The sequence below is a fragment of the Rhinichthys klamathensis genome, unplaced genomic scaffold (assembly GCF_029890125.1).
Source record: "Rhinichthys klamathensis goyatoka isolate OS25496 unplaced genomic scaffold, OSU_Roscu_1.1 h1tg000236l_1, whole genome shotgun sequence".
NCBI classification, from domain to species: domain Eukaryota; kingdom Metazoa; phylum Chordata; class Actinopteri; order Cypriniformes; family Leuciscidae; genus Rhinichthys; species Rhinichthys klamathensis.
The window spans coordinates 796,918-910,672 of record NW_026606759.1 but is presented as its reverse complement, the minus strand read 5'-3'; the positions used below and the strand labels follow the sequence as shown (position 1 = coordinate 910,672).

At 42.5% G+C, this 113,755-nt stretch overlaps 2 protein-coding genes and 3 non-coding genes across 5 annotated transcripts; all 5 read left to right on the top strand.

Annotated features, from left to right (window-relative positions):
• The first annotated feature begins 3,348 nt into the window (after nucleotides 1-3,348).
• slc27a6 (solute carrier family 27 member 6) lies at nucleotides 3,349-33,047 on the top strand. The gene is made up of 10 exons (XM_056265578.1): nucleotides 3,349-3,959; nucleotides 4,784-4,993; nucleotides 7,734-7,892; nucleotides 9,694-9,818; nucleotides 11,533-11,727; nucleotides 16,060-16,150; nucleotides 17,238-17,436; nucleotides 17,572-17,669; nucleotides 17,953-18,083; nucleotides 32,596-33,047. Exons 1-10 carry the CDS (start codon nucleotides 3,488-3,490, stop codon nucleotides 32,770-32,772), a joined length of 1,857 nt encoding a protein of 618 aa, XP_056121553.1. The 5' UTR covers nucleotides 3,349-3,487; the 3' UTR covers nucleotides 32,773-33,047.
• A 1,864-nt stretch (nucleotides 33,048-34,911) lies between these two features.
• isoc1 (isochorismatase domain containing 1) lies at nucleotides 34,912-55,336 on the top strand. Its single transcript, XM_056265579.1, has 5 exons — nucleotides 34,912-35,211; nucleotides 49,789-49,908; nucleotides 52,226-52,429; nucleotides 52,531-52,647; nucleotides 54,823-55,336. The coding sequence occupies exons 1-5, from the start codon at nucleotides 34,945-34,947 to the stop codon at nucleotides 54,967-54,969; spliced, it is 855 nt and encodes a 284-aa protein (XP_056121554.1). The 5' UTR covers nucleotides 34,912-34,944; the 3' UTR covers nucleotides 54,970-55,336.
• A 16,195-nt stretch (nucleotides 55,337-71,531) lies between these two features.
• trnaw-cca (transfer RNA tryptophan (anticodon CCA)) lies at nucleotides 71,532-71,603 on the top strand. Its single transcript has one exon. It is a non-coding gene; the product is annotated as a tRNA-Trp (tRNA).
• A 785-nt stretch (nucleotides 71,604-72,388) lies between these two features.
• trnaw-cca (transfer RNA tryptophan (anticodon CCA)) lies at nucleotides 72,389-72,460 on the top strand. Its single transcript has one exon. It is a non-coding gene; the product is annotated as a tRNA-Trp (tRNA).
• Nucleotides 72,461-75,211: 2,751 nt separating this feature from the next.
• Nucleotides 75,212-75,284, top strand: trnaw-cca (transfer RNA tryptophan (anticodon CCA)). The gene has a single exon. It is a non-coding gene; the product is annotated as a tRNA-Trp (tRNA).
• The last annotated feature ends 38,471 nt before the right edge of the window (nucleotides 75,285-113,755 follow it).

Here is a 113,755-nt window from a genome sequence, read left to right as displayed (position 1 = left end):
AGTGATGAAGCCAATCAGTGTATATATATATATATATATATATGGGGATGATTAGGAGGCCACTGGGCAAATTTGGCCAGGATGCCGGGGTTACACCCCTACTCTTTCGAAAGACATCCTGGGATTTTTAATGACCACAGAAAGTCAGGACCTCGGTTTAACGTCTCATCCGAAGGACGGTGCTCTTTGACAGTATAGTGTCCCCGTCACTACACTGGGGCGTTAGGACCCACACAGACCACAGGGTGAGCGCCCCCTGCTGGCCTCACTAACACCTCTTCCAGCAGCAACCTGGTTTTCTCAGAAGGTCTCCCATCCAGGTACTAACCAGGCTCAGCCCTGCTTAGCTTCAGTGGACAACCAGTCTTGGGCTACAGGGTGATATGGCTGCTGCTTAATATTTTTGTGGAAACGTGATTCAGGATTCTTTGATAAACAGAAAGTTCATGAATAGCATTTTGATAAATCTTTTGTAACATTACTAATGTCTTTATTGTCTCTTTTGTTAATGCATCCTTGCAGAATAAAGGTAAAAACATTTTTAAATCTCATTTACCCAAAACTTTTGAATGCGAGTGCATCACGATTTCCACAACATTTCAACTTTTGTTTTCAGCGTTGATAATAATCAGAAATGTTTCTTGATCATCAAATCGTCATATTAGAGTGATTTCTGAAGGATCATGTGACACTGAAGACTGGAGTAATGATGCTGAAAATTCAGCTTTGATCACAGGAATAAATTACACTTTACTGTATATTCACATAGAAAACACTTATTTTAGTTAGTAATATTTCATAGTATTACTGATCAAATAAATGCAGCCTTGGTGAGCAGAAGAGACGTCTTTCAAGTCAAGTCACCTTTATTTATAGTGCTTTTTACAATACAGATTGTATCAAAGCAGCTTGACAGAGATAACATGAAAATATACAACAAAGTTTGTTTCTAGAATAAAATTGCGTCATCGTCCACCTTAAGTAAGGCAGATCAATAATGTTGTTGAATATTAAATGTCCCCAACTAAGCAAGCCAAAAGCCAAGGCGACAGTGGAGAGGAACCAAACCTCCATCAGTGGCAGAATGGAGAAATAAACCTTGGGAGAACCCAGACTCAGTCGCTCAGTTCTCCTCTGGCCAACGAGCGAACAGTGTGTGATTATGATTCAGGCAGCATTACAGGTCAGAGGTCGGATTGGATCAGAACAATCAGAATATTATCCAGTTCATCTGGTTGGAGGTCGGAGTCACGCCGGTATGGAGTGTGTTGAGGATCAGTGCCGATGGCTGTCGTGTCCATGAGGCCTTCACAGGGCTGATGAGGCTGGCACTGCAGTGATGCGTTGTGGACGTGTACAGGCGCAGGTCCTCCATCAGATCTGGATACGGCCCGGATCCGGCTGACTTCAGTAAACCTCAGACTAAACAGAGAGACTAACATTAGCGTAGACGCTATTCTTCTTATGATGTACATCGGGTGTTATAGGAAGTGTCCCCGGTTCCGGCTGACCTAATCTATGCAGCCTAATAATCATTTAACTGATTTGAATAATAGAAATGTATAATGTTCTATGTGAATGCCAGGTAAAAGAGATGTGTTTTTAGTCTAGATTTCCGAAACATACAGTCCTGGGGCCTGTACCATGAAGCCGGTTTAGGCGGCTAGCCAGGTGTGTTTCCGTTTAGTTTGCGCCAACCCTGGGTTTAGGCACCATGAAAGTGGTTTGGCTTTTAGCGTGTTTATCGCCATAGTAACTCACGCTCCACGGCTAACTGGCCCGGGTCAGGTGATGCTCCAGGTGAGAGGTTACAAACCGAACTTGGACCAATCAGCTGTGAGCAAAGTGTCACATGTCTGACGCGATAAAGTCACTCCACCTGTTTCCACTCCAAATTAAAGATCACTAGCAAATGAATATTAAAGACAAAATCGTCTGGCTTTTACCAATGCTTATTTAGAATAATAATTTTGTATGATTTAGATATTATTTATGTAATTATTATACCCTTAATCGATCACACATGTACAACTTTAGTTCATCAATTATTATTATGCATAGTTTAAATGAATAAATATATAAAATATAACAAATACGCTTTAGAATCCATAGATGAAGCTATAAAATGACTACGTGTGAGTTTAAATGTTCAATTCTCTCTATACCTTTATCAACTGTATAAACTAACAACTTTTACTTGCACTCACACCTGAACTCCTAAACTCAGGATAAAGCCTGAGCGGACAGAGAGAGGTGATGATCAGCATCATGGTACCAACAAAGCCTGGTGGGATTGGTTTGGTTTTGTCAACTCAAAACTAATCCTGTAACCGGAGTTTGTTCAACTACCATCATGGTACAGGCCCCTGGTTTCACAGACAGGGTTTAGATTAAGCCAGGATTAGGCTTTAGAACAATTAGGGCATTTAAGCTGCTTTTATAAACGTGCCTTAGAAAAAACATCACTGGTGTAAATCTTGAGACAAAGCAATAGCACTGACATAATTTAAGATATCTCAGTTCAAGTTACTTCATCCTATGGAAAACAAAAACAACAATTGGCTTTTGTGTTTAATAACACGTACACATGTAATGCAGAAATAATGAAGACGCCCACATGATGGCGCTAGACTTCCAGATGAACTCCATTTTGAACGATTTCAAATCCACGGTTTCCTCATTGACAGATGCTTCCTTCTCAGTGACTGATCTGCAGTTTCCTGGGCCAGTGTTACACAAAACCCATGTGGATGAGAACAAAATGCCTTTCATAAAGAACTGAATGGTCCAAAGTAACACACAGACTGACACAGAGAGGAAACTGGCATTTCACCTGAACAGTGTGTCCACGAATCTGACCAAGTATTGAGAGAGACATTAATAGTTTACTCAAATAAATATATTACTGCAGCTAATCAGTACAGAGGGGAAGAAGTAGGCTATAGAAAGTACATTCGCCACAATCTTACGTAAATCAAACATTAAATGCAAATGTAAACAGTAAGAGTCCCGTCCACTGTATATTAAAAACATGAAAAAAAACTTTAAACTGCTAATGGTTTATTTCAAAGACATTTTTTATATTTGTTGTGTATACATTGCTACTGTGTATGATATGTGACTCTGTACTAAATTTGTTAGCCAACAAAAGTCACGTGCTTAAGGATCTACGTCATGCTCTCGAACACATTCCACAAAACATCCGAGTCGCTGTTATGGGCGCGGCACTACTAGACTATGCGCCACGCCCTGTTGCTATGGTAACTCCAATGATAGTAGTAAGCTTGATAATCAGGGCCGAGCGCGTGGCCCCGACGACACGCCCACGGTTGTACAACAACAGTCACGTGACACCCTGACCGTTGCATAAATTAGGATGACAGTGCTGTGCGGCGTTTTATAACAACCATTAAACAACCCAACCCGAAGCAGTTTAACAATGTTAACGGTTAGACCCCTTTGACCGAGTCAGGCTTGTTTGTCAGAGATGTTGTCATGGATCGCGGCTCTGCTGACGGGAATCCTCTCCGCGCATCTCGCGCAGCGCTTGTGTTTTCCACACTTCTGGAAAGACGCCTTGTATTTAATGAAAGTCATACGGTACGGAGCGCGTCTGGAGATCTACAAAAGATCCTCGCGGGTCGTGACGGTCGTAGACAGGTTTGTTCAACAAGCCCAGCGGATCCCCGAGAAAGCCTTTGTGGTTTATGAAGGAGTAACGTACACCTATGGAGAGCTCGAGGCGCGCAGCAACAGGGTCGCGCGCGTGTTCCAGGACGCGGTGAGGACGGGAGACACGGTGGCGCTCCTCATGAGCAACGAGCCCGACTTCATCGCGGTGTGGTTCGGCTTCTGCAAACTGGGCTGTGCCGTGGCGTTCCTCAACACCAACATCAAGCCCAGATCACTGCTGCACTGCTTGAACTGCTGTGGAGCCAAACTACTGGTGGTCGGAGCAGGTAAACTCATTTCTGACACTTTACAACCACACGACAATGCTCTCAAATGTGTTACTTATGTAAGCGAACGAAATAACTAGATCTTTTAACAGTAACACAGGCGAAAGACCATTAAAACAGGTGGTTTTTACCTAATGTATAAATATAAATTGGCAAACATAAACTGATTAACAAAAACATAAAACATGCTCACAAAATAGCTAATAAGCGAATTGCGGTTTTAATTTAAAGAATGAAGGATGACAGATTGACAACCCCAGATTGACCTTCGACCCTTTAATCCTTGACCCATTACCCTGGTAACCTGTCTGCAGGTGCTGGGCTGTTCTGTTTGAGTAGGCTTTGCTCGAGCTGTGCATTATAAACATTCTCAATGTTCAAATATTCACATTTTAATCTATTATAGCCTATCTTTCATAAGTAATTGTAACCACAGTAACAATTCCATGCAACTAACCATAAACCAACCTCTATTCCTAACCCAATGCAGTGTATTATTATTACTCAGTACTTAAATGTAAAATTACAATGAAACCTTGTTTTATTATACTATTTAAAGGTATACAATGTATAAAGTAAAACAATAAAAGTAAAACGTTTTCTATAAATGGGTAAGCATTTATCATTTATAATTTGTGTCATATTATTTATTAGTTTTTCGAACGGGTTGAGTATTATTTTGAAATTGTTTTTTATTTATTTTGTTATTTTTTTGCTCGTTTGTATATTTTATATATTTTCTTTTATTTGCTCGTTTTGTTTGTTTCTTTTTTCTTTTAATAGTTTGAAACACAGATTTTCATTGATGGTGATTGTGCTTGCAGATCTTCTAGGCTCTCTGGAGGAGATTCTCCCAGGTCTGCGGGAGGACGGTGTGTCCGTGTGGGGTTTGAGTGCAGCGGGCGCTCGTCCTGATGTGCACAGTCTGCTGGATCAGATGGAGAGCGCTTCACACGAGCCCGTCCCAGCCGAGCGCCGCTCCGTCACCTGCCTCAAAACCCCCACGCTCTACATCTTCACCTCAGGCACTACCGGTATGTGATGAGTTCAGGACATCTCCGTTCTACAGCCCTGTGTTTCAGGAGATCTCAAAGACCCTGATGAACAGGTTCAGTGTTCCCAAAGCCCTTCGCACGTGCCTGACAGAGACTGGTGCTGCGTCCCAATTCGCCCCCTAAAAGTATGTACTGTTTTTGTGAAGAAAAAGTACATACTTTTGAGTGTGTAGCAGAAGAGTAGGCAAGCTTTGGGACATACTACTTCGTCATCTTTAACAATTGCTCTCTGTCGCTTAGTTACGTGCATCCTGTCACCTGTCAATCATCTCGTCCTCCATTAAAGTCCTCCATTCAATCTAATTTAATGTCCTACCGTTTCGGAGAGAAATGTTGTCGCACGTTGATCTGCCAGTCGTGGGTCTTTCATGCGGAGAGACTCTCCTCATGTGTTTGCAATTTGAATATAATAATGCTTTTAAAAGTTAATGGCTAAACGTATCTTTACAAAAGTTCACAATGCTGCTGCAGATGTGGACAACATTGAATAAATACTTTTTCGTCAGGTTAGATACTTTTAATGAATCACTCAAATCCCTTTATCTAAACCTCTCTACACAACCACCGGACTCGCACATCCGCCATGTCTGTAGGCTTTTAACACTTTTTACTCGTGTTTGTAGTTCTAATCAAATCTTCGTCCAACACGCGATGGGTTGTGGCAATATTAGCCATTAGAGTGTCAAGTCACCTTTATTTATATAGCGCTTTTACAATACAGATTGTATCAAAGCAGCTTCACAGAGATAACATGAAAATAATACAACAAAGTTTGTTTTGTAGAATAATAATATTGTTGAATATTAAATGTCCCCAACTAAACGAGCCAAAAGCCAAGGCAACAGTGGAGAGGAACAAAAAACTGAGCGACTGAGTCTGGGTTCTCCCAAGGTTTATTCTCCATTCTGTCACTGATGGAGGTTGGTCAGATTGGATCAGAACAATCAGAATATTATCCAGTTCATCTGGTTGGAGGTCGGAGTCACGCCGGTATGGAGTGTGTTGAGGATCAGTGCCGATGGCTGTCGTGTCCATGAGGCCTTCACAGGGCTGATGAGGCTGGCACTGCAGTGATGCGTTGTGGACGTGTGCAGGCGCAGGTCCTCCATCAGATCTGGATACGGCCCGGATACGGCTGACTTCAGTAAACCTCGGACTGAACAGAGAGACTAACATTAGCGTAGATGCCATTCTTCTTATGATGTACATCGGGTGTGAAGTGTCCCCGGTTCCGGCTGACCTAATCTATGCAGCCTAATAATCATTTAACTGATTTGAATAATAGAAATGTATAATGTTCTATGTGTATGCCAGGTTGAAGAGATGTGTTTTTAGTCTAGAATTGAACTGACAAGAGTGTGTCTGCTTCCCGGACAATGTTAGGAAGACTGTTCCAAAGTTTTGGTGCTAAATAGGAAAAGGATCTACTGCCTGCAGTCGATTTTGATATTCTAGGTATTATCAACTGGCCGGAATTTTGAGATCGCAATAGACGTGACGGACTATAATGCGTTAAGAGCTCACTCAAGTACTGGGGAGCTAAACCATTTAGTGCTTTGTATAAATTAAAAAATATATATTGCTGATTACTTACAATGTTTAATATGGAGCCAATGCAGTGTTGACAGAACCGGGCTAATATGGTCATATTTCCTGGTTCTGGTAAGATCTCGAGCGGCTGCTTTTTGGACCAGCTGTTGTTTGTTTATTAAGCGTGCAGGGCAACCACCCAGTAGAGCATTACAATAATCTAGTCTTGATGTCATGAACGAATGAACTAATTGTTCTGCATTTGTCATTGACCGCATACAGAATGACGTAATTTAGATATATTTTTAAGATGGAAAAATGCAGTTTTACAGATACTAGACACGTGATTTCCAAATTAAAGATTGGTATCAAAGAGCACACCCAGGTTCCTAACCGACGACGAAGACTTGACAGAGCAGCCATCAAGTGTTAGACAGTATTCTGGGTTATTACGTGTGGAAGTTTTTTGCCCAATAATTATAATCTCTGTCTTTTCAGAATTTAGTAGTAGGAAATTACTAGTCATCCAATAAATTTTTAACAACAGTTAATTTTGTGAATTTGTAAGATTCGTCGGGGCGCGAAGAGATAAAGAGCTGAGTATCATCAGTGTAACAGTGTAAACTAATGCCATACTTCCTAATGATATCTCCTAAGGGTAGCATGTACAGAGTGAACAGCAGCGGTCCTAGTACTGAGCCTTGTGGTACGCCATACTGAACTTGTGATCGATAAGACATCTCTTCATTTACTGCTACAAACTGATAACGGTCAGATAAGTATGGTTTAAACCATGCTAATGCCAACATAATTTTCGAATCTATTTAAAAGAATGTTGTGGTCTATGGTATCAAATGCAGCACTAAGATCGAGTAACACTAATAGAGAGATACAACCACGATCGGATAAAAGAAAATTTGTACGGATCTGCACTTCGGATTCTGACTGGAAATAGTAGACCATCCGGGTCTCTTAGGAACACTCATTTCAACATACTACGATTTGGGACGTACTAATTCTATTTGCAAATATCATTTAGGACGGATAGTATGCGAATTGGGACGCACCATGGGACTACTGACTTGTGAAGATCCATGTTTTCAGAGTGTGGATTATGTTGTTATTACTGTATCTTCTGCCTGTAGGAGCCAGACTCTTCTGTATTGTCATGGTATGTTGTGTGTTGCAGGGCTGCCCAAAGCTGCAGTCATCACACACTTGCAGTCCCTGAAAGCGGCAGCTGGGTTCTGGGCATATGGCGGGACAGGAAGTGATGTCATCTACACGCCCCTCCCCCTGTATCATAGTGCAGCCTCGCTCGTAGGCATTGGAGGGACCATTGAATTGGGTAATTCTCTTAATCAAACCTTTTAGTGAAAAAACTGTAGGGGATCGCAAACCTTGATGCTTTCTTGTGGTAATTAATGACATCCATTTCATCTAATCCAAACACAGATTGGGTCAAAGAATGTTTATGACTTGCTCTTCAAGGGTCACCCAAATATGATCATGTCATGTCATTCTAAACCTGTATGCATTTCTTTCTAATGTGGAACACAAAAGAAGATATTTAGAAAAATGTCTCAGTAAATGAATCATTAAAAGATGGCGATCTCGATTCAAACAGCCACCCGATCTTATTCCTGAATGACACCGATTCTCCTGTGTCTAAATCCAGAAGAACCGTGGCAACGTCTCCAAGACGCTTGAAGAAACCTTCCTGTAAAGCTCCCTGAAAAATGATCTGCAAGTGTACCTGGACGAAAGCTGTTTTAAACGCAAATGGTGATCACACCAAATATTGATTTGATTTTGTTAATAGAAGTTAATTGGTAAATTAAATCTATTATGACATTATTTTGGAAAGCATCCTCACTGTACAGGGTTCGTTGTTATGGGAAGAAGGAGGCGGGAAGGAGCGAACATTCAACAATTTAATAATAAAATAAACAAATACAAAATGAAAGTAAAAGACAGCAGCCCCTCACGGACGACTGCTGTCACATAATAAAACACCAACAAAACACAACATAAGTTCAGGCCTGTTCCTCTCTCTGTCTTCACTGTCGTCGCTCCTCCTTTATGCCTCCGCTCCTCCGTGAGAGATGCGAGACCGGTGCGTCTCACAGGTGTCGCTCATTATCACTCACGCCCTCGGCCTCGTCCTGCTCGCCACACTCACTTTACAGCATTTTTACACAAGTGCCTAAAACTTTGCACAGTACTGTAGTTTGCAGGAAGGTTTCTTCAAGCGCCTTGGAGACGTTGCCGCAGTTCTTCTGGATTTAGTCTGTCTCAGTTGTTTCTGTTACTTCATGTAATAATCACAGACTCGGTGATGGTGAGATCTGATCAGACCGGCTGTTGTCAGACTACTTGTGCATTCAAAAAGATCACTGGATTATTACATGAATGGCAAAAGGAATGTTTGTAAATGTAAACTGATTATTCCTACTGACACACTGCAGCAAAAGTCTTAAAACCATTTTTTTTGGTTGAAAATACTAACATGCCTAAGACTTTTGCACAGCGTTTTACATATAAAAGAATAGCAGAGTCCACACCACAACTGTAACGATAGAAATAATAAATGTTGATATTTAATAATAATAATAATATAATTTAATAATAATAAAATGCTGATATTTCAGAACCATTTTTTCCAGCTGATGAACGATAAAAACATTAACAGCCAATCAGAATCCATCCTGCTTACAGAGCTCACGCATTGAAGGCAACAGACGACAAAACTGCAGCATGCTTATAATAAATGAATATATATGAATGATATAGTGCATTTATCTTTATAAGTTATCGTTCGTGTACACTGGTTACATTTGACCTCAGATGATCATGGAAATGCTTTCTTTTGACCTTGGATAAATGACAAAGCTTGTGATTTTGTGTGGTCATTCCTTAATACCTTCATTCATTAATTCAGCCTTTAAATACAGACGATGCTTTGAGTACAAGAGCTGTCTAATGCTGCTAAAATATTTTTCTGCCCTTTCACCAAAACCGAACAGAATGCGCATGTTAATGAGCTGTATGGATCATGCTTGTGTAACGTTCATCGCCAAAACAGCCTTATTAGGCACATCAGAATGAATGTTCAGTTTCATATCTGTGTCTGTGCTTTTGTCATCTAGGTGCCACCTGTGTCCTGAAGAAGAAGTTTTCAGCCTCTCAGTTCTGGAATGACTGCAGGAAACACAATGTCACCATATTCCAGTATATAGGAGAGCTTTGCCGATATCTGTGCAATCAGCCTGTGGTACAGTACCTCATTTCACTGTTTTCTCATGTAAATCTGTGTGGCTATATGCAGGATGTGGGTCATGCTCAGAAAATGCTGCCATTTTGCCTGATAATTGCAGCAAAATTGGTATTTATACACTTTTATTTAATGCGTGTTTGAATAAATCTGTCATAAAAACAAATTTAAATGTTTTTATTTCAACAACAAATTGGAGTAGAAATGATGTGCTGAAAAACGTGATATAAAAATGTAAATGTCTGTATAAAACTCAGGTTGATTATTATATCTAAAAATATGTAGCAATTGAATTCTGACTTATTTGAACCCTGTTACAGAAAGTTTGAAAGTTTAATGGAAATTATTCTTTTGTGTTCCACTGAAGAAAGTACGTTTTGGAACGACATACGTGTGAGTCTATAAGGACGTAATGTTTACTTTTGGACGAACGATCCCTTTCCTGCTGTTTTCTGAGCATGACTCATATGCATGTATGACCCTTTGTGTTGTTTTTGATGCTGTCTAGTTCAGGATGTGTCTAGTTCAGGTCGTTCATTTTGACATCATAAATGCTTGGTTTTAGTTTGTGTAAATGAAAGCGCATATATTACATAATCTCATAACAATAAGACCCGCCACGGTCCTGTTAGTTCCACATTAATGTCTTCATTATGCGTCATGCCTCATTACTGTGATCACGGACCCAGGACTCCAGAAGGGTCCGTACGCAGAAGCTCACTGCAGAGCGTGTGTGTCTTCAGTCACGCAGACAAACTCTGCAAAGAACGTAACCGTGTGCTCTGCGAATCAGTGAAAACAAACTTTTCGGTTTGTGTGGGGCTGTGTAGCGTTTTCATGGCTAACTGACAGACGGCTCTTTTGTTAATGTTTCTCATTCACGGTTCAGCGTGTCCCAGAGTCTGTCAAAGATCTCTTTGTGCCCGTCCTCTAACGGCCCGGACAGTCCCTACACCGATGTGCTAGCTTAGCAAACACACACAACATTACCGTAAGACCAAAAGTACACATTCTGCAGCAGGAACGTCCACATTCAGAATGAGTTTTCATAATGGGACATGTCTCGTGTAAGAGCAGGAAATGTTGTTAGTCAGTTCATTGATGAGCTTTAACTGACAGCACACACATCCACGAGGCTGTTGTGAATATGGAGTGGCTCTGCTGGTCTGACTGGCTCGCATTGTTCACCCACACACGGTCTTACTGAGAAATGCAGCACTGCAGGTAAAAATCACTTGGACTTGCATCGAAGGAGTGACCCGAGCCAGAGAGTGAGCTCTTTTGACTTAAGAAACCACCCAGATCACCCTAGCTTTGTGGTAGTGAGCTCTGCATGGTCAAACACCATTTCCCCCATTAACTACACACTGGACTCAATCCTCAAGCATGGCACTCTGCCGGTTTCTCAGGGCATCCAAGGCATCTCTGTAGTCTGACTACAGAGACTCTTTCACCTGAGTCTGAGGAGTCTGAGTGATCTGTGTGCCTTAAACTATTGCATTGTTTAAATGAATAAATTTTTAACTGTGATTTTTATATGTACATTTCTGAAATTCATAACTTGGACAGTTACCTCTGATAACAGATAAATTGTAATGTGGACTCCGTAAAGCTGCTTTGAAACGATGTGTATTGTGAAAAGCGCTATACAAATAAATATGAATAGAATTGATGGTGAAAAGCTTCATCTTGATGTGCTTTGTGTGTCTGTTAGGCAGAGAATGAGAAGGATCACAGGGTGCTCATGGGTGTTGGGAACGGTCTCCGGCAGGACGTTTGGAGAGAGTTCCTCCGGCGTTTCGGGGAGATCCGCATGTGTGAGATCTACGGCTCCACCGAAGGAAACCTGTGCTTCATGAACCACCTCGGCAAGGTCGGAGCCGTCGGACGCTCCAATTTCTTTTACAAGGTCAGTTCAGAAACTCTTCAATTCACCGTGGGCTTATGATTGTCAAGTTTAAAGGGCAACAAAAAGATAAGCAAGTCTTAGTAAATATTTAAACTAGATCTATAGGGGTGCGTCTCAACATCAAACATGGAACTGCGCCATAATTCATTTCTTGCATCTCTTTGCTTTGATGTCAAAGACCCAGGGTCAATGACCACCAGAGCAGTAATGTCATCCGTGTTGTGTGTTTAAGATGTTCTTGTTGAGTGCGTTTATTTGTTTTAAAGCTATGTGCTGGTTCAGGCTGAAAATTAAGCTGTCTGTCTAAAGTTTTTCCTAAATTAAGCTCAAAGTATAGGTTTTGTAGGTTTTACGCATACGCTAGTCAGTGTATGGTACAGTGCACATGTGCGCAGTCCACTTTTTCTAAACAAGAGTACTCTGTATGCTCAGCTTAAGTTAAGCACGTTTTTGCACAGTCAAAAAACAGATGAGACTGAACAAAAATTAATTACTGGAGATGCAACAAAAATAGACATGTTGATAAGTGCTTGTGTGAGGGGGTCAAGAGATACCCCAAAGAGATACTCTTGTTCTGTATGGACATATGGTATTAATTTGAATTTGATTTTCAAAACTCTGCACTGCAGAGACCCTGAATACTATCAGTATTGGGTTATTAATGGACAAGAAATCCATTCGAAATCTTGGAGTTCAACTTCAATTCAGTTTAAAGTATTAAAAATTAAACCCATGCAATTCACAAAGATTTCTGAGAACCTCAGAAAAAGAGCTGTTGTTGCTCATCAGTCTGGAAAAGGTTATAAACCGTCTCTGAAGAGTTTGGACTCCACAAATCCACAGTCGGACAGATCGTGTTCAAATGGAGGAAATTTAAGACACTTGGTCCCTTCCCCTGGAGTGGTCGACCAGCAAAGATCACTCCAAAAGCGAGACGTGTAATAGTCTGTGAGGTCACGAAGGATCCACGGGTAACTTTTAAGCTACTAAAGGCCTCGCTCACGTTGGCTGATGTTGATGTTCATGAGTTCACCATCAGGGGAACATGGTGTGCATGGCAGAGTTGCAACATCTACAAAAAGGACATTGCTGTCCGTCTGCAGTTTGCTAAAGATCAAGAGGACAAGCCAGAGGGCTGTTAGGGAAATGTTTTGTGGACAAAGTATATATGTTTATCTCATTTGTTTGAATGGGTTCCTCTTTGTCTACTTTTAGGACTTTCGTGAACATCTGATGATGTTTTAGGTCATTTATGCAGAAATACAGAAAATACTAAAGACTTTACAAACGTTCAAGCACCAGTGTATAGTATATACACTATATAAGTACTGGGACACCTGGTCACTACACCAACAGGGACTGTAATGACATCACATTCTAGATACATAGACATTAACATGGAGTTGGTCCCCCTTTTCTGTTATAACAGCTTCCACTCTTCTGTGAAAGCTTTCCGCAAGTTTTTAGTGTTTCTGTGGGAATTTTTGCCCAGTCATCCAGTAGAGCATAAGTGAGGTCCGACATTGATGTTGGATGAGAAGGCCTAGCTCGCAATCTCAGTTTCAGTTCATCCCAAAGGTGTTGGATGGGGTTGAGTTCAGGGCTCTGTGTGGGTCATCAGGTTCTTCCACACCAAACTCACCCAACCATGTCTTTATTCACTTTGCTTTGTGCACTGGTGCCCCGTCATGCTTGAATAGAAAAGGGCCTTCCCCTAATTGGTCCCACAAAGTTGGAAGCATAGCATTGTCCAAAATGTCTTGGTGTGTTGAAGCATTTAGGCTATGTACACACGGTCAGCCCAAATCAGATTATTTGTGTATCTGATAGGAATCTGATCTAAATGATCGACTGTCCACGCTGTGTATCGCAACTTTTCAGATCTGATTTGTCTGTCTCGGTGCTGCATTGGTATGACAATGACACTGCGTTGGCAGGCATACGCCAAAAACTGGTGCTCTTTTGTTTACTGGTATATCTGCATTGGTTTCTATGCCAACAACATTGCGTTGGTAGTAGGGGTGTAACGATACATTGTTTTGTTGAGATATCGCGATATAACAATGTTGTGCTTCACACCACTCCGTCTTGGTGATGTGAGGATTGCATGCAGCTGCTCGGCCATGGAAACCCACTCCATGAAGCTCCCGCCGCACAGGCTTTGTGCTGATATCAATGCCAGTGGAAGTCAATGGGATCAGCAGAGCGTTGCCGATTGTTACCCACTATACACCTCAGCACTCGATGACCGGTTCAACCTGTGACTTTCATGGTCCTCCGCTTCGGGGCCGAGTTGCTGCTGTTCTTAAACGCTTCCGCTTTCCAATAAATACCAATAAAACCACTTACAGTTGAGCATGGGATATCTAGCAGGGAAGAAATTTCGCAAACTGACTTACTGCAAAGCTGGCATCCTATCACAGCAGAGAGCTGCACGGGTCCGATTTTGTAAATCCGGACCCGCCCGTACCCGCAGTGCTTAAAACCGCATCCGACCCGTTTTCCGACAGCAGCACTAATTAAAATCCGCAACCTGACCCGACCCGGTTAAAATAGAACCGAGACCCGACCCGCACCCGAAATAAAATCAGTTTAGCCAATATAGACACTTTTTTCAAATTTTTATTGCCTTTGGCGGCTTGCCTTAAGACAAGGACAACAGCCGAAGCTGTCAAAAAGCCGATAGCCTATACAGAACATGGCTAACGTTACCACAAAATGCAATTTCGTCTAGCACATCAGACAATTGCACACCACACATTGGCCTACTTAACAGTTTTAAATTAGACAATAACAACAGTGTAGGCTATGTGATAATTTTAAATGAAAGAAAAGTCCAGTTGTATGCGAATCCTAAACGCTACATACACCGTCTTGAGTTTCGATGAAGTATTGTCGACAACTTTATAATCTCCTCTAGCTATTTTTTTTTCAACTCCTCACTATCCATCTAGATAGAAGACTCATGCAGCAGTTCGAGTGGTTGTGATTTTTAAAAAGTGAATGTAACGTTACGCCTAGAGAGTCATGGGAGGGCGCAGGCTCAAATAAACTAAAAACAAATATTTTATCAACTTGAAATACAGGGCAGGCATAGTTTTGTAGATGTGTTCCTAAAAATATGCATTTATTTTTACATTTGCATGTGACTGTATCCGACACAGTTGGATATTTTTCACCCGTTTGAGCAAAATTTGCGGGTCACCCGAACCCGTGCAGGACTCTGTATCACAGTCCCACGCTTGAATTCACTGAGCTCTTCAGAGCGAATCCATTTTTTTTACAAATGCTTGTAAATGCAGACTGCAGGGCTAAGATTTAATACACCTGTGGCAATGGGTCTGCAATTGGAATTCAGGAATTAAGTGGTTTTGTCCTTTATAGTGTGTGTGTATGTGTATATAAATGGCAACAAATATACCAGAACTAGATAAACAAAACACTATTTGTACCCTAGAGGAAATAGTATTACTGACACTCCTCACAGAGAGATGCTCCCTGTCTGAGGCTCTAAATAAAGAGTGATGATCTCTTGGCATATTGTCAACTTGTTGCTTAATCATGATTCTGTTTGCCATAATACATGATCAGTGTGAGCGGAAAAGCATTGACATGTAATCCTCATCGTGCTATTCTTAGATGCTTCAGATTACAAAACCTCCCAAAATATGGCTTACAACGTTCATGTGAGCGCATGCAAGATCCGAAATACTATTCTTAAAAATATGTTAGTGTGATACATGTCACACACATACAGTACTCGCATAATTGTTACAGGTGTACAAGTCAGGATCAACCAACAATAAAGGTGACTGGACATGTATGTATAATTGTATGTTGTGTAATTATAATTATTGCCTCGTCTTTATTAGAGAAATCTTTTTGTATGCATATGCAACAGAATCAAGATGTTTAAATCTATTTTTAGGATTATCAAGTTCAAATTATTGTAGTTAATATTATGTCAAATAAATAATAATATTATTGCAGCAATATTGTGCATGTGTGACATACTGTCTTTTAAATTAAACCGTGTGTTATCATAAATATCGGTTGACCACTAATTATAATCAATGAAGATAACTACATATCAATCTCATTAGATTTAATTGGGAGGAAATAATTAATAAACATATATCTTAGAAATGTTTTTAAAGATATAAGATCTGCATAGAGTTTAGTCCTTAAATTTGAAATATTTTTCAGCGTTCATGCTGAAGGTTGTGTTTGTTCATATCAGTCTCGTCTGTTTGAATGATGATGTCATCCAGCTGATATTTCTCCATAGGATCACGCTGTCTGAAACGCAGAGTGTTCTGTTTGTTTTTGCAGTTGATTTTTAAGTATGATCTGGTGAAGTATGACCTGGTCAGAGATGAGCCTGCGAGAGACCACAGTGGATTCTGCCAGCATGTTCAGAAAGGTGAGAGCATCAGAAACGTCCGAAGAAAGATTCAGCCCAGCCAGTGTCATTTACTGACAAAACATTAGTTTGGCTTTTTACACCTTTAGTTTGGAGGTCTCCACAGGCTTAAACTGAAGCTTGAACTTTACCCATACCAAGATCATTTGACCCGAGCCTACTGCTGGTAAATTTTAAGACCAAACCTGCCAAACCTGACCCGAACTCGAAATTGCTTTCTCACAACACATAACCTTTCACTGTATTTCAGGATTGCATGCAACAGTCAGTATAGAAAAATTAAGAAGAAAAAAAACAACAACCCCAGCTTCATCATGACAGGAACTGCCTCAGCACACGAACAAAAGAGAAAAACACATACTTGCCAGCAGTATTAAACTCTCCTGGGTTACCAACAGGTGTAATTTAACAGTCACATAAATCTCTCTTGGAAATTGAACGTCTTCAAAACAGAGTTTGCAGAAATTATTGCCAACTGTTCACACAAACTTCTCCTTATCAATGTGAAGGAATGAAGAGTTGTGAAGGAAGAGAACTGCATTGACAGCTGATGATTTCAGTCGCTTTGGATAAAATCTGTAAAAACGTCTGCTAAATGAGTAAAATGTAAATGGTTTCAGCACATGATTCAGTGAGAGAGGTCCAGTGTTGTTCTGATAATTTGCAGAACAATGGTAAATGTGAACGGACCTTAATGCCTTTCCAAATCATGTCCAGTCAATTGAATTTGCCCCAGTAGAGTCCAGTCTACGTGTAGAAACATCTCAGAGATGCAGCTGAGCTAAATTGCAGGTGTTCGGGTCAGAATATCTCTGTCAGTGATATTTCAGTTTTAAGACCGAACCTTTTTTCCCTAATAAATTTGTAAAGTTATCAAAGAGTCTCCATGGCAGTTTTGATAAAAGGTTTTTATTTTATTTTATTTGTTATAAAAGCCGGGTTATTTTGCCATGTTGACTGGCTCAGTAGACATGATCACATAATCACTGAAATATGTATAATAATTCTGTAAATACACACGATGACTTGAATTTTTCTCAATTGTTGCTGTTTTCTGCTAATGTGGTGTTTGTATGTTGATGATCAGGTGAGACGGGGCTGCTGCTGTCGAAGATCTGCAGTCAGAGTCCGTTCTTCGGATACGCCGGGAACAAACAGCTGACAGAGAAGAAGATCCTGCGAAACGTGTTTGTCAAAGGAGACGCTTACTTCAACACTGGAGACCTGATGGCTGAGGACGAGGAAAACTTCATCTGCTTCAAAGACAGAGTGGGAGACACTTTCAGGTAGAGCGGAGCACATGACCTCGAAGGCTTGTCGTCACCATGATGAAATATGTGTGATCAAGCATGTATGCATATGAGCATGGTCTTATTGATGAAATTAAACTAAACAATTTTGCACACTGCTGTTGTTTGCAGATGGAAGGGTGAAAATGTGGCGACCACTGAGGTGACAGAGATACTGGGACTGGTAGATTTTATTCAGGAAGTCAATGTGTATGGAGTCCAGGTGCCAGGTACTGTAGACTTCACATGAGCCAAAAACCCTTATTTTAGCTATAGCTCTTTTGTTAAAATGCTTTAAAATGCTTTGTATGATTGAAAAAAAAAAAACTCTTTTGGAATCAATATATAAATATTGCAAGTACATTTTTTAACTATATCACTCAGCCATACTGAAACATTAGACTGTTAATGTCTGTTAGATTGTTTGTATATTATTTTTTTACAAGCTTTGACTCTGTTTAATCTGAAGATATTTAATTGGAAGATAAAAAGCGTCTGGGTTTCTGTGTGCAGGAAATGAGGGCCGTGCTGGAATGGCTGCAGTGATTGTGAGGCCCGAGTGCACGTTTGATGGAGAGAAACTATTCAATATTGTCCTCAAAGAGCTGCCATCATATGCTAGACCTCTCTTCATTCGACTGCAGGTACAAAACAAACACTAACGTGTGTTTGTGTGTGTTTGTGTTTGTGTGTGTGTGTTTTGAAAAAGTGAAAATGGAGAAAGTTTGGTGTGATGGGTGGGTTTAGGGGTAGGGTTAGTGTCAGGGGAGAAACTATACAGTTTGTACAGTATAAAAACCATTGTCTATGGAGAGTTCCCACAAAAATAGTAAACTGTAAGTGTGTGTGAGTTTGACTGTGTGTGAGTTTGACTGTATGTGAGTGTGACTGTGTGAGTGTGATTGTCTGAGTGTGTGAGTCTGACTGTGATTCTGAGTGTCTGAGTTTGTGAGTCTGACTGTGTGAGTATGACTGAGTGTGACTGAGTGTGACTGAGTGTGACTGAGTGTGACTGAGTGAGTGAGTGTGTGAGTCTGAGTGTGTGAGTCTGAGTGTGTGAGTCTGAGTGTGTGAGTCTGAGTGTGTGAGTCTGAGTGTGTGAGTCTGAGTTTGTGAGTGTGACTGTCTGAGTGTGAGTCTGATTGTCTGAGTGTGTGAGTCTGACTGTGCGTGTCTGACTGTGCATCTGAGTGTGTGAGTCTGAGTGTCTGAGTGTGTGAGTCTGAGTGTCTGAGTGAGTGTGTGAGACTGTCTGAGTGTGTGAGTCTGAGTGTCTGAGTGAGTGTGTGAGACTGTCTGAGTGTGTGAGTCTGAGTGTACTTAGGGCGTGTCTGAATCCACTTTTGCTAGTTTAACGACGGGAAAAACGGTCGGCGCGCCCAGCGTATGGTCTAAAAGGGTTGTCCCTATTCTCTTAATGAGTAATGGGTGTGTTTGGGGGTAACGTGCAAAAAAACAATCAGAGTGTAGTATCCCATTCCCTTTAAAAGACAGTTGCGCTCACGCCCTGGCGGGTATGTGTGAGAATGACTGTTTGAGTGTGTGAGTGTGACTGTGACTGTGATTGTGAGTCTGACTGTGTGAGTGTGAGTTTGACTGTCACTGTATGAGTCTGACTGTGTGATGAGTATGACTGTCACTGTGTGAGTGTGACTGTCAGGGCCCTATCTTGCACCCGGCGCAAATGACTTTGTACACTGACGCATGTATCATTCCTATTTTGCACCCGCGCAAAGCGGACTTTTCCCTCCACAGACGCACGTCGGTTAACTAAGAAATACACTTGCTCTCCCCGGGGCGGTTCAGCGCAAAGAGGAGGCGTGTTCCGGCGCAAACTTTCCCTCATGCTATTTTGCTGTTCTATAAAACAATTGCGCCACTGACCAGAAAAAACCTAGTCTAAAGTCAGTGGCGTGTTGCGCGTTGTTCATTATGCTATTTTAAGCGCGCATGCTTGGCCACAATGTAGCGGGTGCACAACGCGCATACACGTTGATTCTCTCATCTAAGCAGCAGTTTTCATTTTTGCAAATCATACATCATTACGATATATAGATAGATAGATAGATAGATAGATAGATAGATAGATAGATAGATAGATAGATAGATAGACAATTTATTATAAAAGCATACATGTAGCTTACACATTTACCCAAATTATCATACGCCTGTTTAACAGAAGTTAATTTGGGTGGGTTTCTCCATCCCCAATGTCACTTCTCTGTGTTTTACGGCCCTGACGAGAACGTTGCTCTCCTCGGCTGTGAACCGCTCCTGTCGCGCGCCTGGCAAATCCGCCGTTATAATAGGAATCCGCTTTAGAACAAGCGCGCCTGCTCTTAAAGGGAATGTGAGATGACGCTCTGATTGGTTTATTTCACGTTACGCCCAAACCCCACCTATGAATAATGAAGCTACTTCAGACCAACCCCTTTTTAGATTTGCGCCAGGTGCAAGAGGCATTTATCCCGCCGGGAAAATAGCAACAGCGCTGGGATCCGCCCACAAAGTTACTTGCGCTTTGCGCTTTGACACTTGCGTTTCAGATCGTTAAAATAGGGCCCACACTGTGTGAGTCTGAGTGACTGCGAGTCTGAGTGACTGCGAGTCTGAGTGACTGCGAGTCTGAGTCTGAGTGACTGCGAGTCTGAGTCTGAGTGACTGCGAGTCTGAGTGACTGCGAGTCTGAGTGACTGCGAGTCTGAGTGACTGCGAGTCTGAGTGACTGCGAGTGTGAGTGACTGTGCGAGTGTGAGTGACTGTGCGAGTGTGAGTGACTGTGCGAGTGTGACTGTGTGACTGTGTGACTGTGTGACTGTGTGACTGTGTGACTGTGTGACTGTGACTGTGTGACTGTGACTGTGACTGTGTGAGTGCGAGTGACTGCGAGTGTGACTGTGAGTGTGAGTGACTGTGCGAGTCTGAGTGACTGCGAGTGTGACTGTGCGAGTCTGGACTGTGCGAGTCTGAGTGACTGCGAGTGTGACTGTGCGAGTCTGAGTGACTGTGAGTGTGACCGTGATTGTGAGTCTGACTGTGTGAGTGAGTTTGGCTGTCACTGTATGAGTCTGACTGACTGTGTGAGTGTGAGTTTGACTGTCACTGTATGAGTCTGACTGTCTGTGATTGTGAGTCTGACTGTGTGAGTGTGAGTTTGACTGTCACTGTATGAGTCTGACTGACTGTGTGAGTGAGTTTGACTGTCACTGTATGAGTCTGACTGACTGTGAGTGTGACTGACTGTGTGAGTGTGACTGACTGTGTGAGTCTGACTGACTGTGTGAGTCTGACTGACTGTGTGAGTCTGACTGACTGTGTGAGTGTGACTGTGCGAGTCTGACTGACTGTGTGAGTGTGACTGTGCGAGTCTGACTGACTGTGTGAGTGTGACTGTCACTGTATGAGTCTGACTGACTGTGTGTGTGTGAGTTTGACTGTCACTGTATGAGTCTGACTGACTGTGAGTCTGACTGACTGTGTGAGTCTGACTGACTGTGTGAGTCTGACTGACTGTGTGAGTGTGACTGTGCGAGTCTGACTGACTGTGTGAGTGTGACTGTCACTGTATGAGTCTGACTGAGTGTGACTGTCACTGTATGAGTCTGACTGAGTGTGACTGTCACTGTATGAGTCTGACTGACTGTGAGTGTGACTGTGCGAGTCTGAGTGACTGTGCGAGTCTGACTGACTGTGTGAGTGTGACTGTGCGAGTCTGAGTGACTGCGAGTCTGACTGACTGTGTGAGTGTGACTGTGCGAGTCTGACTGACTGTGTGAGTGTGACTGTGCGAGTCTGAGTGACTGCGAGTCTGACTGACTGTGTGACTGTGCGAGTCTGAGTGACTGTGAGTCTGACTGACTGTGTGAGTGTGACTGTGCGAGTCTGACTGACTGTGTGAGTGTAACTGTGCGAGTCTGACTGACTGTGAGTGTGACTGTGCGAGTCTGACTGACTGTGCGAGTCTGACTGACTGTGCGAGTGTGACTGACTGTGCGAGTGTGACTGTGAGAGTCTGAGTAACTGTGCGAGAGTCTGAGTGACTGTAGGAGAGTCTGAGTGACTGTAAGAGAGTCTGAGTGACTGTGCGAGAGTCTGAGTGACTGTAGCAGAGTCTGAGTGACTGTAGCAGAGTCTGAGTGACTGTAGCAGAGTCTGAGTGACTGTGCGAGTGTCTGAGTGACTGTGCGAGAGTCTGAGTGACAGAGTGTGACTGCGAGTCTGAGTGACTGTGCGAGTGTGAGTGACTGCGAGTGTGACTGCGAGTCTGAGTGACTGTGAGTGACTGCAAGTGTGACTGTGATTGTGAGTCTGACTGTGTGAGTGTGACTGTCAATGTATGAGTCTGACTGACTGTGTGAGTTTGACTGTCACTGTATGAGTCTGACTGACTGTGACTGTGAGTCTGACTGTGTGAGTGTGAGTTTGACTGTCACTGTATGAGTCTGACTGACTGTGTGAGTGTAACTGTGTGAGTCTGACTGACTGTGAGTGACTGTGTGTCTGAGTGACTGTGACTGTCACTGTCTGACTCACTGTGTGAGTGTGAGTCTGTCAAAACTCACACAGTCAGACTGTGAGTCTGACTGACTGTGCGAGAGTCTGAGTGACTGTAATGGTAATGGTAAATGGACTGCATTTATATAGCGCTTTCACAGACCCAATGGCCACCCAATGGCCACTGACTGACTGTGTGAGTGTGACTGTGCGAGAGTCTGAGTGACGGTAATGGTAATGGTAAATGGACTGCATTTATATAGCGCTTTCACAGACCCAATGGCCACCAAAGCGCTTTACAATTTGCCTCACATTCACCCATTCACTCACTCATTCATACACCGACGGGCGACGGCAGCCATGCAAGGCGCCATACAGCTCGTCAGGAGCAGCTGGGGTTAGGTGTCTTGCTCATGGACACCTCGACACTTGGTCAGGTGGAACCGAGGATTGAACCACCAACCTTCCGGTTTGTAGACAACCCACATGAACCACTGAGCCACTGCCGCCCCTGTGCGAGAGTCTGAGTGACTGCGAGAGTCTGAGTGACTGTAGGAGAGTCTGAGTGACTGTAGGAGAATCTGAGTGACTGTGCGAGAGTCTGAGTGACTGCGAGAGTCTGAGTGTCTGTAGGAGAGTCTGAGTGACTGTGCGAGAGTCTGAGTGTCTGTAGGACAGTCTGAGTGACTGCGAGTCTAACTGACTGTGTGAGTGTGAGTTTGACTGTCACTGTATGAGTCTGACTGACTGTGACTGTGAGTCTGACTGTGTGAGTGTGAGTTTGACTGTCACTGTATGAGTCTGACTGACTGTGTGAGTGAGTTTAACTGTCACTGTATGAGTCTGACTGACTGTGACTGTGAGTCTGACTGACTGTGACTGTGAGTCTGACTGTGTGAGTTTGACTGTCACTGTATGAGTCTGACTGACTGTGTGTGTGAGTTTAACTGTCACTGTATGAGTCTGACTGACTGTGTGAGTGTGACTGGCACTGTATGAGTCTGACTGACTGTGAGTGTGACTGACTGTGTGAGTGTGACTGCGAGTCTGACTGACTGTGTGAGTGTGACTGAGTGTGTGAGTGTGACTGTGCGAGTCTGACTGACTGTATGAGTCTGACTGACTGTGTGAGTGTGACTGTCACTGTATGAGTCTGACTGACTGTGAGTGTGACTGTCACTGTGTGAGTCTGAGTGACTGCAAGTCTGACTGACTGTGTGAGTTTGACTGTGTGAGTCTGACTGACTGTGAGTGTGACTGTGCGAGTCTGACTGACTGTGTGAGTGTGACTGTGCGAGTCTGAGTGACTGCGAGTCTGACTGACTGTGTGAGTGTGACTGTGTGAGTGTGACTGTGTGAGTCTGAGTGACTGTGAGTGTGACTGCGAGTCTGACTGACTGTGTGAGTCTGACTGTGAGTGTGACTGTGCGAGTCTGACTGACTGTGTGAGTGTGACTGTGCGAGTCTGAGTGACTGCGAGTCTGACTGACTGTGCGAGTCTGACTGACTGTGTGAGTGTGACTGTGCGAGTCTGAGTGACTGTGCGAGTCTCAGTGACTGCTAGTCTGACTGACTGTGCGAGTGTGACTGTGCGAGTCTGAGTGACTGCGAGTCTGACTGACTGTGTGAGTGTGACTGTGGGAGTCTGACTGACTGTGTGAGTGTAACTGTGCGAGTCTGACTGACTGTGAGTGTGACTGCGAGACTGACTGTGTGAGTGTGACTGTGCGAGTCTGAGTGACTGTGAGTGTGACTGTCACTGTATGAGTCTGACTGACTGTGTGAGTGTGAGTTTGACTGTCACTGTATGAGTCTGACTGTGATTGTGAGTCTGACTGTGTGAGTGTGAGTTTGACTGTCACTGTGTGAGTGTGACTGTCACTGTATGAGTCTGACTGACTGTGTGTGTGAGAGTTTGACTGTCACTGTATGAGTCTGACTGACTGTGTGAGTGTGACTGTCACTATAAGTCTGACTGACTGTGAGTGTGACTGACTGTGTGAGTGTGACTGTGCGAGTCTGACTGACTGTGTGAGTGTGACTGCGAGTCTGACTGACTGTGTGAGTCTGACTGACTGTGTGAGTGTGACTGACTGTGTGAGTGTGACTGCGAGTCTGAGTGACTGCGATTCTGACTGACTGTATGAGTCTGACTGTGTGAGTGTGAGTGTCACTGTATGAGTCTGCCTGACTGTGAGTGTGACTGTCACTGTGTGAGTCTGAGTGACTGCAAGTCTGACTGACTGTGTGAGTGTGACTGTGCGAGTCTGAGTGACTGTGCGAGTGTGACTGTCACTGTATGAGTCTGACTGTCTGTGTGAGTGTGACTGTGTGAGTGTGACTGTGTGAGTGTGACTGTGCAAGTCTGAGTGACTGCGAGTCTGAGTGACTGTGCGAGTCTGAGTGACTGCGAGTCTGACTGACTGTGTGAGTGTGACTGTGCGAGTCTGACTGACTGTGTGAGTAACTGTGCGAGTCTGACTGACTGTGAGTGTGACTGTGCGAGTCTGACTGACTGTGCGAGTCTGACTGACTGTGTGAGTGTGACTGTGCAAGAGTCTGAGTGACTGTGCGAGAGTCTGAGTGACTGTGCGAGAGTCTGAGTGACTGTAGGAGAGTCTGAGTGACTGTAGGAGAGTCTGAGTGACTGTACGAGAGTCTGAGTGACTGCGAGAGTCTGAGTGACTGCGAGAGTCTGAGTGACTGTGCGAGAGTCTGAGTGACTGTAGGAGAGTCTGAGTGACTGTGCGAGAGTCTGAGTGTCTGTAGGAGATTCTGAGTGACTGTGCGAGAGTCTGAGTGACTGTAGGAGAGTCTGAGTGACTGTGCGAGAGTCTGAGTGTCTGTAGGAGATTCTGAGTGACTGTGCGAGTCTGAGTGACTGCGAGTCTGACTGACTGTGTGAGTGTGACTGTGCGAGTCTGAGTGACTGTGTGAGTGTGACTGTGCGAGTCTGAGTGACTGCGAGTCTGACTGACTGTGTGAGTGTGACTGTGCGAGTCTGACTGACTGCGTGAGTGTAACTGTGTGAGTCTGACTGACTGTGAGTGTGACTGCGAGTCTGACTGACTGTGTGAGTGTGACTGTGCGAGTCTGAGTGACTGTGAGTGTGAGTTTGACTGTCACTGTATGAGTCTGAATGACTGTGAGTGTGAGTTTGACTGTCACTGTATGAGTCTGACTGACTGTGTGAGTGTGACTGTCACTGTATGAGTCTGACTGACTGTGAGAGTTTGACTGTCACTGTATGAGTTTGACTGACTGTGAGTGTGAGTTTGACTGTCACTGTATGAGTCTGACTGACTGTGTGAGTGTGACTGTCACTGTATGAGTCTGACTGACTGTGTAAGTGAGTTTAACTGTCACTGTATGAGTCTGACTGACTGTGACTGTGAGTCTGACTGTGAGTGTGAGTTTGACTGTCACTGTATGAGTCTGACTGACTGTGTGTGTGAGTTTAACTGTCACTGTATGAGTCTGACTGACTGTGTGAGTGTCACTGTATGAGTCTGACTGACTGTGAGTGTGTGTGACTGCGAGTGTGACTGACTGTGTGACTGTCACTGTGTGAGTCTGAGTGACTGCAAGTCTGACTGACTGTGAGTGTGACTTTGCGAGTCTGAGTGACTGTGTGATTCTGACTGAGTGTGACTGTGCGAGTCTGACTGACTGTGTGAGTGTGACTGCGAGTCTGAGTGACTGCGAGTCTGACTGACTGTGTGAGTGTGACTGACTGTGTGAGTGTGACTGTGCGAGTCTGAGTGACTGTGAGTGTGACTGTGAGTCTGACTGACTGTGAGTGTGACTGTGCGAGTCTGAGTGACTGTGTGAGTGACTGTGCGAGTCTGAGTGACTGTGCGAGTCTGAGTGACTGTGCGAGTCTGAGTGACTGCGAGTCTGACTGACTGTGTGAGTGTGACTGTGCGAGTCTGACTGACTGTGTGAGTGTAACTGTGCGAGTCTGAGTGACTGTGAGTGTGACTGCGAGACTGACTGTGTGAGTGTGACTGCGAGTCGGAGTGACTGTGAGTGTGACTGTCACTGTATGAGTCTGACTGACTGTGTGAGTGTGAGTTTGACTGTCACTGTATGAGTCTGACTGTGATTGTGAGTCTGACTGTGTGAGTTTGACTGTCACTGTGTGAGTGTGACTGTCACTGTATGAGTCTGACTGACTGTGTGAGTGTGACTGTCTCTGTATGAGTCTGACTGACTGTGTGTGTGAGAGTTTGACTGTCACTGTATGAGTCTGACTGACTGTGTGAGTGTGACTGTCACTATGAGTCTGACTGACTCTGAGTGTGACTGACTGTGTGAGTGTGACTGCGAGTCTGAGTGACTACGATTCTGACTGACTGTATGAGTCTGACTGTGTGAGTGTGACTGTCACTGTATGAGTCTGACTGACTGTGAGTGTGACTGTCACTGTGTGAGTCTGAGTGACTGCAAGTCTGACTGACTGTGTGAGTGTGACTGCGAGTCTGACTGTCTGTGCGAGTGTGACTGTCACTGTATGAGTCTGACTGACTGTGTGAGTGTGACTGTGAGTCTGAGTGACTGTGTGAGTGTGACTGTGCAAGTCTGAGTGACTGTGCGAGTCGGAGTGACTGCGAGTCTGACTGACTGTGTGAGTATGACTGTGCGAGTCTGACTGACCGTGTGAGTAACTGTGCGAGTCTGACTGAGTGTGACTGTGCGAGTCTGACTGACTGTGCGAGTCTGACTGACTGTGTGAGTGTGACTCTGCAAGAGTCTGAGTGACTGTGCGAGAGTCTGAGTGACTGTAGGAGAGTCTGAGTGACTGTAGGAGAGTCTAAGTGACTGTAGGAGAGTCAGAGTGACTGTAGGAGAGTCTGAGTGACTGTAGGAGAGTCTGAGTGACTGTACGAGAGTCTGAGTGACTGCGAGAGTCTGAGTGACTGTGCGAGAGACTGAGTGACTGTAGGAGAGTCTGAGTGTCTGTAGGAGAGTCTGAGTGACTGTGCGAGTCTGAGTGACTGCGAGTCTGACTGACTGTGTGACTGTGCGAGTGTGACTGTGCGAGTCTGAGTGACTGCGAGTCTGACTGACTGTGTGAGTGTGACTGTGCGAGTCTGACTGACTGTGTGAGTGTAACTGTGTGAGTCTGACTGACTGTGAGTGTGACTGCGAGTCTGACTGACTGTGTGAGTGTGACTGTGCGAGTCTGAGTGACTGTGAGTGTGACTGTCACTGTATGAGTCTGACTGACTGTGAGTGTGAGTTTGACTGTCACTGTATGAGTCTGAATGACTGTGTGAGTTTGACTGTCACTGTATGAGTCTGACTGACTGTGAGAGTTTGACTGTCACTGTATGAGTCTGACTGACTGTGTGAGTGTGACTGTCACTGTATGAGTCTGACTGACTGTGAGTGTGAGTTTGACTGTCACTGTATGAGTCTGACTGACTGTGAGAGTTTGACTGTCACTGTATGAGTCTGACTGACTGTGTGAGTGTGACTGTCACTGTATGAGTCTGACTGACTGAGTGTGACTGACTGTGTGAGTGTGACTGTGCAAGTCTGACTGACTGTGTGAGTGTGACTGCGAGTCTGAGTGACTGCGAGTCTGACTGACTGTGTGAGTGTGACTGACTGTGTGAGTGTGACTGTGCGAGTCTGAGTGACTGTGAGTGTGACTGCGAGTCTGACTGACTGTGAGTGTGACTGTGCGAGTCTGAGTGACTGTGTGAGTGACTGTGCGAGTCTGAGTGACTGTGCGAGTCTGAGTGACTGTGCGAGTCTGAGTGACTGCGAGTCTGACTGACTGTGTGAGTGTGACTGTGCGAGTCTGACTGACTGTGTGAGTGTAACTGTGCGAGTCTGAGTGACTGTGAGTGTGACTGCGAGACTGACTGTGTGAGTGTGACTGCGAGTCGGAGTGACTGTGAGTGTGACTGTCACTGTATGAGTCTGACTGACTGTGTGAGTGTGAGTTTGACTGTCACTGTATGAGTCTGACTGTGATTGTGAGTCTGACTGTGTGAGTTTGACTGTCACTGTGTGAGTGTGACTGTCACTGTATGAGTCTGACTGACTGTGTGAGTGTGACTGTCTCTGTATGAGTCTGACTGACTGTGTGTGTGAGAGTTTGACTGTCACTGTATGAGTCTGACTGACTGTGTGAGTGTGACTGTCACTATGAGTCTGACTGACTCTGAGTGTGACTGACTGTGTGAGTGTGACTGCGAGTCTGAGTGACTACGATTCTGACTGACTGTATGAGTCTGACTGTGTGAGTGTGACTGTCACTGTATGAGTCTGACTGACTGTGAGTGTGACTGTCACTGTGTGAGTCTGAGTGACTGCAAGTCTGACTGACTGTGTGAGTGTGACTGCGAGTCTGACTGTCTGTGCGAGTGTGACTGTCACTGTATGAGTCTGACTGACTGTGTGAGTGTGACTGTGAGTCTGAGTGACTGTGTGAGTGTGACTGTGCAAGTCTGAGTGACTGTGCGAGTCGGAGTGACTGCGAGTCTGACTGACTGTGTGAGTATGACTGTGCGAGTCTGACTGACCGTGTGAGTAACTGTGCGAGTCTGACTGAGTGTGTGAGTGTGACTCTGCAAGAGTCTGAGTGACTGTGCGAGAGTCTGAGTGACTGTAGGAGAGTCTGAGTGACTGTAGGAGAGTCTGAGTGACTGTAGGAGAGTCTGAGTGACTGTAGGAGAGTCTGAGTGACTGTAGGAGAGTCTGAGTGACTGTACGAGAGTCTGAGTGACTGCGAGAGTCTGAGTGACTGTGCGAGAGACTGAGTGACTGTAGGAGAGACTGAGTGTCTGTAGGAGAGTCTGAGTGACTGTGCGAGTCTGAGTGACTACGAGTCTGACTGACTGTGTGACTGTGCGAGTGTGACTGTGCGAGTCTGAGTGACTGCGAGTCTGACTGACTGTGTGAGTGTGACTGTGCGAGTCTGACTGACTGTGTGAGTGTAACTGTGTGAGTCTGACTGACTGTGAGTGTGACTGCGAATCTGACTGACTGTGTGAGTGTGACTGTGCGAGTCTGAGTGACTGTGAGTGTGACTGTCACTGTATGAGTCTGACTGACTGTGAGTGTGAGTTTGACTGTCACTGTATGAGTCTGAATGACTGTGTGAGTTTGACTGTCACTGTATGAGTCTGACTGACTGTGAGAGTTTGACTGTCACTGTATGAGTCTGACTGACTGTGTGAGTGTGACTGTCACTGTATGAGTCTGACTAACTGTGAGTGTGAGTTTGACTGTCACTGTATGAGTCTGACTGACTGTGAGAGTTTGACTGTCACTGTATGAGTCTGACTGACTGTGTGAGTGTGACTGTCACTGTATGAGTCTGACTGACTGAGTGTGACTGACTGTGTGAGTGTGACTGTGCAAGTCTGACTGACTGTGTGAGTCTGTGTGACTCACTGTATTAGTCTGACTGACTGTGTGAGTGTGACTGTGCAAGTCTGAGTGACTGTGCGAGTCTGAGTGACTGCGAGTCTGACTGACTGTGTGACTGTGCGAGTCTGACTGACTGTGTGAGTCTGACTGACTGTGAGTGTGACTGTGCGAGTCTGACTGCCTGTGAGTGTGACTGTGCGAGAGTCTGAGTGACTGTGCGAGAGTCTGAGTGACTGCGAGAGTCTGAGTGACTGCGAGAGTGTGACTGTGCGAGTCTGACTGACTGTGTGAGTGTAACTGTGTGAGTCTGACTGACTGTGAGTGTGACTGCGAGTCTGACTGACTGTGAGTGTGACTGTGCGAGTCTGAGTGACTGCGAGTCTGACTGACTGTGAGTGTGACTGTGCGAGTCTGAGTGACTGCGAGTCTGACTGACTGTGTGAGTGTGACTGCGAGTCTGACTGACTGTGTGAGTGTGACTGTGCGAGTCTGAGTGACTGTGAGTGTGACTGTCACTGTATGAGTCTGACTGACTGTGAGTGTGAGTTTGACTGTCACTGTATGAGTCTGACTGACTGTGAGAGTTTGACTGTCACTGTATGAGTCTGACTGACTGTGTGAGTGTGACTGTCACTGTATGAGTCTGACTGACTGAGTGTGACTGACTGTGAGTGTGACTGTGCGAGTCTGACTGACTGTGTGAGTCTGACTGACTGTGTGAGTGTGACTGACTGTGTGAGTGTGACTGCGAGTCTGAGTGACTGCGAGTCTGACTGACTGTATGAGTCTGACTGTGTGAGTGTGACTGTCACTGTATGAGTCCGACTGACTGTGAGTGTGACTGTCACTGTGTGAGTCTGAGTGACTGCAAGTCTGACTGACTGTATGAGTCTGACTGTGTGAGTGTGACTGTCACTGTATGAGTCTGACTGACTGTGAGTGTGACTGTGCGAGTCTGACTGCCTGTGAGTGTGACTGTGCGAGAGTCTGAGTGACTGTGCGAGAGTCTGAGTGACTGCGAGAGTCTGAGTGACTGCGAGAGTGTGACTGTGCGAGTCTGACTGACTGTGTGAGTGTAACTGTGTGAGTCTGACTGACTGTGAGTGTGACTGCGAGTCTGACTGACTGTGAGTGTGACTGTGCGAGTCTGAGTGACTGCGAGTCTGACTGACTGTGAGTGTGACTGTGCGAGTCTGAGTGACTGCGAGTCTGACTGACTGTGTGAGTGTGACTGCGAGTCTGACTGACTGTGTGAGTGTGACTGTGCGAGTCTGAGTGACTGTGAGTGTGACTGTCACTGTATGAGTCTGACTGACTGTGAGTGTGAGTTTGACTGTCACTGTATGAGTCTGACTGACTGTGAGAGTTTGACTGTCACTGTATGAGTCTGACTGACTGTGTGAGTGTGACTGTCACTGTATGAGTCTGACTGACTGAGTGTGACTGACTGTGAGTGTGACTGTGCGAGTCTGACTGACTGTGTGAGTCTGACTGACTGTGTGAGTGTGACTGACTGTGTGAGTGTGACTGCGAGTCTGAGTGACTGCGAGTCTGACTGACTGTATGAGTCTGACTGTGTGAGTGTGACTGTCACTGTATGAGTCCGACTGACTGTGAGTGTGACTGTCACTGTGTGAGTCTGAGTGACTGCAAGTCTGACTGACTGTATGAGTCTGACTGTGTGAGTGTGACTGTCACTGTATGAGTCTGACTGACTGTGAGTGTGACTGTCACTGTGCGAGTCTGACTGACTGTGTGAGTGTGACTGTGCAAGTCTGAGTGACTGTGTGAGTGTGACTGTGCAAGTCTGAGTGACTGCGAGTCTGACTGACTGTGTGACTGTGCGAGTCTGACTGACTGTGAGTGTGACTGTGCGAGAGTCTGAGTGACTGTGCGAGAGTCTGAGTGACTGTGCGAGAGTCTGAGTGACTGTGCGAGAGTCTGAGTGACTGTGCGAGAGTCTGAGTGACTGTGCGAGAGTCTGAGTGACTGTGCGAGAGTCTGAGTGACTGTGCGAGAGTCTGAGTGACTGTGCGAGAGTCTGAGTGTCTGAGTGACTGTACGAGTGACTGTGCAAGAGTCTGAGTGACTGTGCGAGAGTCTGAGTGACTGCGAGAGTCTGAGTGTCTGAGTGACTGTGCGAGAGTCTGAGTGACTGTGCGAGAGTCTGAGTGACTGTACGAGTGACTGTGCGAGAGTCTGAGTGACTGTGCGAGAGTCTGAGTGACTGTGCGAGAGTCTGAGTGTCTGAGTGACTGTGCGAGAGTCTGAGTGTCTGAGTGACTGTGCGAGAGTCTGAGTGACTGTACGAGTGACTGTGCGAGAGTCTGAGTGACTGTGCGAGAGTCTGAGTGACTGTACGAGTGACTGTGCGAGAGTCTGAGTGACTGTGCGAGAGTCTGAGTGACTGAACGAGAGTCTGAGTGACTGTGCGACGGGGAAAATGGGTGGGTTAAAGCACAAGCAGACCATCTAGGGGACAAGCCAGATTCCTCCATATATTTATGTACACAATATTAATCTCTTACATTGTAATCCTTGTATTTTTAATATTTGTCTAGTTTGTGTGCTGCTGTGCATCCCTGTGTGTGCAATAAGCAGAGTGTGTGTATGTGTAATAAACAGAGTGTACGCTTGTTGTGCACCCACCTATAGACACATATTACTAATGCGCCATTGACTTTAGACCAGGTTTCAGTTGGTCAACGGCTCAGTCTATTTCAGTTCCTCAAAATAGCAATGCTCCAACAATGCGCTCGAACACACACCTTGTTCTCAGACCAGCAGCCCATTGGCGCACAGATGGGCGCAAATGCATTTGATATTTAAATGCATTTAAATGCAGGACGTGAAAAGGAAAACTGCATCAGGCTGAACTAGCAAAAAACACTTACTATGACTGTGTGATTTTGACTGTGTGATAATCAGTGTCATCATATTTTTGTAAAGTATGTTTATTAAAATATAATAAAACACACTGACTTACATTAAAACAATTTAAGGCATGAAGGTAGATTTGAAGGGAAAACATTGTGTTTTCTTACACCTATAGTACACTGAACTGTGTTAAAATCTCAGAAAATGTAGTTTAGAGTTTCATGACCCTTTAATACCGGGTGGAAGCGGCCTTTAGACGTCTAGATTGGGACTTCTGGACTTTCGCATGCGCCCAATCAGTTTCATTATGTAGCTGCACTTCATCACAATCATGTCCACCTCTGTCTTCGGGACTGAGGCTTTCTCATGCTCAGTGTGTCATGTGGTTTGCGTCTGTAGGAGTCTATGGAGATGACCAGCACGTTCAAGCAGCAGAAGTTCGGTCTGGTGGAGAGTGGCTTCAACCCGTCCAGCATCAGCGACCCGCTCTTCTTCCTGGACTACACAGAGAAGAGCTACATTCCCCTCACCAGCTCAGTCTATGATAGTATATTAAACGCTCAGAAGAAAGTCTAGCGCGAGCCCTTGACAGCACCACGAGACCTTAGAGAAGTGATTTAGCCGTGCTGACGCTGAGGGACTCGCCGGCTCGTTTGTAGCGCTGTATATTTGATCAGCTTCCGTAGTGAATTATTGATCAGAGCTGCAGACCGTGTCATTCAGTGAATGTAGAGTTAGTAGATATATAAGAGGGTAATGATGATATGCTCCGAGTGGACATGAGCGAACAGTTGTGTGTGTGCTGATATCGACACAGGAAGTGCACAAAGACCTTGAGACGTGGAACAGGCCATCTGGCTAATATAACGTGTGTGTGTGAGTGTGTGAGAGAAGGAAAAGCTTTTATATTTGGAGACTAAAGATTATGTTCAAAATAGACACTTTCACATATTGCTATAGTGTGTGTCATATGAGCACATCAAGCTTTAACGTCCCACAATGCAACTCAATCCCAGTGAAATTTAATGGTTACAGTTAAATTTACAGTAAATGATGTAAAAAGGAATTCCAAACCAAATTCAGCACTTATAATCATGTACGGTGTATAATCTTGCTGACTTATGAAGCCAGTCTTACTGACATCTTTCTGACATCAGTCTTGACTCTTGAGTGGCTGTGTGTGTTTGAGCTATTTTAATAAAACCGGCCATCTTTGTATATGTTGATGTGTAATGTTATAATTATGTGTAATATACACATGCACTGTGAATACTTCAAATACACAGACTAAGTCTGACTGTGACTCGAACTGTATTTGTATTTTTAATTTTTTTGCTATAGTTCTGAGCATCATAGAAAGTGAAGATTTTCTTCTTTTTGGTTGATTATTATTTTGTTTTAGTCTTGTTAAACAGGGTTGAAACATTTGAGATTCACTGTGAATTATATTTAAAATATTTTTTTTCTTCACTTACTGAAGTGAAAAATATATGCAATGATGTCAATCAGTTTTATTAACCTAATTATGTTATAGTAAATGAAAATTTTGTTTACATGCATTCACGTTTTCAATGTATGGTGAAAAGCATGTCAGAAACCAATGCAAGAAAAAGACAGCAAAGCATCACTCATTTCAAACGTGTAACGGTTTTGCTCACATTTCTTTATCAAGAGAAAAGAAGGATTGAATTTGACTTCAATAGACTGTGGCTGGAAACAAGCAATTCCTGTTCATCATCTTTGTGAAGCTTATTTTCACAGCAGTGTATATCATCATCTATGAGCTGTTTATAATGATGCCATGATACTGAGAAAGAAAGCCATGTCAGGACTATATTGTCTGTAATTTTAACATTGACTATGTTTGCAAGAATTTCAATTCATAATAAAACTGATAATGAATTATGCATTTTATCATTTGGGGTTCCACTCCATCACTCAGAGAGGCCAGAGACCATTGCCAGATATTCATGTTCACAAAGTGCCTCAGTCAAACTAATGCTCTCACTTTGAGACTGCAGGTTCACTGCAGATTTAAGAGAAAATACTTGGCAATGGTGTGTTTGTCTGATTAATTTGCACATGGTTTGTCTTTAGCATATTAAAAACACAACGTAGGCATATAAACAATATTCAAAACTTGCTTTTCAGTTTTCACCACAGAGGGTCTTTAGTTTTTCCAGTCCAGGTTTTACACACTCTGAAGAGAACACACGCTTTGGGGGGATGACAAGTTGGATACATGCTAAATTTAAAGGTCAAGCAGGAAGTAATGATTGTTTAAGCAAGGGTGATTTTAAAGAGATGTCACTTTCATTTCATATCAGAGGAATTTTAACGAATCGCTTCTTTCGAACTGTTCGTTTCAATGATTCATTAAAAAGATTCGATTGGTTTCAGTCATCACACTGGACGTTAGTGCACTTTGTTTGGACTTTTGACATGCTACAACCACCACTATTACAGGTTTACAACACAGACATTGCGTTCCTGTGCCAATTCCCTGTGTTCAATTCACAAACTGATAAAAATACAGAGGAAAGGAGCCTAACACAAGCAGATATTGTCTTTGCATCTTTAGTAGCATAACATGTTTATTTTTATTTATATCCAATTATGCCAAACAAACACATTTAATTTTTAAACCTACATAAGACCAGTTCACAACTTTATGAGCTCGGTTCTTATGAATCGGTTCTTAAGAACAATTCATTTGTGAGTCGGACATCACTCTTGATTCACAGGATCATGGCGGACACACACAGCAGCAATAGCCAGCAGGTCCCGGTGTTATTCTCCTTCTCCGTGTCCTCTCGGCCCTCGTCTGTGCCCGTGGGCTCGGGATATGAAGTGCTCATCCAGAAGTTTCTGTCCATCTACGGGCGTCAGATCGATGTTCATCGTAAACTGGTGCTTCAGTATTTCTCGGAGGAATGGGGTCAGTACATTGATTTACCGAAGGGATTCGTGGTCTCAGAGAAATGTCGGCTGAGATTATTACCTCTGCAGATGGATGTAAGCTCATATTTCACACATGACCTGTATGAATAATAATATCCCTTTATTATGTGACGTGTTGTTCTGTGAAAATGTCATATCGACATGTAGCGCGTATGGGCGGAAATGATTCAGTTTGTCAAACTTTGTTTGAATGAGCTTGACGTAAAAACAAAACACTTTTTTTTTTCTTCAATATTTTCATGATATCGTGTGGCTGTTGCGTCATGCATTTGTTTATGTTTATATAAATGTGCCGTATTAACACAGCCATGTCTAATGTGTTGGCCAGTAAAATTAAAGTAATGTTTCAGAAAACACGAGTGATGTGAAATTCAGGTGATGATCATCATGTGCATGGATGGATGAATATTATATAAGTGGGCTTTTCTCTTATAGACTGGGATCTGTCGTTTGTTATTTGTGTGTAAGAAGGCCTGTGTTGTTTCAATGATAAACACTGACCGTGTTTACCAAAACACAAAGCGAACTGAAGCTCTTTCCTGGGCGGATACAATACTGTAGTGTATTTCTCTGACAGCACACACACTATACTGTAGTGTATTTCTCTGACAGCACACACACTATACTGTAGTGTATTTCTCTGACAGCACACACACTATACTGTAGTGTATTTCTCTGACAGCACACACACTGTAGTGTATTTCTCTAACAGCACACACACTATACTGTAGTGTATTTCTCTAACAGCACACACACTATACTGTAGTGTATTTCTCTGACCGCACACACACTATACTGTAGTGTATTTCTCTAACAGCACACACACTATACTGTAGTGTATTTCTCTGACCGCACACACACTATACTGTAGTGTATTTCTCTGACAGCACACACACTATACTGTAGTGTATTTCTCTGACAGCACACACACTATACTGTAGTGTATTTCTCTAACAGCACACACACTATACTGTAGTGTATTTCTCTGACCGCACACACACTATACTGTAGTGTATTTCTCTGACCGCACACACACTATACTGTAGTGTATTTCTCTGACAGCACACACACTATACTGTAGTGTATTTCTCTGACAGCACACACACTATACTGTAGTGTATTTCTCTGACCGCACACACACTATACTGTAGTGTATTTCTCTGACAGCACACACACTATACTGTAGTGTATTTCTCTGACAGCACACACACTATACTGTAGTGTATTTCTCTGACAGCACACACACTATACTGTAGTGTATTTCTCTGACAGCACACACACTATACTGTAGTGTATTTCTCTGACAGCACACACACTGTAGTGTATTTCTCTAACAGCACACACACTATACTGTAGTGTATTTCTCTAACAGCACACACACTATACTGTAGTGTATTTCTCTGACCGCACACACACTATACTGTAGTGTATTTCTCTAACAGCACACACACTATACTGTAGTGTATTTCTCTGACCGCACACACACTATACTGTAGTGTATTTCTCTAACAGCACACACACTATACTGTAGTGTATTTCTCTGACAGCACACACACTATACTGTAGTGTATTTCTCTGACCGCACACACACTATACTGTAGTGTATTTCTCTGACAGCACACACACTATACTGTAGTGTATTTCTCTGACCGCACACACACTATACTGTAGTGTATTTCTCTGACAGCACACACACTATACTGTAGTGTATTTCTCTGACAGCACACACACTATACTGTAGTGTATTTCTCTGACAGCACACACACTATACTGTAGTGTATTTCTCTGACCGCACACACACTATACTGTAGTGTATTTCTCTGACAGCACACACACTATACTGTAGTGTATTTCTCTGACCGCACACACACTATACTGTAGTGTATTTCTCTGACCGCACACACACTATACTGTAGTGTATTTCTCTGACCGCACACACACTATACTGTAGTGTATTTCTCTGACAGCACACACACTATACTGTAGTGTATTTCTCTGACAGCACACACACTGTAGTGTATTTCTCTAACAGCACACACACTATACTGTAGTGTATTTCTCTGACCGCACACACACTATACTGTAGTGTATTTCTCTGACCGCACACACACTATACTGTAGTGTATTTCTCTGACAGCACACACACTATACTGTAGTGTATTTCTCTGACCGCACACACACTATACTGTAGTGTATTTCTCTGACAGCACACACACTATACTGTAGTGTATTTCTCTGACAGCACACACACTATACTGTAGTGTATTTCTCTGACAGCACACACACTATACTGTAGTGTATTTCTCTGACCGCACACACACTATACTGTAGTGTATTTCTCTGACCGCACACACACTATACTGTAGTGTATTTCTCTGACAGCACACACACTATACTGTGGTGTATTTCTCTGACCGCACACACACTATACTGTAGTGTATTTCTCTGACAGCACACACACTATACTGTGGTGTATTTCTCTGACCGCACACACACTATACTGTAGTGTATTTCTCTGACAGCACACACACTATACTGTAGTGTATTTCTCTGACAGCACACACACTATACTGTAGTGTATTTCTCTGACAGCACACACACTATACTGTAGTGTATTTCTCTGACAGCACACACACTATACTGTAGTGTATTTCTCTGACAGCACACACACTATACTGTAGTGTATTTCTCTAACAGCACACACACTATACTGTAGTGTATTTCTCTGACAGCACACACACTATACTGTAGTGTATTTCTCTGACAGCACACACACTATACTGTAGTGTATTTCTCTGACCGCACACACACTATACTGTAGTGTATTTCTCTGACAAACACACTATACTGTAGTGTATTTCTCTAACAGCACACACACTATACTGTAGTGTATTTCTCTGACCGCACACACACTATACTGTAGTGTATTTCTCTAACAGCACACACACTATACTGTAGTGTATTTCTCTGACCGCACACACACTATACTGTAGTGTATTTCTCTAACAGCACACACACTATACTGTAGTGTATTTCTCTGACAGCACACACACTATACTGTAGTGTATTTCTCTGACAGCACACACACTATACTGTAGTGTATTTCTCTGACAGCACACACACTATACTGTAGTGTATTTCTCTGACAGCACACACACTATACTGTAGTGTATTTCTCTGACAGCACACACACTATACTGTAGTGTATTTCTCTGACAGCACACACACTATACTGTAGTGTATTTCTCTGACAGCACACACACTATACTGTAGTGTATTTCTCTGACAGCACACACACTATACTGTAGTGTATTTCTCTGACCGCACACACACTATACTGTAGTGTATTTCTCTGACAGCACACACACTATACTGTAGTGTATTTCTCTGACCGCACACACACTATACTGTAGTGTATTTCTCTGACCGCACACACACTATACTGTAGTGTATTTCTCTGACAGCACACACACTATACTGTAGTGTATTTCTCTGACAGCACACACACTATACTGTAGTGTATTTCTCTGACCGCACACACACTATACTGTAGTGTATTTCTCTGACCGCACACACACTATACTGTAGTGTATTTCTCTGACAGCACACACACTATACTGTAGTGTATTTCTCTGACCGCACACACACTATACTGTAGTGTGTTTCTCTGACCGCACACACACTATACTGTAGTGTATTTCTCTGACAGCACACACACTATACTGTAGTGTATTTCTCTGACCGCACACACACTATACTGTAGTGTATTTCTCTGACAGCACACACACTATACTGTAGTGTATTTCTCTGACAGCACACACACTATACTGTAGTGTAGTTCTCTGACCGCACACACACTATACTGTAGTGTATTTCTCTGACCGCACACACACTATACTGTAGTGTATTTCTCTAACAGCACACACACTATACTGTAGTGTATTTCTCTGACCGCACACACACTATACTGTAGTGTATTTCTCTGACAGCACACACACTATACTGTAGTGTAGTTCTCTGACCGCACACACACTATACTGTAGTGTATTTCTCTGACCGCACACACACTATACTGTAGTGTATTTCTCTGACCGCACACACACTATACTGTAGTGTATTTCTCTAACAGCACACACACTATACTGTAGTGTATTTCTCTGACCGCACACACACTATACTGTAGTGTATTTCTCTGACAGCACACACACTATACTGTAGTGTATTTCTCTGACAGCACACACACTATACTGTAGTGTATTTCTCTGACCGCACACACACTATACTGTAGTGTATTTCTCTGACAGCACACACACTATACTGTAGTGTATTTCTCTGACCGCACACACACTATACTGTAGTGTATTTCTCTGACCGCACACACACTATACTGTAGTGTATTTCTCTGACCGCACACACACTATACTGTAGTGTATTTCTCTGACCGCACACACACTATACTGTAGTGTATTTCTCTGACCGCACACACACTATACTGTAGTGTATTTCTCTGACCGCACACACACTATACTGTAGTGTATTTCTCTGACAGCACACACACTATACTGTAGTGTATTTCTCTGACAGCACACACACTATACTGTAGTGTATTTCTCTGACCGCACACACACTATACTGTAGTGTATTTCTCTGACAGCACACACACTATACTGTAGTGTATTTCTCTGACAGCACACACACTATACTGTAGTGTATTTCTCTGACAGCACACACACTATACTGTAGTGTATTTCTCTGACAGCACACACACTATACTGTAGTGTATTTCTCTGACCGCACACACACTATACTGTAGTGTAGTTCTCTGACCGCACACACACTATACTGTAGTGTATTTCTCTGACCGCACACACACTATACTGTAGTGTATTTCTCTGACCGCACACACACTATACTGTAGTGTATTTCTCTAACAGCACACACACTATACTGTAGTGTATTTCTCTGACCGCACACACACTATACTGTAGTGTATTTCTCTGACAGCACACACACTATACTGTAGTGTATTTCTCTGACCGCACACACACTATACTGTAGTGTATTTCTCTGACCGCACACACACTATACTGTAGTGTATTTCTCTAACAGCACACACACTATACTGTAGTGTATTTCTCTGACCGCACACACACTATACTGTAGTGTATTTCTCTGACAGCACACACACTATACTGTAGTGTATTTCTCTGACAGCACACACACTATACTGTAGTGTATTTCTCTGACCGCACACACACTATACTGTAGTGTATTTCTCTGACCGCACACACACTATACTGTAGTGTATTTCTCTGACAGCACACACACTATACTGTAGTGTATTTCTCTGACAGCACACACACTATACTGTAGTGTATTTCTCTGACCGCACACACACTATACTGTAGTGTATTTCTCTGACCGCACACACACTATACTGTAGTGTATTTCTCTGACAGCACACACACTATACTGTAGTGTATTTCTCTGACCGCACACACACTATACTGTAGTGTATTTCTCTGACAGCACACACACTATACTGTAGTGTATTTCTCTGACAGCACACACACTATACTGTAGTGTATTTCTCTGACAGCACACACACTATACTGTAGTGTATTTCTCTGACAGCACACACACTATACTGTAGTGTATTTCTCTGACAGCACACACACTATACTGTAGTGTATTTCTCTGACCGCACACACACTATACTGTAGTGTATTTCTCTGACAGCACACACACTATACTGTAGTGTATTTCTCTGACCGCACACACACTATACTGTAGTGTATTTCTCTGACCGCACACACACTATACTGTAGTGTATTTCTCTGACAGCACACACACTATACTGTAGTGTATTTCTCTGACAGCACACACACTATACTGTAGTGTATTTCTCTGACCGCACACACACTATACTGTAGTGTATTTCTCTGACCGCACACACACTATACTGTAGTGTATTTCTCTGACCGCACACACACTATACTGTAGTGTATTTCTCTGACCGCACACACACTATACTGTAGTGTATTTCTCTGACAGCACACACACTATACTGTAGTGTATTTCTCTGACCGCACACACACTATACTGTAGTGTATTTCTCTGACAGCACACACACTATACTGTAGTGTATTTCTCTGACCGCACACACACTATACTGTAGTGTATTTCTCTGACCGCACACACACTATACTGTAGTGTATTTCTCTGACAGCACACACACTATACTGTAGTGTATTTCTCTGACCGCACACACACTATACTGTAGTGTATTTCTCTGACCGCACACACACTATACTGTAGTGTATTTCTCTGACCGCACACACACTATACTGTAGTGTATTTCTCTGACAGCACACACACTATACTGTAGTGTATTTCTCTGACCGCACACACACTATACTGTAGTGTATTTCTCTAACAGCACACACACTATACTGTAGTGTATTTCTCTAACAGCACACACACTATACTGTAGTGTATTTCTCTGACCGCACACACACTATACTGTAGTGTATTTCTCTAACAGCACACACACTATACTGTAGTGTATTTCTCTGACAGCACACACACTATACTGTAGTGTATTTCTCTGACCGCACACACACTATACTGTAGTGTATTTCTCTGACAGCACACACACTATACTGTAGTGTATTTCTCTGACCGCACACACACTATACTGTAGTGTATTTCTCTGACCGCACACACACTATACTGTAGTGTATTTCTCTGACAGCACACACACTATACTGTAGTGTATTTCTCTGACAGCACACACACTATACTGTGGTGTATTTCTCTGACCGCACACACACTATACTGTAGTGTATTTCTCTGACCGCACACACACTATACTGTGGTGTATTTCTCTGACCGCACACACACTATACTGTAGTGTAGTTCTCTGACAGCACACACACTATACTGTAGTGTATTTCTCTGACAGCACACACACTATACTGTAGTGTATTTCTCTGACAGCACACACACTATACTGTAGTGTATTTCTCTGACAGCACACACACTATACTGTAGTGTATTTCTCTGACCGCACACACACTATACTGTAGTGTATTTCTCTGACCGCACACACACTATACTGTAGTGTATTTCTCTGACCGCACACACACTATACTGTAGTGTATTTCTCTGACCGCACACACACTATACTGTAGTGTATTTCTCTGACCGCACACACACTATACTGTAGTGTATTTCTCTGACCGCAGACACACTATACTGTAGTGTATTTCTCTGACCGCACACACACTATACTGTAGTGTATTTCTCTGACCGCACACACACTATACTGTAGTGTATTTCTCTGACAGCACACACACTATACTGTGGTGTATTTCTCTGACCGCACACACACTATACTGTGGTGTATTTCTCTGACAGCACACACACTATACTGTAGTGTATTTCTCTGACAGCACACACACTATACTGTGGTGTATTTCTCTGACCGCACACACACTATACTGTAGTGTATTTCTCTGACCGCACACACACTATACTGTGGTGTATTTCTCTGACCGCACACACACTATACTGTAGTGTATTTCTCTGACAGCACACACACTATACTGTAGTGTATTTCTCTGACCGCACACACACTATACTGTAGTGTATTTCTCTGACCGCACACACACTATACTGTAGTGTATTTCTCTGACCGCACACACACTATACTGTAGTGTATTTCTCTGACCGCACACACACTATACTGTAGTGTATTTCTCTGACCGCACACACACTATACTGTAGTGTATTTCTCTGACAGCACACACACTATACTGTGGTGTATTTCTCTGACCGCACACACACTATACTGTAGTGTATTTCTCTGACCGCACACACACTATACTGTGGTGTATTTCTCTGACCGCACACACACTATACTGTAGTGTATTTCTCTGACAGCACACACACTATACTGTAGTGTATTTCTCTGACCGCACACACACTATACTGTAGTGTATTTCTCTGACCGCACACACACTATACTGTAGTGTATTTCTCTGACAGCACACACACTATACTGTAGTGTATTTCTCTGACCGCACACACACTATACTGTGGTGTATTTCTCTGACCGCACACACACTATACTGTGGTGTATTTCTCTGACCGCACACACACTATACTGTAGTGTATTTCTCTGACAGCACACACACTATACTGTGGTGTATTTCTCTGACCGCACACACACTATACTGTGGTGTATTTATCTGACCGCACACACACTATACTGTAGTGTATTTCTCTGACAGCACACACACTATACTGTAGTGTATTTCTCTGACAGCACACACACTATACTGTAGTGTATTTCTCTGACCGCACACACACTATACTGTTGTGTATTTCTCTGACAGCACACACACTGTAGTGTATTTCTCTGACCGCACACACACTATACTGTAGTGTATTTCTCTGACCGCACACACACTATACTGTAGTGTATTTCTCTGACCGCACACACACTATACTGTAGTGTATTTCTCTGACCGCACACACACTATACTGTAGTGTATTTCTCTGACCGCACACACACTATACTGTAGTGTATTTCTCTGACAGCACACACACTATACTGTAGTGTATTTCTCTGACAGCACACACACTATACTGTAGTGTATTTCTCTGACCGCACACACACTATACTGTAGTGTATTTCTCTGACAGCACACACACTATACTGTAGTGTATTTCTCTGACAGCACACACACTATACTGTAGTGTATTTCTCTGACAGCACACACACTATACTGTAGTGTATTTCTCTGACAGCACACACACTATACTGTAGTGTATTTCTCTGACAGCACACACACTATACTGTAGTGTATTTCTCTGACAGCACACACACTATACTGTAGTGTATTTCTCTGACCGCACACACACTATACTGTAGTGTATTTCTCTGACAGCACACACACTATACTGTAGTGTATTTCTCTGACCGCACACACACTATACTGTAGTGTATTTCTCTGACCGCACACACACTATACTGTAGTGTATTTCTCTGACAGCACACACACTATACTGTAGTGTATTTCTCTAACAGCACACACACTATACTGTAGTGTATTTCTCTGACAGCACACACACTATACTGTAGTGTATTTCTCTGACCGCACACACACTATACTGTAGTGTATTTCTCTGACCGCACACACACTATACTGTGGTGTATTTCTCTGACCGCACACACACTATACTGTAGTGTATTTCTCTGACAGCACACACACTATACTGTAGTGTATTTCTCTGACCGCACACACACTATACTGTAGTGTATTTCTCTGACCGCACACACACTATACTGTAGTGTATTTCTCTGACCGCACACACACTATACTGTAGTGTATTTCTCTGACAGCACACACACTATACTGTGGTGTATTTCTCTGACCGCACACACACTATACTGTGGTGTATTTCTCTGACCGCACACACACTATACTGTAGTGTATTTCTCTGACAGCACACACACTATACTGTGGTGTATTTCTCTGACCGCACACACACTATACTGTGGTGTATTTATCTGACCGCACACACACTATACTGTAGTGTATTTCTCTGACAGCACACACACTATACTGTAGTGTATTTCTCTGACAGCACACACACTATACTGTAGTGTATTTCTCTGACCGCACACACACTATACTGTTGTGTATTTCTCTGACAGCACACACACTGTAGTGTATTTCTCTGACCGCACACACACTATACTGTAGTGTATTTCTCTGACCGCACACACACTATACTGTAGTGTATTTCTCTGACCGCACACACACTATACTGTAGTGTATTTCTCTGACCGCACACACACTATACTGTAGTGTATTTCTCTGACCGCACACACACTATACTGTAGTGTATTTCTCTGACAGCACACACACTATACTGTAGTGTATTTCTCTGACAGCACACACACTATACTGTAGTGTATTTCTCTGACAGCACACACACTATACTGTAGTGTATTTCTCTGACCGCACACACACTATACTGTAGTGTATTTCTCTGACCGCACACACACTATACTGTAGTGTATTTCTCTGACCGCACACACACTATACTGTAGTGTATTTCTCTGACAGCACACACACTATACTGTAGTGTATTTCTCTAACAGCACACACACTATACTGTAGTGTATTTCTCTGACAGCACACACACTATACTGTAGTGTATTTCTCTGACCGCACACACACTATACTGTAGTGTATTTCTCTGACCGCACACACACTATACTGTAGTGTATTTCTCTGACCGCACACACACTATACTGTAGTGTATTTCTCTAACAGCACACACACTATACTGTAGTGTATTTCTCTGACAGCACACACACTATACTGTAGTGTATTTCTCTAACAGCACACACACTATACTGTAGTGTATTTCTCTGACAGCACACACACTATACTGTAGTGTATTTCTCTGACCGCACACACACTATACTGTAGTGTATTTCTCTAACAGCACACACACTATACTGTAGTGTATTTCTCTGACAGCACACACACTATACTGTAGTGTATTTCTCTGACAGCACACACACTATACTGTAGTGTATTTCTCTAACAGCACACACACTATACTGTAGTGTATTTCTCTGACAGCACACACACTATACTGTAGTGTATTTCTCTGACCGCACACACACTATACTGTAGTGTATTTCTCTAACAGCACACACACTATACTGTAGTGTATTTCTCTGACAGCACACACACTATACTGTAGTGTATTTCTCTGACAGCACACACACTATACTGTAGTGTATTTCTCTGACCGCACACACACTATACTGTAGTGTATTTCTCTGACCGCACACACACTATACTGTAGTGTATTTCTCTGACCGCACACACACTATACTGTAGTGTATTTCTCTAACAGCACACACACTATACTGTAGTGTATTTCTCTGACCGCACACACACTATACTGTAGTGTATTTCTCTGACCGCACACACACTATACTGTAGTGTATTTCTCTAACAGCACACACACTATACTGTAGTGTATTTCTCTGACAGCACACACACTATACTGTAGTGTATTTCTCTGACCGCACACACACTATACTGTAGTGTATTTCTCTGACCGCACACACACTATACTGTAGTGTATTTCTCTGACCGCACACACACTATACTGTAGTGTATTTCTCTAACAGCACACACACTATACTGTAGTGTATTTCTCTGACCGCACACACACTATACTGTAGTGTATTTCTCTGACAGCACACACACTATACTGTAGTGTATTTCTCTGACCGCACACACACTATACTGTAGTGTATTTCTCTAACAGCACACACACTATACTGTAGTGTATTTCTCTGACCGCACACACACTATACTGTAGTGTATTTCTCTAACAGCACACACACTATACTGTAGTGTATTTCTCTGACAGCACACACACTATACTGTAGTGTATTTCTCTGACCGCACACACACTATACTGTAGTGTATTTCTCTGACCGCACACACACTATACTGTAGTGTATTTCTCTGACCGCACACACACTATACTGTAGTGTATTTCTCTAACAGCACACACACTATACTGTAGTGTATTTCTCTGACCGCACACACACTATACTGTAGTGTATTTCTCTGACAGCACACACACTATACTGTAGTGTATTTCTCTGACCGCACACACACTATACTGTAGTGTATTTCTCTAACAGCACACACACTATACTGTAGTGTATTTCTCTGACCGCACACACACTATACTGTAGTGTATTTCTCTGACAGCACACACACTATACTGTAGTGTATTTCTCTGACCGCACACACACTATACTGTAGTGTATTTCTCTGACAGCACACACACTATACTGTAGTGTATTTCTCTGACAGCACACACACTATACTGTAGTGTATTTCTCTGACAGCACACACACTATACTGTAGTGTATTTCTCTGACCGCACACACACTATACTGTAGTGTATTTCTCTGACAGCACACACACTATACTGTAGTGTATTTCTCTGACAGCACACACACTATACTGTAGTGTATTTCTCTAACAGCACACACACTATACTGTAGTGTATTTCTCTGACCGCACACACACTATACTGTAGTGTATTTCTCTGACCGCACACACACTATACTGTAGTGTAGTTCTCTGACCGCACACACACTATACTGTAGTGTATTTCTCTGACAGCACACACACTATACTGTAGTGTATTTCTCTGACAGCACACACACTATACTGTAGTGTATTTCTCTGACAGCACACACACTATACTGTAGTGTAGTTCTCTGACAGCACACACACTATACTGTAGTGTATTTCTCTGACCGCACACACACTATACTGTAGTGTATTTCTCTGACCGCACACACACTATACTGTAGTGTATTTCTCTGACCGCACACACACTATACTGTAGTGTATTTCTCTGACCGCACACACACTATACTGTAGTGTATTTCTCTGACCGCACACACACTATACTGTAGTGTATTTCTCTGACCGCACACACACTATACTGTAGTGTATTTCTCTGACCGCACACACACTATACTGTAGTGTATTTCTCTGACCGCACACACACTATACTGTAGTGTATTTCTCTGACCGCACACACACTATACTGTAGTGTATTTCTCTGACAGCACACACACTATACTGTAGTGTATTTCTCTAACAGCACACACACTATACTGTAGTGTATTTCTCTGACCGCACACACACTATACTGTAGTGTATTTCTCTGACCGCACACACACTATACTGTAGTGTATTTCTCTGACAGCACACACACTATACTGTAGTGTATTTCTCTAACAGCACACACACTATACTGTAGTGTATTTCTCTGACCGCACACACACTATACTGTAGTGTATTTCTCTGACAGCACACACACTATACTGTAGTGTAGTTCTCTGACAGCACACACACACGCCACAGGTCTTAGTCCTGTAAAGAGCAGATTCAGGGCTTTCAGAGACACCAACTGTTCACAGCTTTCACCAGGACAACAACTTCTGCTTGCTCTTTAAAGGAGCTGTATGTAAGAAATTTATTTCAATTAATCATAAAATGGCCCTGATATGTCACTAGACATTAAGAAATCATGTACATTTCAAATACTTATATCACTGACAACAGTAGTCTGGCCAGGATATTGTCATTTAAAAAGTGCAGTTGCAGCCCTCAACTGATGTTGATGTTGTCATGTTGTGTTTTGGTCTGATGCTCCACCCTCCACCTATCGACCAATCACGAAGTCAGTAGTGTTGCGGCATCCGGGTTGCCAGCTCTGCTCTAGTTACCACAGCTGCAGCTCATCACGTTCCTGCTGGATCCTGCAGCCAATCTGGCAACCTCGAGTCAGGGGGGAGGGGGAGGGGGAGGGGATACACCGCTCTACAGCAATTTGAAAGTGATTGCAGTACCAGTTTTGGCCACAATCTTACATACAGCTCCTTTAAACATGACTGGCATTCATTTAGTGATCAAATGTGGCACTCTTATGGAAAATGATTATATTTTATCATTTAAATCTGACTCATTTTAAAACTGCTTGTCATAAATCAACATCTCAGGAAAGTGTTATGATGTTTCTTGATTTCATAAATGTCCACTGTAGAGACACCAGGACTTACAGCAGGTTTACCAGAGACACAACAAGTGGAATTATAGATCAATATTACTATGAATGATTAACTATTATTATGGAAATGTTGCCCATTCATTCAATTATAACTCCCCATTATTACACTTCTTTTTTCATTACATGTCTCCCCAAGAACACATTCATATGCAAATTATATACAGTTTATAGTTACACTGTATTGTAAAATACATGTATGGCTTTTTTACCCACATATTGCATAAAGTAAAATGGTTTATCAATTCATTCCATAATATATTTCATAACATAGTTGAGAATAATCTTTATATATAGTCTGATTAAAAGAAAACCCTGAAACCTAAACATGTATCGGTGAATGGGGAAATATCCCACTGTTTTTGCCTAAACATGTCATTCCATGTCTTTAGTTTTTAAACAACTCCTGTTGTCACTACAGAGGACATAACATATGAATACAATATCTTTTCAAAATGTTTTTTTTTTTCATTTGTTCCTTATGCTCTAAACAATGAATATAATATATATATATATATATATATATATATATATAAATTAATTTGATACATCTAGACGTTTTACTCTTTTTGCTAAATCCTATTGAGAATAAGGATTAAACTCTTGAGGGTTTAATCCTTATTCTCAATAGTAATGATGTGAGTCGGGGTATGCACATAATATATTCACACAGTCTTGTCCTGGTTAGATAAATCTGAAAGACCTTATGATGAACTGACCATGATCCCAGTGTTTCCCAATCATCCACAATGATCATCTTAGACGTATTACTGTAAAAAAGTACTTCTTTCCATGATGCTAGCGATTTCATTGCTGTCCTTGTTTTTAAGCCACGGCAGAAATGATTTGGAAGCGCTTCAGTGCTGATTGGTCTCGGATGGATCATGAGATGTCCGAGTTGTAATAATGCCTCCACTGTTGCCCGTCTTCACACAGATCACGGCGCTGGGAAACCTCTCGCCGGCCTCCACGGTGTTCTTCTGCTGTGACATGCAGGAGAGATTCAGACCCGCCATCAAGTACTTCGGGGACATCATCAGCGTGGGCCAGAGGCTGGTAATACTGCTGATCTTTCAGATGAGCACATGATCTCTGAAAACCATAACTTAGAGCGCCCAATAAGCACTCTAGAAGAGTCAAGTCAAGTCACCCTCAATTAGATTGCGCTTTTAAAACTGTTTCAAAGCAGCTTTACAGTGATAATAGGAGATTACAGGCCAAAAACAATAACATCAGGAAATATTACAATTAGCACAGGGTGTTGCCTCAGCCCAAAGCTCTATACACTGTACACACATGACTGCGTCTCCACTCAGGACAGCTCACTCGTCATCAAATATGCAGATGACACAACCATCTTGGGCCTTATTAAGGGTGGGGACGAGACAGGGTACAGGGAGCTGGTCAATGACATAATAGCTGGGTTTCAGTCACGTGATTATGATGACGCGCGAAATTCAGATGGAGGGCAGGGAGTGAAGAGCGCAATGGACGAGATGGAGGAAAGTCCGTACTGTACTACTTTACACACTATTACAAGAGAAAGATATAAACAAAAAATCAAACATATGTTGGACGTGATCCTTACGGTATGAAGAGGAGCGATCTTCAACTGAATTGAAAGATTTTCCTGCCATCGAGGCGGTAGATATCAGCAACTACCTCGTCTTACAGACATACTTTGAATTTACAAAGTTCGGAAACGTTACACGTTACTCAAACATAGCCACTTAAGTTGTATTAACTCCCCATTTGACGAAGTGATCACTGCACACACGGGCATTTTCCCATTCGGCTCCTCCCGACCGCAGACGTAGGTTTGCTAGCCGTTTTCCCGGAGTTTTTCGGTCAGTTTCTTGCATTTTCCCCCCTTATGAACAACAACTTTTGGTACACGATAAAAACTCCTCGTGGTTTGATCGAATTAAGTAACCACAAACGACGCAAAATATAGGGATTTTGAGTTTGTTATAGTGCTTTCTAAATACAGCAAATCACTTCCTGCCCTCCATTTGCATTTCGCGCCATGGCAACGCAGTGGCGTGACGTCATATGAAAACAAGCTATTGACTATTGAGAGGAAAATGACCTGTTCCTCAACATAGACAAGACCAGGGAGCTTGTCATAGATTTCAGGAAGAAAACCCCTCCTCTGCAGCCTCTCACCATCAAGGGTACTGTGGTGGAGAGGGCCGATAGCCATAAATTCCTTGGCTTGCATTTGACATCTAACTTGAACTGGACTACAAACACTGTTACCACAGTGAAGAAAGCTCAAAAACGCCTTTATTTTATCAGGCTTTTAAAGAAGGCTGGGCTTGGGGTGTGCTCTCTTACTCATGCCTATAGAGGACTCATAGAGAGTGTCTTGACATATGGCATCATCGTGTGGTTTGGAAATGCTACACAGGCAGAGAAGAAGTCTCTCCAAAGAATTATAAAGACTGCAGAGAGAATCATTGGGACTAACCTCCCACCCATAACAACACTGTATTTAGAGCGCTGTAAGAAGAAAGCTCAGTCCATACTTAGTGACATTCATCATCCAGCGCATTCACAGATACAAATCCTATAGCCTGAGACATACAAGAGCGGACAGTATCATCACACACAGAACACGTTTTTATAACAGCTTTTATCCAGCAGCAGTGAGACGAATGGCAAATTCACATAAATAGGGGATATTTAGTATAAATGGCTAGTAAGCACTGGTGCACTTTCTTTCTTGACTCTAAGGGTGATGCAGTACAATTCCTATGTATGTGTACAAATTCTTTTGTGCCTTACAAATGGCAAATAAAACTTTGATTGATTTCCTTACAGTAACAGAGATTGTTTTGGCTTTACAGCAGCTCTAGAATAAAGTTATTGTCCAGCTAAAGCTAGTTTTGATCGATTCACTTCTGTTGTAAAGATCATTAGTTATTAACTTGGGGGCCGCTAACACGACACCGCTCTAACCCTTAATGCGCTCCGGCCGCTCACTCGCACAACAGCAGTGCCTGCGGCTCGAGAACCAAACCATGAAACAGGTTGCGAGGTGCAAGCCCTGAACATTTTGGGGAAAAAGGTTCTCTCTGCGCACACTTCAAAAACGCAAACCTGTGAGAACGCTGACGGCGTGTTACGTGTTAAGTCTATAGGTATGCGCGTTTGAATATATATGTGCAGGCGTGTAGTCTTTCTTCACTTACTTACTTACTTATTACAACTGGACTGTGACGCTATTTTCTTCTAGAAACAAACTTTGTTGCATTATTTTCCTGTTCTCTCTGTAAAGCTGCTTTGAAACACTCTGTATTGTATAAATCGCTATATAAATAAATGTGACTTGATGGCCGTGTCTGAACATCTGTGTGTGTGCGGTGCACAGCTGCAGGGCGCTCGTCTTCTGGGCGTCCCCGTGGTGGTGTCGGAGCAGTATCCCAAAGGCCTGGGCAGCACCGTGCAGGAGCTGGACCTCACCGGGGCCAAACGGGTGTTTCCCAAGACCAAGTTCTCCATGGTGCTTCCCGAGGTGGAGGCCGTCCTGGCGGAGGCTCCAGGAGTCCGCAGTGTGGTGCTGTTCGGGGTCGAGGTCAGTACCGTCCTCTCGGATCACACCGAGATCTGTGTGATCATGGACGAAACCCAAACTGGCTGGCGGGAGACTCTGAATGAGTGCTTTGTGTCTTGCAGACGCACGTGTGTATTCAGCAGACCGCTCTGGATCTCATCGGAAGAGGTTTTGAAGTGCACATTGTTGCTGATGCCACGTCCTCCAGAAGCATGATGGACCGGATGTTTGCCCTGGAGGTAAGATGGGTCATCGGGTTTAGGAGGAGGAGTCAGTGACGCCTAAGCAATCCTGGGAAGTGGAAGCCAGCATATCAAATGTGCAAATATCAATTGGAAAGTGTTGACAACGTGTGCAACTCGATGCATGATGAACTCTGTATTATTCATCATGACATCTGTACGCACCGTTTAGAAGTTTACAGCATATGATGATTGTCTGCTTATGTGTAATCTTTAGACACTGTTGAAAATGGTGCATAGAGAGGAAAGGTCATTTTCAGAATAATCCCTGAACGCCCGCAGGTCTGGGTGTATTGAATATCATTTCAACTCTTCCTTTCATGTTTTGTGAATATTTGTTGGGGCAGAAATCATAAACATCTATTCCAGTGATGCACTGAAATTTCAGCAAACAAAACTATTTCGGTTTCAGCCGAAACAATGATGTTTAAGTAGCGCTTCTCTGACGGCATGTTTTGACTGGAGCCGCATTTCCATTACAGATTTGTGCAAAACTTTTGCAATATTTTCTAAATGTCGATAAAAAACGATTGGGAAAGGTTTCCATCAACGCCATTTTTTCCTCTGTCTCGCTATAAGTCATTCCAACAATCATGGCACTGTATGCTGGTAGGTTCACGTATATCTCAGCCGCCGCACTAGCCATTATTAGGGACTTTAAGCAACAGCCTCTGGTGGAACGGCAACGGCATTCTGTCGTTCTATTGCGCATGCGCGACATTAACTGCTACTTCGCGACGTTCTATTGTAACCGTCTACAACGGGAGAACAGCTGATTTGCCGTAGTCGATACTACGTGACAGATAAAGAAAGTTAATGTTATGTTTTAGGTTATGTGGCATTATAATCGTTTCTGTATATCATTAAATGCCCAAATCAACCCTTCTCTTACTTTTTAAAATCAGTTTATTTTTTGTATTTTGTCTGATGATTAAATTATCCCCTATGCCGTCCTCTTTACTGTTGCTTAGTGATTTTTGCGCTCTTTAGCTACGGCAGTTAACCGTTTACTTCCGGCTGCCGTTGCCGTTCTATCAGCAGCTGTTGCTTAAAGTCCCTATTAATGGAAGGAGACGTAGGTGTGTATCCAAGCAGCATTGTAAGCATTGGCAGGGAAAGCCCCTTATACTGAGAGCGTCTCATACAGGAGTTTCTGGGTGATTCTCCCTCAGTTCTGCTTCACGATCTTCATCAAATGTGGCATTTCTTTGTTTAGAGTCCAGTATTCCCATAATTCTTTTGTGTTTTATGAGTTTAATGAAGAACTCTGTCTCGTCTTCTGTCCAGACACAGCGCTCCATCTATGTCAGGTGACCATTACAGGTTTTCGAATGGCTTGAAAAACCACCTCATGCGAGCGTAAAAACGGTTTTGCGATATATGGGAGTTTTTGCGCAATTGACGTGTTTCCATTGGGTGTATTTTCAATTGGCAGTTTCTAAGGTAATGGAAATGTGGCTTGTGTCTGTTTCTTTCACACAACGAGGATAAACTACACCTGGTAAACAAACATGTCGGCCGGATTGACAGTATTGATTTCTAATATATTAATATATCAATCAGTGTTTCAACCACGGAAATACGTCGATAAAACTGCTTCTAATCAATATGTGATGTAACGTTACATTTACCTCAGAAAAGTGTCCATAACTCGATACTCAGCTAAAAAAAGAGGAAATCTAAAGAGGAGCATGTTGATATATAAATCTATTACATAGTTATTATATTTTTACTCAACCTGTTGTCTTTATTATGTAATGTTTGTGTGAATAAATCTATCATGAAAACAAGTTTTTATTACAGCCACCGTTTAGTCACCATGAAATCAACATTGACCATTCTTTTTTAAATATTTAAAATCTTTTTTTTTTTTATCATTATATTATGATTTATCAGTGCACGACACGTCATTTTTTTTTTAATTCATGTGCGCTCTTAAATCTTTAATCAAAGCCTGGAAGCGGCTGGTGTCTTGATGACGTGTCTCAGTGGAGTGCGGGACTAAATATCTCTGATCTGCTACTGAAGGGAAGTCCGGAAGGCTTCTGTGATTTGTTGAAAATGTTGTTTTGGTGCATCAGTAATCTATTCCAACACTATTGCTGCTTGACCACTAAAATAATATAATCTGTGTGGGCAGAGATGTAACACTTGTGTGTGTGTGTTCCCCAGCGTCTGGCGCGCACTGGGACCATCATCACCACCAGTGAGGCGGTTCTGCTGCAGCTCGTGGCCGATAAAGAGCACCCGAAGTTCAAGGAGATCCAGAACATCATTAAAGCCAGCGCTCCAGAGTCAGGCCTGCTGTCCAAGATCTGAACACACACTGGAACATTTCTCTCAAATATTCAAAACGCTACACCTTCTCATTCTCACAGGCGGTTAGTTGTATTTGACGTGCGTAATTTAGGCTAAAGTCACACAATCTGAAATGTATTTTTCGATGTCTGTTGTATGAGAGCACAAGATCTGCCATTGGTGAATCGGTGTGTATATCAAGATGAGGATCGAGATAAGAAACCCCACCAAGAATGCAGCACGGTTGGCAAATAGGTGTTTTATGTTACTGTAAATACATGCTCTGAATGTATAGAGTATAATCAGTGCTGTTCAATGATGTAATCACAGGCTATCCACAAAGATCATTCTGTAGCTTTAGATTATGTGGAGTTGTAGATATTTGATGATGATGGATGACCTAGCCGGATTGTCCTTGACTCTGTAAGGCTGTGTAACCAGTGGAAAGCATTAGTTTAGAGTGTTTGTGTCTCTTGCCTTTCTGGTTGTTAAGAGTTGCTGTATTTTAAAGTGTGGTGTATGAACACATCAAACTACCTCTCATCTAAATGTGCTGGATCATGGTACAAGTTACTCAAATCAGCGGATTTTCTCTCTAAACTGTCAAATATACATATAGATCAACACCTTAACCAAAAAGCAGAAGCTTCTTCAGTGGAAGTAGATTTTTTTAAGACTTACTATTAGAGTCGTTTTCAAGAGTGAGAGCATCAGGTTTGCATACAGTTGTACGTATTTCTTGAAAGTGACATGTTTCTGTAGACCCGTGGGCAGTTTTAATCCTAGTGTTTGATTTGATTTGATTTATTGCCCTATAGACTTCACTAGCCCTAAAGCCCTAAACTAGCCCTAAACTAAATTTCCTGAATTGTCATTTACAGTTTGATTTATTGCTATTTCTTTTGTGTGTTTTAAAATCAGCCTCCATTTTGTTGTGTACATGTATATTGGAGAAAAATATGTATTTGGTGCCTACTGATGAACAGTCGATACTGATTGTACTTTTTTGTGCACTTTGTACTATTACAGTTCCTAACACGTTTTTGTATCTGCTCTATATTTATCTGATAATAAATGTTTATATGTCTCGTAAACTTGTGTTTCTATAAAAGTCCAAAAACAATTCGACAGTACAGTAATCAGAGCCAAGCACATCAGAAAAAGGTAGAAATGTCCAAATTGTGCAGAACAGAACACATACGTCTTCTAAATGTGGTATATTTCAATATACAAAACAATTGAGTTATGTAATAAGTGTGTCTCCTGTCAGTGGAATTTACCAAAACATTATCTGTATCCTCATTTTCAGATTGATCTTCAGAGAAGATGGGCCTTGCCCAGTAAATGAAGTGAATGGTATACTGTTTCTAACAGAAATAAAACTATATAAAGCCATTTTATTTCTGAGCCACAGACAAATTAAGAGGAATTTTTATTGTAGCCTTAATATTTCTGGAGTCAACAGTGGAAAAACTAAATTAACTTATTATAGTGCTACATTATGGCTGATTTTCGCAAAATTTGGGACCCTGCTTTATATAGTCACACTGTACACATATGCTACATAGCACATGTTCTAAGAAAAACTGAAAAGCTGGAAGTGAGCTTGATGTATTGTTAAAGCAATTCATTATACTGTGCTCTGTGATGCACTTATGTTTCAAAACACTAAACACAGGCAGGCAAAAGTTAAACAACTACAACACAGGTGTCATCGCATACTACACACAACGACTCAAAATAGTTCACACTTATTTCTAATGATGAGATCAAACCAACTGTACATAATACAAGTCAGAGTGCCAAAATTGTACTGTTTTTCTTGGGTTAAAAATAAATATGTGTTTTTTTAGTCCATATGTGCTAGTGCTGAGTTCTAAGCCACGCCCCCTCCACTCACTCGGACTCACAGTCAACATTGGCGCTATGGCAGCTGTCACAGTAGGAGACATTTCACAGGAGGCAATTGATGATTTTTGGAGACAGAAAGATTATATATCATCTCGAAGTCACCTAAATGGCCTTAACTATGCATTGGAGGGTTATATTAATCATTTTATTGTTGAGAAGGTTGATGAAAAGCTTCAGCTACAGGCAAAAATAAACGTGATAAACTGCATATCGTTGCCATCACCGTTTGGTGCTACAGTATTTACATGAATCATTCAGCACAACATTGCTCGTGGCGCAATGGTAGCGCGTCTGACTCCAGATCAGAAGGTTGCGTGTTAAAAGGGGGTAATCCATCGACCGGAAGTTGAAGCCGGCCGGGTGCCGCCATGTTGTAGCAGAACTTCACTTGCGTTAGCATTTCCATTGACTCCCATTCATTTTTGCGTCACTTTGACAGCGAATAACTTTACATCTGAGGCGTTTAAAGACTCCATTTGTCCATTATTTATTTCTAAAGAAACACGACAATGTATAAAGGGCTCCATTACCTTCTATGTTACACTATGGCCCCGTAGAAACAGATTTAGTAAAAATAGGCTAACGATTGCGTCATAACCACTCGACTCTCTGTCGCGCTGTACAGAAGTTACCGTACAGACAGGAGGAGAAGCTCGCAGGCAATCGGGGGGACGTCCCGTCAAGGGAGAAGCCCATAGATAATGAGTCCATAAAAGCAACGGAATACATACTCCTGCTCACTCACGATAAAGGACTCTTTGCTCAAGTTCCCCGTCTCTGCAAGATTAACGTTGGCAGTTTTCACGCACAGCTACTAGAAGAGTAACGTCTGTCAGACAGGTTGCTCACGTCATCAAGCTTAGTTTGAGTCGGTCTGAGTCTGCGCGTCAGGAACGGAAGTTCTCAAAAATCGCTAAAAGTGGGCTTCAACTGTCTCAACTGAGTTCCAATGAGATCGCTCTGTCCATTTCTTTTACTGTCTATGGTTAAATCAAGCGTGCCGCACAAGCCCTGAAAAGTGAAGCCAAAACTTCTCTATCGCCCCCCTGTGGCCGGTCCTAGTATAGGTCATAAACCCCGCCTCCCCATGTTTTTTTTTTTTTTTTATGTTTTTTTTTATTGCAATTAAAGAAAACATACAATAACAGAGAGCAGAAGAGAACAATTTTTTTTTTTTTTTTTAAGAATACACTAAAAATAAGAGAGGGGTTACCAACATCAAAATAGAATGCATTAGGTCATACAAAACAATACAAAATTACAATTTGTTAAAAATAACAAATTAAAGGTTCTTTACAACAGATTCAAGGATAGTATATGTTTTAGAAACCTTAGAATTTAAAGGTTTTGAAAGATTCTTAAAGGAAGAAAAAAGGGACTTTATGTCAGATGAGAAAATTCTAAAATCAGGATTACAATGAATGGTTCTGGCTTTGTGAAGATGAAACTTGCCCAGAAGACAAAGCAATAATATCGTATAATCAAGATTAACATCGTTAGAATAAAAATCTGACAAGTAAATGATAGAATCTGAAATTTGTACCAATTTGTTGCAACAGTAAAAAACTAACAAGGTAACATCTGACCAGAAAGATTTAGAAAATGGGCACTGATAAAATAATATTGCAAAAGGAGCTGCTCAAAAATAAATTACAAGGGTAATATCTATGAACAATTTTGAAATGGAGTTCTTTTATTTTATTAGGAATAAAAAGTTTGTGAGAAAAAGCCCATAAGTAATTAAAATCAGAGTTTGGATAACAGATACTCCATTTAGATCGAGCTTTAGGAAGAATTCTTGGAGTTGAAGAAAGAGCATTCCTAATAAAGAAGTTGTTGCAAGTTGTTGCATTTTTTTTATCTAATACATTAACACCATTGAATGCAAGTGTAGGAATAAAGTTGTTTAAACGGTTGTGACTTAAATGCGCTTTAAACAAGGTTCTTACACTTACAGGAACACTTTTAGTCACCTTATTAAAATCTCTTACAGAAATCACAGCATTTTGCAGGGACATAAAATCATAAAAAGAAAGAAGGTCTCCTTGAGCACTAAACAAATCAGAAACAAAAAGAATATTTTGATCCACCCATTCTTTGAAAAAAAGAGATTTGTTACCACACAGTACATTTTCATTATTCCAAATAATATACGTGTGTGGGGAGAAATTATGTTTGAAAGCAATCTTCCAGGATTCAAGAGCTTGTTTATAAAAATTTGAGAGTTTAATAGGTAATTTGCTGCACTTAAAATTACAAGATAATAAGAATTTAAGGTCACCACAGTGTTTAAAGATTAGATTAGGGATCCAAAACCAGGGTAAACTATTGTTAGAAATACAATACTTAATCCAGTTAATTTTGAATGTCTGGTTAATAGTTTGAAAATCTAAAGCGTTAAGACCACCCTCCTTGTAACTTCTTATCAAAGATTTCCTTTGAACACATTCTGTTGTATTTTTCCAAATAAAACGGAATAGCAGAGAATCAATAGATTTAATCGTTTTTTTATCAACATATAGGGAAAGAGCAGGGTAAATAGGCGAGATATGCCCTCCGCCTTAGACAGCAGGACTCTCCCATAAATTGTCAAGTCTCTCTGCAGCCAGCAACATAGTATTTTTTTGCTTTTATCTATCCTTGGTTGAAAATTGTTATGAAGACGTTCTGAACCTGATTTGCAAATATCGACCCCAAGGTATTTTACCTGATGTTTAACTTTAATACCATGAACAGAAACTTTATATGAATCATGCACATACAAAATGTCACTTTTCGTAGGATTTACCACCAATCCAGAAGCTTTGGAGAAAAGATTAAAACTGCTTAGGGCACCAGAGACTTGTGAATCATTTTTAAGAGAGAGACAAGTATCGTCAGCTAACTGGCTAATTATTAAAGTGTTCTCTCCAATATTTATACCCTCAATATTTGAGTGTTTTATATACAAACCTTAGAAGCTCAGCAGCCAATAGAAATAGAAAAGGAGAGATGGGGCATCCCTGGCGAATACCTCGACCCACTGAAAATCGGGGAGAAGTGCCGGAAGCTAAGGAGACACAACTGTTAATACCATTATAAAGAGTACGAATCATATTAATAAAGGAACTACCAAAACCAAACTTAGAAAGGGCTTCAAAAATAAAGGAATGCTCAACTGTATCGAATGCTTTGTAGAAGTCGATAAACAAAATTAAAGCCTCTTTGTTTATAAATTCAGAATAATCAAGAATATCTATAATTAATCTAATATTATTAGAGATATGTCTACCTTTTAGAAAACCAGATTGAGTGTCAGAAATTATGTCTGCCAAACAAGGCTTGAGCTTTTCAGCATATATACTTATAATCAGAGTTCAAAAGGGTGATCGGGCGCCAATTATCTAAATTTTGTTTTTAATCCTTATTAGGTTTGGGTATAAGAGAGATGAGACCTTGTTTCATAGATTCTGCCAATTCACCTTTCATTGAACACTCAATAAGGGCATCGTAAAGAAGATGTTTAATAGAGTCCCAAAAGACTTTAAAAAATTCAAAAGGCAAACCATCTGGCCCCGGGGATTTATTATTTGGCATTCTTTTGACTATATTATAAAGATCATCTATATTAAAAGGATCCTCACAAATTTTCCTGTTTTGGTCATTAATTTTAGGAATAACAGATTGAATCTTATGAAAAATCAAAGATGAAGCGTTGGGGTCAAAAGAGGAGGTATACAAATTTTGATAAAATTTAAAAACATGGGAAGAAATCACAGAGGAAACATTTGATAACGTATTATTAATATACAGAGAAGAGATTTTTTTATTACTGCCGCGTTTCTTCTCTAGGTTGAAAAAGTAGGCAGAATTGTTTTCCCCAAACTCAAGCCATTTTGACCTCGATCTAATAAATGCGCCCTTTGCCTTTTCTAGAAAGAGATCATCCAGACAGGCTTGTGAAGTATAAAGAGATTCCTTATCATCCTCACCCAGGTTAGGGTTCTGTAAAATTTCATTAATTTTTTTAATTAAGTTTGCAATTTCCTTATTTTTAACAGACATTCTATTTTTCCCAAATTTAACCGAAAATGTCCTACATTCGTATTTAAATAACTCCCATTTAGAAATAGCCGAGATATTAGCTTGAGATTTAACACTCTGCGATTTTCTCAATCTCCTGACAATATGATTCAGAGAGTAAAAAGGAGCAATTTAACTTCCAGTACCCAGGGTTCACTTTTCTTCTTCGCTTGGATTTATCATCCGATAACGTAATGATCAGTTAAAGGTGAGGGTGAAATTTCTGCTGATACCAAAAATGAAATTAAAGAGTCTGACATCAGCCACAGGTCTATACGTGATTTTTGAGAAAAATCTGATTTAAACCAAGTAGGCTATACGTATATCGGGGTTTAAATATCTATGTGCATCGATCAGGTTCAGACATTGACAGAGATTTGCTATCAGGGGATTGACGCTATTAGACACATTTCTAGGCGGGAATCTATCAGCAACTAAATCTGGTGCCTCGTGGAAATCGCCACCAAATAAAATAAAAGCAGAGGGATATTTAAGTTTTAAATTACTTATATAAATGACTATACTATCAAGTAGAATTTTGTTGTTTGCAGAACTATTGAACCCATATACACTCACCGGCCACTTTATTAGGTACCCCATGCTAGTAACGGGTTGGACCCCCTTTTGCCTTCAGAACTGCCTCAATTCTTCGTGGCATAGATTCAACAAGGTGCTGGAAGCATTCCTCAGGGAGTTTGGTCCATATTGACATGATGGCATCACACAGTTGCCGCAGATTTGTCGGCTGCACATCCATGATGCGAATCTCCCGTTCCACCACATCCCAAAGATGCTCTATTGGGTTGAGATCTGGTGACTGTGGAGGCCATTTTAGTACAGTGAACTCATTGTCATGTTCAAGAAACCAATTTGAAATGATTAGAGCTTTGTGACATGGTGGAAGTAGCCATCAGAGGATGGGTACATGGTGGCCATAAAGGGATGGACATGGTCAGAAACAATGCTCAGGTAGGCCGTGGCATTTAAACGATGCCCAATTGGCACTAAGGGGCCTAAAGTGTGCCAGGAAAACATCCCCCACACCATTACACCACCACCACCAGCCTGCACAGTGGTAACAAGGCATGATGGTTCCATGTTCTCATTCTGTTTACGCCAAATTCTGACTCTAACATCTGAATGTCTCAACAGAAATCGAGACTCATCAGACCAGGCAACATTTTTCCAGTCTTCAACTGTTCAATTTTGGTGAGCTCTTGCAAATTGTAGCCTCTTTTTCCTATTTGTAGTGGAGATGAGTGGTACCCGGTGGAGTCTTCTGCTGTTGTAGCCCATCCGCCTCAAGGTTGTGCGTGTTGTGGCTTCACAAATGCTTTGCTGCATACCTCGGTTGTAACGAGTGGTTATTTCAGTCACTGTTGCCCTTCTATCAGCTCGAACCAGTCTGGCCATTCTCCTCTGACCTCTGGCATCAACAAGGCATTTCCGCCCACAGAACTGCCGCTCACTGGATGTTTTTTCTTTTTCGGACCATTCTCTGTAAACCCTAGAGATGGTTGTGCGTGAAAATCCCAGTAGATTAGCAGTTTCTGAAATACTCAGACCAGCCCTTCTGGCACCAACAATCATGCCACGTTCAAAGTCACTCAAATCACCTTTCTTCCCCATACTGATGCTCGGTTTGAACTGCAGGAGATTGTCTTGACCATGTCTACATGCCTAAATGCACTGAGTTGCCGCCATGTGATTGGCTGCTTAGAAATTAAGTGTTAACGAGCAGTTGGACAGGTGTACCTAATAAAGTGGCCGGTGAGTGTATGTTAATCATTATAAAAAAATTGCTGTCCAAGTGAACAACTGAGATAATCCACCTTCCAATCCCTGAAGAAAGCGTTTCTATAACCTTTTCTTGAAATCCACTATTAAGCAATATAGCGACCCCACCTGATGAACTAGAGTTATGACAGAAAGAAATAGTACTCCCCCACTGATTACGCCAGAATTTTTCATCGTTTACACAAGAATGCGTCTCTTGCAAAAAATATATGTCCCTTTTCACGGATTTACAAAACAAAAATAAAGCTTTTTGCTTGTTTAAGTCACGTAGCCCCCGAACATTCAACGAGAAACATGAGAAATGTGAACTAAAAATAAATTTAGAACTCAAACTCTTGAGTAGCATAATACGACTGTCAGAACAAGTACAGTAACTAAATATGCTTCTTAGAAGATATGCGGAGCTTATAAGGCTCAAACTCCCAGTAAAATTAGGAAGGTCAACACACCCTGTCATGGACCCCCCCCCCAAAAAAACGCCTCCCCGTTTCGGAAAATTCACAATCGGTCTTTGTCAGACACGTGGGTTTGTTGTGTGTGACGTCACCGCAGGCGCCATTTTTGAGGTATCGCTACTGACTGTGAGCATTGAAGAGATTACAAGAGTAGAGATAACAAGTAAATAACTCGCAAAACTGGAGAAGCACAAGAAAACCGAGGAAATGCCGTACCACAATAAACTCGATAAATATGGCAGGTACCGTTATTTGGAGAAATTGTCATCCATTCAGAACATAGATCCATATATGAGCTGACTGGAAGTAAATTGGAGTGCTGATCCCGCATTGCTTTCTCATCTTCATACTGGGACATTGTCAACTATCTTGTTTATGGTATAAGCGCATATACCAGTGAACAATTTAAAAACTATAAATCTCTTAAAACCCACGGACATTTTACCAACGGCTGAGTACAGGATTTATTTACATTCCCACCGAAGGACACAGTAGTAAAAGCAAAGATAGGTTTGCTGTATTGATGATGATGATAATGTCATGTTAAAGATGGTTTACTTTTAAAAAATAATGAAAAACACAATTCTCCAACAACAGAATACCCCTGCATCGATACCTTACAAATGGCGGCTACGCCCCATAATGCACTTCGTGTATCACGATTGTGACGTCACCTGACAAAGACCGATATAAGGGGCATATTAAATATCGTAAACAGAAATTCTCTTCCCGTTAATGAAGGCAACGGGCCCATTAAACCCAGCTTTCTTTCCTTCCCTTCTTGCCTTTTCAACGAGTGGCCAAAGTTTGTTTCTCGCCTCTTTGTCTTCCTGCGTAAGATCTTCCAAGATCCGAATTTTCTTCTGTTTCAAAAGTTCGGAACGTCTGACTTCAGCCCAAATTGCATCTCGACAAGTGCGGGATAAAAACTGAACGATGATCCGTCGCGGATTGGCGTTTCCAGACTTGGGACCAAGCCGATGCGCGATGTCGACCACGTCCTGCAGTTTCTCTGCGGTGTGTGGAGAGAGGTTCCTGAACAGCTCGATGACGACCATTTTGACGTTTTCCCCTTCGTGCTCAGGTATCCCGGCTACACGGAGGTTCCATCTGCGCTTGTAACTGTCCAAACCACTGCATTTCTCATTGAGAGCTTTATTTTCCTTTACCAACTTCACAACTTTAGTTTGCAGAGAAAGCACCTTATCCGTCACGTCCTCCACCTGCTTGTGGATAGATTCAAGCGAGCAGGTGAGGTAACAGATTGAAGTAGTGTTATCCTTCACCGATGCCTCGACGGAATGCAGTTTTACCAAAGACTCTTCTTGTAGCTTGCTAACCTTTTCGATTGCCGCTAGCAGCACAGAATTAGAGACCGTGTCGGAGGCATTAGAACGAGGTTTCTTCAGAGCAGGGGACTTACTAGGAGTGTCGGGAGAGCCCCCAAATGCATCTTCTAGACGTCTTGAGTAGTTATGTGCTTTTAGATTTTCGTTGTTTGCAGAAGCCTCGACAGAGGCTGTATCCATGTTTTCTTCCATGGTTGTATCAACGTCGCTAACTTACTTCACACAGGCGTAGAAATAACTAACTAAAATAAACGCAAGGAGGGTCCCAATAAATGTTAAAAACAAACTTAAAGGAACACTCCGACTTTTTGAAACTTTAGCTTATTCACCTTATCCCCCAGAGTTAGAAAAGTCCATACATACCTTTTTCATCTCTGTGCGTGCTGTAACTCTATCTGACGCACCCACCGCTAGCCTAGCTTAGCACAAAGACTGGATGTAAATGGTTGCAGCTAGCATACTAATCCATATTACACAACATTTCCACCATCAGCAAAAATATAAAACATTTTCATTAAATGTTTAATAAAAGACAAGACAAATATGCTTAGTTCTTTGATTTTTTTATTTAAATTGTTCTTTGTAAAGAAAAGCCAGTGATCAAGTCATATTTTGCCTGCAATAAGAGATACTATGCAAGGTCAGCAATAGTACTCTGTGTGAAATAATATATTAGCACTTACTCTGAAGTTCCTTTGAAGTAACTCTATCTCTAACTCTATAGTGGCAGTTTTTTTTTCTTTAAGTTGTCCCCCCCAAAATACTCTATTTTCTAGGGGCAGGGGGGCTTGGGTTAAACCTGTCAACACAAGCCTTATGCAACAAAAAATAAAAGGAAAAGTATACACTGCCCACCTCTGTATAACTGCTTTGTGCAGACTCTTCTGTAGGCCTTTCTGTAGATGTGGACTCCTGCAACACATATTGCATTCAGAAATAATAGGTACTCAAGTGTAAATTAAGTTAAGTTATTTAAAGATACTTTCTCCAAAAGACAGTCATCTGAGAGAGTTTCTTCACTGTCCTGTGCATTGGGGGGGAAATGGGCATTACAAAGTGTTGTACTTTCTTCCCTTTTGATGTAAAGTTTGGAAAAGTCCGCTTACTGCACATGCTTCAGCCACTTGGAACAGATAAATGTGTTGGTATTTAAAACTGCACAAAAGAGGAAAACACAATTTCATTACAATGAAGTACACTGGGGGAAATGTGATCAATAACTCATGGCAACATTTTTTTATTTTTATTAACTAGGCTACATGTAGTTTCACACATGCACAATTTCACAAGTAAGCAATTCATCATAGGACTACTCAAGGTTTAACAGTTGATATGACTGGACCAGCCATTGGGATTATAGGCCTATAGTGCAGCAAAAAAATATTTTACAGTGTATAAGATCATTTAAAGTTTATTTACCAGTAATGAAGGAGTTGCTGCTACTGGTCCCTGCTGTGTGTCTGAGGAAGAGCTGAACCCAGGACGGGTCGGTTCACATTCAACCCAAGGGCCAGCTCTTCTGCCGGGGTATAATGTGGGGGTGCAGGACCACCACCTGTTTGTTTTTCTTTTCTTTTTTTCTCAGCCTTTTTCTTGGTTGCTTTTATAAACAAGCAAACATTTATTAACAGTGCCTTTTTAAAAGAGACTATAGTAGCCTATAGTACAAATTACCATTATGTAGAATATTCTAGTACTTCACTTTTACTTGTTCCCATGTTCTAGTAGTGGGTGGTGACTGACATTACAATGAACAAAGTTATTAATTATTTAGAAATTATTAAAATAAAAAATATATATACTGTAATAAGTGATAAAAACATCTAAACTACAAACTCACTACAAACTTAATTGGCTACTTTTTGCCAGCCCTCTCTCCTGGCTTTGCAGATTTTAGGTGAAAACTTGTAATTAAGTTTTCAAATTCAGCATAACCTTCTAGCAATAGCTCTTGCTCTGCTGCAGAGTAAAACCAGAGACTATTTATATAGAGACATGCCACTTCCCCAATCCTTAATACAACTATATAGGGAAAACCCGTAACGCCAAAGATGGCGGTTGTATGCACATGCCCCGCCCCTCCTGCTCGAAAGCCAGTCGTCTGCTTTTAACAGTCAAGCCGGAAAACATTTAAGCCTATCGTCTGGTTCCACCGACACATGCGCACAGTTGAGGTTTGCGACAGTGGAAAATATGTTACTGTTTGAAAAGGCGGCAGATTTGATGTGTAGTGTAAATATCAGACATCCCAAGTCTCCCGGAAGTTCCGGGAGTCTCCCGCAGATTGATAGCGGCTCCCTGATGACCGCAAATTAGTTCAAATCTCCCGGAATCTAGAGCGAGCGAGCAGTAGCGCGCGCACGACAGAGAGCGAGAGAACCCTTGCGCATGCGCAGTAAAAGTATAACCTGTGGGGAAAAAGGCGTTTTAAACCTTATTTTGGGGCAAAGTCATCACACTTTTTCAGCGATTTTTATCATATTTTATTAGTGTTTGTATACATGCAGTTTTTATGTCCCGGTGACCAGTGAAAGTGCAGTTCTGGGTGTCTGCCCATTCATTTAGATAGGAGCCTGGTCTTGTTAGTCCGAAATAGCTGCCCGGAGGCGTTGCCAAGATGGCGCCCGAGTGGCATGACTTGCCTAAAAGGACTTTGGTAAAACTGAGCGCGCTCTTTGGCCACGGTGAGCAGCCAATAGCAGCGTTGCTGATCAATGTTTCTACTATCGTTAGATATCCCCTTTTAACCCAGTGCATGAACGCGCAATTATCTCAGATAACTCAATCCAGCGATACTAATCATAAACAACAGGTGTGTTCGAAGAACCCAATTAGCCGGATCATGATTAGCACGATGATATCATCTTAGATGTCTCATTTGATCTCGGATGTTTTAAGTGACGTACGAAGAACGAGCCCCAGATCAGAAGGTTGCGTATTCATCAATCTCTTCTCAAGTCTTTAAAAAAATTCAGGAATCCTTGTTGCTAGACCCTAAAACCAACTCAGTGATTTGACAGAAGTGCAGGGCCTCATGGTGCATCGGTAGCGCGTCTGACTCCAGATCAGAAGGTTGCGTCTTCAAATCACGTCGGGGTCAATCATTCTCTTATGCCGATCTTAGCCCCGATTTTGGCTCGCCGACAGGTTTTGAGAAATCGCAGACAAATGCCCGAAATCACAGGCAAATCGGTGCTCGTTCACGCGAGTGACAATCACGCAGTGTGAATGAGCAAAGACGCGATCTGAGAGAATCGCCGACGAGTCGCCGACGCCCGTGAGATATTTGGCATGCTAAATATCTGGACCTGTCGGCGATTCACAATCCTGCTGTGTGAATGTGTTCTGACTGAAAACTACATCGGCGATGACCGACAGCCAATAAGAGAGCAAGATACAGAGAGGAGGGGGAGTATGCAGAATATCAGTATTTTAATAGATAGGCCTATATTTACAATTATATCAAACAGAAACAAAGCACAAACATTTGCATGACCAGCAGCAACAGCAGGACATTTGCAAAATTATTTATTTACCCCCAACTCTCTTTGCAAAACACAGTCCTTGCTCCCCTCGTCTTCCCAACCATTTCCTGCATAAGCTGTTTTTTTGTTTGTTTGTTTGTTTTTTCGCTACAAATCAGTGCACAGACAATTTGTAGGCTATCATTTTTAATAACAAATTCAGTGTCGCGCGAGAACTCCGGTCTCACGCACGCGTGATCTTCCGTTATTTCCTTATCACTTCTCGCGTTTGTTTGGTTGTGAAACGTAGTTTGCGGACCAGGCAGAAGTTGTCGGCGATTCTTTCTTTTGTAAAGTCATGCAGTGTGAAACCTCCTGTCGCCGATCCATCGTGCAGTGTGAACACAGCAGCAACTGAACGTTACCCCAGATAGTCATGCAGTGTGAAAACAACAGTGACCCGATTATTTTGAAAATCGTGCAGTCTGAACTCGGCATAATTTGAGCTCAAGTCTTAAATAAAATTCAGGAATCCTTGTTGCTAGACCCTATAATGAGCTCAGCAATTTGACAGAAGTGCAGCGCCTCGTGGCGCAACGGTAGCGTGTCTGACTCCAGATCAGAAGGTTGCGTGTTCAAATCGCGTCGGGGTCAATCATTCTCTAATTTGATCGCATGTCTTTAATAAAATTCAGGAATCCTTGTTGCTAGACCCTATAACTAACTCAGCAATTTGACAGAAGTGCAGGGCCTAGTGGCGCAACGGTAGCGCGTCTGACTCCAGATCAGAAGGTTGTGTGTTCAAATCACGTTGGGGTTGATCGATCTCTAGTTTTTGCGCAAGTCTTTAATACAATTCAGGAATCCTTGTTGCTAGACCCTAGTCAAGTCAAGTCACCTTTATTTATATAGCGCTTTTTACAATACAGATTGTCTCAAAGCAGCTTCACAGTGATAACATGAAAATAATACAACAAAGTTTGTTTCTAGAAGAAAATTGCATCAACGTCCACCTTAAGTAAGGCAGATCAATAATATTGTTGAATATTAAATGTCCCCAACTAAGCAAGCCAAAAGCCAAGGCAACAGTGGCAAGGAACCAAAACTCCATCAGGGACAGAATGGAGAATCCAGACTCAGTCAGGGGCCAGTTCTCCTCTGGCCAACGAAGGAACAGTGTATGATTCGGGCAGCATTACAAGTCAGATTGGATCGGAACATTTAGAGTATTTATCCATTTCCATCTGGTTGGAAGTCGAACTAATCACGCCGGTATGGAGACGAGTTGTTGAGGATCAGTGTCGATGGCTGTCGTGTCGATGAGGCCTTCACAGGGCTGATGAGGCTGGCACTTCAGGATGAGTTGGGATGGGTCCAGACTCAGGTCCACCATAGAGGGTCCCTCGGGATAAACAGAGAGACTAATATTAGCGTAGACGCCATCCTTCTTATGATGTACCAAATACATTAGGATTTACGGGACGTGTTCCCGGTTCCGGCTGATCTAAACTATGCAGCCTAAGTTTGAATTAAGGAAGTCTATAGTGTGTTATGTGTATGCTAGGCCAAAGAGATGTGTTTTTAGTCTAGATTTGAACTGACAGAGTGTGTCTGCTTCCCGGACAATGTTAGGAAGACTGTTCCAGAGTTTTGGTGCTGAATAGGAAAAGAATCTACCGCCTCCAGTCTATTTTGATATTCTAGGTATTATCAACTGGCCGGAGTTTCGAGAACGCATTAGGCGAGAAGGACTATAATGCGTTAAGAGCTCGCTCAAGTACTGGGAGCTAAACCATTTAGTGCTTTGTAAGTAATCAGCAATATTTAAAAATTTATACGATGTTTAATAGGCAGCCAATGCAGAGTTGACAGAACCGGGCTGATATGGTCATATTTCCTGGTTCTGGTAAGAACTCGAGCTGCTGTGTTTTGGACCAGCTGTAGTTTATTTATTAAGCGTGCAGGGCAACCACCCAGTAGAGCATTACAATAATCTAGTCTTGATGTCATGAACGCATGAACTACTTCCGCATTTGTCAATAAGAGCATATGGCGTGATTTAGATATATTTTTAAGATGGAAAAATGCAGTTTTACAGATACTAGACACGTGATTTTCAAATGAAAGATTGGTATCAAAGACCACACCAAGGTTCCTAACCGACGACGAAGACTTAACAGAGCAGCCATCAAGTGTTAGACAGTATTCTAGGTTATTACGTGTGGAAGTTTTTTGTCCAATTATTAGAATCTCTGTTTTTTCAGAATTTAGTAGTAGGAAATTACTAGTCATCCAATTTTTATATCAGCTATGCATTCCGTTAATTTTGTGAATTGGTAAGTTTCGTCGGGGCGTGAAGAAATATACAGCTGAGTATCATCGGCATAACAGTGAAAGCTAACTCCATGTTTCCTAATGATATCTCCTAATGGTAGCATGTACAGAGTGAACAGCAGCGGTCCTAGTACTGAGCCTTGTGGTACGCCATACTGAACTTGTGATCGATAAGACATCTCTTCATTTACTGCTACAAACTGATAACGGTCAGATAAGTATGATTTAAACCATGCTAATGCAATTCCACTAATGCCAACATAGTTTTCTAGTCTATTTAAAAGAATGTTGTGGTCAATTGTGTCAAATGCAGCACTAAGATCAAGTAACACTAATAGAGAGATACAACCACGATCAGATGATAAGAGCAAATCATTTGTGACTCTGATGAGAGCTGTCTCGGTACTATGGTACGGGCTAAATCCGGACTGAAAATCCTTGCAGATATCATTTCTTTCTAGAAAGGAACACAGTTGTGAGGATACTGCTTTTTCCAGTATCTTTGACAGAAAAGGTAGATTCGAGATCGGCCTGTAATTGACTTATTTTGCATGATCAAGTTGCGTTTTTTTAACAAGCGGTTTTATCATAGCCAGCTTAAAGGTTTTTGGTACATATCCTAGAGACAAAGACGAATTAATGACATTAAGAAGAGGATCTATGACATCTGGAAGCATCTCTTTCAGTAGCTTAGTCGGAATAGGGTCTAACATACAAGTTGTTGATTTAGATGATTTAACGAGTTTGCAAAATTCTTCCTCTCCTATAGCAACAAATAAACCAAATTTTTCCTCAGGGAGACTACAATGCACTGCCTGGTGCGATACTGTGGTAGACGGTTGCATAGTTATAATTTTATCCCTGATATTATCAATCTTATAAGTGAAGAAATTCATAAAGTCATTACTGCTGTGTTGCTTGGACCCTTCTGGGCTTGAAGCTTTCTTTTTCGTTAGTTTAGCCACTGGGATTATGTTTATTTTCTTCTAATAGGGTTGAAAAATAAGCAGATCTAGCAGCTTTTAAGGCCTCTCTGTAAGCAATCGAGCTCTCCTTCCATGAAATCCGAAATACCTCTAGTTTAGTTTTCTTCCAGCTACGCTCCATTTTTCTGGCTGCTCTCTTAAGGCCCCGGGTGTGCTCGCTGTACCACGGCGTTGGACTATTTTCTTTAACCCTATAACTAGCTCAGCAATTTGACAGAAGTGCAGGGCCTCGTGGCGCAACGGTAGCGTGTCTGACTCCAGATCAGAAGGTTGCGTGTTTAAATCACGTCGGGGTCAATCGTTCTCTAATTTGAGCTCAAGTCTTTAATACAATTCAGGAATCCTTGTTGCTAGACCCTATGACTAGCTCAGCAATTTGGCAGAAGTGCAGGGCCTAGTGGCGCAATGGTAGCACGTCTGACTCCAGATCAGAAGGTTGCGTGTTCAAATAAAGCGTGCCGCACAAGCCCTGAAAAATGAATGCAAAACGTCTCTATCGCCCCCCTGTTGCCGGTCCTAGTATAGGTCATAAACCCCGCCTCCCCATGTTATTCAACGACACATGAGACAAACTAAACAATTAAATTACACTTCAACTATTGTTTTTCCAAACATGGTTTCTGTCATTTACTGTAGATTTTATCACGCTGATGTAATTTCAAGTGTTTATTTTTGAAATAAGTTTGTTTTTAGTTAGTTATTTGATGCGGTGGTGGTGACGTCATGATTGACAGCTGTGATTGACTGGTTCTCTGAGCGAAGTAGTCACTGAAGCACCAACAGACTTTTTTTCGGGATCTTCGGAGAACTGAGGAGATTGGAGCTTTCAATTTAATATCTAAATATCTATAATTAATTAAAAAAAAAAGGTGCAGGAGAGTGTTCTTGCGATTGATTCGGGGGCTTGATTTCTGGTGTGAGAAATCATTATTTCCAGCGCGTCTGACTCCACATCAGAAGGTTGCGTGTTCAAATCACGTCAGGGTCCATCAACCTCTTCTTTGAGCTCAAGGCTTTAATAAAATTCAGGAATCCTTGTTGCTAGACCCTATAACGAGCTCAGCAACTTGACTGAAGAGCAGGGCCTCGTGGCGCAACGGTAGCGCGTCTGACTCCAGATCAGAAGGTTGCGTGTTCAAATCACGTCGTGGTCAATCATTCTCTAATTTGAGCTCAAGTCTTTAATAAAATTCAGGAATCCTTGTTGCTAGACCCTAGTCAAGTCACGTCACCTTTTTTTAATATAGCGCTTTTTACAATACAGATTGTATCAAAGCAGCTTCACAGTGATAACATGAAAATAATACAACAAAGTTTGTTTCTAGAAGAAAATTGCATCAACGTCCACCTTAAGTAAGGCAGATCAATAATATTGTTGAATATTAAATGTCCCCAACTAAGCAAGCCAAAAGCCAAGGCAACAGTGGCAAGGAACCAAAACTCCATCAGGGACAGAATGGAGAAAAAAACCTTGGGAGAACCCAGACTCAGTCAGGGGCCAGTTCTCCTCTGGCCAACGAAGGAACAGTGTATGATTCGGGCAGCATTACAAGTCAGATTGGATCGGAACATTTAGAGTATTTATCCATTTCCATCTGGTTGGAAGTCGAACTAATCACGCCGGTATGGAGACGAGTTGTTGAGGATCAGTGTCGATGGCTGTCGTGTCGATGAGGCCTTCACAGGGCTGATGAGGATGGCACTTCAGGATAAGTTGGGATGGGTCCAGACTCAGGTCCACCATAGAGGGTCCCTCGGGATAAACAGAGAGACTAATATTAGCGTAGACGCCATCCTTCTTATGATGTACCAAATACATTAGGATTTACGGGACGTGTTCCCGGTTCCGGCTGATCTAAACTATGCAGCCTAATTTTGAATTAAAGAAGTCTATAGTGTGTTATGTGTATGCTAGGCCAAAGAGATGTGTTTTTAGTCTAGATTTGAACTGACAGAGTGTGTCTGCTTCCCGGACAATGTTAGGAAGATTGTTCCAGAGTTTTGGTGCTGAATAGGAAAAGAATCTACCGCCAGTAGTCGATTTAGATATTCTAGGTATTATCAACTGGCCGGAATTTCGAGAACGCATTAGGCGAGAAGGACTATAATGCGTTAAGAGCTCGCTCAAGTACTGCAGAGCTAAACCATTTAGTGCTTTGTAAGTAATCAGCAATATTTAAAAATATATACGATGTTAAATAGGCAGCCGCAGAGTTGACAGAACCGGGCTAATATGGTCATATTTCCTGGTTCTGGTAAGAACTCGAGCTGCTGCGTTTTGAACTAGCTGTAGTTTGTTTATTAAGCGTGCAGGGCAACCACAGAGTAGAACATTACAATAATCTAGTCTTGATGTCATGAACGCATGAACTAATTGTTCCGCATTTGTCAATGAGAGCATATGGCGTGATTTAGATATATTTTTAAGATGGAAAAATGCGGTTTTACAGATACTAGACACGTGATTTTCAAATGAAAGATTGGTATCAAAGAGCACACCAAAACCGACGACGAAGACTTAACAGAGCAGCCATCAAGTGTTAGACAGTATTCTAGGTTATTATGTGTGGAAGTTTTTTGTCCAATAATTAGAATCTCTGTTTTTTCAGAATTAAGTAGTAGGAAATTACTAGTCATCCAATTTTTTATATCAGCTATGCATTCCGTTAATTTTGTGAATTGGTAAGTTTCGTTGGGTTTTGAAGAAATATACAGCTGAGTATCATCGGCATAACAGTGAAAGCTAACTCCATGTTTCCTAATGATATCTCCTAATGGTAGCATGTACAGAGTGAACAGCAGCGGTCCTAGTACTGAGCCTTGTGGTACACCATACTGAACTTGTGATCGATAAGACATCTCTTCATTTACTGCTACAAACTGATAACGGTCAGATAAGTATGATTTAAACCATGCTAATGCAATTCCACTAATGCCAACATAGTTTTCTAGTCTATTTAAAAGAATGTTGTGGTCAATTGTGTCAAATGCAGCACTAAGATCAAGTAACACTATTAGAGAGATACAACCACGATCAGATGATAAGAGCAAATCATTTGTGACTCTGATGAGAGCTGTCTCGGTACTATGGTACGGTCTAAATCCGGACTGAAAATCCTTGCAGATATCATTTCTTTCTAGAAAGGAACACAGTTGTGAGGATACTGCTTTTTCCAGTATCTTTGACAGAAAAGGTAGATTCGAGATCGGCCTGTAATTGACTTATTTTGCATGATCAAGTTGCGTTTTTTTAACAAGCGGTTTTATCATAGCCAGCTTAAAGGTTTTTGGTACATATCCTAGAGACAAAGACGAATTAATGACATTAAGAAGAGGATCTATGACATCTGGAAGCATCTCTTTCAGTAGCTTAGTCGGAATAGGGTCTAACATACAAGTTGTTGATTTAGATGATTTAACGAGTTTGCAAAATTCTTCCTCTCCTATAGCAACAAATGAACCAAATTTTTCCTCAGGGAGACTACAATGCACTGCCTGGTGCGATACTGTGGTAGACGGTTGCATAGTTATAATTTTATCCCTGATATTATCAATCTTATAAGTGAAGAAATTCATAAAGTCATTACTGCTGTGTTGCTTGGACCCTTCTGGGCTTGAAGCTTTCTTTTTCGTTAGTTTAGCCACTGTTTTAAATAGATACCTAGGATTGTTTATTTTCTTCTAATAGGGTTGAAATATAAGCAGATCTAGCAGCTTTTAAAGCCTCTCTGTAAGCAATCGAGCTCTCCTTCCATGAAATCCGAAATACCTCTAGTTTAGTTTTCTTTTAGCTACGCTCCATTTTTCTGGCTGCTCTCTTAAGGCCCCGGGTGTGCTCGCTGTACCACGGTGTTGGACTATTTTCTTTAACCCTATAACTAGCTCAGCATTTCGACAGAAGTGCAGGTCCTCGTGGCGCAATGGTAGTGCGTCTGACTCCAGATCAGAAGGTTGCGTGTTCAAATCACGTCGGGGTCAATCGTTCTCTAATTTGAGCTCAAATCTTTAATACAATTCAGGAATCCTTGTTGTTAGACCCTATGACTAGCTCAGCAATTTGGCAGAAGTGCAGGTTCTCGTGGCGCAATGGTAGCGCGTCTGACTCCAGATCAGAAGGTTGCGTGTTCAAATAAAGCGTGCCGCACAAGCCCTGAAAAGTGAAGCCAAAACTTCTCTATCGCCCCCCTGTTGCCGGTCCTAGTATAGGTCATAAACCCCGCCTCCCCATGTTATTCAACGACACGTGAGACAAACTAAACAATTAAATTACACTTCAACTATTGTTTTTTCTAAACATGGTTTCTGTCATTTACTGTAGTTTTTTATCACGCTGATGTAATTTCAAGTGTTTGTTTTTTAAATAAGTTTTTTTTGTTTTTAGTTAGTTATTTGATGCGGTGGTGGTGACGTCATGATTGACAGCTGTGATTGACTGGTTCTCTGAGCGAAGCAGTCACTGAAGCACCAACAGACTTTTTTTCGGAATCTTCGGAGAACTTAGGGGATTGGAGCTTTCAATTTAATATCTAAATTTCTATAATTAATTTTTTTAAAAAGGTGCAGGAGCGTGTTCTTGCGATTGATTCAGGGCCTTGATTTCTGGTGTGAGAAATCCTTATTTCCAGCGCGTCTGACTCCAGATCAGTCTATAGTGTGTTATGTGTATGCTAGGCCAAAGAGATGTGTTTTTAGTCTAGATTTGAACTGACAGAGTGTGTCTGCTTCCCGGATAATGTTAGGAAGATTGTTCCAGAGTTTTGGTGCTAAATAGGAAAAGAATCTACCGCCAGCAGTCTTTTGATATTCTAGGTATTATCAACTGGCCGGAATTTCGAGAACGCAATAGGAGGAAGAGTATGAGTATAAGAGGAGGAAGAGTATGAGTGTAAGAGGAGGAAGAGTATGAGTATAAGAGGAGGAAGAGTATGAGTGTAAGAGGAGGAAGAGTATGAGTACAAGAGGAGGAAGAGTATGAGTGTGAGAGGAGGAAGAGTATTTGTGTAAGAGGAGGAAGAGTATGAGTACAAGAGGAGGAAGAGTATGAGTGTGAGAGGAGGAAGAGTATGTGTGTAAGAGGATGAAGAGTATGAGTACAAGAGGAGGAAGAGTATGAGTGTGAGAGGAGGAAGAGTATGTGTGTAAGAGGAGGAAGAGTATGTGTATAAGAGGAGGAAGAGTATGTGTAATTGTGTATAAGAGGAGGAAGAGTATGTGTGTAAGAGGAGGAAGAGTGTGAGTATAAGAGGAGGAAGAGTATGAGTATAAGGAAGGAAGTGTAAGAGGAGGAAGAGTGAGTATAAGAGGAGGATTAGTATGAGTGTAAGAGGAGGAAGAGTATGAGTGTAAGAGGAGGAAGTGTATGAGTATAAGAGGAGGATTAGTATGAGTGTAAGAGGAGGAAGAGTATGAGTGTAAGAGTAGGATGAGTATGAGTATAAGAGGAGGATTAGTATGAGTGTAAGAGGAGGAAGAGTATGTGTGTAAGAGGAGGAAGTGTAAGAGTAGGAAGAGTATGAGTGTAAGAGGAGGAAGAGTATGTGTGTAAGAGGAGGAAGTGTAAGAGGAGGATTAGTATGAGTGTAAGAGTAGGATGAGTATGACTATAAGAGGAGGATTAGTATGAGTGTAAGAGGAGGAAGAGTATGAGTGTAAGAGGAGGATGAGTATGAGTATAAGAGGAGGAAGAGTATGAGTGTAAGAGGAGGAAGAGTATGAGTATAAGAGGAGGATAAGTATGAGTGTAAGAGGAGGAAGAGTATGAGTGTAAGAGGAGGATTAGTATGAGTGTAAGAGGAGGAAGAGTATGAGTGTAAGAGGAGGAAGAGTATGTGTGTAAGAGGAGGATTAGTATGAGTATAAGAGGAGGAAGAGTATGAGTGTAAGAGGAGGAAGAGTATGTGTGTAAGAGGAGGAAGAGTATGTGTGTAAGAGGAGGAAGTGTAAGAGGAGGATTAGTATGAGTGTGAGAGGAGGAAGAGTATGTGTGTAAGAGGAGGAAGTGTAAGAGGAGGATTAGTATGAGTGTAAGAGGAGGAAGAGTATGTGTGTAAGAGGAGGAAGAGTATGAGTGTAAGAGGAGGAAGAGTATGAGTGTAAGAGGAGGAAGAGTATGTGTGTAAGAGGAGGAAGAGTATGTGTGTAAGAGGAGGAAGTGTAAGAGGAGGATTAGTATGAGTGTGAGAGGAGGAAGAGTATGAGTATAAGAGGAGGAAGAGTATGAGTGTGAGAGGAGGATTAGTATGAGTGTAAGAGGAGGAAGAGTATGAGTGTAAGAGGAGGAAGAGTATGAGTGTAAGAGGAGGAAGAGTATGAGTGTAAGAGGAGGAAGAGTATGAGTGTAAGAGGAGGAAGAGTATGAGTGTAAGAGGAGGAAGAGTATGAGTGTAAGAGGAGGAAGTGTAAGAGGAGGATTAGTATGAGTGTGAGAGGAGGAAGAGTATGAGTATAAGAGGAGGAAGAGTATGAGTGTGAGAGGAGGATTAGTATGAGTGTAAGAGGAGGAAGAGTATGAGTGTAAGAGGAGGAAGAGTATGAGTGTAAGAGTAGGAAGAGTATGAGTGTAAGAGGAGGAAGAGTATGAGTGTAAGAGTAGGAAGAGTATGAGTGTAAGAGGAGGAAGAGTATGAGTGTAAGAGGAGGAAGAGTATGAGTGTAAGAGTAGGAAGAGTATGAGTGTAAGAGGAGGAAGAGTATGAGTGTAAGAGGAGGAAGAGTATGAGTGTAAGAGGAGGAAGAGTATGAGTGTAAGAGTAGGAAGAGTATGAGTATAAGAGGAGGAAGAGTATGAGTGTAAGAGGAGGATTAGTATGAGTGTAAGAGGAGGAAGAGTATGAGTGTAAGAGGAGGAAGAGTATGAGTGTAAGAGGAGGAAGAGTATGAGTATAAGAGGAGGATTAGTATGAGTGTAAGAGGAGGAAGAGTATGAGTGTAAGAGGAGGAAGAGTATGAGTGTAAGAGGAGGAAGAGTATGAGTGTAAGAGGAGGAAGAGTATGAGTGTAAGAGGAGGAAGAGTATGAGTGTAAGAGGAGGAAGAGTATGAGTATAAGAGGAGGATTAGTATGAGTGTAAGAGGAGGAAGAGGATGAGTGTAAGAGGAGGAAGAGTATGAGTGTAAGAGGAGGAAGAGTATGAGTATAAGAGGAGGAAGAGTATGAGTGTAAGAGGAGGATTAGTATGAGTGTAAGAGGAGGAAGAGTATGAGTGTAAGAGGAGGAAGAGTATGAGTATAAGAGGAGGATTAGTATGAGTGTAAGAGGAGGATTAGTATGAGTGTAAGAGGAGGACGAGTATGAGTGTAAGAGGAGGAAGAGTATGAGTGTAAGAGGAGGATTAGTATGAGTGTAAGAGGAGGAAGAGTATGAGTATAAGAGGAGGAAGAGTATGAGTGTAAGAGGAGGAAGAGTATGAGTATAAGAGGAGGAAGAGTATGAGTATAAGAGGAGGAAGAGTATGAGTATAAGAGGAGGAAGAGTATGAGTATAAGAGGAGGAAGAGTATGAGTGTAAGAGGAGGAAGAGTATGAGTGTAAGAGGAGGAAGAGTATGAGTGTAAGAGGAGGAAGAGTATGATTGTAAGAGGAGGAAGAGTATGAGTGTAAGAGGAGGAAGAGTATGAGTATAAGAGGAGGAAGAGTATGAGTATAAGAGGAGGAAGAGTATGAGTATAAGAGGAGGAAGAGTATGAGTATAAGAGGAGGAAGAGTATGAGTGTAAGAGGAGGAAGAGTATGAGTGTAAGAGGAGGAAGAGTATGAGTGTAAGAGGAGGAAGAGTATGAGTGTAAGAGGAGGAAGAGTATGAGTGTAAGAGGAGGAAGGGTATGTGTTTTTACAGTTATGTCCCAGATGTAAAGTTGTCTAGGTTAAGGGAGTAAACAGTGAGAAGAAAAGAAAATGAAGTGCCTGAGCCCGTTCCCAGCCCTGTACGACAGACACATAAAATTTGCTGCTCAAATTTATTAACAGAATATATATATAAGAAGAACCAAGCAAGCAGGGGGTAAAGTCAAAATAACAAACACAAGTACCCTCTGACTAGTTGGGGAGTAAAACTTCTTAATCTGCCAAAGGAAACAAATAAACAACAGAAGGTTACACTAACTCCCTAACTAGCCAAAAACAGGAGAAAAGGTATTACAAAAATAAAAATAGGCACCCACCTCCCTACAGCTTCCAGACCGTTTGGTATTCAAGAATACAGTCACAACAATAAACACAAAGAAAAAGTGGTAGTAGGCTACAATAAGCCTTAGCTTGGTGAACAATAAGAACAGTCTTAATGTTTTACAACACAACAGCAAGTAAACCAACAAGTGATGGATAGTCATCTCTCTCTCTCTTCCCCACCTGGTAGAGCTGCAGAGTTACAGAGAGAGGAAAAAAAGAGAGAGAGAAAACAAACACAAAATCCCAGCACTGCCATAACACAACCACGGAACAGTAAGAGGAGGGAGATTATGAGTATAAGAGGAGGAAGAGTATGTGTATAAGAGGAGGAAGAGTATGAGTATAAGAGGAAGAGTATGTGTGTAAGAGGAAGAAGAGTATGAGTATAAGAGGAGGAAGAGTATGAGTGTAAGAGGAGGAAGAGCATGTGTGTAACAGGAGGAACAGTATGAGTATAAGAGGAGGAAGAGTATGAGCATAAGAGGAGGAAGAGTATGAGTGTAAGATGAGGAAGAGTATGAGTGTAAGAGGAGGAAGAGTTTGAGAGGTGGTGAACGAGGAGGAAGAGGAGGAAGAGCAGGTGTGGAGGATGAGGAGGAAGATCAGGTGTGGAGGATGAGGAAGAGGAGGAAGAGCAGGTGTGGAGGATGAGGAGGAAGATCAGGTTTGGAGGATGAGGAAGAGGAGGAAGAGCAGGTGTGGAGGATGAGGAGGAAGAGCAGGTGTGGAGGATGAGGAGGAAGATCAGGTGTGGAGGATGAGGAAGAGGAGGAAGAGCAGGTGTGGAGGATGAGGAGGAAGATCAGGTGTGGAGGATGAGGAGGAAGAGCAGGTGTGGAGGATGAGGAAGAGGAGGAAGAGCAGGTGTGGAGGATGAGGAGGAAGAGCAGGTGTGGAGGATGAGGATGAGGAGGAAGAGCAGGTGTGGAGGATGAGGAAGAGGAGGAAGAGCAGGTGTGGAGGATGAGGATGAGGAGGAAGATCAGGTGTGGAGGATGAGGAAGAGGAGGAAGAGCAGGTGTGGAGGATGAGGAGGAAGATCAGGTGTGGAGGATGAGGATGAGGAGGAAGAGCAGGTGTGGAGGATGAGGAGGAAGATCAGGTGTGGAGGATGAGGAGGAAGAGCAGGTGTGGAGGATGAGGAAGAGGAGGAAGAGCAGGTGTGGAGGATGAGGAGGAAGAGCAGGTGTGGAGGATGAGGATGAGGAGGAAGAGCAGGTGTGGAGGATGAAGAAGAGGAGATGCAGAGATGATATTATCTGTTATGTGGAGGAACTCCTCCTGAAGACGTGATGAAGCAGAATCAGCCTCTCACTGACTGTGATCCTGCAGTGAGTGACACGAAGGCCCTGTCCCAAATGGCGCACTTCATGCGGACTTTCGGTCTCGTGGACTTAAATTGCGCGTGCTCGCCGAGTCTACGAGTCCGTAGGCCGTCCCATTTAGCATTTTAACGCTCTGAAGTGTGCTCAGCAGCGCCCCCTTTGTACCCTTGAAGCGGTCTTCCACGCATAGATGCAGGCTCCACGCACTTTAACTACCCAGGAATCCTTGCGAAAGGCCAATCAGACGACGGATGGGAGGAGATTTCGCTCACGGACAATTAACATGGCTGAGAAGAAAATATTTAAGTGTAATTATCATTATGGTTTTTATGACAAGTTTATATAAACATTGGGTCTCATTCATGAAACATGAGCAGAACGAATTTTTGTGTAAATCGTGTGTAAAGTGGTTCTGGCGTAAATTTTCTGATTCATTAAAATGTTGGTATTTTCCAAATGTGAGTTGGTGCGAAAGAAATCTACACCTGCTCCAGCCACGCGTAAATAGTGAGTTTAACATCCGAACGTTTTGCTCATTAATAACTAAGGCTGCATTTTAATTCACCTTAAAGGTGCTCTAAGCGATGTCACGCCTTTTTTAGGCCAAAACTTTTTTTGTCACATACAGCAAACATCTCCTCAGCTGGCTGCCTGTCCCCTGAACACACTGTAAAGAAACGCGGTCTCTGCAGACACCCCAGGCTCCACAAACGGCAACAAAAACAAACTGGGCTTACCCGCACCATGAAACATAACAAACTGTTCCAGCCAATGACCGACAAGAAGGGTTTGGGGGGTTAGTGTACGGATGAGGAGGAGGGAGGGTCTAGCTAGCCTCCGTTTTGTTTGACAATAGTTCGAACGTCAACAAGAAGTGAAGTCACCCAGGATCGCTTAGAGAACCTTAAATCGGGTACATATTTACACAGCATTTTGAAAAAATATTATATATAGGCCTAGTAATTACATACGTTTTTTCTTTTTACTTCTGGGACTGTTTGATTAACAGATGAAACTCCATTAACCGCATCTGTAATATGCTGCCAAGCTTCCTTTTTTTAGGACCTGATACGCCGTAGCCTACGCTTGAAAATAAAATGTGATGTTTTGAATGAACTTCTGATCATAAAACTTCGATTTCTCCATCTGAGAAATTTTTCTTTTTCATTCGCTTTTGAGAAGACATGTTGAAATCCTTCGTTTGGTGTAAAAATATGATGCCCATATATAGTTGTCAATCGGATTTAATGCGCGCGTCCCATTTATGACTGATTGGAATTCATTAACATACACACACATTTCACTATCACATCTGACGTTTACGAAGTATTTGTGAATCAGGAGATGAGTTTTCGGGAAGGTCTCTTTACGCGCAAATCACTCTCATATTTACTCGTATATTTACGAATGTTTCATGAATGAGACCCATTATGATCATCGACCAGTGGTTGATGTCTCAAACATAGGCTAATAATAGCGAGCTGAATAATACGATCGCATTATGATTCATTAAATAAATAGAACAGAATGTCAGGGCTTTACTGAGTCATATGTAAACACAACAACAATAGGCAGCATATTTCCCCGAACCTGCAGCTCCTGTCCATAACAACAATCAGACCGTCTTCCTGTTTCCGGCGTGACGATCGAGTCTGTCCCAAAAACACCTCTCAATGCGCCCTCACGGACTCACGCTAAGGGCCCTATTCATACTTTGCAGTCACGTGACTACCATGGATACCTGGCGGGCAACAAACGGGTATTTTCAACGTAGAGTCCTGTAGTTCCAGGTCTTATGGGTCTTTTAGTAGCTATCAAGTCTGTTAGCGAGCTAGCTGCATAACTATGGACTAGAAATATGATTAACTCCAAGGTAGCTAAATTGTGTAAAACAGACAAGGTTTTTTAAGATAATCGAGCAGTAATAATTCCTCCATAAATAATCTAGCTCTACTGTTGGGTCATCTCTGGTTCTCATTGAAAACCATAGATACCACAAACCTCAAAACACCAACTTTTGTATAGTAAAACTGGCGACGTCCTGGCAAGATCCTTGATTAGTTTACTGGGTTTCGTTGCTGGACAACGACGTTCTTGCCTGCCAGCCAGTACTTGTGACGTCACATGCAAAGTATGAATAGGTCTGCACTACATAACGTCACCGAAGTGTGGACTCTGAGGAAGTCCACAAGTCCGGAGTGTGCCATTTGGAACAGGGCCTAACACCTCTTCAGGTTTACTGTGACCTTTCTGTCTTTTGCAGTTGGGTCACTTTCACAGTACGCAAGAGCTGAATATACAGACATTCAACACTATACCATTTTCAGTGCAACACTACACTTGCAGTGCAGACTGTATAGCAGTTATTGACGCACTACTGTACGTTGTCATTACTATACTTTTACGTAATTACACAATATGTTTACTTTGTTACAATACACTTTTTTCCTCTTACTGCATGCTCTGGATTCTGTGTTCTCCACTTTCCTCTGTAGTGTGTAACGAATGATCTGTGGTGTTTATAATATTGACTGATGTGTGTATCCCATATGAAAAAAACCTGCATGGTTCATATACAGCAACCATATATCTTCCTTACTTAAATTGGACAGAATTACCTTATGTGTTTCATGTAAGACCAATACATGTCCTATACAAAATCAGACCGATTATGGCCCCTTTCATACTAAATAGCACACATACAACTTATAGGGGATTTTTGCGTCATATATGAATACTGTTAAAAGTCTTGTATGAGTTGTACATGACAAAATTATGCAATGGTGTATGGTATTAGTAGAAAACACCCGATATTCATATACAAATCATTTAAAGTTCTTATATTGAATCATATGAGTTTTACATGACAAACATATGCAATCGTATATGGTATTAGTAGAAAATAACTTAAATTCATATACAAATCATTTAAAGTTCTTATATTGAATCATATGCTAGTCAAATTAAAGTCCTATAGGATTTATACACATTTTGTGTCATTTTTTTATACGTGTTATATAAAGTGTGGCATACAGATTTCATGTTTAGATGACCAACATCACTTATATGAAATTTGGAAATTGTACAGTGCAGAAGCTGGTTGGAGGATGTAGTGTCAAAATATCTCTGACCTTTATGAGGACTGGTCATTTTCCTTCAGGATTTGGACAGTAAATTTTAAATCTGTAAATCTCAACACTTTCAAAAGTGTTTCCTCTCGCAACACTGACACAGTGTTACAATATGAACACCAAGAGTAAAATAAGTAAAATATGACTACCACCAATGCAGAGAACAACAACACGGTTGCAGAGCTGGGTGCAGCTTTGTGGCAAACACTGGCAGAGTTACAATTCTACACTGTTCTGGTGTCGACCTAACACTTTAAAAGAAGATGAAAATCACTCATCATGGAATTCTTCTCAGCCTTAGGAGTCGAGTATTACACCATCCTGGTGTTTGAACACCTTTTTACAAAGAAAAACAACACTAAAGGAGTTACCAGTTTTTCTTATTAGGGTTCTGCATTACCTACTTTAAAGAACTGTAAAATAAACTGACAAATCATTTAATCTGAAAAGAATAAATTCACTTTGAAATAAACACATCACTCTATATTACTCTTTCAAAACTTTATTTCAAAACAATCCAGAAAGTTCAATTGTAACCTTAGTCTGGGATTATAGCAGAATTATGTTCATTGTAAAGTAAAAAATAAAGGCAAAATAAAGGCAAAATGCAAACAGTGGTTTTAACAAACTATTTATTTTATTAACGAACAACCCCCTTTACATCATAGGTTAACCTTTAAAATAAACAATGAATGCACACTATAGGCATTTCTGTCATCAGAATTATATGAAAGCTGCTTATCAAATGGTCTGTAATACTTCAAATCCTGAACATGTCAGTAAATGTAAGTCCTGTGTCAGTGAAGTTGATTCAGTACCTTCGACTCTGCAACAGTACAGCAGTGCTCGAGTCAACAACATTCAGCAGATGAAGAACAGTTGCAGGATACGAGTGGATCAGTTGCAGGATACGAGTGGATCAGTTGCAGGATACGAGTGGATCAGTTGCAGGATACGAGTGGATCAGTTGTGTCCAGTTGCTAACAGTAGAGTTTCATAGAGCAGGAATGGCTGTGCAATCCAACTTTCTCGAAAAATCCTGGAGTGCTGGTTCTCTAGACAACACAACACAAAATCAGACCGATTACAATTAATACAATTTGTGTTTTATAAATACAGCAAGTTTATGTTGGAAAAAGCACCAGTTGACGAAGAGGTTCCACTTCAACGCGTAGGCGACTAGGCGTGTCTCGTGGACGACGCTCTAGCGGAAGTGATGGTAGCCACCACCGCTGGTGGTAGGGTACTCAAACCTGCCTCGTCCCGTCCAGGATCCACACGTGGAGGTTCCAAAGTAAAGTAAATAAGTAAATGTTATTTATAAAGCACATTTAAACATAGCAGAGCTATCCAAAGTGCTAAACATAGTAATGAATAAAAAATAAAAATAAATAAAAACAACACAGAAACATAAAAACAAACAATTAAAACAGGATATTAATTATCAAAACGCCAGGGAAAAGAGATATGTTTTCAATTTTGATTTAAAAATGTAAATGGAAGGTGCAAGGCGGATGTCCAGAGGCAATTGATTCCATAGGCGGAGGGTGGCAACTGAAAAAGCTCTATCTCCCTTAGTTTTTAAACGTGAGCGGGGGATGGATAATAGAGCCTTGTCTGCAGATCTTAATCTGGAAGGTGGCAAAGGAGTAGGAAGATCTGTTAGGTAAACTGGAGCTTGATTGTTAAGAGTTTTAAAAACGAACAACAAGATTTTAAACTGAATTCTAAAATGAATCGGGAGCCAATGAAGGGACGCTCAAATAGGGGTGACATGATCAAATTTATTTGTCCCGGTCAGCAGCCTTGCAGCTGCATTTTGTACCAGCTGGAGGCGACCAAGTGAGGAAGACCCAGATACAAGGAATTACAGTAGTCTAAGTGCGAGGGGACGAGATCGGGACGAGGGTGCCATAGGGTGCCCCGTCCCCGAGAAAGGAGGTCCTTCCTCAGAGGAATTGGCCAGGGAGGTGCTGTCGCGAGGAGTACGAGTTCGGAGAACCAGGTCCGGGTGGGCCAGTGCGGCGGGCCAGAATGACCTGCTCCTCGTCCTGCGCAAGGAGGCTCACTGGGGGAAACGCATACTTGCGGCCCCGCGGCCAGCTGTGCGCCAGTGCATCCGTGCCAAGCGTGCCCTCGGTCAGGGAATAATACAGGTCGCAATGGGTCGAGTCGTGAGAGGCAAACAGATCTATCTGTGCGTCCCCAAACTGGTCCCAAATCAGCTGAGCCGACTGGGGATGGAGTCGCCATTCTCCGGAGAGGGGCTGAAGCCGTGAGAGCTCGTCGGCTGCACAGTTCAGGGCTCCGGGAATATAAATGGCTCGAAGCGACCTCAGATGCTTCTGACTCCATATGAGGAGGTGGCGGGCGAGTTGCGACATACGGTGGGAGCGTAGACCACCTTGATGGTTGATGTACACTACAGTGGCGGTATTGTCTGATCGGACTAGTACGTGTTGACCCTTGAGCAACGCCCGGAAGCGGTGCAGAGCAAGACGTACTGCTAGCAACTCGAGGCAATTGACATGCCATAGGCGCTGGGGTCCTGTCCAGGAGCCCGCGGCAGCATGTACATTGCACATGGACCCCCAACCCGGGGTGGAGGCATCTGTTGAGACAACAACATGCCGGGAAGCTCGTTCCAAGGGCACTCCAGCCCGTAGAAAACTGATGTTCGACCACGGGGAGAAGGTCTGATGGCAGGTCAGAGTAACTGGTACTCGGAGGGTGCCATGTTGCCATGCCCACCTCGGGACTCGGTCGCGAAGCCAAACCTGAAGCGGTCTCATATGAAGCAATCCGAGCGTGCGTTGCCATGGCTGCAGATGCCATATGCCCCAGGAGCCTCTGAAATAGTTTCAGTGGAACCGCACTCTTGCCCTCGAAATGACTCAGGCAAGTCAGCAGTGACTGCGCACGCGCGCTCGCTCGTAAGCTGCGCTGACATGGCGACCGAGTCGATGTCCATACCGAGAAAAGAGATCCTCTGCACGGAGCAAAATTTGCTCTTCTCCCAGTTGACCCGAAGGCCCAGACGGGCTAAGTGCCGCAGCACTAGGTCCCTGTGTTCGCAAACCTGGTCTCAAGAGTGAGCTAGTATCAGCCAGTCATCGAGATAGTTCAGGATGCGAACCCTGTGTTCCCGAAGGGGAACAAGGGCTGCCTCGGCGACCTTCGTGAAGACGCGAGGAGACAGGGCTAGCCCGAAAGGGGAGAACCGCGTACTGATATGCCTGCCCCTCGAAAGCAAACCGCAGGAACGGTCTGTGTCGAGGGAGAATGACATGGAAGACATGGAAGTAGGCATCCATTCAGGCATTGCCACCGACCATAGTGAAGCGGACTCCCCTGAAGCGGGGAGGAGACCGCGCGAACTGAATCGCATAGCTGAGCCTGATAGTTCGTGCGACCAGTGGGGTGAGCAGCGGGGAGTGGAGAACCAAAGATTCTCCACCGGGGGAAGGAGTGGTCCTGCTACCATCTCCTGCAAAGTGACAATCATCCCTGAGCGCCACTTGGCCTGGCGTTTAGAGGGGCGGGGCTGGAGAGGGCTGGGGCACCTTCTTGCGGCTTCCTCTACGACCGGGCCCGGGTGAAGGCTGCTGCTTGGGCCGGGCGGGAGGGGTGGGAGCCTCAGGAGGGCGCCCTCGGCGGCGAGCAGACTGAGGAATCTGCCCGGCCGGCTGGGTGGAGGCAGCAGCGGGCCGACGGGGCAGGATGTGCTTTAAGGGCTCAGTCTACTTCTGAGCAGTCAAGAACTGTTGGGCAAAGTCCTCGACTGCACCGCCGAAAAGGCCGGCCTGGGACATGGGGGTGTCGAGCAGCCGGGACCGCTCGGCATCCTTCATGTCAGCCAGGTTTAGCCAGAGATATCTCTCCTGGACCACGGCTGTGGACATCACCAAACCCAGGGAGCGTGCGGTCACCTTCGTCGCCCGGAGAGCAAGGTCGGTGGCGGCGTGCAGCTCATCAAAGAGCCCTGGGTCTGTTCTACCCTCGTGCATGTCTCTGAGCATCTGGACCTGGTAGACCTGCAGAGTGGCCATAGCATGCAGAGAAGCAGCTGCCTGTCCCACCACTCTGTAAGACTTAGCCACTAACGTAGACAAAAACCTACAGGCTTTCGTACAGGGTGCTTAGGCTCGCCGCGAGAAGAAGCACTCTGAGTAAACAGCCCTACAGCATAACAGCTCATATTAGCCAGCTAAACTTTTACTACCCTGTTAGAAAAATATGTAGTTGGATAGTTTCATGTGGTTCTTCTCCCTCGCTGTATTGTGGGTTTGCTATGTAGGGAGAAATGTGCTGGTTACGTTCGTGAGACAATCAGCTGATTACTATTGTTATATTATATATTAAGACCCTTGATTAAATTCATTAAATTAAACAAATTTTTTGTTTAGGGTTGACACATGACAACTTACCAGCATAAAAAGATATAAGTTGACGCTCCTTTTCTTCGCTCCACTGCCGCTGAGAGGCCGCCATCTTGTTTGAAAATTTTCTTCATTCTCCAAGCCGGTCACGTGATCGGCTGCTAGCATTCTGATTGGAGGATTCTCAAAAAGTTGCCCACAACCAATCTAAAGTATCCAGATAGAAATTTGTTGCCCATTCTCAATGAGAAAGTGACTAAGCAACATCGGTCTGCAACATTGCTCACCAACATTGCCCAAAAAGTTACAAAGTAAAAGTTCTTAGTAAAAGTTGCTCTTTTAACAAGAGTAACCAGAGTAAACTCTTACCTGAGGAACAGAGAGAAGTCTTAAGCTAAGAGAAAAGGTGGTGTTGACCTCGTAGCTATGGATGATGTCATCACGCTTACTAACTATGACAACAGTGATTGGCTGATGGGGGAGTGATTTAATCAGATAAATATTGTAGAACGAGGCATCATGCTGCCATATTCAAATTTAGGTTTTAAAATAAAAAATCTTGCCATATTCAAATAAAGGTTTTAAAATAAAAATGTTTCTAATTCAAGTGACAAATTATGTTTTATAGACAAAGTTCGGGATATACACTCACCTAAAGGATTATTAGGAACACCTGTTAAATGTATCATTAATGCAATTATCTAATCAACCAATCACATGGCAGTTGCTTCAATGCATTTATGGGTGTGGTCCTGGTCAAGACAATCTCCTGAACTCCAAACTGAATGTCAGAATGGAAAAGAAAGGTGATTTAAGCAATTTTGAGCGTGGCATGGTTGTTGGTGCCAGACGGGCCGGTCTGAGTATTTCACAATCTGCTCAGTTACTGGGATTTTCACGCACAACCATTTCTAGGGTTTACAAAGAATGGTGTGAAAAGGGAAAAACATCCAGTATGCGGCAGTCCTGTGGGCGGAAATGCCTTGTTGATGCTAGAGGTCAGAGGAGAATGGGCCGACTGATTCAAGCTGATAGAAGAGCAACTTTGACTGAAATAACCACTCGTTACAACCGAGGTATGCAGCAAAGCATTTGTGAAGCCACAACATGCACAACCTTGAGGCGGATGGGCTACAACAGCAGAAGACCCCACCGGGGACCACTCATCTCCACTACAAATAGGAAAAAGAGGCTACAATTTGCAAGAGCTCACCAAAATTGGACAGTTGAAGACTGGAAAAATGTTGCCTGGTCTGATGAGTCTCGATTTCTGTTGAGACATTCAGATGGTAGAGTCAGAATTTGGCGTAAACAGAATGAGAACATGGATCCATCATGCCTTGTTACCACTGTGCAGGCTAGTGGTGGTGGTGTAATGGTGTGGGGGATGTTTTCTTGGCACACTTTAGGCCCCTTAGTGCCAATTGGGCATCGTTTAAATGCCACGGCCTACCTGAGCATTGTTTCTGACCATGTCCATCCCTTTATGGCCACCATGTTACCATTGTTACGGGTGTGGTATCCAGGAAGCACGAGGAGATGAGGAATAACTAGAAACAGGATTTATTCAACAAAACTCGGGAGCATATACACACACTTGACAAACGAGAACGGACCAGGAATGAGGGAGAACACAGGGTTTAAATACACAGAGAACAGATCAGGGAAACAAGGCACAGCTGGGGCAAACTAACTAAACACAGGTGAATGAACTGAACACTAACGAGGAGCGGGAAATGGAAACAGGACTGAACCAAATACACAAAGAACGGGGGAACCACAGGACACACATGTAACATTACGCCCCCTCCCAAAAATGCGCGACCTCGCGCCGTAGAACATCAATAAGGGTGGGGGGGGTGGGCACCCTGAAGGCTGACGAGGGGGTGGCCTACCCAGAGCAGGAAGCCTCTAGGGCGGAGCAGGAAGAGCAGGCGACCAGGGCGGAACTGGCAGTGTAGGTGGCCATGGCGGAGCAGGTAATGCAGAGGGCCAGGGTGGAGACTCCCCTTCGGGTGGCCATGGCGGAGACGTCCCTTTAGGTGGCCATGGCGGAGACGTCCCTTCGGGTGGCCATTGTGGAGACGTCCCTTCGGGTGGCCATTGTGGAGACTCCCCTTCGGGTGGCCATGGCGGAGACGTCCCTTCGGGTGGCCATGGCGGAGACGTCCCTTCGGGCGGCCATGGCGGAGACGCCCCTTCGGGTGGCCATGGCGGAGACGCCCCTTCGGGTGGCCATGGCGGAGACGCCCCTTCGGGTGGCCATGGTGGAGACGCCCCTTCGGGTGGCCATGGAGGAGACGCCCCTTTGGGTGGCCATGGCGGAGACGCCCCTTTGGGTGGCCATGGCGGGGTCATATATCCCCCCCAAAAAAATTTTCTTGGGGGGAGCACCAGGCTCCGGGACGTGCTCCAGGACAGGCTTGGAAGGGCTGGACGGGACCAGCGGAGAAGGCTCGGGAGGACTGGACGGGACCAGCGGTGAAGAGGGTTTTGTACTGGACGGAACCAGCGGCGAAGAGGGCTTGGTGCTGGACGGAACCAGCGGTGAAGAGGGCTTGGTTCTGGACGGAACCAGTGGCGAAGAGGGCTTGGTGCTGGACAGAACCAGCGGCGAAGAGGGCTTGGTGCTGGACGGAACCAGCGGCGAAGAGGGCTTAGAACGGACGGTCTCTGGCTGGACGGTCTCTGGCTGGACGGTCTCAGGCGCAGGATCAGCGGGCTCTGGCGCAGGATCATGGATGAGGATGGATGGCGTGGCGAAGATGGCTGGAGCCATCACCGGGGTGATGGTGATGCGGAGACCTCTCTCAATCAGGATCCTGATGAGGTAGTCAGTCAGGTCATGGCCAGCCAAGTCCATCTTTTGGTCCGTTCTTCTGTTACGGGTGTGGTATCCAGGAAGGACGAGGAGACGAGGAATAACTAGAAACAGTATTTATTTAACAAAACTCGGGAGCACATACACACACTTGACATAAACGAGAACGGACCAGGAATGAGGGAGAACACAGGGTTTAAATACACAGAGAACAGATCAGGGAAACAAGGCACAGCTGGGGCAAATTAACTAAACACAGGTGAATGAACTGAACACTAACGAGGAGCGGGAAAATGGAAACAGGACTGAACCAAATACACAAAGAACGGGGGAACCACAGGACACACATGTAACACCCATCCTCTGATGGCTACTTCCAGCAGGATAATGCACCATGTCACAAAGCTCGAATCATTTCAAATTGGTTTCTTGAACATGACAATGAGTTCACTGTACTAAAATGGCCTTATGTACAATGGCCACTGTACTTATGTTTGTGATTTAGTTAATAAAACTTGTGCACAAAACGTATTTGGTTCTGATTCTCTGCTTGCAACAAAGTTTACTTTACTATTTAGATTTTGACTACAGGCTCTTAGTACTGTACAGTAAGAAAGTCATTTCCCTTCCCCGGAAATCAATATTTCTTAGAATTGATAAACAATTAACGCTGAGTGTTCATGACGAACAGGTGGGTTGATTGTAATATTAATTTTACTACATAAAGTTAATTATATTAACTGACCCAAATATTCATAATCAATTATAAACAGTTATTATTGATTATTTATATTCCATAGAGTTAATTTGTTACAGTGAACACGACGGCAGTGCAGAGAAATCACGTTCACAGCTGTGCAGAGACGAGTGGGTCGAGGTTTGGTAGACCCGACGGCGGTGCAGAGAAATCACAAGCACAACGCTGGCATTCAACTACACTGGGTAGTGGGAACTGCTACCCGATCATATTGTGAGTACAACTCTCAGAGTTTCAAGAGCAGATCAATGGATAAAGATTTTTTGTGTTCATTCTACATCTAACTTTTAACTACTAGTTAGTCTACTAGAGTCTGTGATGATAACTAATTTGCCAGTGTTTTAGCCAGTAATCACTTTCTTTATTATTTTCTTTTCTTTGTTTTCATTTAGTGCTATGATATTGGGTCTTTGGGTGTAGATTGTGTTTTGTCTGAGCATTTGTGTGCACGAGTGAGTGATTAGGTTTGCTTTAATGCTTGATTTTTAGACTGAATATACTGGCAGTTTGTTCTTATCTTTCTCCAGTGAGCTACTGACAAGATCTGTGGTGACCCCTGCTGCTGTGGGGCTAAACCTAGACTGTTGCTTCTGGCCAGACAACCATCATAACCAGACTGCCCAATGGACTGAGCATTTACCAGAATGTTTCCTCTTGTTTACTATTTATGGTAATAAAAGATGTTGTAATTCGATCTACCTCTTGGGTGTCAGTGGTGTTGATGTCCAGCCCTCAGTGGAATAAGATTTAATAGATGAATTGGGGTGAAACTGAGTCCTGGGTCTCAGTGATAAATCCAGGTGGCGTAGTCAGCTACTTTTATAGCAACAGTGGGGTTGGCTCTTATATTTTAGTCCCTTAAAATAACTTTATTTGTGCCCTCGTCACACCTTTTATGTTAAGAGAATTTGACTGATGCTGTGTCAATATTATTTTCTTTCTTTCTTTCTTTCTTTCTTTCTTTCTTTCTTTCTTTCTTTCTTTCTTTCTTTCTTTCTTTCTTTCTTTCTTTCTTTCTTTCTTTTTTCTTTTTTTTTCTTCAAAAAATAAAAATAAAGGAGAAACAATACAAAATACAAATTGAAAAATTCTTCCATATCACAACCCTATATCACACCCCAAACCTCCCTCCCACAGTGCCACTAATAAACCATAAACAGATTAAACAAGAAAAAGGCATTTAAAGTCATACTAAATTTAGATATTTTGTCCTGTTGTTGTTATACCCATAAAAGAAAGGAAACTGCCCCAGTGTTTTACAAACAGATCTTGACGTTTCTTCAAACAAAATGCAATTTTTTTCAAGAGATACATATGATGATACTTCTGTAGTCCACATAGAAGTAGTAGGTGGTTTAGAGTCCTTCCACCTCAAAGTTATGCATTTTATTGCTGCTAAAAGAGCTAATCCAACAAACCTCAGATTAATCCCCCTTCGTTCATCCAGTAATGAAGTGTCCCCCAACAAGATAAGTCTGGGCTCCCTGAGTATATTAGTACCGACAACTGTGCCAATTATTCCTAAGACCCCTTCCCAGTATACCTCAAGGTCAGGACAAGACCACAACATGTGTAAAAGTGTCCCTCTCTGCACTTTACATCTGGGACATAGCTCTGAATAGTTACTTTTAAAGGCGTGTAGTCTTACTGGGGTATAATAAACTCTGTGTATCACATTAAATTGAATGAGTTTATGGCGGCTATTGATCGACAGAGTCTGAGCTTTCTCACATATGGTTTCCCATTCATCATCACTGAATGAGCACTCCAGGTTTTTTCCCCAATTAGATTTAACATTGCCAAGATTACCAGCCATCAACTGGGACACTTTACCATAAATAAATGATATAAGACCTTTAGGGTCTATCAGATAAGATGTCCTCCAGGGGGGAAAGGGAAAGGTTAGATAGGCGACCACCTTGCTGAGTCTGAATGTAGTGTCTAACTTGTAGGTATTTGAAGAAAAATTTAGAAGGGAAGCAGAATTTCTGTTGTAGCTGCTCAAAAGACATGAGTGTATCCCCATCGTAAAGTTCTTCGAAAGTTTGAATACCACAGTCATACCATTGTTTGGTTATGCCATCTTTAAGAGCTGAGGGTAGGAAAAGATTATAATAAAAGGCCGTGGATCTGAACAAAGTTTGTTTGCATTTCATCTTTTTCCTGAGGTCTGTACAAATTTTACAAGTACCCACGATCAGAGGATTAGAAGTCGATTTTTTTAAGCAATTCAGAGGGACAAAAGGCGTTGCAGCAAGAGCTATACCCTGTACTTGTGCTTCCTCTAATTGTCGCCATGCCGGAAGAGAGGTGCATTTTGATCGCCAAATCCAAATTGAGCGCAGCTGAGCTGCACAGTAATACAAATAGAAATTGGGCAACTTTAATCCACCGTTCCGGAATGTCATACATAATGAACTTAGCTTGACCCGTGGCACTTTTCCTTTCCATAAGAACCTCAAAATAATACTATTAAGTTCTTTAAAAAAAAACTTTGACAAAACAGGGGCAAGTGCCTGAAACAAATATAAAAACTTTGGTAGTACAGTCATTTTGATAGAATTTACCCGACCAATTAACGAAATAGGGAGAGATTTCCACCTATCTAAATCCCCTTCTACTTTTTTAAGTAAAGGAGCATAATTTAAGTTATATAACTGAGACAAATCTCTGGATATTTGTAGTCCTAGATATGTGAATTTATCCATATTCCAGGTGAAGGGAAAATTTCTAAGAGATAATCAAGTAGCAGCTATATTAAGGGGCATAGAGACACTCTTGTTTACATTAATTTTATAACCAGAAATGATTCCATAATCTTGTAGTAGAGTCGTCAATGCTAGTAGAGTTTACATTAATCAAATACAACATGATATTGTCTGCGTACAGTGAGATTATATGCCGAGATTGAAGGGTTGTAAAACCACTAATGACGTCATGCGAGCGAATTGCAATGGCTAAGGGCTCTATTGCTAGCGCTAATAAAAGGGGAGACAGTGGACAACCCTCGTACCCAGCTCCAAGGAAAATAGAGTCGAGATTTCACTATTGGTCTGAATGACTGCTGTTGGATGGTTATAAAGCATCTTTAACCATATTAATAAATTTAGGGCCAAAATTCATCTTTTGGAGGACCGAAAGCAGATATAGCCACTCAACTCGGTCAAAGGCCTTTTCGGCATCTAAAGAAACGGCAATAACAGGATAATCCACCTGGGAGGCGGAAAAAATTACATTTAGAAGCCTGCGAACGTTGTCAAAAAGGCATCGATTTTGAATAAATCCTGTCTGATCCATATAACTGTGAGATTACTTTTTCCAATCTTAAAGCAATAATTTTGGCAAACACCTTGTAATCTGAATTGAGTAATGAAATTGGCCTATATGAGCCACACAGACAAGGGTCTTTACCAGGCTTAAGTAGAAGAGTTATCATAGCCTGTTCGAGAGAGTCTGGTAGACGTTGAGACTCAATAGCTTGCATATACATATCCTGCAATGGCTTAATTAATTTGGGTATAAATGCTTTTAAAAAATCCATAGAAAAACCATCCAAACCAGGCGATTTGCCAGCAGCTAGGCATGATATGGCCTCTTGTATTTCGACCTTAGTGATGTCCCCCTCCAAATTGTCCCTGGAAACTTTAGTAAGAGATGGTATGTCCAATTTATCAAGAAAAGTATGTGTTTTCACCATATCAGTACCTTGGGAGGTATATAACAATTTATAGAATAGCATAAATTCCTGATTAATAAGAGTAGGATCCCTGATAACAGTATTGTCAACTCGACGTATTGCATTAATAGACCTCACTGCATCTTCTTTTCGTATTTGCCAGGCCAACAATTTGCCAATTTTGTCCCCATGCTCATAATATCGTTGTTTGGATCTAAGGAGGACACACTCTGCTTCTTTAGTGGACAGTGTATCGTACTTAGTGAGCTAAGCAGTGAGCTTAGTTTCTGAAACATATTTTCATCTCCACGGACAGAACAATCCTGTTCCAATTTTTTGATGTCTTTAGAGAGTAGATTCAGTTGTCTGAGATATTTTTTCTTTTTACCAGATGAGTATGATATAATTATTCCCCTTAGATAGGCCTTTAATGACTCCCAAACCACCCCTGGAGGAGCAGAGCCCACATAAAAGTTCAAAAAACTTTCTATATTGTCATTTAAAAAAGCTATAAATTCAAGGTCATTGAGGAGATAGTTACTAAATCGCCATCTTCTAAGATGTGTTCCGGTAGTAGGAGCATTAACCGTAAGGACTAATGGGGAGTGATCAGATAAGGTCTGTGGAAGGTATTCACATGAGTCAACTAAGTATTCCTGTGTTTTGTGCAAAAGAAAAAAGTCAATTCTAGAAAAACTTTTATGTGGCCGGGAATAAAAAGAGAAATCTTGTTGGGTCTTATGTAAAGTCTTCCAAATATCTATCAGCTCTAATTCAGACATCATGTGTTTCACAGCTCTTGCTGATGGTGTCAAGGCAGAACATTTAACAGGTGATCTGTCTGATGGGTCTAGGACCAAATTAAAGTCACCTCCAATGATTGTACAAGGCAAAAAAAGTTTGAAATGTAAATTATGGAAAAATTGAGGTTCATCTTGATTGGGGGCACACACATTTGCTATTGTGATACTTTCAGATGCAATATATCCTTTAAGGACAATATATCTTCCGCAGTTGTCTTTGACCACATTCCAAAACAAAAGGCACTCTGCGGTTTATCAGAATAGCAACCCCTCTTGAGTGAGAACTATATGAAGCAAAAAAGACTTGTCCAGGCCACTGACGTGATAGCTTACAATGATCCTCCTTAGTCAAATGGGTCTCTTGTAAAAGAGCAATGTCTATCTCATTTTTCTTTTAAAACAACAGTATTTTCTTTCTCTTTAAATTGTTATTAATCCCATTAACATTCCAGGACAAATAGTTATATTTATCTCTTTCAGTTATAAGTCAAAATAAAATAAAAGCAACATAAAAAGATCAAAAAAAAAAAAAGCAAGAAAATGGCACCCCCAACCTTCCCGTTCCCGAGCATTCAGGAATAAAGATTGGGCCACTCTCAAAATACTCAACAGACAAATAAAGAATGACATCATCAGAGCCAAAATGCAATATAAAAACAAACTGGAGCAGGAGTTTAGCAACATGAACACAAAACAAGCATTCCAGAGAATCAAGAAACTTACAGGTCAAGAACATAACCACCATCACCAACCAAGCTCGGACCCTCTTCATCTTGCAAACACCCTGAACAGTTTCTTCAACCGGTTTGACATCCATGACCACACCTCCACCTGTGAGGAACTTCTCAGAACCCTTTCCTCCCATGAACCTCACCACCCGCCCTTCACAGAGGAGGATGTGCAGCAGCAGCTGGCCAGGTGCAAAGTTGGTAAGGCACCTGGGCCAGACGGCATCCCGGCGAAGGTGCTGAAGTGCTGCGCAATGGAGCTCTCTCCCATCTTCCACTCCATCTTCTGGGAATCCTACAGGACAGCAACAATACCCACCCTCTGGAAAACATCAACTATTACACCTGTACCCAAGAAACCACGCCCCTCAGAGCCCAACCACTTCCGTCCGGTCGCACTCACCCCAATAATCATGAAATGCATGGAGAAAATCATACTACAACTCATCTTACCTGCTGTTAGCACACAATTGGACCCATACCAATTCGCATACCGGCTGAAAATGGGGGACAGAGGACGCAGTGGCATGCCTTCTCCACTCCCTCCTTCACCATCTCCAGATTTCCCATAACTTTGCCTCAGTTCTGTTTGTTGACTTCAGCTCCGCATTCAATACAATCCAGCGCCATCAACTCATCAAGAAACTACAGCACCTGAATGTCACCCCTCTCCTCATCCACTGGATATACAACTTTCTCAGCAACAGGCCACAGACACTGAAAATAGGGACTACAACATCATCAACCATTATCACCAAAACTGGAACCCCCCAAGGTTGCGTACTCAGTCCCTTCCTGTACACACTTTACACAAATGACTGCCACTCTACACAAATGACTGCCACTCACTTTTAAATATCTTGGTCTCACCATTGACAATAAGCTTAACTTCAATGAACATGTCACCATTACACAGAAACGTGCACAACAGAGACTGTATGCAATACGCAAACTAAGATCACTGTATGTTGCCCCCCATCTTCTTCTGCTACTCTACAAAAGCATCATCCAACCCCTTCTACTCTACTGCTCCCCCTGTTTCTTCACCATACTAAATGTCATCAGCAAGAACAAACTCATTAAAATCTCACACTTAGCATCCAAGATAATACAGCTTCCCACCCCCAGCCTCACTGATGCAAATGACACAGCCATCACACGCCTTGCACGCACCATAGTAAGCAGCCCTGACCATCCCCTGAACCGGTTCTTCACCCTACTCCCATCTGGCCGCAGATACAGAGCCCTGGACTGGAAAAAAGCACACTTTAAGAAAAGTTTTATACCCTCAGCAATCACTGCACTTAACAAACTCCCGTGACACTACCCATTGGGGGGTGTTATATGTTATATGTTATATGTTATACGTTATATGTATGAGGCTGTGTACATCCTGCATGGAATGTAACAATGACATGTGTGAAAAAGAATATCCTTATAGGACAATAAAGACTAAAGAAAGAAAGAAAGATGTCCTCACGCAGACTCACAATGGCTTCTTCAAATCCGTCTTGGCGTGATTCGAGTTCGCACAGTTTTTGCCTCGTTTCCTGAAGGTCGCTGTGTACTTTGGCTACTGAGTCCCGTATTTTGCACAGACGCCCGTCTAGCATGCCTTGAATTTTCGCGAAACATTTCTCCAGTTCTGACTGGAACCATTCAGGAGGCGACGCCAAGCTAGCCGTCAAAGCTGAAGGGCTGTCATCGGTGGCGTTAGTTGTTTCCTTCTTGTTCTCCACGAGTTGTTTAGGGGGCATCCTCAAAAGTTGTCAAAAGAAGAGTATCCAGTTTAAATTAAAGAGAATACAAGCGTAGCCGCGTTTTACTCAAGTTAATGCAATATAAACAGGAGTTTCTGTGGGAGCGATGCTTTCAGTGTCTTACTCTATGGCGGCCATAACCGGAAGCCTCTTTCTTTCTTTCTTTCTTTCTTTCTTTCTTTCTTTCTTTCTTTCTTTCTTTCTTTCTTTCTTTCTTTCTTTCTAACAGTAATTAGACATTTCTTGAAGATGACAGGCTGTGGAGAACAGTGGACGGTTCACACAGTGCAGCACAACAATAGCATTATCTTGAGAGTGGAGACATCAGTACTGTAATAACTTTAAGATGTCAGGGATATTCTGTAATAGATTTCTAGAGAAGCATGTTTAGATAGGGGAGATCTGTCTATTTAAACATGCTACATGTATTTAAGATAAAGCATATTTAATACATTATTACAGAGTATCTAAACATGCTACCATATTCATACAATGCATATAGAGTGAGCAGTGCTGTATAATAAAGTGACATTGCACTGGGAGCATTATTTAATAGGGGCTGGCTGACCAAAAAATGTTCATATGGTAGTTTTTAAGAAATTTAAACGAAAATTAAACTCAATTTACATTATAGCACATTCATATACCTCATGTTTAAACTGTCATTAGAAAAAAAATATACCCTTAATAGGTGACATACATTTTTTAACGAATTGCTGTTCAGGAATCAGGATTACCATGACTATGTCCGCTTTAAATTTCATGTGATTGACCATAGAACTTTTTGTCTTTTTTGGGGAGGAAAATTCAAGGGAAAATTTGCTCAAATTATATATTATATTATATTATATTATATTATATTATATTATATTATATTATATTATATTATATTATATTCTCCCCGAGTAGCATGTTTAAATAGGCTCCTAATCAAGAATAATTAAAAGTTTCAGTTATGAAGCAAAGGTTTCCTATAATGGGGTTTGCTTCTCAAACTTATTGAAATAAATAAATAAACATAAAAGTTGACTCTTATCTTAACTCTTTCGAGCATATTCATAGAGACGCATTATGTGTGGTAGTAAACTAGTAAAAGTGTCCATTGCTCAACGAATCAGTTCCTCAGTGAAGTATTTTATAATAGCCTTGATTTATTATAGCCTTGATTGCGCATGCGCGAGCAGTCAGTGTTTGTGTTTGGAAGCTCCGTCGAATCGATTCATTAATCCTTGATTTTCTTCTTTACCACTCATTTATAAACAAGCACTTTCTATTTCTATATCATGGGAACTTATCCTCGATACTATTCCTTATAAAAAACAATCGGATTGCTTTGATATCGCTACTTAGATCCAACTTTGCGAATCTCGGCTACTAGCCTTTAGTCCGCTAGCATTTCACGCGTGGCCTCGCGCCTATCGATCGTCTGATTTTACACCCGTTTCAATGAAAGGATACAGGTTATATCTGGCATTTCAGTCCTAAATTAGTAGTGATATTGGTAGTATCACTACTAATTTACTGTTTATCTGTTATGGCGAACATATCAGATGTGTGCCTAACGTTACCTCTGAGTGCAGGTGAGGACACATTCGAGCTGATTTCGGTACGATTGGAGCTTGAATCGGTGGAGAAACAGAGCCGTGGTCTGCTGGAGAAACAAGCCGAGCTGCGGGACCGGCGATCAGCGCTTGTAACGTCACGCGCCAATGCACATAAGTCAGTGGTTAGTAACTTTTTGACTCCGACTTCGTCTACTCCGTGCGTTTCTCTGCCCAGGAGGACGCGATCATCTCTGGCATCATTCAATCCGGCACCGACCCAACACCATGGACCCTGGGTGATCCCACAGCGGAAGACACGAGCCAGGACCAGAGCAAGAACCTCTCCGCCCCTCCCGGTCTTCGAGATCTCCACCCGGAACCGCTTCTCCCCTCTTCGCGAGTCGGAACGCGACGACGCCGTGATCATCGGCACTTCCATGGTCCGTGCTACCTCAGGTAAGGGTAAGGTGCGCACTCACTGCTTTCCTGGTGCTCGTGTTCTTGATGTCGCCGCACAGGTTCCCGAGATCCTGAACGGTGAAGAGCGTGTCGGAGCTGTGGTGCTACACGCGGGGACGAACGACATCAGGCTGCGGCAGACGGAGGTTCTGAAGAAGGACTACAGGAGCCTGATCGAAACGGTACGCAGCGCATTGCCTGAAGCAACGATCATCGTGTCTGGACCGCTTCCCACGTACCGACAAGGACAGGAAAGGTTCAGTAGATTATTTGCAATAAATGAATGGTTAATGTCATTGTGTAATGAACAGAAACTGCTTTTTGTAAATAATTGGAATCTGTACTGGGAGCGACCCAGGCTCTACCGTGCTGATGGCCTGCACCCCAGCAGAATCGGAGCGGCTGTGCTGTCGGACAACATCTCCAAGACGTTACACACCGTATGACTAGAAAATCAAATTCCAAATCACAGTCTTTGCTGTGCCAACTTAATTGATATAAGTAGTGCAGAACATTATATAGAAACTGTGTCTATTCCTCGTTTAGTGAGGCCAAACACAAACGATGCGTTAGGGGCTGCGTTTACAGATTTATTAAACTCCTTTGGGGTCAAGCAGAACGTCAGTGGTCCCACTCATCGTCTAAATCATACACTAGATTGAATTATATCATATGGAACCAATCTAACCGATATAGATATTATACCGCAAAGTGACGATCTCACTGATCATCACATGGTAATTTGTATAATACGCACTGCTGAAATTTGTCATGTTGCGCCGCGTTATAGACCAGGCAGAACAATCCTTCCAACCACTATAGATAGATTCTCAAATAGCTTACCTGATCTATCTCAGCTGCTCAGTGAACCCAAACAAACAGACGAACTAGAGGAAATGACCAGCAGTTTGAGCACCATTTTCACTAGTACATTAGATATTGTTGCACCAATTAGATCAAAAAAGGTTAGAGAGAAAACTAAAGCACCATGGTACAACAGTGCTACGCATGCTATCAAGAGAGAAACTCGTAACCTAGAGCGTAAATGGAAACAAACTAATTTAGAGGTCTTTAGAATCGCGTGGAAAGACAGTATGTCACGTTATAAAAAGGCTCTAAAAGCAGCCAGGGCTGAGCATCTCCACAAACTAATAGAAAATCACCAAAATAATCCAAGGTTTTTATTTAACACCGTGGCTAGACTAACAAATAAACAGACATCACCAGAGCAAAATATTCCGTTACAGTATAGCTGTAATGATTTTATGAACTACTTCAATGAGAAAATAGAAAGCATCCAAAACACAATTGTAAATGTACAATCCTCTATGGTGTCTTATGATTCAGCCTCAATTATCGCCCCTCAAGAACAACTACACCGCTTTACAACTATAGGACAGGAAGAGCTAAATAAACTTATCATTGCATCTAAACCAACAACATGTTTATTAGATCCAATACCAACTAAATTTCTGAAAGAAGTATTACCTGTAGTGGAAGAGCCTCTTCTTAATATTATTAACTCGTCTTTATCTTTAGGTCATGTTCCAAAAATATTCAAGCTGGCAGTAATAAAACCTCTCATTAAGAAACCGCAATTAGATCCAAATAACTTGGCAAATTACAGACCGATTTCAAATCAAATTTATGTCTAAAATACTAGAAAAAACTGTGTCCGCTCAATTGTGCTCTTTCTTGCAAGAAAATGAGATATATGAAAAATTTCAGTCAGGATTCAGACCGCATCATAGCACAGAAACCGCGCTAGTTAAAATTACAAATGATTTACTTTTAGCTTCTGACCAAGGCTGTATCTCAATATTAGTTCTACTCGATCTTAGTGCTGCGTTTGACACTATCGATCATAAAATACTCTTGGATCGACTACAAAACTACACTGGTGTTCAGGGAAAGGCATTAAGCTGGTTTAGATCGTACTTATCGGACCGTTACCATTTTGTTTGTTTAAATGGGGAAAAATCGAAGATAACGTCAGTAGATTATGGAGTGCCGCAAGGATCGGTGTTAGGCCCTCTGCTATTCTCAATATATATGCTGCCACTTGGTAATATTATAAGAAAACATGGAATTAATTTCCACTGCTATGCTGATGACACTAAATTATATATTTCATCACGGCCAGATGAAAACACTAACTCATCAAAATTGACAGTGTCTTAAAGATATAAAATGCTGGATGACGCGTAATTTCCTGCTACTAAATCCAGATAAAACGGAGGTATTTGTCATTAGGATGGAAGGAGAACCCAGGCGCAGACAGCAGATGACTCTCAAATGATTTATTTTGGACAAAAACAGAAAACAAAAACCCACGAGGGGGCAAAACAGGACTGGAGCAGAGTATAACAAGACTAAGACACGATGACAAACAAAGACTCTGACTTGACAGGAAACGAACTCACAATACTGATTAAACAGGTCTTCAGACAATATACTCACAGGGATTAACACGCAAAGTTAGACAATGTACCAACACAGGACAGCAAACACAAGGGGTTTAAATAGGGAGACACTAATGACAAAGACAGGTGAAGCTGACTAGACAAGGACAGGTGAAACTGACTAGACAATAATGACGAGACGAGGATAACAAGGGGGCGGGGTAACGTAACGAGACAACACAAGCACATGGCCAAACAATTGGCCATGCGCTTGTACACAAAACATTGGTTCTGTCATGATCCTGCCACAAGACTAGGAATAATCAATAACATGATGGCAGAATCATGACAGTATTACTTGTTGGTCCAAAAAACTACCCACAAAACCACTTACAATACAACTTTAATATAGAAGGATCTCCTGTTACTTTATCCTCTACGGGTAAAAGACCTGGGAGTTATACTAGACCGCAACTTGTCTTTCGAAAATCATATTTCATATGTTACAAGAACAGCCTTTTTCCACCTTAGAAACATTGCTAAATTACGTAACATGCTATCTGTTTCTGATGCAGAAAAGTTAGTTCATGCATTCATGACCTCGAGACTAGATTACTGTAATGCTTTATTAGCCGGTTGTCCTGCATCCTCAATAAACAAGCTACAGTTAGTGCAAAATGCAGCCGCTAGAGTTCTTACTAGGTCAAGAAAATATGATCATATAACACCAATTTTATCATCTCTACACTGGTTACCTATTAAGTTCCTTATCAATTACAAAGTACTATTACTGACCTATAAAGCCCTAAATGATTTAGCTCCTGTGTATTTAATGGACCTTCTATCGCCCTACAATCCATCGCGTTCTTTAAGATCACTAAATTCGAGGCTTCTGTTCATTCCTAGGATATCTAAGTCCACTAAAGGAGGGAGGGCGTTCTCACATTTAGCTCCTAAACTCTGGAATAGCCTTCCTGATATTGTTCGAGGCTCTGACTCGCTGTCCCAGTTTAAAACTAGATTAAAGACGCATCTCTTTAGCCAAGCATTTACATAATGCTTACCTTTTATACCACTGATGAATCAGATCAAATGCATTTAATACTATAAAACTTGAAGAGACTGTAGGTTATTTGTATAGGTTGCATAGTATTTACAGTCATTACGTTCCTGTGTATATTGCATGAATGACGTCTGGTTGGGCAGATATTGTGTTTTGCGGTAGGTGGTATGCCATACGGAACCGTTGTCCACTGAAACTGCATATTAACGCACCAGTGGGGCTCGACAGCCTTAGTAAACGGGTTGGCGCGTATGGTTGGGTTGCGGAGAGATTGTGAGATTGTGGTTAGGTCTCAGCAGCAGGAGGGACGTAGAGGTCAGTAAGCTGGGCTGAGTTGAGTGGGGGACGGAGGGGGGTGATTTTGGGACGCAAGAGTCACTGTCTTCATGTTTTATCATTTACGCCTGTGTTATGGAAATCATCATTATGAACAGCAGCTACGCTAATTATTTTCCCTTTTCGCTTTTCTCCTGTTATCTCGGGACGCGAGTCCCGAGAAAATGGCGTTCTTCAGCTCCAGTTTGTATCCAGCCTCTCACGGAGACTTCAGATGCTCCAATCACAAAGCCTGTGAATTGACGACTCAACACGGGCGATATGGACTCTCTATGGTGGACGGCACTGATCCTCAACAACTCGTCCTAATACCGGCGTGATTACTTGGACTTCCAAAAGATGGAAATGGATAAATACTCTAAATGTTCCGATCCAATCTGACTTGTAATGCTGCCCGAATCATGCACTGTTCCTTCGTTGGCCAGAGGAGAACTGGCCCCCCGACTGAGTCTGGTTTCTCCCAAGGTTTTTTTCTCCATTCTGTCACCTGATGGAGTTTTGGTTCCTTGCCACTGTTGCCTTGGCTTTTGGCTTGCTTAGTTGGGGACATTTAATATTCAATAATGTTATTGATCTGCCTTACTTAAGGTGGACGCTGACGCAATTTTCTTTTAGAAACAAACTTTGTTATATTGTTTTCATTTTATGTTATCACTGTGAAGCGCTTTGATACAATCTGTATTGTAAAAAGCGCTATATAAATAAAGGTGACTTGACTTGACTTGATAAAACATTAATAAAACAAAACAAAAAAAATGTATTTAAATCGAAATATTAAGTGAAATAGTCTAGAATAGATGGTGAGGTGCTAATTTTCTTACCGGTATTTTTATATTTCGAAACAAAACAAGACAGAAATCCTTGCTGCATCGTCACGTGCCTATAGAACACCCCGTGACGTCACAGAGCAGAACACACTCAAAGTGTGTGTTCAGTGAGAGAGTTGACCGAGAGCGATACTAACTACTGACTTTACACTTTTAGATACTGATTTTGACTTAGTATTTGCACACAGAGCTAACACGCACCTTTTAACAGCATCATCATCACACATCTGTGTTGTTCATTGAGTGCCGTGAAGTTGAGAGGAGCTGCGGGTGACTCTCTGATTCTGTCAGCATCGCGGAGTCGATAGCTGAGACCATGGAGAACAGCTCAACAGGTGAGATGGAAAATTTATAATTTATACTATAATTTTGTAATAATGTGCAGGGCTTGACATTAACACCCGCCAAATGCAGGTTTATATATTTCATCAGTGGCGTGTAACACACTCCTACTGTAACTGGCCACTTCGGCGGGTTAAATTAAATTTTTCAATAGCAGTCTTTTAAAAAGGCATCTGAAATAATAAACTTAGTGCAATGTAGTGTTATCAATTTTTCGATACGATACTGAAATAGACTATCTGAACGAACAACCCCACACAGAAATGTAGTTTGGTTATCCACAGCAGGGCAGGTCTTCAGTTCAGAGGAATGATTTATGAATTATTTATGGAATGTTATTATTTACTACGAGAAAGGAAATGATAAAGATGTATCAGTATTATTTTAATTTAAAAACATCAAAACTTAATTTTTTAGAAGGTGCTATTTTTCTTGGTGTGCATAAGTGACTGCAGTCTATAATGTGTCTAGCTTAAAATAGTTTTTATGAAACTTTCTTTTTCTTTACTACATTGCAAAGCATAATACCAGACTTTTTCATCCACTTCATATCAGGGAAACATGCTGTTCCTCGTTATTTAAAGTATTGCAGTGTTCTTGTAATTTTCAATCTTGCACTGGTCCTTCGTGAGTTCATGGCTTAGTGTTTGACTTTTGGTCAACTTACAACTTGCAAACTTACAACTTACCTTATTAAAAATATTGCTTAAGTTAAAAGACCTGTGTGTGTGTGTGTGTGTGTGTGTGTGTGTGTGTTATATCACTAGCGCAGTGTCCATTCTCGGAGCATATAAGCCTGCTTGCGAGGCGCGCCGCTTCTTTATTTACCCTACTTTGTCAGTAATTTGTTAGTGAGAAAAATATTAGACTACCTTACTTACAAACTTACAAAAGTGCAATTTATTTTTTCTTTAATGAATTTATCAGATAAAAGCCACGTTTATGTTTGTTTATGGAATATGTTTGTTTTTCATCTGTGGTCATTTGGTTTTATAATCACTTTTTTCTTTGTTTTAGGAAAGCCTACAAAACGTAGCAAGGGGAAAGTAGTCCGTGCTTTCTTTCGGGAAGTATGGACGACTGTAAAGTCCACTTTCATTCGCGACGACCCGAACAGAGTGGTGTGTCTTAAACCACAGCCAGATCTAGAGGATCCCGAGCTAAAGCCTGTTTCAAGTCCTGTGAGGAACACGCCAACGCCGGACGCAGTTCCTGAGCTGGTGTGTGTGCCAGGCCAGGTGTGTGAAGATCTGGAGTCCCCGTGTGTGTCAGGATTCTTCAGGATTGAGCAAACGCCGGATGCAGATCCTGAGCTGGTGTGTGAAGATCTGGAGTCCCCGTGTGTGTCAGGTTTCTCCAGGATTGAGCAAACGCCGGACGCAGATCCTGAGCTGGTGTGTGTGCCAGGCCAGGTGTGTGTAGATCTGGAGTCCCCGTGTGTGTCAGGATTCTCCAGGATCGAGCAAACACTGAACACAGATCCTGCCGTTCCTGAGCTGGTGTGTTTGCCAGGCCAGGTGTGTGTAGATCTGGAGTCCCCGTGTGTGTCAGGATTCTCCAGGATCGAGCAAACACTGAACACAGATCCTGGCGTTCCTGAGCTGGCGTCTGCTTCATATCCCTCCAATTTTGATCTGGATGACAGTGAGTCATTATTACATTTGTTTATGTTATTTCTGCCATCTGTTATTTTCTCTGATCTATTTTTTTAATTATTACTAATTATTTTATAATTACAGTTATAATTCTGATTTGACATCGCTTGATTTAAAAATCAGTTAAATGATGTTTGTTGTACTATTTTTATCTTTAATTGCATTGATAATAGTGCTTGCAGCTCTAATTATCATTCACAGAGATGTTTATAATAATTTTAGTAACACTTTACAATAAGGTTCATTAGTTCACATTAGTTAACTACCTTAGTTAATATGAACTAAGAATGAACAATACTTCTACACAGCATTTATTAATCTTTGTTAATATTCATTTCAACATTTACTAATACGTTATTAAAATCAAAGGTTGTATTTGTAAAACATTAGTTACTGCACTGTGAACAAACAATGAACAGCTGGATTTTTATTAACTAACATTAACAAAGATTAATAAATACAGTAACAAATGTATAGCTCATTGTTAATGTAATGTTACCTAATGAACCTTATTGTAAAGTGTTACCATAATTGTCTATGAATGTTTCTTCATTTTAGAAAAAGCTAAGAAAGGGAGGAAGAGGAGAGCAGTCCGGACCTTCTTCCGGAGATTAGGCACGGCTGCAAAGCATCTCTTCCTCTGCCACGACCCGGACAGTGTCCAGCATCTTACACCACAGTCGCATCTGGACAACTCCCAGCTGACGCTTTTCCAGGTTTCATCCGAGATCAAGTCAGTGCCTGAGCCAGAGTCAGTGCCGGAGCCTGAGCCGGAGCCGGAGCCGGTCTGTGAGGATCTCACGTCGTCAGTGCATGCAGAGCCGGACGATACAGAGGAGTTGCCTGTCGGACTGCAATACGGTGAGGCATTATTATATCTGCTTCTTGTTTTTTCTGCCCTGTTCTTTCCTACTTATAATTATTTAGGCTTTAATTCTGAGACCCTGACATCACATAAAGAAACTTATTGTAGCTGATTTGCTACATATATCCGAAATCAAAAGATAGAAGTATTTTAAGATTCTTCAAATGAATCTTATTTGAGTTAATGACAATCAAAGGAATCTGCCTCATATATATATATGTCTATGTTCTTTGTCCTGTGTGTTTTTCAGGAACTAGGATGTCTGGTTTTTTTCTAGTGGGAGAAATTATAGGATCAGGAAGTTTTGGCCAGGTGTATGAAGGATCCCACATATTTTGTGAGAGAATGAAGGTAGAGCAATTCTCTTATTGAATTCAACCAATATTTTTCTCCTGATGTAGAGATGTGTGTCGTATTTCTTAATTTAAAAACGAACAGATTGTAGTTGTGCAGACCGGGCACTTTAATATGCTTGAAAAAAAATTCACAGTTTATTTTTTTTGCCATTCACAGGTTGCCATCAAGCATATACGCAAGCGTGGACAGGACCGTTATCTGGACACTGTAAGTTGACGAACCTAAATGAGATTGGGTTAAATGACGAGTATTGTCTATTCCTGTTGCTAACATAAAGCAGTAAGTCAAGAAGATGTGAATGTAAATACAAGTTACAATTACATAAAAATACAATGAGTTGAGTTTTGCTACTGTGACATTCTCTACTGTGTTTGTTTATTTGTTTATTTGCGTGTATCCTGACATTAAGCTCTTTGGTCAACTGCGGGTGTTTTTAAATGTGCTATACAAATAAACTTGATCGTGAACAATCTTCAAATTTTCCATCTAATAAGTTACTACTCAAGGCCAACTAACTGTTTGTTTTTCTCTCTAGCCTGATCACTCCAAACCTGTGCTTGCAGAAGTGGCACTGATGCTGCGTTTGGGACAAGCTCCCTCATGCCCCAACATCATCGAATTACACCACTGGATTGAGGACGAGAGCAGCTTCAATCTCATTATGGAGAAACCCGATCCATGCCAGAACTTGCAGCATTACATCATGTATTCAGACATTAACGAAGCAAAAGCACGCTGGATGATACGTCAGTTAGTCCAAGCTGTAAAACACTGTGTTGATCGTGGAGTTTTCCATGGTGATATCCACTCGGGGAACATCCTGGTGGTGACGGGCGACGATCTGAAGCTCAAATTGATTGACTTCAGATGTGGTCGTCTAATTAGTAGTGAGGGCTTTAACAGCAGTGAATATCAAGGTGTGTTAGCAGTTTGTGTTAGCATAGCAGAGTTTGGAAATTGCGTGCAGTGACATTGATCACTGTATTATTGACACTAAAAAAGTCTCTCTTTTAGGAGCAGACCTGTACACCCCACCTGAGGTCTTGAGGGACACCGTGTTCTACGCCGAGCCAGCATACGTCTGGGCCGTCGGTGTTGTGCTGTTTGAGATCCTGCACAGACATCTGCCCTTTAAAACCTTGAACGGCATACTGCGTGACTATCTTGACACCAGTCTGACCTTATCCTCAGGTAAACACAACAGACACCTCTGCACAATCTCACCCAGACAGCAATATGGGGTCGGCCCAGATCCGGCCCACATCTGGACCGTGTGATCCATGTGTACCAGATCTGGACCGACACTAATGCGGTCTCAATTCGCCTACTTATACTACGCACTAAAAGTATGTACTCTTTTGGTGAAGAAAAAGTAGATACTTTTGAGTGTGTAGCAGAAGAGTAGACAAGCTTTGGGATACTATCATGTCATACAATCGCGTCTTTAACAGTTGCTCTCTGTCTAAGTAAACTGGCCTGTCAAGCATCTTGTCAAAGATAAAATCCTCCACATTTCATTTCCTACCATATCGGAGAGAAATTAAAAAAGTTAATGGCCATACGGATCTTTATAAAAGTCCACATTGTTATTACAGATGAAATATAACATGGATAACATTAAATAAATATTTTTCTATCAGGTTAAACTTTGATTAGTCACTCAAACCTTTATCTAAACGTTGAAGTTCTGAATTTTTTTAAAACTTTTTACTCGTGTTTACTAGATTATTATTTGAATTATTTGATTCAGGATATTTACATAATCAAATAATGACATTTTATATGGCAAAACATGGAAATATTTAACATTATTTCACGTATTTCCACATAAGTGTTCCTCTAAGACTAACCTCTCTCTGAAATCTTCACAGCATGTCGAGACCTGATTTTCTGGTGTTTGGTGCGTGATCCAGCTGAGCGACTGACGCTAGAGCATCTGGAGAAGCACAGCTGGTTTGATAAGTAGAACCAGATCCCATGCATCAGTCAGACGAGAACAGGTAGTGTAACACAGAGAAGTAGGAAAATACATTTGCAGTGCAAAGCAATTATTTTTCAATTCTGTATTGTGTATGTGACCAGGATGTAGATGATGTACAAAAGACAGAGGACAGCTCCATCAAATAAAAACGACAGGACTGAAATGAATGAAAAATGACAGCATTTACATGCACATCTCGACTAGACATCAAGATTAGATTATTGTAATGCTCTACTGGGTGGTTGCCCTGCATGCTTAATAAACAAACTACAGCTAATTCAAAACGCAGCAGCTCGAGTTCTTACCAGAACCAGGAAATATGACCATATTAGCCCGGTTCTGTCAACACTGCATTGGCTGCCTATTAAACATCGTATACATTTTAAAATATTGCTGATTACTTACAAAGCACTAAATGGTTTAGCTCCCCAGTACTTGAGCGAGCTCTTAACGCATTATAGTCCTTCACGTCTATTGCGATCTCGAAATTCCGGCCAGTTGATAATACCTAGAATATCAAAATCGACTGCAGGCGGTAGATCCTTTTCCTATTCAGCACCAAAACTCTGGAACAGTCTTCCTAACATTGTCCGGGAAGCAGACACACTCTATCAGTTCAAATCTAGACTAAAAACACATCTCTTTGGCCTAGCATACACATAACACACTATAGACTTCCTTAATTCAATGTTAGGCTGCATAGTTTAGGTCAGCCGGAACCAGGGAACACGTCCCGTAAATCCTGATGTACTTGGTACATCATAAGAAGAATGGCGTCTACGCTAATATTAGTCTCTTTTTATCCCGAGGTTTACCGCAGTCCGCCGGATCCAGGCTGTATCCAGATCTGATGAAGGACCTGCGCCTGGACGCGATGACAACTCATCCTGAAGTGCCAGCCTCATCAGCCCTGTGAAGGCCTCATCGACACGACAGCCATCGGCACTGATCGTCAACAACTCGTCTCCATACCGGCGTGATTACTTCGACTTCCAACCAGATGGAAATGGATAAATATTCTAAATGTTCCGATCCAATCTGACTTGTAATGCTGCCCGAATCATACACTGTTCCTTCATTGGCCAGAGGAGAACTGGCCCCCGACTGAGTCTGGTTTCTCCCAAGGTTTTTTTCTCCATTCTGTCACTGATGGAGTTCCCCTTCAGTCGCTCACGTTCGACGTGACGTCGACGTGACGACGTTAGGGGATTACTTCAGGGAGCCCTATCAACTTCGAGTATCTAAAGAACAAGCCAATGAACGTTGGCGTGCATGAACGCGTCACGCGCCCCCGCCCCGTAGCGCGGGTATAAAACAGGAAGCGGTTCTCTGAGACTTCTGTCTAAAAGAATTCAGCGCTTTGAAGACTTCAAAGGAGATCTCTCTGCCTGCAGTGTTGGTGTGACGGCGCGATCAGCGGTGGCCGCGAGCAGTGCAGCTCTCAACTCCTGTTCTCACAGGACTATTGTTTGTGTGTGTGTGTCAACACAGTGGCTACCCCTGGGCGCCTCAGCACTGTGAGAGCATTTTCCAACCTTTTTTATTTTTACTAAAAGAGCAACACAAGCGGACCCTGCGTCTTTTTCAAGATGTCATTCCGCTTGTGCGTTTCTGGATGCCGTCGTTCCCTGCCGCCAGCAGATGGCCACAATAGCTGCATCTCGTGTTTGGGCATTCAACACGCTGAGGCAGCTTTTGTGGATTGTTCATGTTCCCATTGCGGGAATATGACTATCGCAGGACTTAGATCGAGACTCGGCTGCGTTGCCCCCTTCGGGGTGTGTAGCGTTGTCCGAGCCTGATCCAGAATGGGCGGCTATGCTTTCCCGGGCCGCCGAGAAGGTCGGGCTTGCGTGGAATCCTCCACCACGTCCCGAACCTTCTCGGTTGGACGATTGGTTTCTCGGGGCAGGCCGTGCTGGTTCTCAGTGCACCTTTCTTTCCGGAGGTGCATGAGGAGCTTTCTAGGACGTGGAAGGCACCGTATAGTGCCCGAAGCCGTTCTAGTGGCTCCTCTCCCCTCGACGGCGGGGCAGCTAAGGGGTATGTGGAGATCCCCCCAGTGGAGCGGGCTGTCGCGATGCAGTTGTGTCCGGCGTCCGCCTCCTCTTGGCGGGGTAATCCACGCCTCCCGTCCAAGGCCTGTAAATTCTCGTCCGGTCTAACGGCGAGGGCTTACAAGGCCTGTGGACAGGCTGCTTCCGCCCTCCATGCCATGTCGCTCTTGCAGGTCCACCAAGCCCAGGCGCTCACAAACATGAACGAGGGTAGTTCTGACCCAGAGCTCCTCCGGGAGCTCCGTGTGGCAACTGACCTCGCCCTCCGGGCGACGAAGGAAACCGCACGTTCAGTCGGTCAGGCGATGTCCACCTTGGTGGTCCAGAAGCGCCACCTTTGGCTCAACCTGGCGGACATGAGGGACACCGATAAATATCGGTTCCTGGATGCCCCTCTCTCCCAGGTTGGGTTGTTCGGCGACGCGGTCGAGAGCTTTGCCCAACAGTTCTCGGCCGCACAGAAGCAGACGGAGGCCATTCGACACATCCTGCCCCGACTGACCGCTGCTGCTCCCACCCGTCCGCCGGCCGCAGCCCCTCCGTCTACTCGTCGCCGAGGTCGGCCTCCTGCAGCGTCCTCCGCTCCCGCTAAGCCTCAGCAGCAGCCACCATCCAGGCCTCAGCGTGGAGCAAGCCGCAGGAAGCCGACCCCGCCCGTCCAGGCCGCTGCCAATCCAGGAGGCAAGCGTCGGTGCAAACGACCCTGAGACGGGCGGCCCAGAGAAAGAGCAATTTCTGAAACCTCTGGGCCCCAAGAGGGCGCGCTTGGCAGTCGACGACGCTATGTCTTGTCACTCCCGAGCCCCTCTTTAATCGCCAGCGGCCAGCAGTGGCTGTGTCCTGGACGCAGTATCGCCTCCGCACACTCATTCTGCCCTCCGACGGAAGCAGGTACGTTTTGCACCACACGTTCAGACCCCACTTCGGGCCGCTATGCCGCCCGAGTCGGGTCCCTGCATTCCGCCACGCTGCCCCACTCCGGGTACGTCTGTGGTGCCGTTGGTCCCGCTTGCTCGG

What these genes read in the sequence shown, in the direction of transcription:
- isoc1 (XM_056265579.1), top strand. Translation starts at nt 34,945, where the DNA reads ATGGCGGACACACACAGCAGCAATAGCCAGCAGGTCCCGGTGTTATTC. An exon ending in TCAGCGTGGGCCAGAGGCTG is followed by an intron (nt 49,909 to 52,225) that starts GTAATACTGCTG and finishes TGCGGTGCACAG; the next exon opens with CTGCAGGGCGCTCGTCTTCT. An exon ending in TGGTGCTGTTCGGGGTCGAG is followed by an intron (nt 52,430 to 52,530) that starts GTCAGTACCGTC and finishes TGTGTCTTGCAG; the next exon opens with ACGCACGTGTGTATTCAGCA.
- slc27a6 (XM_056265578.1), top strand. Translation starts at nt 3,488, where the DNA reads ATGTTGTCATGGATCGCGGCTCTGCTGACGGGAATCCTCTCCGCGCAT. An exon ending in TGGAGGGACCATTGAATTGG is followed by an intron (nt 7,893 to 9,693) that starts GTAATTCTCTTA and finishes TTTGTCATCTAG; the next exon opens with GTGCCACCTGTGTCCTGAAG. An exon ending in AGAGTGGGAGACACTTTCAG is followed by an intron (nt 17,437 to 17,571) that starts GTAGAGCGGAGC and finishes TGTTGTTTGCAG; the next exon opens with ATGGAAGGGTGAAAATGTGG.